Source organism: Lepidothrix coronata, unplaced genomic scaffold, assembly GCF_001604755.1.
Source record: "Lepidothrix coronata isolate B3197 unplaced genomic scaffold, Lepidothrix_coronata-1.0 Scaffold15, whole genome shotgun sequence".
Taxonomy (NCBI): Eukaryota; Metazoa; Chordata; class Aves; order Passeriformes; family Pipridae; genus Lepidothrix; species Lepidothrix coronata.
In genome coordinates, this window is record NW_016690195.1 from 5253632 (window position 1) to 5379156 (window position 125525).

Sequence of the window (125525 nt, forward strand, 5' to 3'; positions counted from 1 at the left end):
GCAATATTCTAAGAGTTTAATAAGTCCCATTGTGAGAGTCATTTGTCATTTTATCCCTACAGGCAAATTTGTAAAGGTTAGTCAGGGCTATTTGTCAAAATTAAATGCTGCTTAAAATTTTGCTTCCAAAAAGCAAGCATTTTATAAATATTCCTAGTTGTCCTCTTCAGATTATCTTCATAAAAATAGTTTTGAATAGGGTAGATGGGGAAGAAAGTGTCTCAAGTGAATTGTTCATATGCTTCCTTAATTATGACTAATTTTCTGGATAAATAGCTTCAGCTGAGCTTGCACAGTTTTAGTCAAAAAATTAGGATAGTCTGTGTATAAAAACTGTCTGTGCCAATAGCCAATACTTGGAAAAATGCAGGTATTTTAAATAGGTTTGGTTTAAAAGGGGAAACTAGTGTATTGGTGGCTAAAAGTGTAGGAATTGTGTATGTTGCTGTTTGTTCTCTAGATGCGAATGATGTTCTGAAATTCTAAAATGTTGTCAGTATATGTTTCAAATATTTATACTTGTAGATAGAAATTAAACTTCCAGTCTAGTGTATTTCCCCTACTTAACTGTATTAGGATTTAATAAAGTTTCCATATACAAAGCATTTCCAATAGTGGGAAAAAGGTTTATACAAGAACTCTGCCTTTGTAGTAGCAAAATGATTTGTGGTTATTTCTTTTTAACATGTTCTTTAAAGCATAATTGTATGAAAATGAAAATCATATTCCTCTTAACTACAGCATTAACATTTTACAGGGAGGTAAGAACCTCTCTCCTTTTAATTAGAGCAATCTAGGTTTTTCTTTGTATTTTTCATCAAGTTACTAGTTATTTTTCTGACAGTGCAAAACTGGAGAGTTTAGATGGTTGAATTCACAGTAAGCCTGTTGTAGGCTTATAGAATCTGATTTAAAGTAGCCATGAGAGAAGTGATAGTCTTTCTGTGTAACTTGATAACCAGTCACCCCAGTTCATAAATACTGAAACAAAAAAGGGAGTGCTTATTTTCCTGAACGTTTTAATCAACAAACTCTTCCCTAAAGATGGATCAAATCCTCTTTTTTAAATTTATTCAGCATAAATGAATTAAATTGAAACCTGATTAGCCCACAGTTGGGAGAATCTCTCTGCAATGACTTGGAACACTTGCTAGGGATTAACCTCAAATCCCAGGCACTGTATTCTTCTGCACTGCCTTTTCTAGTAGCATCATTTGTTCATGGTAAGAGACTTTAGAGTCCTTCTTTTAGGGGCTACTGAAAGACTTATGTGCCTTTCACCTTTCACCATAAAAGCATTTTAAAATACTTATATGTTATGATTGGACTCAACAATTCACCAGTAAGAATTTTCTGTGCATTAGTTTGTGATTCAGTATTTATGAAGCCGAGTGTATGAGTTGCACAAAGGTATTATTTTACTCTAAGCAGTAGAAGAATTGCCATGATTGTAAAGTAGTAATTCCATTAGCTTGCTGTCAAAGCTATGCCCGCGTCTTTTCTGCGAAAGACAAAAGCCCTTGTGAAAGTGCTTGCTCATTATCGAGAAATAATAGGATACTATGCAGTTAAGTATGACAAGTTTTATTCTTACATCAACAATATGTTAATGATAAGCATAACATGAGCCTGTTGACAGACTGATTTCTTCAGAACAATCATTCTATGTCAAATGTTTTTAGAAATTTTATGAAGAGGTCTCATTTTTAAGGCCAGATCACAACCAAAAGGTGGCAGTATTCTATTCAATATTCATTTGTAAAACAGTATAAAAATGCATATATTTATTGACACTTTTCTTCTAATATCAGATCAAACTGGATGATTGTATCCTAAAAATAATGTCGGTTTATGAAAAGGACTTATTTAGAATGAAAGTAGAAATTAAATTTGTTGCTTATACCTTAAAGCTCACAAAAAATAATCTAGTACATAAATTTTAATTATTAGGTGTTTAGTGTTTCACGTGATACCTACATTGTCGCTAAAAGATAACTTCGGGGCCTGAGTGTTTTTATGGAGTGTGTAAGAGCATTAGAACTTTTTCTGTAAGTGTTGGCAGACTTAAATCATTTTTCCTTCAGAAAGAAAGAAATTAATCTCCACATGCTTTTAATATGAGCCAAAACTTCTGCATTAAAAACAATTTGTTTTATACACCCTAGAGATTCGTAATATTTTTCATAAAGTAAGTGCGGGCTTTTTTGTGCTGAGACAACAGTAAGTTGAAGAATTGTTGAAATATTGCTTTTCCTGCCTGCCAAGTTGTTTAGCTTTACATCAGTGGTTTGTGTCAGAATACTGTGGGATTAAAGTTTGAATATTAGTGGGAGAGAATGCCTGCAAGTGCAATTATGTTCAAGCAAATGTTTCCCTGTAAATCTTGATCCATAATTACATCAGATGTAAATAGGAATTTACTGTAGTTACAGAATAAGTTTAAGCCCAATAGAGTAAATAAGTATTTTATTTTAATATGAAATACTTAAAAAAATAATTTCTTGTTGCAGTCTTTTAGAAATATTTAAGAATCAAAGACCTAGTCCCCAAATATTGGCTAGTCTATTTTCCTGTTAGTATTTTCCATCGGTTTTTTTCAGTGTTGAAAAATTTTGATAAACTATGTGAGATAGAAGAATTCAGTGGGCAGGACCTGCGAAATGGTACTGCTTTTTAATATGCTTCCATATTCACCTCCAGTAGAGTATAAATCACACCTATCAATCTTTTGTAATGTCAGGCAAAACTTGGTACAGTTCCTGAGGGCACTGGAATTATTAAGCCTTTTGGTACATCACTGCCTTCATTTTCTGCAATAGCCCATTCACTGCATCTTTGAGGGCAGTTACTTTTTCCAGAAAAAACGAGGAAATACATTTTTCTTCAAGAATCATTTTGGTGTTCTCACATGGACAAGACAGTGATGTGAAATTTAATTCTTTGTATAATCAAATGAGGCAGAGCATTATATCAGTAGCACAAACTCAGGAAACATCATGAAGGTAAGGATGAAGGTATTGGACAAATGTGGTTGGATACCACAGATATAACTAAGAGACCAAAATGGATGATATTGATTTTTCAGCAACAACTCATCAGTTTTTAACAAAAAGTCCTAAGGAAGTACAAGTGTGGAAATGCTGACTTCCCTTATAATCTGTTTCCTGCTGGGCTTCAGTGTTTGTGATCTGTCTGCTTCTAGAGTCCATTCCCAAAGAGTATTTTAGAAAAGCTTACTTGTAGAGAAAGGCCTAGAAATTTCCTGAAATTATTCTGGGAACAAATCCAGATAGCGAAAACTGGGTATATTCTTGTATGTTGATATCAAAAAGAACCATTGCTTATGGCAGTGTGTTCCCAGGATATTGAATATATCCCTGGAGGAGGGGAGGGAAATCCTCTCAGCGGTGTGTCACATTTTAAGGAAATTTGATCAGAAAGCACAGCACAACTACAGCAATAATATTTTTACATTACATTTCAAATTGTGTAAGCACATCTACATCTAAAAGCTGTGGCGTACCTTTCAATAAAGTGTAGTTGTTGCAATGGGCATCATGTAGGTTTATGCATGTGCAGTTACCTAAGAGAGCAGATGATGCTCGCTGTTTTCTTCCTATAATTAAACGAGCAGGGTTTCATGCATGCAGGTATTACCCTTACCAGTAAAGTTCTTTGTGATCATATATAAGTAAGAGGTTTGCATCTAGAAATGTGTGTGCTCTATACCATATACTTGCTGCTGTGGATGGCCTGTGCCTCTGCACTTGTTTCTAGGGGCTGCTCGTTCTACTCTTTAGAGAGGCTGTGGTTTCCTCTTGGACTTCTGCCTTTGCCAACACCCTGTTTTGTCTCTGTGCCAAATGCAGCCATGGGTGGAATGGAGGAGGCCGTGCTCAGGGATGGCCATTCCTGAAGTATATGTGTTGCATCACATATTGCTCATCCAGTAAGAGTTATCCCTAAGTCTTGCTGATACTTCATTAAAAATATAACTGACTTGCAAATTTTTGTCCTCTGTGTTCTTCCAAGAAAAACTTGTGATGTGCGATAAATTAGCAGTTACTACAGAAGTGTGCTGGTGTTTCTGCAGGAGACCTTTCAGAGCTAGATTCCCAGCAGTGCTTCCAAGCTTCAGTTCTAATTGAACATACTTGTTTTACTTTAAAATATATTGCCAAAATCTAGTTTATTATATTTGTATGCCTCTACTCAGGATTGCTTTTGGTGAATAAAGGCAGGGCAGGACATAGTTTCTAGGAAATTTTGTGTCTCTAAGGGGTTTTGATACTATTTAACTTGGGCATAAAATGCAAATCAATCTACAAGGGAAATATAATTCTTATGAAACAGTGCCCAGATCTCTTGGAAGTTATAGGGAGACTTTTCAGGGACTGAAATAGAGTTGCGTACACCAGCATCTCCTTTGAAGATGTTGTTAATGATGCCATTGCTAAAGAAAATAGAATGTGGCATTGATCCTGTGCTGTTTGTGTGCTCTGAAGTTGCTGTGAAGTAATAGAAACTGCAATTTTTTCCTAACATTTATTTGCGGCACTCAGGTTTACTGTACCCATGTCCTTCATGGCACACAAGCAAGAGCCCAGTACTGGTTTTACAAGAAAATGCTGTTTATATTGGAGATTATTGGAGATGGTAGTCCAGATTCTGTAGCACTGTCATCCTCTGCTTCTGGTTTTTGAGATTACTCAGATCATGTATTTTGAAGAAATACATCATGCACTTAATATATATTTTTCTCTAGAGGATTAGGGGGTTTTGTTTTAAGGGCTGCTTTTCATTGTGTTGTATTATTGTAGTATTTTATCTTTTCATTTTTCTATCTAAAATTTAGAATGCTTTCAGGACATTTTTCTATTTTAGGAGAAATTCCTAATTTACAATTTTTAGTAGCACTGTACAAGGGATAAATATCTTGTTCTGTTCATCCTATTCTTCCTTCAGGTGTGGATAGGGAGGACTTGAAGGAGGATTATTCCTTGCTGGAGCTTTGAACTGGCATCCTCTTGTGGAGCCTTTAGCAGGGGAATTCACTGGCTTTAAAGAATTTAAAATAGTGGAAGTTGTGAGGTACTAACATAAGTGGGTTGCTAAAACTTAGCGTTACCTCCTTTTGCCTCCTGTGAGCGTGATCTGGCAAAACCTTAGTTAAACTTCTCAGATGAACAGTTATTCTTGCATGCAAAAGCCATTTTGTCACGTGCAGTAGTTTCTGGGATCATGTGTGAGTCAGTTTTTAACCTGGTTCTCTGAAGAAGTGAGGGTTCTTACCCTCTTAGTCCCTTTGTAACCTGCAGGCCAAGTCAAGTTTAAAAGTAAGGTAGAGACCCCAGAAGGGAGAATCATCTGCAATAATTCCAGGGACTGAAGACAGCCCCTGAATTTATTTATTCATCTGCTAGAGAATGAGAGACTTGATTTTCATATGGATTTCCTGGCAGCCAAGTAGAGCAACACATACATGTTAGCCAGCCCATCAGGTATGTAACTAGTGGCAAAATGTGGAGCATATGTTATGTCCAACAGAAAACAAGTACAAGTAGATAAGGAAGACTTGAAGATACAACTGCAAAATGTGTGTGTGTTGAGGGGCAGGCGGGGGCTGTTGGTGCTCATCCATGAGACGAAAAGACAAAATCAGCTTTTTCTTTTCAAGAAATAGTTGATTGCAGCTAATCAAGTATGCAACAAACCTTGAACACTGTTTTATTAATAATTGGTATCTAATGTAACTACAGGTGAAAATGTACCCCTCTACTCAGCCCTGGGGAGGCCACATCTGGAATGCTGTGTCCAGTTCTGAGCTCCTCACTACAAGAGAGACATGGAAAGCCTAAAGCCAGTCCAGCTGATGATTGAGGATCTGGAGCATCTCTCTTCCGAGGAAAGGATGATGTACTTGGGCCTGTTCAGCCTCGAGAAGAGACAGCTGAGGGGGCACCTCATCAATGTCTATAAGTAACTGAAGGGAGGATGTCAAGAGGATGGAGCCAGGCTCTTCTCAGTGGTGCTGAGCAATAGGACAAGAGCCAATGAGCAGAAAATGATGCGCAGAAAGTTCTACTTGAACATGAGGAAGAACTTTACTGTGCAGTTGACTGTGCACTGGAATAGATTGCCCAGAGAGGTTGTGGAGTCATCCTAAAGAACAGTTTGGACACAATCCTGTGCATTGTGCTCTAGGATGACCCTGCTTGCACAGGGAGGCTGGTTCAGGTGCCCCACTGTGGTCCCTTCCAACCTTACCCATTCTATGAATATATAGTCACACAAATTAAAGAAATTTAATGTCAAAGAACTTAGCACTGTTAGACAATTACTGTCAGTTTTGTGGACTTCTATGCTGAGTCTCATAGTCATCCCAAATTTATCTGAAATTATTAAAAAAATCTACTTAATGCAGTAGAACTTTAAAATGCTGGAAATCCTCAGGGAAAAGTACATCCCCTAAAATGATAGGGCACATCCATATGGTTGACCCTTAAAATATCTTATTTGATCTTTCTGGCAACCAGCCTATAATCAGTCTGCAATAAGACCTTTCTATGTATCAGACTTAAGGAACTGCTGAACTCATGAGAAATATGACAGTAGAAGTGAACTTGTTCATACTTCTTTTCCCACAGTGGTGAAGTAGAGATCTAATACATGACTGAGGGAAAAGGTGTGGGTAGTTCTGCTTGAAATTATGACCCCAGGGGCCTTGCTCTTTTGGGTTTAGGTCAAGGCTAGAGCAAAGATGGTGTTCTCTATTCCCTTAAAAGGATGTCTGTGTTGCTAACGCAGCCCCTTGCAGGCATGAGGAATTACTCAGAGGAAAATGCTCGTGATTGGCAAAATATGTGTAGAGATCACAGCTGTTACTACAAATACTGAAAATGCCTTCAATAGCTCTGAGCTTGAACAAAAACTGTCTGGCTCTAGCTATTGCTGTTGTAGGAGCTAAAATTTATTTTCATCTCTGTGTTACTCTGACCTACCTGAGGAAAACAGAGTGTAGATTTTGAAACATTAAATGGTTTCTGTAGGTACAAAATGTAATAATATCCCTTAATGAAAGTGTTTAAGCTGATTTACACAATGGTAGCATAAATGGAAGCTATATCTGTTTTTCACAGAAAAGCCAGTAAGGTGACTGACTGCCCGCTTGATAACAAACTCATGTGAAGCAACCCAAAGCAGAACATTTTGCAGATAGAGGGTTCCAGAGCTTATAATACACCTTAGTTTGTGCAAACTACAAAACACCAATAGGCTATCTTAAAAGGTGACTTCATATTTGCATACGTATTATTAGCTATTTTGTCCATTTATAATTCAGTATACTTTTAAGGTTTGCTAACAGAACTGTAATAAATACTGCATCGGCAACTCCTAAAACTGCAGGCTTGAAAGTATGGGATGATTCAACAGGCTGCCTTAACAACAGCAACATGTCACCTCAGTTCACTAAAATAAAATTCACTTTTCCGGATTTTAAACATCAAAGTTCAAGTTAGCTTAGAATACAATTCAGTGTATTTGTATTTTGGATTTCACTGCTCATAGCACAGTATATCATCCTATTTACATCAGTTATGCTGAAATTAAAAGAGTTGTAGGATCTGTATCAAGATACAACTGAAACATTATCTGGTTTATTAATTGTAATGGAACTACTCACTGAACTAGTGTGAACAGGACTGATTAATGCACATTTAAATCCATTCGCTCAAGTGGGATAGTTTTCATCGGCAAAAATTTACACTAAGGAGAGTCCTTCTGTTTCTGCAGATCTTCGTATCTGTTGCAAATGAGAGATAACTAAATTCAGGGTATGTTAATTAATTATTAAAATGCTCCTGATGTATTTCAAGTCATGTAAAATAAGGAATTGTCCCATAGGTTGAGAGAAGGGAGTGAAAAAAAATAATAAAATAAATACTTTTTTTGCCCTGCTCATGCTAGGAGTTTAGATCTGTGACCATACTTCTTCAAGACTTTCTCATGTTTTGATTGATTGATCATCTTTTGCTTTAATATTCCTTAAATATGATTTTGTCACTGAAAGCAAACATACTAAATAGAAATGCAGTGTGACAAATACAGATTTATTATAACAATCCAAACTGTTGACTTAGAAATCCACAGTTTTCCTTGTAGAAAATTAGAAATATTTGCATGGGAAGCACATTCCAGTATTGCAGGAAGCCTTTCAGAGCTCAGAGGTAATGCAGTAGATCTAGCACCTGTAAAGCGTTGTGTTGTGTGAGCATCATGGAGATGAGAGAATTACAGCTGTTTAGCTCAGGGCCTAGAGCAAATATCTCACACAATCAATCTGAAGCGGAATAGTAAAAAGAAGCATCTTGCAGATTTATTTTTTCTCTAATTTTGGAAGCTCCTTGTCTTTACTTGTCACTCATGTTTAGAGGTGTCATATTTCTTCTTTCAGGCATGTGTATCATGGAAGAGATTAACCTTTTCCAAAGCAGCATTAAAACCTGCCCGTGATTGTAGGAATGTGATTTTGAACTTAGGGCAAATTGCAAAATATCTCTTACACACTTTTAGAGCAATGTAGATGCCACCTACATGTGGAAATACAGGAGAGCAGTCCTGGATGAGGTTCCACCTTGCCCATTCCTTCTGACTTTTAAGTATTCTAATCACCTTGGCCATTGTTAAGGTTGTTGGCACAATCATCAGGGGGGGTTAGCAATGAAAGATCACCAAATGACTGAATTTCAATAAAAGTTCAGGAGGTGAGTTTGGGAAGTAGTGGCCATCTTTGAAACCCTCTTTAATGTGCCACAGCATCCTGAGTTTGATGCCTCAAGTTTGACAATCTCTTTCAAAAGAGAGATTAAATTTTAGATGTACTTTTTCTGATGTTACCATTGAGCAAGGAGGAGAAAAATTTCACTCCAGGTGTATTCACGTTAAAGCAACTTTCACTGTAGCTTTGGTAATTGTTTCAGTAGAACAAAAAGTCAAATGACTGATCAGATGCCCCCATTGACTAGTCCTTCAGATTTTTCTGCTCGTCAATAAGAATTTTGGCTTTAGACTGGAGGAAGTAGTTCTTAGGAGCTTAGTTTTAGAATTATTCGTGATACAAAATAGTAACTGTAAATAACTAGTAGGCTGAATAATTTAATTCACTGAAGTGCAGAGAATACATGTAAAAATTGTTTACCATTACTGGGTAACTAAAGGCAAAGGCACCATGCAGGATAGCTGGCTGAAATGGCAGCTTTCAATAGTCTTTGCAAGTAAAATTGCCTCATTTTCCCCTTTGTTTAGATTTCATTTTGCATTGTATTATTTTAAGGAGACATCATTAATCTTTCCAGTTTTTCTATCATCCCTGGGTCCCCCGTGGCTTGGGACTGCAGATCTTGATCATTTTGAAAGTTCCTGGTGTCAGTACATCCATGCAGGACTGTGATCAGAAAGAGAAAAATCTTATGATGATGCTGTCTTTGTCCCTAAGAAAGGAGTTGCAAAACCAAGCAGTTCTCTGGAGTCTTAGACTGCAAGTCCCATAAAACAGTTTGCCAAATGTGCAAATTTGGAAACTTTGATGAATTTTCATCGTCTGCTCTGAAAACAAATTCTTTTTAATAGTCCTGTAGGCAGCATGGATGGGAAGATTCATTACAATCTACTGTAACTATGTCTGTGTATCCTCTAAACTTTTCTTTACGTGGGTGCTTAAACATTATTGTCAGGTGTCTGGTGTGGTTCATGAGCAGGATTCCTTCTGTCATCCACCCATCAGTTGCAGTTATGAGGTGCTGCCAGGAGAGAAGGAAATCTCTTGCTGTCTGTACAAGCCACGTTGGCCGTGGTGCCGGGCCCATGCAGGCAGACATAGGAGAAGGTTGCCTGTACTGGGGCATTGAGTTGCTTGGCTAGAGCCCTTTTCTCAGTGACAGTTCTGTGCTTTCACATAGCCTTCTGTCAGGCTTTAAAATCAAACCAACTTGTGGAATTGAGAGCTTGCTCAACCCAGAAGGGTGTTGCTCCAGTAACGTAGGAAGCCTCTTTTTAAACTGCTGGTGAAATCTTGACAACGTTCCCATCAGTGGGAAGGTTTGAAGGCTAGAGGTTACCACTGACTTGAGCAGGATTAGACTTTTTCCTTGTGTGCCTATGCTTGGCTTATAATTAAGTTTCCAATTCATTTTATAGATGCTGAAAATGTGTGGTGCCAGTTGACTACTGTTGGACCTCAGTAGGATGTTCGCATTTCAAACAACAAATTTTTTTATCTCCTAACTTCTGATGAGATTTTAAGAGCAATTTTAGATGTTTAAACTTGACCTTTCATCTACTTCATTAATTTAAGGAAAGCAGTAGTACCTGTCCTACCTGTAGCTACTAGTAAGGTGAGCACAGAAAGCCTACATCATCATACAGCAGTCTGGCAATTTGCTGAAAGTGCAAATGTTCTCGCTTGCCTACCAGTGAGTTGTCAGCTGGGATTTCCTTTTCTTTGCTGTATTATTCCCTGCTTTCTCTTTGTGCCCTTGCTGTTAATAAAAAACTCAATATAAAAATCAAATGGTGAAAACCAGAACTGATGTATGAGTATGGCATTTAAGAGCTTTTTTTTCCCTTTTTTTTTTTAAAGAGAGGTAATATTTGCTGAATATAACCAGTATGTATGGCTCTGTGGGTGTATGTACCACTGCATGTTTCTGAGGTTTTTTGCAATAAACTACATGATCTTACTTTTAGCTTTTGTGATCCCAAAATCTTAACACCACCCTATAACAAATGTTGTATTTACATTAGCAGATCTCATCACTATGTATCCGTGAGTGCTGTGGGGCTCAGATCAGTTGAAGACTGCTCTAGTTAGGTCTGTGAAATAAAATACATCTCCTAATCTTAGGTGGAGAATTTATGCAAAGATAATGTTTAACAATAAGGATGCCGAGGAGAAACTAATCTGAACTGGGTTCTTCACAAGGAAATTAGTTTGTTAAATACTGACAGAGAGACTGAATAAAGGGTATTTGCTTTTTTTTTGGTACATGTACACACTGTGAACACAGGAAGATAGCTGATTTTTATTAACTGCAAGGGTACATTTTTTACAGTAAAGAAATCCATGTGCTTTGAGGAGATAGTTAAGATTGTATTTCCTCAGAATGATTAATGACAAAGGACTTAGAACCAGACACCCAGGCTGACTTTGAGGATGAGTCATTCAGATACAAATATTAAGTAAACTGAGTTATTTTCATTGTACTTCTCTGAAATGATGTTTAGTATATAGCCCAATAGTGACAGATTTTTGGTCTAGCACCTGCAGTGTTCTTTTTAAGCCTTATGGGTTTTCTTTCTCATGTAGTGATATTTTTTCATATCTTAAGAAGACTTACTGAATTTAAAAACAGTTTCATACCCTTATAAACTTCTGTATGTTATGTATTCATTTGCTTATTTGAAGAGAGATATGACAAGGAGCCATTTCTGTATGTAGTATATGAATTCTACTGAAAAGACTTAATTATTCACTGTGAAAATCCATTTACCACAGGGTAATTAGTTATCATATATTCACAGATGTTTTGACAAGTGAAGTTTGAAAGGTTTCAAAGGATGACATTTCCAGCATCATCTATGGAAGACTCTTGATAATCAAACAGGAACATCAGTATGAACTATTTCCTAGTTTCAATGTGCTCCTTTTATTTTAAATTCTTTATAAGGAAAGAAATTACTCAATTATAGTGCTTTTCTGTTCCTCCATTCATTCACGAGCACATCCAACAGTCTCTAATAATATCTGAACAGGTAGCCAATTTCAGCCAAATTTGACTGAGAATTAGAGGTCTCAAAACTATTAAGGTCTTACACATTTCATGAAAATTGATACTAAAAGAGAGAGACTCAAGTTAGTGCCCTGCTGAGCAAAGCTCACTCACATCTTGCCACAGGGATTCTGCTTAAGCGATTGCAAGCTCACACTAGTGAAGTTACACAAATGTAAGTACTGGCTAGATCAAGCCTCCATTTTGTAGTGAACAACAATATTGGGTTTTCAAGTTTTTGCAACAAAAGGTTTTCGTGTTCTTTTTGCATTTGGCCCTCCCTTGACTTTTGTTTTTGGCAACTGAATTTTTGCTTCTTCAGCAAGAAGATGCAAACACGTTTTTAAAACTGCACTGGAATTGATGTCTGCCGAATTTCAGGCACTTTGTAACAACCTCAATGTTAAGCTTACAGTTCAGGTGTTACTAGCAGATTGTCTTCTGTGACTTATTATGAGGAATCCTGAGAAGTTATGGCTTGATTCACTTTCATTTTAGATGGATCATTAAAACTTTTTTTGGATGACTGATATGATTTGTTTCAGAGGGATTAATGAAATCCCTCCTGGTAATGTGATAGACTAATTAAGGTTTGTTACTAGGATAAAACGTGTTGCTTTAAATATTTTCAACATGGTTTAATTTCCTTTCTTGCCAAAGAACTCTCTTATTTTCATAGCATCTGCCACTTTTAATCTGTAAAAGTGCATGGCAGTATACCTTGGACTACATTCTTACTGAGGCAGAAGTCCCACTCATTTCAGGATTAAACTTTTATTGTTAATTATAATGGTTTTAATCTCGGTTAGTCCTCAGTGGGAATACAGACATAAATATTTGAATAAATCTCTTTATTAAACCATTTGTTCTGTCGAAGCTGAAATATTTAACACATCTGCCAGAAAGTGCCAGTTGAACAGGCTGGATGCAAGCCTCCTATATTCACAGGCTTCCAGGCTGGTACCTTGGTACCACAGGTGAAAATTTATAGCCACCTGGCACCAGAATCACTGCCCTGCCGTGTTGCTTGGCTTGCTGGACTTTGACATATCACCTCTCCATAGGTGACCTATATAGGAGTTCCTCTCTATGGTCGCTCAGGGTCAAGGGCCAAGTGGTCCATTGACAATCATGTCTCTTGCTTCTCTGGGAAGCTGTGCTTGCATGATACAAAGCAGAATACACAGCTCCTAGGGCATTTTTCTGGAGTTGTTAGTGCATCCATGTAAGTCACCAGGTTTTACCAGGTCTGGAAATTAGGATCTTTGCTGTTTTCATGGCCTTGATCATGAGCCTACCCACAAGGAAAATAAGGCTTAAGGCAGCACAGGAAACTTTTTCCTTAACTTCATATAACTTTAATACTATCTCTTTGCTTATAATCATCACCTTGGGTATTTTCCACACTTTTTCCACTTTTGTGATTTGTAATACTGTACTGAACTGCCTTCACTATTGATTTAAAACAAAACTGCGTTCATTTTTCTCACCATTGTTGAATGAAACTGTAAAAATAAGATCTGTTTGGTATTTGGATGCTTCTGGATACTAAAATATTTTGTGTCATCACTCCATAAGCACAGGACTCATGACTAAGCATCACATCAGAGTTTGAGTCATAAAGGACTGTAAGTAATGTCTGAATTAATATATGCTTCCTTGGAAGCATTTCCACAATTATGTCTTGAAGCTTTCCCATCAGTAGGTGCATTAATCTGTCCACACCATGGGAGAAGCAAGAACTGGGTGCTTTTTCTAGGTTTACTCTTTTATTTTGAGAAAAATATAGAAGGCATAGTTCATCAGTTGACTTTCCATCACAGTGTGTGCCAGTGTTGATATTTTAGTGCAGATAAGGAGTGCACTTTGAAACAACGCCCCTGATTGTCCTTACTGACTGTGCTTTGCTTCTCGTCATGGGGTGGGTTTTGGAGCATATGGTCTAGATTTCTTTGGATGTAGCTAAATTGGAGTATAGATTTCAAGAGTGCACCTAAGGCACTCCATGACCACTAGGGCATTTAGTCTATGGGACCAGCCTAGAGTTAGTCCAGAGGTCTCTAAAAAAAACCCAAGACAAAAGCAAGAAAAAAACCCTTAAAACATGTGTACTGTGGATGTCAAGTATTTCACCCTGAGTGTTCTGCTCTACCAAAGCTGTACTCCTGGTCTTCTGTGGATGTGAAAACCACAGCACACAGTGCAGATGTTACATGCTTTTGAAGAAGAGAATATCTTGGAGTTATGAGAACAGTAGAACCACCTGTCCATGTTTCTTCTTTATCTCTTTAGAAATTGTTTAAGCTTCCTGAACTCCTTACTGAGCAAGAATGTATGGGCACTATACTGTCTTGTGTTTAGTGTCTGGTTAACCACTACAGCACTGAACCTTGTCAAGGCACATACTTGTAATGTATGTTGCCCTTCACTACTAATTAAAATCATCAGCTTCTTTGTGTATAGGGAGGATGGGGAAAGCAGAGAGGTTTTCAGATGTATATTAATTTGTTCTTACACTGATTTTGCCTTTGTTTCAAAGGAGTTATTCTAGAGTTGCTCTGTTTTAAACAATGAGAAAATTAAGGGTCGTGGCTTGCCATCACCATTTTATTTATGTGCCCCAAAATACCTTGGAGGTTATTCAAATAAATGCACTCCATTCAATTTACTTGACTGTCTGATGGCTTAATCATGCAAATAAATGTGAGGATGATATTTATTTGACTGTCCATCATGTGGTCTCTTTGACTGGACAGTAAAGCATACTTTCTTCATACTTTTTTTTTCCCCAAAGAAAAAAATTAAATTAAATGCAAAAAACCCACCCTATGCTGTAATGCTACAGTTGAGATTTTAAACACACATAAGTCAGGACATTCAGAGTTATGACTCCCTAGAGCTTGTAGCTCAGCCATGTTGTACATGTGGTGTAGATTAAAACAGTGATTTCCTCTCCTTTCTGTATTCCTTTCTCTTCTGTGTCTTTTCCTCTTTTTCTTTTAGCTCTTTTATGGTGTCTGTGCTGGAGCTCCTCTGCGGGATGGGTGATCTTGCAAAGGCTCTGGTTGACAGGCATGGAAGCAAATCCTGTACATGTGAGACTCTGGTACTGCTTGCAGCAGCAGAGGAGCACAGCAAAGAAAAGAGGGAGCCCAGGGACCACTTCTGGGGAGGCCAGAACCTCTCTACATGGGAATGGTCCTGCCTCCACTTCATACTCATCTCACACTAGCTATTCTGTGCTGTCCATATTGCAGAATTTTCCAGATATTTTCCTCTTTTTGCAGGCAACTAGCAACAGTTCAAGAGGAAATGGTCTGAAGCAGTGCCAGGGGAGGTTCAGGTTGGACATCAGGAAGAGTTTCTTCACTGAAAGGGTAGTCAAGCTGGGAACAGGCTGCCCAGGGAAATAATGGAGTCACTATCCCTGGAGGTGTTCAAGAAACGACTGGATGTGGCACTTAGTGCCTCGGTCTAGTTGGACTTGATGATCTTGAAGGTCTTTTCCAACCTAAATGATTCTATGAAGTAGCACATATTTTTCTCTTTTTTTTTTTTTTTAATGTATGTGCACTTGTCTTGACTCTCTTCCTTGCTGTGCTTTATTCATGCTGGTCTGTGTTACAGGGGGCGGCAATGGTGCGTGGTAACATAACAACAAACCTGTAGGTCCTCATTCTGTGAATGTCACAGATACTCTGTGAACGAGATAACCAGACAATGTAATAACATTTCTCCAGAGCCAGATATAGCCTATGTTGACAGACAATAAAGGATGGATGCTTCTCAGCATTCATGTTGATAAAAATTATCTGAAAAGAATATGTGAGTTCCCACTATTATTTCCTGGATCTTACCCTTTTTCCTTGATTCTTTTTATATTCTGTATTCCTACAAAACTTGAAGAAAGTATTATACACTCTTTCATGTGGTTACTGTTTCTTTGCTGGCCTCACAAATAACTTGCAGTGTTTTCTGACTTGGCATAGTAAAACTCCCAGAGTTCCTCAACAATATAAATTTCTGGAGACTGATAGGTGTAAATTGCCCTGAAGAGAATGCTGGTTTCTTTGCAAGCCTCTAGGCCAAATCCTGTAATGGAAGAGCTCATCTGTCCAACTGCTTTTTTTTTTTCACAAGTGCATATCATTATACCAGTCTCTGGATTTTCCAAAGAAAAAATACTTGTATTTGAGACTGTCATTATTAGTAGTTGCAGATTTTTAAATTTTATAAACATTGAAATAACTAAAATATTATTCTAAATCCTTTTGAAATAATAGTTTTGGTTTAGTTATTGTGTGTTAAGCACTTACTGTAGTAAAAATAAACACATTTCTATTTCAACTTATACAAGCAGGATATTATTTCCCAGCTCCTCAGGGCAGGGATTGTACTTTTCCTTGTATCTGCAAATTATTTATTGGAAGAGGGGCCCTATCCTCCATACGGCTTCAGGATTAATACTAAGTGAGGATCTTCATATGGAAAATATTGAATCTGAGTGCACAGAATTCTGTAAATACGAGCAACCTATTGTACAATCATGACAGCACTTTTCTGTTTCAGCTGCTCGTATTTCTCTCCTTGGTTCCTCTACATGTCTTTGTTTAATTGACTGGAGGGGAACAAAGCAGAAAAGTGAGAGCCTAAAATTAATATCTGAAATGCAGTTGCTCTGAAAAATCACTTTCTGGTGTTCTATGAGGTGGCTAAAGGATTTATGTTCTGCTATGTTGAGCGTGATGAGTACATGCATTGCTGATTTAAGGAGGAATTCTGTCTCAGGTCTAAATCTTCCCAGTGCTTCAGGGACTAGTCTCCACTATGTGCCAGCCATGCTCACCCACATTCCCTTGGGAACAGTGTTCCTGGTGTTGTGGGACTGCTGTGTTTGTGACGAGCTCAGAGCTATTGTTCAGCTGCCTCTCTCCAGCCAGCCATGTGCACAGTGGCCAGGCACATTCAGCTCTGGAGCTGGTACACCTTTTTCTGATGGGTTCAGTTTATTGGGTTCAAGTTTACCTCCTTTCTAAAGATGGCTCTTTCCTCAGGCATATAAGAAAAGATCATCCAGACATAAACATGCCGCATCTCACTGTGATACTGTGACAGTATCAGTAACAGACTAGCTACTAGTTAGCAATACTAGTCACATAATAGTGTGTCAGTAAACTGCCCGTAATTAGTCCGTGCTATAGCTGTCTTTACACATTGGCTTCTTGTCTTTACACAGTGGCGTTGTGCTTGGATGCCTCCCATGACAGCACGCTCGGTGAGAACCTCATTGTATCTGTGTTGACCCCTTGGACAGTATATTTGGAACCTTCCTGATGAACTCTGCCTGTTCCTGCAGGTCAATAGCTTTATCGTTTGCTAAATTCTTGCTTACTTGGTCATGGAGCCGAAATCTGAGCAAGGTTGAAGAAGTCCAAGAAATAAAAGCAGATGTAAAGGAATTAGGTTGGATATGTGGTTTTAGTCAGTGTTGCCAGTTCAGTTTCTATTTTACAACAGGCTTTAACATTGGATAAATATTGTATTTTTAGTAAAAGAAAATACTTGCTAGTACAAAAGAAAGTGTATTCCAAGATTTAGTGGGAATTATACTACCTTTTTGTCCTTGGTCTGAAGAAAGAAATAAACTAAACTGATTTAGGGGCCTGGTTTTGATAAAATAGGAGGAGAAATTCAGGGCAATCACAAAATGGGAGAAAGTAACAGACATTATGAGAAAATACTGGCTAGAGCAGCAGTCATTGCCAGCACTATACTATAATTGAGTGTACCAGGTTATTGGGTTTGTTTTTAATGAAATCCTGCAAAATCCAGTACCTTTTGTCCCTGGTTAAATATTTACAGATTATATTTGGAAGTTGCTCTCTGAATTAAGTTAAAAGATCCTACTATTTTGTATCTCACATGTTTGCATAAACCATATCAGTTCACATTTAATAAGGTTTGCTATCAAAAGAAACACAAACTGTTTAACTTAACATCTGTGGCTTTGTCAGGTTTTTAGGGGTTACATGTCTGAGTAGATTTATTTAACTCAAAGAAGGAATTATGGAAACAATTAAATTTCTTCCATATTTTTGTGTCACTGACAGGCTTCCAGTTCAGCTTTACAATATGGTGTTTCTTTGTATGCTGCTAAAACAAGACATTCTGTAGGAACAGAAAATCTACCATTTTTCTTATCACCACAAGCATATGATATCTGCCATCAACAGTTGGGAAAGTTTCCATTACAATAAATATAAGAGAAAGAAATATTTCAAAACACTTTTAAACTAAGTCCCAGTAGGTGTATATTGCAAGAGCACACACCAGTGTAACTCTGGATTATATTGATTTTCATTTTTTTTCATTCGTTGTGCTAAGGCTGCCTTAGATTATTTGTTTAAATACATTCACATATTTACATGAAATTGCTCTGGTTATGCACAATGTGCCCACCATTAAAGGTTACAGTTTGGATTCGTACTTGCTTATGGAAGATAAAATAAAAGCAACACACTTAAACCTGCCAGTTGTTGTCAAAGATGCATTTTTTCAAAGGGCTCCCCATTAATTCTTTCTTTCTTTGTGAACTACTATTGTAAATATGATGCTGCTGTCCCACAGCAAGTATCTATCTGGAAAGCCAGGTTATTTTCAAAAGCAGTAAAAGACATGCATAGTGAGAAAAATTACTTGATAGTTCATCGTGTCCTTCCTGCTTCTAACAAAAAATTGTTCAATACAATGTATTTTCCATTATTTTGCCCTCTCCACTGGCATACAGTTCTCTATACTTTCCTGATGAAGTCTACTCTTGTGCACATCTAGTTATTACAATCTTTTGCAAGCCTGTAAATCCTCCTAAGAGAATCCCTCTTTTCTCTGTTACATACTCTTACAGTGCCCTCCACAACTTTTCCCAATGGTAGAAATTCTGAGTGGTTGCCACTGTCATGACATAAGAATAATTTACATTCTTCTAGTCTGCCTAAGAGGAACTAGTCCTTCATAGGGTTTGTAGGATCCAGCTGGAACCAGTTAAACTTTTTTAGAGCTCCATCTTTGTGACCAGCTCAGATCAACTAAAGAAAGGAGAAAGCTTGTCCTCTTTTTCATCTCATTAGCACAGGGCAGTGTATTTGAAATGTATCAGACAAAGCAAGAATACTTGAACTCTTTTATCTACTGTAGCTTTATGCTAATCATCATTGTCCTCTTGGTCAGCCTTTATGGAAAAAAATGCAGTATCCATCATCTTGATTCACCTGAGAGAACTACACTGCCTGAGCTATTGTGAAGAGAGAAAAGCAGAAAAGAAAACTAGATTTAATTTTGGGCAAGATTTGTATTGGAGACCCCAGATCTGGACACACCACTCCAGCTGGGGTCTTGCCAGAGTGAAGTAGAGGGGCAGAATCCCCTCCCTTGCCTTGCTGGCCATGCTGCTTTTGATACAGCCCAACACATGTTTGACTTTCTGGGCTGCAAGTGCACATTGCCAGGTCATGTCCAGCTGCTCATCCACCAGCACCCCCAAGTCCTTCCTGGCAGGGCTGCTCTCCATCTGTTTAACCTCCAACCTCTTTGATACCGAGGGTTGCCTTGACCCAGGTGCAGTGTCTTGCACTTGATCATACTGAAGCTCACGAGCCACCTTCCTGAGCTTGTCCAGATCCCTCTGGGTGGCATCCTGTCCTTCACATATGTCAACCACAGCACTCAGCTTAGTGTCATCTGCAAATTTGATAAGGGTGCACTCATTCCCTTCATTTGTGTCATTAATGAAGATATTAAATATGACTCATCCCCATACGGATCCCTGGGGGACACCACTTGTCACTGATGTCCATTGAGACTCTGAGCTGTTGATCACTACCCTCTGGATGCAACCAGCCAACCACACTTATCCATCTAACAGTCCACTCATCAAATCCATCTCTCCCCAATTTAGAGAGAAGGATGTTGTGGGGGCCTGTGCCAAAAGCTTTACAGAAGTCCAGATAAATGCCTTGTGGGTGACATGAAAATGTAAGAACCGCCAAAATAGAAGGGCAGGTGTCTATAGTTTTTCACTGGTTTAAAAACTACTGATAATCCTAAAATAAGTTAAGGTCTGCTCAGTAACCTGAGACAGTAGGATGTTGTTATTCTGTATGTCTGAATGCCAGTTTGAGCATTTTTTGGAAGGTGGAGAAACTTGAAAGGTTTCATCCCTTTGTCCATGTTCTTGCACCTGACACACATGCTCCAACACTAGGAGACTGGAGGACTGTTGGGTTGGGTCACTCAGCGTTCTTCAGACAGGAAACACTCAGAGGCACATCGTGCTTCAGACTGTTAAGTGAGAATTTTGCTCCAGAGGGAAATGTCTCTGAATTAAAACATACTTGTTCTCACCTGTATGAAATTATTTGGTTTTTGGCAAGTGGAGCTTATTCGATCCCCCTGTGTAGTAGTTGGCTTTTGGATTTTTTAGGCCTTCCTTAGCAATGGGGGTCAGAAATCTAAGGAAGTATTCCATATCATCCTTTAGCGTAACACAACATAAAAATAAGGCGCAGATAAGAGAGTTCACTCTCTTCTCTCTTCTGGTGGCTGAAGGCGACAGGTCTCTCCACAGACGGTCTTTGCTTGTATAGCCAAGGCCTGCCTGCTTACACCTGCCGTTGTCTCTGGTCCTTTTGGGAGGCGTGGGGAGTTGGGTGGTGCTTTGCACAGTTCTGTTGTCTCGTTCAGGGAAGTATTTAATTTGGTTTTTTATTTGTTTATTCGCTAGCTCTCTATTAGCAGTGTATATTTGGAGGGAATTTGTTTTTAGGGTTTTTTTATCCCTGTTTCCCCCTCCCTTTTTCCTTTTTTTCCCCCCCGGGAGCTTCCTATTGTGTGTATAATAGATTCAAATTGTATATATAATTGTAAATATATGTAAATATATATTTTTGATATAATTCCATTTTTGTTTGGACTTCCTTCGGTTTTTCTGTGGTTTGTTTTTTTTTTCCCTCACTTGACAGAGCAGGAGGGGGGGAGGAGACAGCTTAGGATGGGCAAGAGAGCCAGGCCAAACTTACACAAATTCTCTGTCAATCCCTCTTTGTGCCAAGTGGAGAGCAGAGATGGAAGACGATCTGCTAATGGCAGAGCTGAAGAAAATTGCCTGCATGCCTAAAACTAACAATGGTTCCAGCTCTGGAGACACTGGTTCAAAACTGGTATCACGACAATAACTATCACATATCCTTGCATTTGAAGGCATTTACCATCATCAAGAAAGGCTGGAGAGGAGCCGCCTCAGCTGATGGGAGGGACCCTCTGCACAGCCTGTGCAGCACAAGGGCAACACACTGGCAGGGCATCAGGGCCTCTCCCAGTCCTCAGAAGCAAATGAGATCAAATTAAAAGAGCCCTATATCCCGTTTTTAGCCTAAAAGACTTTTCTGCTGTTTTTTTCTCAGAGTTTCTACCAAAACCCAGCAGTTTCGGGTGTGCCCGCAGTGCCTCCTGCCAGCCACGGAGCCGCAACGTGAGTGGAGCAGCACCTCAGGCTCGTCTGTCTGCTCCAGCAACTGAGAGATGTTGCTTTGCTTCAGCACAATGGAGTGGGGTTTTGTGATGAAACCAGCTCTGGTGAGTCAGAGAAGCATTTGTCACATATTCCCTATTTCTAAGTTTTCCTCTTCTTTTGTCCACAATTAAGTGGTGATCAAAATCAAAGCTAATTTAGTAATGTTAAAGATAAGTTGTCCCAAACCCAATTTAAATTAAGGGGAGTTTTCTGTTGATTTCATTAATTCATATTGTTGTGGAGGAATACACTGGCAGCAGCTCAGATCAAAGTGGCAGATAGGAGAAATAGAAATTTGCTGTTTCTTCTGAAGTCTTGGAGGAGGAGGCCAATATGTCGGTGCAGAGTATTTGAACCTCTCATGGAGCATAGTCCCTCCCTGTCCCTTCAAATTAACTGTGCTTTTGGCCAGTCTTGCCTTAGGTTTCCAGGTATACATGAGCTTGGGACTAAAAGCAACAGTAAAGGGCCAAACCTTAACATGATTGCTATTTTCTTCGCAAACAGAAAGCAGACTTCCTAACCTTTTCTAAAAACCCTTTGTCAGGCTGTGTACTCTTGAAACAAATCAGATGAGGTTTCTATCAACATGCATAATGATTAATTAAGAGGAATAATTTATAGAAATATAGTTCAACTGCAGTTCTTAATCAAATAATCTCTTGTATCAGAACATTTCCCAGACTAATTACCAGATGTGTGGAGTCATTCTCTTTCTACATGCAAATTTAACTTATGAAAATTTCATGGAGCTGAGAAAAAAGGTGCAGGAAAGCAGAGAGTTTCCATTCTCCTACAGACCCAAAGGGGGATGACACTGTAACAGTAAGAGTCAGAAAAATCTGTAGTAGTTTTTAAACTATTTATCTTCAGGAGAAATTAGTTTTCCAGAAAGTTGGGGGTTCTTTAAGAACAAACTTTTGAATGAGAAAAGTATCATCAGTAATTAGTATTCTTTCTTTCTTTCTTTCTTTCTTTCTCTTTCTTTCTCTCTCTCTCTTTCTTTCTTTCTTTCTTTCTTTCTTTCTTTCTTTCTTTCTTTCTTTCTTTCTCTCCTTCTCTTTTCTTTTCTTTGGGATATTTTTCCCCTAGGTACCTGAAGAAAAAGTGATGATTACAGTAAGATAAATTTAAGAGGTATTCCCTACCTAGGGACAGTGGTGACATTCCCATAAATCATGGGTAACCCTAACACATTCTTAAAGAGGCTTAGTTGTCATACATAGGTATGCCTGTTCCCGTCATATTTATCTTTCACTCCACAGCTTATAGAAACCAAATTGCTGTCATCAACAATTATTAATCATCCATTTACCCTGCTGAGACATCTAATAAAGCATCAAATACAGAGTTTGAACACTAGAGAGAAGGAGGGAAAATGGAATGCAAATTTTGAAAAGTAAAGGGAAGAAAAATCTCATGTAACATCTGTGCACCACATGTTCATAAATTACAGTGGGCCTGTGAACGTTTCTTCTCTCATCTATATGTCACGCAGATTTAATAGTTCATAATTTCATGAAAAACAACATTATTATGCACCATGCTTAAAAGGAAGTGTGATCAGCTCTGCAGCAGCACGGCGAGCTGCTTTCCACTGAGGGCAAGCTGTTATGCTTCAGCATCTCGTGGTGTCTTGGTCTTTGCGTGCAAATCCCCTTCTTCATGGCAAGACTGAGGTGAAGCTCCACTGAACTGCAGCTTGGGAGGCTGGGCCTGAGTGTGATAACCTTTGACTCTACAAGGAAATTAATGTTTTGCGCTTAGACCACCAAAAAATGTTGTTGGAATGTGAAGGCTCGCCGAGAAACACGTCTCACTCAGAACACAGCCTTTCCATCAGCAGTGTGTTGTAGAACAGGGTTTTTTTAGCTTGAGTAAAAAAAAAAAAAAGAAAATATTACAAAGTTAGCATATTTTACAAATTTTTTATCCAACACTATATTACAGGTGTTAATCTAAACATGTGTGCTTCCATCTACTGAACTGAGACAAGCCAAGGGTGTACAAAGGAATACATAGTTAACCAGGTTTGCTTTTCCCTTTTATTTCTGGTGAAATGTATCCAACTCTGCGTAAAATCTATGTGAATCATTAAATCCCAGGTTTTGGGATGACTGTACACCCACAAGAAATATCCAGCTATTGCATCTTGTAAACATTTATTCCAAGATGTGGAAGAAAGTGGTGATTTAGATGCAGAGCTAGGAGCAGAAAAGTGAGGGAGAGAGACAAGTCTGATGAAAGGAAATCGTGCTTTTATATTATCTCCCATTCTTAAAATAACCTTCTCCACCAAAATGATGACATCCTAAGGAAGAGGTAGAGCTTATAAATATGCAAGGGTTTTCCCCACATAGATATGGTTAACTAGCAATAAACAAATTGGAGACTACAAGCATTCCAGGAATAGTGTGCTAAGCACACTGGCAATAGTTTGACTCCTCACAGCCTAAAACATTTCAATTTAATTTAGTTGTAATATACAACTTTAGAATCTTGTTCAAGAAAAATGCAGCTTGGAAACAGTTTCCGGCTTGAGAAATTTCCATCATTTCTCTTTTTCTGCAGATGATTGTTCTGATTTAGGAAACAATATAAAAGATGTAAGGGACTCCAGACCCAGTTTGAAGCATTTTAGATTGTTATTCCAAAGAGAGCACAAAGGCACTGTCTTCCTCTGCTTAAGTCTTCATTTAACAAAGTGCTTTAGCACAAGCTTATAGAATGATTTAAGTAGGAATTTTGTTAAATTTGGTAGGAAATTTTGTTGCGGTTATCAAATCCTTGCGGGGGATTGATTTCTGTGTAATCAAATTACTTTGTTATATCACAGCCTCATATTTCTCATCTGAAGGCGAGACAGCTACTGAATTTTACAAAAGACCATTAATGGCAGTGCAGGGCAGGTAGTGCCTCTCTGGCATGAAGATGACTTTCCTGGCTGACTTCTCCAAAGGAATTCTGAACCTGCCAGGGAGTTTAACTGGGTACCGCATGCACTGAACTTTCAGAGCAAGCAAAACCCATGAATCTGCACAGGGGCCACCAGCCAATGAACTGACTCCCCCAAACCAAGTTAAAACAGGAGTCAGATGTTGGAACCACCTTGTTGGAAATTGTGTTTGTCTGCAGCTGCACAGCAGAGTACTTCCAGTTGCTCCAAATACACATGTAATGCATTTTTGTATAGGAATTAAGAAAAACTGTGACTCCAAAATGCCTTAGCAGGCCAAATTTCAGGTTTAAAGGTCATTGTAATTGTCAGAACAAATAATAACATTTTTGATTTGTCTTTTTCAAGGATAGAAAACATAGTGGCGATGTTTTCATAATGAGCAAAGTGAGACTGTAGTGTTTCTGTTTACTCAGCAGGAACAGATTTCCTGTCTCTCTCTTTCCACTGTACTGTTGACAGGTGAGCTGGGATGATGCTGTCTTGCAGACCTGCTGTCTCCTCACCCTCCAAAAGGTTCGAGTCTGGGGTAGATGTCCTGTGAGTGTGCAAAATTAAACCTTTTTTTTATCCTGGGAAAATGGAGAGTAGAGATCAGTTCTGCAGTGAGCATGAAGAACTTCTGATTCATACCTAATTTGATCTTATCTAAAGCTTGTTGAGCTTAGGAGAATCCTAAGCATATGGTACCAGGAGACCTATAAGATGGGAACTGTGTGTTCGGGAAACTGATTTCAAATAGGAAACAGAAGCTCAGTGATACAAGTGCACCAGAGATAAAACAGGATGGGAAAATACACACCTTCCTGGATGTGGCTTTGTTCCCAGTTGAACTCCCAAGTACGAGAAGGAGTTTTGTAGTCTTTGACTGACTGCAGCCCAGACAATTCCTTCTGCTGCTGGACAACCTGGCCCTCTTGTCAGCACTGGGAGAAGGATGCGACCAGAAAGAATTTACCACAGAGGAGATGATATGTATGGGGAAAACACAAAGCAATTGATCTGTTCTGATTTTGTTGGTGGGGGACTGCAATGATGCATCTTGCATGGATAATATGGCTAAAAAGTACTTTACACGGAAAATCCTGAGCAGAGCCTGTGTGAAGCATGTGCTTACTGTAACGGTGTGAGCTGCCTGTAAAATGGAGTTCTGAATATCCTTTCACATATTGCCTGTGCTATAACTCCAGAGAAATTCATACCTATTGCTGCTGATGTGTCACAAGGTGGCTTTGCCCCAAAAGGATTTTGAATTGCTTCATGTCCTGCAGCTACAAGTCTAGCCAGGAGAACATGCTGACTCCTGGGACGTTCTGTGCTGGGAAGGCTCTATGAGACTGAAAGATTGCAGATGTAATCAAAAGTGGTCATATCAACAAGTAAGGTGAGGAGCATTTAGTCCATCCCTTAAAAGGATAAAATGTTTCTTTGCAGCCATGGAAATGAAACAAGGATCAGCTTAATACCTGAACACTTGTATCCTAAGCAGGAAGAAATCAATGCACGAAGAAATCAATGTTTCATTGCACCTCTGTAAGATAAGACAGGGAGATGAGTGATCGGCACTGAGGTCTTGGTACCTCGGTGTGGTGGAATCCAAAGATCCATCCAAGTCAGAGCTTTAATTTTCTAGCAGTGGAAACCAGCATTTTGGAATCTCAGAATGGAATTTTGTCATTGTACCCCAAACAGGTAAAAGGAGTTTCCCAGCAAAAAAGAAAAACCAAACATTAATTTTATTTTATGTTACAGTATTTTTCTTTTTTATATATTTTATCATTTTATACAATTTTGCAGGAAGTAAAAGTGAATAATGTCAATTTCCAGATAAATAATAAAGGAAAAGTGGATGTTTCTGCCTCCTGATTCTGGGACTAACAGCTAAGCTTATTTCCTGGTTAGTCCCTATACAAGTTGAGTATATGTGAGAATTTTTTCACAAAATGTTTTTTTATTAAGATGTTGCTTTGGATTATACTGAAATACTTCCTTTAAATTTTATTTTGATGAAAAATATATTGAAGGTATTGTAAAATTTAATTTAAATGATGAACATAATTCTTGCATTGTATTATATTAATTTTAATTTTTCTAAAATTTTTATTTTTGCTTTATTTAGGTATAGTAATGTTAATATGTATTATGCACATGCAATATCCATGTGTCCAGCTGCTTCATTGTCAAACACAAGTTCTTTTGGCTTAGAAAGGAAATAAAAGATGTTTCAGTGAAAATTTTATGTGAGCTTAATGATGATATCTTTAAGGATTCTGAAAATGGAAAGTAACTCCTTTTTAATGAGGCATAATAAAATAATGTAAAATAAAATACCAAATAGAACATCACAAAATACTATCTTGAAACCCTCTAAATGACAGCTTTCTAGTATGCAAGCAACTGATTTGGAAATACATGTTTTGTGGATTTTTGTCCAATTGAGTTTTTCCCATATATGCCAGTGTTGACAAAACAGTATTTAGTTTTGTGTGAGCTTTAGTAGACAAATTCATTTCTGAAATTCTAAATAGAAATTGCAAAGACTCAGCTTTTTCTTCAGTCTCATTAGGTAGTTTAGAAAAAGTTAATTTACTTCTGCCTCTTGTGATTTAACTGCTTGATCTTCCCATCAAAACAACTCTAGCACTACCAAATTTGACAGCGCTGTGTGCTGAGTGAGGATTTGGGGTTTAGAAGAAATCCCTAGAAGGGGCTGGGATGCTGAGACAAATGTGTTTTCCCACAACACATTTTTCTTTACTTGGAAAAGGTAAAACACCTGAAGGAAATAAAACTCAAGATTTTGAAGACATCTTGTCTAGGACTTACCTGATTTTATTGTTCATCCTGCATTTTTTTGTTTACTTTTTTTCAGAGCCTCCATTGATTTTAACAAAATTAAGTTTATGACATATAAACATATCTACCTATAGGCTGCAGCCGTGTTCCAGCTTTATGTGATTGAGGCACCTGAAGAAGGCTCAAGAGGAGTGGCAGAGGTGCCTGGAGTATTGAATCTTGCAGTTCAGTGAACATGTGTTAGAAACAGTAGTGGAGGAGGATTGAATTGACTCATACATAGATCAGGTGTGTGATAGTTTTGAATGTTTGTGTCAGTACTGGCAGGTGGTGCTTTGGGAGCAGGGCTGTGGAAGGTGTGCGGCAGCAGCAGCAGAGACAGTTCAGAGGCTGCACTTGTCGGGTTTTAGCTGGTATCTCTTGCTGGTGGTACCTCCCATGCATGTCTTGCTGCTTCCCCTCCCAGGGTCACAGTCTGGTGCTCACCAAAGGAGATGAGCTTCCTCATCTGCGTTTTGAGTGCAAGCACATGCTGAAAGTGGGAGGAGGGTTTTGCTGAGATGACAGAAGCATATGTGCAGATAATGTCTATTCTTGCATCTAGCTCTCTTCTGCAAAATACCAGTGGTGAGTGGTGGTAACTGAAATAAAAAAAAAAAAAGAAACCAAACCAATGGAAACAATGAGAATGATAGATAAACTCAGTTTTGTATGACAATAGTTGTTATCAAGTTACTGTCACAGGATAGTTTTGCCTTGTGAAACTGCTTTTCTTATCAGCTCTCTCTTTGTCTTGTCTTTCAGATCAAGAAGATGCTGGAGCTTGCATTGTAGATTGTTACATTTATGGAATTGAGAACAAGGATAAAAATGTAAGTAAAATGATAAAAAAAGTCAAGAAGGGGAGAGAGCAAAGACCTGCTTGCGAGCCTTTACCTTGAAGACATGGCCATGCATGCCAGAGGGGTGAAAGGAATCCCTTTGAGAAGGCAGGATGGCAAGAAGCCCTCTTCAACCTCTGGATGTTCAGCACACAAATCCCTGAGAAGGCCAGGATTTCTTGAGAATATTTTCTTCCATTAATTTTTACAGCAAATAAAGTAGTTGAAGAACGTGGAAATACTTGGTAGAAGACACGTGGCTATGGTGCCAGGTACAGAAAGCAAACTGTAGATTTGTTATAACTTTTTCCTTACATTTTAGGTTTGTCCCGAAGATTAGTTAGCTAGTGAACAGAAAATAGGTGTAATAGAAAGGAAAGCAGAAAGAGGACACACTTAACATCACAGAGTAAGACTTTTTTCTCATTGGTATTTCAAGTTGGATCCTCAAATCCTTTTTCCAGACTCTATAGCAAATAACCATATGAGAGGAAGAAAGATAAATGTGACTATAATGTGCAGGCAAAACTGTGCATAGCTCATGCATAAAACGATTCTGGATTTTGAGGTCTACTAAATCAGTTGAGTTTTATTGCAATATGTTTCTTTGGTTCATTTGTTCAGGAAGAGAGCATATATTAAATATGAAGACAATATATCTAGGATAATAATGATTTTATTAGTTAAGAAAGCAAGGAAACTATGTAATACCCTAGTATTCCTTTATCTGCTTATCCAGTGCTAGTGTAATACATCTTCCTTCTTTAACCAGGATTCTAAATGAATGACAGTCCCAGTAAATTATTGAGGTTCTTCTGCCCACTTTATAAAGGTTACATCATCCAACAAAGATTAAAAAAAATAATAAATGACTCAGGTGGACAATGAAATTCTAAATTTCAAGTATGAAATGGCTCATTCATGTAAATTGTACCATGAATTGACTTTTTACTTTTAAGACAAAAATTAATTCAAAACAAATTTATAGCACTTCCCCTGTAGAAAATTTGCTGCAGGAAAGGACTGAGTTCACTGAATAAATAAAATCCCCCACCCCTAAATATATAACGCATTAATGCAAGATATCTTCATATTGATCTGCTGCCAAACAGTCATGATGGCTTATTTCTTTTTGTCTAAAGTGTAAGTTTTTAAGCCATCAGCTGACAGTATTTTTCTTTATTGGCTTGGGTTGGACCGTGCTCACTTACTATGGGTGGACATTAAACATTTTGTTTGAATACACTGAAAAGACTTTAAAAAGCCTTCCAGATATCCCAGCTTTCAAAAATTCCCATCTCTCATTAAAGATGTGCCAAAGCACAGTTTTAATTAATAGCCCTGAGTGATTTTTTTTTAATGTCAAGATTTTAATAGAAAAATGAATTAGCAGAAACTTTGAACAAACTTTTCAGTAATTTAATTTTTTTACATTTAATGTTTAATATAAATTTGATGTTGAAGAGCAGTTCTGTTCCATACTGCCTGTGTGCCTGCTTTCTGTTGCTGTAGTACAGCTACTGGACACCAAACTGTGGAGCTCCCAGATGCTGTGTAACCTGTTTAGGAGAGGTGAGCTCATTCCTGTGGTTTCACAAGTCCCTTCAGAGAGGCTTTCTGTCACTCGTACAAATGGAGGCAGGTGTCCCAAGGTCTTTCTCACGACTAGAGAACTGTTTCAGAGATTTTACCATGCAGGAATTCATGGCAGAGGCAGAGATTTGAGAGTTGTGTGGGAAGAAGTTGCCAGCCTGGCTCCCGAGCTTGGGTCCACTGCAAGTGGCAGGTGTTCCTTCCAGCAGTGCCACGCGGTGGCACATCCCTGTCACTCAGAGAGCGCCTGTGCACGGAGGAGGACTGTGGGAGGAAACACCTGCTCAGCCATTTGAGCTGTGCCTCATGCCAAGCCACGTGGAGCTGTCAGTGGCTTTGTAATGCATTTGATCTGTGCTGTGTACTCACAAATATTGCTGCTGTCCGGGCTGGATTTAATTTTGGGGGGATTGAAAGAAAGTACTTTGGGAAGGACTGTATGAGGAGAAGACACATAAACCTTTCTTCCTGACTCAACTTTGTTATTTTCACAAATGTGGAACACATTTGGTCGGTATCCCATTGATTTGTTTACTGCTTTTGTGTCCCACATTTGTGGAGGCTTTCCTAACATAGATACTTCTCTCATCTGGCCTGGCTCTGACTACTGCACAGAAACCCCTGGATAGGTGGGTGGAGTACACGTCCAGGGCATTTTGGGTGGGCGTGAAAGGGAACACAGTGAACTTTTAAAGTAATCTGGCCCGTACTTTCAGGCTTGCCTGTGGCTCAAGTGTAAAAATTATGGGATCTGTTTGGGAAGTGATGTTAGTATCAGCTGTAAGTGCTTACCTTGGTTGCACACAGCTCACTCTTTACATGATCTGCCCCTGGATGTGGAATATTACAGCACTGTTGCAAATTATTTTGTCTGTGTGCTTTGGAAAGTATGCAGTATGGCTCGCTTTCAAACATCACTTCTGTTATAAAAATCAGTGGCTCCTACAGTGACCCGAAACTAGTCAGGTAGGATTTTAAAGAGCAAAGAATTTCACAGATGGCTGATTTGTTTCTTCATTCTGGTATGTGGAAATAGTTCTGTGTTTCAAAAAAATATTTCCCCCTTGCATTTTAGATAAGACTATTACTAGTTTTTCATATAAACACAATTCCCAGTTTGGGTGGGATGTATTTCAGTCAAATAAAACTGAAAGAAGGAAGAAACCCATCCTCTCAGCTCAGCCTTTTTCCAGCCAGAGCCCTCTCCCATGAGTCTTCCTGCTAACCATCATTTCAGCTGGTCTTGCCCTCTTCAAATATGCTGAGGAGTTAAGTACAATCTAGCTCCACTGCCCTAACACCTGACATATCTGCCAGAAGGGCTGGGAGGTCTAAAGAGGGTATTTTTTTTTCCTATGTATAACCTGAGGCCTAGTGTACAGACCCTGTTATACTGTAGTCTTTCAGAAATGGATTGACTTCACTGAAATGCCTCTGCAATGGCCCAGAAGAAGACACTTCCCCAGAAGCAGTTGCCTAGGATGCATCATTCTTGGCAGTATCTGCAAATAAACTTCTTGTAATTGATTTAATAATTTTCAAATAAAAAAATTATGATAGCTGTGGACAGCTATAAATAACAGAAATGAAACACATTATTTGCACTGCGCCTTCACATGCACTTGTTTAGCTCTTTCTGCTGTTAAGTTAAAACATCTGTTTCTATGGAAGTGGAGCATTCCATGCAACAAACACAGCACTGGAAGTGACCCACATATTAAATGACAACATTTGACAAATTCTAGCAGTTGATTACTGGGGAGGAGTAGACTGTGGTTATAATCAGAGTAAACCAAAAAAATGTGTACCTTTATAAACCTAGAGTTTAAATGAAACATCTGTACTAAATCATGATTGTAGAACAGCACTGTAGCCAACTACCAGACCATATGATAATGGGGTGTTTTTAACGATCCCTATTTCCATCGCATCCTCCAAATCAGATCCAGACTGTGCCCACTGGCATGAATTCTGCTGGAAACCAATTGGGATAGTGTCAGGCTACAGTGAATATTGTAAGTTTAGATACAGATACCCATAAAATTTAGTGATTCCAATGCCTTATGGAGATTATAAGCACAGGTAGAAACTCAGGTGAATATTAGCAGTAGTTTTGTAGGCTACAGACTTTTCCAGTCATGTTTTAACCCCTAGAAATGGGGGATATGTTGCAGTGACTGTGGAATCTTATTTGTAAGGAAATATGAGTGTATAGCAAGAAAGTGAGTATTAGAATTACAGCAGTGGGTCAGCTGGTGATAAAGTAAGAGTATTGAGTCTGGCACCAAACCCAGGTTTGGCAGCTCGCTTAAACATAATTCTTTGGGTCTGTGAAACTGGTATGCAAAAGTCAAGTAAGTACAACTGTCTTTGAGTGCTTTCCATTGCTGTTAAGTGGATACAAAGCAAAAGAAAACTAGTTTAGTCTAGCTCTTTATGTAGATTCTTAAACTGATGTTCATTAATAGCATCTGAACATACACATTTTGTTATTACTGCAGAATATTCTATGAATTAATTAAAAAACACAAGCAAATGCCCGAACTTTGTATTAGCTCTACATAGTCACTACAATCTTTCAAAAACGGGGAAAAAAAAAGCAAACCCACTCTGCAACTGAACTACATTTTTAGTTTTAGGTGGCCTACAGTAGAAAAATTGCTGTTGTGTTACGAAGATCTGTTCATAATTCCTTTACCAAAATGAGTGATGTTCAATAAAACTGAAATATTGAAAGAGTGAAATGTTTCTGAAGTGATGATCTAGAAATAGTTAATTTGGACATGTAAGGTTCTCATTGGGAACAAGTAGATGAGTGCTGTTTGGCAGGAATAAAAGGACAGGCTACATTAATAGGGAGCAAATAATACAATGAGTGGTAGTGTCTAAATTTAGCGTTAGCAGGACATACTGAAAATACTATAATAATCAAAGTATCTCATTTATTATAGCTAACCTGTCAGGGCATTATGTCCATCAGGAGTTAATGGGATTCTTATTTAATAGAGTCACAGAATGGTTTGGGTTGGAAGGGATCTTGAAGATCACCTAGTTCCAACCTCCTTGCCAAGGGCAGAGACAACTTTGACCACTCAAAGCCCATCCAGCCTGGCCTTGAATGATTCCAGGGGTGGGGCATCCACAACTTCTCTGGGCAACCCATTCCAGTGCCTCACCTCTCTCACAGTAAAGAATTTCTTCTTACTACCTAATGTAAGCCTATTCTCTTTCAGCCTAAAGCCATTCCCCCTTGTCCTGTCAGTACATGTCCTTGAAAAAGTCCCTCTTCATTTCTGTTGTAGGCTCCCTTCAGGTACTGCAAGGCTGCTATAAGGACAAGGGACAAGTTTTTAAGATAACATGCAAGTTGTAAAATGGGGGGTTAGGGAAAAATCTATAGGGTATTCATTTAAAATATAAAGTTGATGGATTTTTGTGGTCCGATACTTCATTTTAAACATTCTATTTAATTTTGCAAATAGTGAATGAGAAGTTTAACTACTTAGACCACCACCACTGCTACTGAATTCTAGAATAACAACAGGAAAGTGGACAACCAGTGTCACCAATGTGCTTAAATACACAAGAAATTCTGAAATAAAAACTTTGATTACTTTGAAATAAACACTAAACTGGGAGGTGGGGAGATGGGGTGTGGGGAAATGTTAAAGCTTAAAAGACTTAGAAATACCAGATCATCTTTGGGTTTATATTTTATTAAAACTTTTTCACAGATTTCTAAATGTTATTGTCACAAGAGACTATTAGATCATCTCGCCTGACTTGATCTTGCATAAAAGCAATGTCTAGAATGTCTAGAGAACCTCTGAGAGGGCTTTTCCTCATTTGATACTGTGTAACTAATAACATACAGTGCCTTTACACAAAATTAAATGCCATATCATATAGATACTTAATGAAATAATTCTCACAATATATTTTGTGCACACCTATTTTGATGATGATGTTTATTTCAAAATGCAGTGCAAAAGTATTTACCTGAGTTTCAGTTCAACTGGTTTGCTTGTGGTCATAGCATTCAACAAATAAAACTGCTTAATCAGGACCATCTAAATTTTCCTTATTTTTTGGCCTCTTTCGGTATCAGGCCATCAGTATCTATTTCAGTGTATTACTTTCTCTGCCATTTATAATGGCACAGATGAACTGTTGTATAAAGTTGAAAAAATATCTCTGAATCTGCCAACACCAGTGTCTCATTTCTCAAGCCTAACCTTCTGGTTTGGAAGATTTTTACAATGGTTGTATGTCTGACTAATGAAAGTTGTCAGCTTAATCTGCCTCGTCAAGTACGCTACTAACTAAAGTTCTACTTATATTGAGGAAGAGTGTTAGTAATTGATGAAATCATTCCAAATTTTACATAAAGGCAGTTTCAGAGGGTTTTTCTACACCACAATGTGGAGACTGCAAGTTACACACTGTGCTTCATCAGTCATGAACAGAAGAGCTTTACATGAACAGTAAATAACAGCTAAATTAAAGGGAAGGGGTATTTTGTCCAGATAAATTTTAAGACACCTTTCTTAAAAATATGTTAGGCAGATATTTTCTCAACAAATGCAGCTACATCTTAAACTCATGATTTTTAGAACTCTCTGGTATTAAACTCACTCCAGCAGAAAAATTTTGACTCTTGTAAAGTCAGTGAGCATGACCACTGCCTTTTGTAACTCTATTGCATTTTTCTTCTGGTATCATGTACCATTATTTAATTCTACTTTACCATTTGTATGTTGTGTGGGATCCTGACTGTATGGCATGACAGCTGAAAGTCTGGCACACATTCTTGACAGCTGTTTTGAAGTGAAGGCTGAGATGCGTGCTACATCTGGAGGTGCTGAGGTTTGAGTGCAGACAGTCAAAAAGTCCAGTTTCTCTTTAGGGATGACTGGGATAGATTTACAATATCTAAGCTCTCATTCAGGAAGGGGACTTCATAAGGATCTACTCAGGCAGATGCTGTTGCAAAATCAAAGCCAAAGACTATGGCACATTTTGTGACACTACAGAATAAGTTAAATAAAGCCAAATTAAGTATTACATTAGAGAACTCCTGAACATTGCCTATACTACCCTGAAATGGCAGCCAAAAGGCGTATATTCTCTGTCTCATTTTCTTCTAATTTTTAAGATGTACTTCTGTTTAATTTTACTGTATGTCAATGTAAAGTTGAATCTAGACTTCATAACAAACTTTGTGGATGACTGGAGAATTGCTAAAATGGTAATACTATCAACCCCCCAAAAATCAAGTCTAATTAATTAAGATGCAGTGTGTCTTAAAGAAGTAGAGTAGAAGGGAAGGGAGTTGGCAAATTGTTTTTTTAAACTTGGTTGGTTGACATTTTTGTTCTGGGAAAAGGATGATCCTAATATGATTGATTTCATGTTCTGTCCAGCCAAAATTTCTTAATGCACACATTTGTGTCACATAAAACCAGTATATTCTTATAGTTACAAGAAATCTTAAAATTTTTAATGACATTATAAAAACACAATCAATGTTGCTTAATTTCAGAGCAAAGTAGAAATTCACTTTTTACACTTGCATATTTTAAAAATAAAGGTGCCCAAGTTCTTCTACACACTGTAGCCTTCAAGGAGTGATGCATTTTTGGAAATGCAGACCTTCCACCAGCAACATTTATTCCTGAGAGTAGTACTTCCCACATATTTCTGATTTCTATTTATCAATCCAGAATGTTCCTCCTAAACTAAAAGTATCATGGGTATGTTATAATGCGTGAGAAGGTGATAGGATGGGCTGGAAAGGGGACTGCTTTGGTTATTGACATTTCCTTGATTCTTTCCTAAATCTTTTCAGCCTTCTGGCTTTTGGAGACAGGGTGCTTCTAATGAACTGAGTGCCAGCCTTGAATACTGAATACATCTCTGAAGCAAAAGTGGGGTTGGTGGGGAGCTGAGGATCATTCATGTCCGCACTATATCCTTCTTCAAGGCTGTGTTGTGCCACATAACAACAGTCTGACCTCACTGTACCATATTATTCAAGGTGGATGGAGTGTTCTCCAACTCTGCACAGTTCCACAAATCCCCTTTTGAGCAGAGGATCTGGCATCAAGATGCCCCTTTTTTCTCCAGCACACATCAGTGCCCAGGACAGTGAAGCTTAACAGAGTCTGGAAGGAAGAACAGAACATTTGATAAAGCCAGTTAGAAATGCACTTGGGATGCACTTAGAAGCTTTGGTGATGGTTTCTGGACAAGAAAATCCAGACTTGTCTTCACCATTGTGCTTAAAGTGGTGATTCCTATTGAGTGCCTCCTTCTGTGCCTGCAACAGCATATTCTTGTTCAAGCACAGCATCATACTCATTCTTCACTTCCAGTTTCAAGGCTGTATTTTCATTTGAAGCCAGTGAGATTGTATCATGGAAATGCAGGAATCCTTGCCAAAATCAGCCAACTAAGAACAGGTGGTCATCAAAATAATCTTCCCCTGCTGTCATATTTTGAGAAGTTCAGTAGAGCCTAGGACAGCCTGAGAGCACTACAACTCCTTGTTGAAGGCCCTGTAGCAAATAGAAGTACAAAATGTAAGTGTTTAGATTTTTGGGGTTAAATCCCATCCAGATCATTGCAGTACACAGAAATGTGCAACCTCAAAAGAAAGACTTTCTCCATCTGAAATAAAACACGAGTGTTGTTGTTGAAGTACTCACTTTCCTGAAGCAAGCTCCATCATTAGAAGGTCTTAGTTGAGTTCTGACACTCAATCTAATCAATCTGTATTAAAGAAGTAGAAAAAGAACTTGACTTTAGCTTTTGGGAAAATTACATATTTAAAGGATTTGAATATCAACCACAGAATGATTTTACATGAAGTGAAAGCTACTGTTAGGAAAAGAAAATGGAGAAAATATCAAAGCTACTTAGTCAGCTCCATTTTTCTCTTAAGAAGAGAAAACTTGACCATAAAAAAGTTATTGTTTGTTAGATGAGAGACCTGTACATTCCTGATTGTTCTCTTATATTTAAGAAACCTTTCTTCTTATTCACCTTAATGTCAGAGAAAGTTTGAACTACAATTTTACCTCTATGAAATGTTAATTTTCGGTTTTCCCTCATCCAGAATAGGTTTGAGAGACTGTGTAGTATTTCAAACTTGAACGAGCTAGTGAGGTTTTACTTGCAGAAACAATGGCCAAACAATGGTTGGGTGATCTAGGGTTTTCTCTGCACCCAGATGTTATATGGTTTCCAGAACTTTTGTGGTTCAATATGAATATTTAATTTTTTTTTATTCTGTGCACTAAATCATTATTACATATTATTCAAATCATTATTACATATTATTTAGGGAGTAATGGAAAACTGTTAGCTTCAGCATAGTATAATAATACAATGAAAGCCTGAATTATAATTTCTTTGACATTTAAAATATCACTGTGCACCTTTTTAATTGGAAAAAAAAAAATACTTATTTTTAGCTCTATCAGTTCCTCTCATGGTCCCATACATTAAGTCTTGAGAAAAATTTGCCATCTGAAACATAAATTGAAAGGAAAATTTGTGTCTGAATTAACAGATGACCTTGTGATTTCTCCAGTTCCCCATTAGATTCCTGTAAGTACTGAGGGCACTGTCTTCTGAGTGCCAAGTACCCACCTATACTGAAGTTCTCATATTTGAATGGTCAGCCCGAATCAGTTCAGGGACCCAGAGCAACATCAGTATGTCTGACACTCCTATTCCACAGTCTGATACCTCCACCTCTGTTTAAAGAAAGAAAGAAAGGGAAAAAGAAGCAGTGTAGAGTGCATGCCAGTCTCTTCTGTTGCTAGTTTAGTCTTTCTTTCTTTCTCTTGGTAAAATAACAGGACTAGGAGAAGAGCAGATCAGTGCAGACATCTAGATCACCCACATACCCACACACCAAAACTCACTTTGAAGAATAGTCAGTTCTGGAGCTGGCAGAGATAACACTGCTCACCTGGCTGTTATGCTTCTAACTTTTTTAAGTACATTATTTTTGGTTTCACTCTCTTTCACTTGGTAGTGTCTACAATGTTAGCCTGACACCAAAAAATCCCTTGATTATTCATTGCAGCTTCCAGGAGGCCAGCTGCTACTTCTGCCAGTGAGTCATAGGTATGAGACTTTATTAGGCTTGAGTGCACATGATGCCTTGCTTGGCATAGTCATGGCTGTGTCATGAAAATTAATGACAAAATATTTTTAGATCATTTATTGATTCACTGATTTAATTTAGTCACGCATTTAAAGCATCTCTCTTTCATGTTCTGTGTCAGTTTTCCTAGTTAGAAAGAATGGACCAGCTTTGCAGAAATACTCAAATCAATCTTTGTACTGATTATAAAAAACTATCTCTGTGGGTAGGTCATTAAACAGTCCCTTTACTGAGTAAGGTATTTGGATATTGTAAACCCTGCACAGCAGCTCCAAATGAGAAATTTTGCTTTTCCATTGTATTTTTTCACTCTGGACTCACCAGATGTAGCACACATCGTATTTGTAGTTCCAAAACAGCTGTCAACAGTGTGTTCCAAAATCTCAGTTGCCCTGGCATTCAAATGGTATTTCACAAGACATATAAGTGGTAATGTCAAATTAAAGAAACAAACAGCACTACAGAAATATCTAATGGATTGATGGAACAGTAAACAAGATCAGTGGAACTCTTTTCCATTTACCAACTCAACTGAAGTATTTATGTAAAGGACTGTCTTTCCCAAAAATGTCTTTCTCCTCTCTTTTTATAATTTTGGCATTGTTATATACTCCTTTTCTCTTGGTTCTGGTATCACATTATGCTTATTTCTTCTATTCCTATTGCAAAAACTGTATCCTAAGTAGGATTATTTCTTCAATCATCTACTAAAATCAGCTTTCTACCATCCCAGAAACTTATCACATTGGTTAAAACACTAATATTGTGATAACCTACCTTGATTAGGCAAACATACCAACATAAGACTATGTTGAAGAGCTGCACTTATGTCATATCTATATAGATATTGTAGGGTGGACCCTGGGATGTGTTGCTGAATACCCTGCAAATCTTGCATTATGTAAATAGAAAAAATTTTGGTAGCTTCAGGTTGTGGAAACATGAACCAAAAATCTGGTGGGGATCATACCAGTATTTAAAGTCCTTCAGAGAGCAGGCACTCACACAGCTCTCTCTGGTCCTCCTGTTTCATGTTTCTGATCTGTTGTGTGTAGTCTGCATTCAGTTTATTGTCCCTCTCCCCCTCATCACTCTTCTGGTGTCAACCAGAAGCCAGCTGGCTGGTCCACTCTTCTTCAACTCAGCATAACTTTGGGGAGTACCAGAATAACACAGAACTCCCTCCAAGAGGCCCAGTGGCTGCCTTTCTCCAATCAGGCTTGACGGATCTGCCAAAGAATTCAAAGAATATCTTGTTTTACAACCACAGAATGACATACAAAAAATTCTTCCCCTTTGAATGCTAGAGTTGATACTTTTTATCTACAAAGCCTGTAAGACATGGCACAGCCATCTCCCCTTTTCCTTCCCCTGTTGGGTCTTTGCTGTGTGCACACCATGCAGAGAGAAGTTTGTGCAATACCATCTTAATGTACTTGAGCTCAGCCAAATGCTCCGTGAGGCACAGACTGAGGCCAGGAATGGAGATTTAAGAAAGCAAGCTCTGGAATCACCATTTGTGGAGCCAGACCCTAAGCTGGAGGTACATGAGGAGTTCACTGTGGCTCTAACGGGCAGAGGTGGGTTGAGTGATTGCTTCCCGGTGAAACTCTTAGGAACAAGGAAAATGCTATTTCCAACTGAAGGACTAAGCATTGCCTTATCAGGGAGTTCAAGACAAGTCTAAAGCAGCTGAAAAACCATATTCATAGAGAAGGATTGGAGATACAAACTTTGGAGTGGCCAGGCTAGTTTATGGCTCAGTGCAGTCCTGCGTGGCTGCAGTACCCAGGAGGGTCTGGTCCTCTCCCACCAAATACTTGGTTCCAGGATCCAATATGTAATATAACTGTTCAGTTACTGTTCAGCTGCAAATGGAGCTTGTAACTTTATGATTGTCAATTGTATTTACTTTGAAAAAAGTGTTTTGAGAAGAAAAGTGTCTAAGATAGTTGTGCTACAGCTCATGGTCGTTTGGTGTGGTTTGTGAGAAGAGAGAGAGAAGGCCATTCTCAGCCAAGACCCATGGGCCAGAAAACTCCTTATCCCAAAAATTCAGGACAGGGATGAACAGCAGCAGCAGATGAAATGAGCACACCCTCAGTAAAGTGTTTTGAAATACCTTCTTGCAAGTAATAATTTTCTTAGTTAGACCTACTGTGAAAAATTTATAATTCTTTCTCTGTTTTCTCCCCTGGTAAAAGCTGTACATAGTTTTTAAGCAGTCATAAATGGTAGGGTTGCTGTAATCCCTTAGTCTTGCCTGACTGCTATGTGTATTGCATGTGGTATGTTATAAGCTGGTTTTCTGATACTGGTTTCCTGTCATTAGTCAAACGTCATTTCATCTGGAGCAATGATTGATTTCCAGATGAAGGGTAAGGGCTCTGAGAAAAAGGACAGGCCAATAATGTTTTCACACTGGTGAAAATCAGGAGAAAATTCAATTCAATATAGTTGTTCTGCATTTACATCAGTGCCACTTCACAGAATCACAGAATCACAGAATCACAGAATATGCTGAGTTGGAATGGACCCACAAGGATCATTGAGTGCAACTCCTGGCCCTGCACAGGAGCATCCCCAAGAGTCACACCATGTGCCCGAGAGTGTCATCCAGACACTTCTTGAACTCTGGCATGCTTGGTGCTGTGACCACTTCCCTGGGGAGCCTGTTCCAGTAAAGCTAGATACAAATGCATTGTTTTACAGTGGTAATTTTTCATGCTAATTAGCGAAAGTGGAATAAAAAGAAGTCCTGTGTTAGGGGGGGATACTCATGAATCAGTATTTCTGGTTTTGTATTAGCTAGCTTTTCAAATTCTTAGAAAATAAATTCTCTCTGATCTTCTACATGATTTAGCAGAGAAAACAGCAAAAGATGACACCTGGGACTTCTCCTACTTTCTGGATGTTAGGAGGTTTGGAAAAGCCTTTGGACTGGAGATCATGAAAGACACTGTCAGAAATGTTTAGGAGTATAAAAAAAATACCACGTAGAATATTTGTCTGAACACATCCACAAATCTAATACCTTTAGCCCTTTAATATAGTGGTAAGAGTCAAGGGTCTAGTTAGAAATATTTGTTTAAATACATGGCTTCTTGCCAGATATAGTGATTGTCATATACAGAGAAATGTGAGTGCTTGCTGGGAGGACCCTAGGGTGATCTGAAAGACTCATTTTACCTTCCCATCTGGCACAGGGCTCAGGGGGGTTAAATACATATCCCTGCTGAGCCCAGATCTACCCTGCCCGTGACAGTAACAGCTTTGGTCCGATCAGACTGTCAGTGGTTGTGGTGTCACAGTCACATTCCAGCACCATCATCCTGCACTGAAGAGCAAACTGTTGACAGAAGTCATAGGAGAAAAGGAATATGAGAGGATTACATCTGATTTGACTGTAGGGACTTTGTATTTAGTTGATTTTTATACCATTTTAAAACTTTCTGTGTTAGAGAAAAGATGTTGAAAGGCAAAAGAATAAATCAGATTCTGTGCACGAACTGTTTACTGGAGAGACTGAAATCACTCCTGCTGCAGTTCCCTGTTACAACAGATACTGCAATAAGCCGTTCCAAAGATTTCCCTAGCGTAGGCATCCAAGGGAGTGTGGCAGCATATGTGCTTAGTAAGGGTTAATATAGTCTGGCACAGCTAGGAGGGTAATTGAAGAAGAAGACATTGTAGCTATGGCTCCTGGTGAGAAACTCCTTTCCTGGAGTGTGCTGGAAGTCATGAGGCCAAAGGCCAAGTGACTTCATTCTTCTCAGAAGAGGCCATGACACACATCCTGGAATGGCACATGGAAATTTCAAAAACATCTTACAGGGGCAGAGGCCTCCTACAAACACCAGTGTGAGCCCCAGGACATTTTTCACTTATGATTGTCAATTTAATAACCTGGCACATCTCTCTGAACAAGTAGGGGACAGATATTCAGCTAATACTTGTAGATTGCCCCAATACAATCACATAGTTTCATGCCTGTCTTTCTATGGCCTTTTTAGATCATAAAACCAGGCTTTTTTACCCATTTAGTGAATTCTAAGTGCCAGCCTGTAGAATCTCGTCTGCTTCTTAATAACCTTGATAAACACACATATCTCTTACATGAAGGAGGATCTTTTCTTAGAACTGATGTTTTAAGGATTAAGTTACAGAGAAACTGCATTCCATATGGGCAATACAAAATAAAACCAAACACAGCCCAAAGTATAATAATGTCAGAAGAGCAATAATTTGAAATGAGGTGGCTTGTTACAAACTGCAGTCTATTTGGAACAGAAGTCCAATCCAACTTCCTTCTCCCATGTCCTGGAAGGTTCAAAGGTTCGATTAGTTATGGTCTGTGCAATGCTGTAAGATGCTCATGTAGTGCTCTGTAAAACAGCAAGTCTTTAATTTCCTACCACAAAATGATGCATTTATGCTCATCTGAAGCACAGAAATTAGGAGCCGCTGGAAAACGTGAGATGGACATCTAGGAGCTTGGGTATTAGTTAAGGTTAACAAACAATGAGTATATAGTTATGTCTTTCATAACACACCTCTACTTTTAATGAAAACAGGATACTGTAGCAAATCACTAACTTCAGTGGAGTTATTCCACTTTGTACTAATAGAGGATGATGGACATTCTACCTTCTTAACAAAAAGGCATGCTTCCTTGTAAATTCATAATCTGATGATTTCTAGGAGCAGTAAATGCATTTGTTCTTTCAAAGTCTATCTGTCAGTATGACAATTGCAGTAAACCAAGACAATTACCTAAACATTACATTATGGGAATGTAATTCATATACATCTACATAAGCATAAAAAAAATAAAGAAAAAAGATAGTAGTACAGTACAAGACTCCATCATGTTCATAAAGATCTTCAGTATAATAACTGATTAGCTTTGGAAGGCATAGATGTCCATGCAAATGAAAAGGTTTCTGTTGGCTAAATTCCCACTTTTTCTTTACAAAATTTTATAACAAAGGCATGACCTATTTTTTCCTCTGATTCATAGTCATCTAATGGCTAATCTGTATAAATCCATTTTCTTTTATTGCTAAGTGTGCTCATTTGCTGGCAATTGACCTGAAGCCATGGTCCACACTCTTCAAGGAGCCTCCCTTTTAGAGAACAGACAGATGGGAGATGGCTTTGTAAAGTTCGCTGCAGATCTCAGAGCCCCTTTGGGTCCCTTATCTGGGAACAGTTTCATCCATGTGGGAACTTGGCATCAGAGTGTACCACAGAGGAGAGCCTGGCACCAGCCTTGTAGAACGGGGACTGGTCTTTCTGGCTGAAAGGTACAAGGAAATCAAGCTCTCACTGGGAAAGTATTTCTTAGCTCTGGAAAGCCTGGGGGGTTTTTTGTTTATTTATCTGTATATCATGTTACATTCTTCAGAAATGCAATCATATCTAAGCAGAATGAGTCCAGTGTCTTCTTGTGTTATACAGATTTTGATGCTGTGTCAGACTTGCAATAAGGCTGGAAAATATAGTGAAAAAATTGCCTGCAAGTACTTGCTCACCTAGAAGAAAAGTATTGGCAAATCTGTCATAAAGCAATGTTGCAATGTTTCCAGAAATACAAAAAAGCATTTGTTTTGCCTTGCTAGTGGAGCAGGAGCCCAGCATTGAAAAGCTAATGGGAACCCTCAACTACCATCAGCTGTTACACTTTGATGACTTCAGTAACAATATAAGGCAGCTGAGGGTTTCCCATATGGGTCCTTGCTCCCTGCTCTGCTACTGACTTATTATATTGATGGTCTCAGCTTACTAATTTGTGAAGAAATGGCTGCAGCAGTGTTTTTTCACAATTAATCAGCAGTTCCCAAAATATTTGAAAATCATAGTGGAATAAAGCACTAATAGTTTAGGGCAGTTTTTAATGTGGTATGAAAATCAGGATGTTAATCCTTCTGTTTCAGATCAGTCTTACAGTTAAAACGAAAAGAATGTGCACTACCATCTTTCGTCTTGAGATAGTGGAATGTATTCACCTCTACTTGGAGAAAAAAAGCCATGAAATAACCATAAATTGCTTCAGCAAATTACAGTCTAGACTTGCTGATTTGTTTTAACAACACAAGATATCAAACCCATATGCAAGTATTATTGTTAACTGCTGTTCCTAAATGCCTGTAAACGCATTGTCCTGTAGACTAAGTATCACTGCAGCCAAGTAATTACTTAGATTTTATGTGGAATTTGTAACAGGAAAGGAATATTCGCTATGTCACTTGTAGGAGTCTGGTTTTTCTCTTCCCCTGACATCTTTAGACAGTGTGGCTGGGTCATCACTATCGTTTGACAGCAATGCAGCTTGCAGAAGATGAGAAGGCAATTTGTGGTTAGGTAACACCGACACAGACAGTGAGCTGTGTACCTCCAACAGGAAAACGAAACAGGAGTCAGGCTGCATTTCATTTTTAATCCTTTTTTGTGGTTGTCCAAGTTTATTTTTATAATTCGTAGTACCCACAAGACGTACTCATTTCCTTCAGAACAACAGCTGTGGAACGATGGAGGATTACCTTTGCCGTTTCCCAGCAACTAAGCTTTGCCTCCTTCTAGAAGATGGTGAAAGTTGCCACTGACTACAGTGTTCTTTCTTCCTTTGATAGGCTGCCATGTTCAGCCAAGCACATATATATCAATTAAAGGGCAGTCACAAGTTCAAATATAGTTCCAGTGAAAATAATATACAAAATAGGAGTGAAAACAACATAAGAAAACTCTGCTTTTCATGGGCCAAATGTTTTTACAAACTATTTGCTACAAAATAGGTTGGTTCAGCTATTCAAGATTTTCAAAGCTCTGGTCAAAGTCATCCGATTGTATTGTGACAGTGGCTTCTTCAGCTGGGACCTACTGGCTATGTCACTGGCTAGTTAATTTTGGGAACTGGAACAGAGTAATTGTGATGTGGAATTTCTGTGGTAAATGAGTGGAGTTCAAAATTAAACAAAAAATGTCACATACGCACAAAAAAATCGAGTAAATCTGTTCTCTACAAGTGAAATGTTGCCAAAGGGCATTGTAAACATGGAGCAACTGCACCTGCAAACAAGGCATTACCACTCCCTGTCTGCTGCAGTGTAGATTTTGTGGTATGTGTTTGTTCCCTCATGTCCTACATACATTGCTTTCACAGAATATACAGGCAGAACAATGAGGCCAAAGTGATACTCTAACCAGACTGCTTCTTCTGCATACTGACCTTTTAAATGCTCACTGAGTAGTCCAGCATCTGACTAACTGCACTTAGCTCCTGCAGGAGTTATCCCCCCATCCCCTCAGGATAAGGCAACAATTTTTGTGAGAAATTTGTTCTGAACATAGCAACAAGGCACTTGCAATCTTCTTTATACAATCACTTTTTCAGTCTTGGCTTTATCAAACTCAGCAGATAAATAATGTATGCCCTTCCCATTTCCTATGTGAGATCATGAGTGAGGAGCTGCTTCTTGACAGATGTCCAGGGAGTATTTTCAGAAGTGTTTTTTCAGTCAAATGTAACCGTTACAGCCGTCTAGTCAGTTTAGCAGTGGCATCTCAGTTTTCAAACTTCAGCCAGGTTTCTCATAGCTGTGACTAAAGAGGTTCAGTTAGAACTTCCTAACAGAACAAAAGAGCTCTTTTTCTCCGCTTAATATTACTTCAACACATTTTTTTTTTTTCAGTTTCAGAAAACTAAAAGGCGATGCCTCTCAACTAGGGAAGGAAAAAAATGAGGACATTTTGATAGTCTAAAGAGAGGAATGTAAAATGAAAGTAAGTAAGGCACAAATCCTAAGGTCTTTGCTTATAATTGTTACAGACATTAAGGTAGAACTTCTTTTGGCATCCGTGGGACATCAGGATTTTGGGCAGAGCCTTTCCTACAGAAAAAAAAGGCATTTTTGTTATTGAATAAAGACAGAACATGAGAACAGTAAAAAGGCACTGGTAGAATATCCATGCATACTAGGTTTGACCAAGATTATAAGTTTCAGTTGTTTGCTAAGAACTGATATCATTAACTATATGTAAAAATACAAGTACTAAATCCACACAAATTACAAACCAAGAGTTACAAAGATCTCACATACCACCTCTAGTACCCTAAGCTGTAATTTCTGAGGAACTTAGACATTCCTTGATTTTTACAGTTATAAAAATACTAATTTTCTTGTTTACTAGCAGGGAGAAGTGAGACAGTAAAACACATTCTATCTGAACATTGCCCACTTTAATACAGGTTGGAACCATCTCATTTGAACTTCCTACAAATGCCTAAATATACCATTCCATCATTTTATTAGTACATAAACTGTGCTTCATGCTTCAGGATCACAGCAGAACACAGTGTGACCCAGAGGATGACCTAAGAAACTATGTGTTGGTAACATATCATGTTCTCTCTTCATAACACAATTATGAAATGCAAATTGTCTGAGAGGTAAAAAGACCACAGTGTATAGCTGTCGATGACTTAATATTAACACTTTGGGCAGTATTAACATATTACGTCTTGCTTCTGATTTACTGGAAAACTATATTGCAGTGTGTTGCAGACCCTTGCAATTTATAGAAATAAAAATTAAATGTACTGAGTAGGTTCAAGTTCAGTAAATTCAGGACCAAATAAATCCCATATGTTATCTGTGGATCTCTTCAATATACTGGTGAACATCAACTACTTCATGAGATCTTACTTACTAGTTTGTCATCAGATTGTAAAACATTTTACCTAAACTGTCAGTAAATGTAAATCTAAATAAATACTGAGTAAAATGAAAGATGGTACTGAAGTTAATGATAAATTCCCTTCATCAGTAGAGACTTTCTATCTCACTCTGTTCTTCAGAAGTAAAATATTTTTTGAGCAATAGTCTGAACTACTTGGCTGAGAAGTGGCCCAGTAGCAACACTTAATGTATGATGAGGTGCACAGTAGCTATTTTTTTTACGACAACTTTTGCACATTTTTAGTTCAGAAATAGTTTGTGGTTCATGTAGTGGAATAAGTTCTTGTTCCTTTCCACATAATGTCCCTGGGGTTTCTAGCACTGATACCTTTGAGAAGAACGTTGTGGTTGAAACTTTCAATTGCTGTACTAATGCATCTCTGGTACTCATTGTAGAACTACTGTGCAATTGAGGGGAAGACAGTAACAACTATTATTTTTAGCAGCCATCTATTTGCCAAGCAAAGTGCTGATGACTAAATAATTTGTTACACATGCACTGGTCCAGATTCTGCTTGTCTTTTGCAATCAAAGCTCTCCTTGATGTGTTTAGGAGAACTGAGAGTGCAAGTATAGCCAATTCACTCCCCTAAACATTGAAGGACATATTTTTCTACTTTTCTATCCACTGAGCATGAGCATACCCTGAAAATAATACTAGTAGTATCAGTCAAAGAGTGAAAAAACATTTAATGAAAGTGAAAAATTTTCCCTTAGATTTATAACAGGCTCGTGCAGGCAGAAAAAATATAAAAAATAAATACTCAAAAAAAAAGTGACAATCCATAATAACATCTAAAAGCAAGGATGCCACAAATCCTCTGCCACTCACAGGTCAGTGTCTGAGCTCCATTCCTTTGATCTCTGCCATATCTCTCAATTCACATTTGCTGGTAGTCTCATTCACTCTTCTTCTAAATGGTATCCTGTGATCTGTCTAGGCTAGTAAATCAAACAGTGTTCCCAGGAAATTAACTGCCTCCACTGTTAAACTGCCAGAATAGTCCCTGGGATGGCTGTGTCCAAGGCTAGGTAGCAATCTCCCAAGTAATTCAGGAAGTGCTGAAGCCAGAGGTCATTGCTGTTTGGATGCAGCCACCATGTCTGACCCCATCAGACCACAGCCTCTGAGACCTCACCCAGGGTAAATGCAGTTCTTTCACTAAGAATTCCAGCATATGACAGTCTGAATAGCATTGCCCACAGCCATGGGCTTCTTTGTATTACTAGAGAAGTACATGAAGTCTCAATAACGCACTTAATTCTCACTACAAGGGGTCTTCCACCAGAAAGGTCTCACATCCTGGCATCTGGATCTGAGTTCAGGTCCTGGGATTGATTCACTAGAAGCAACTCCACTGTAGGAGTATCATGGAGACTTTTATCTCATAACATCCAGATGGTTCCTATTATAGTAAGAGGTGATCTAGCGACGAGCTCTCACTTCTGTTTCTATGATGCCAGTTCGCCAAGAGATGTTATGAGTGTAAATGACAACACAGTATGGTTTCTTACACTAGAGAGGAGCTCTTAAAATGTTTATATTCACCATTTTTTCCCTCTTGTCACGTAAGCTGTGTTGCTCCCTCATCAGATTTTCCATCTGTGGCTTGCTTTCAGAAGCTGTAAGACAAGCAGTTGTTCTGCAAGGAAGGGCTGTTGACATCAAGCTGTGTTTGAGGCAGGTCTGGAGTGCAGTTTGAGATTATAACTTCCCTTATTCTTTGGTTCTTTTTAGAAAAGTTGTAGTTATTCAAAAGGCAGTTGATTATTTTATAGAAGTGCTTTGGTTCCCTGATGAAGTCTGGATGAATAGCTACTCACGATCATCTAGAGATATCAAAATTTAAGATCTGGAGATGACTGAAGCAGAAATTTAAAAAATGATCATATGAATTTATGTTTTGTGGCCTTCAAAGATGTTAAATTTTACAGATCCTACACCAGCATTCTACTTACTGACCTCTAAGGACACATTATTCATTTTTACATTCACTGCTGCCTTTTCAAAAAATGGAAGTTTCATGGAGTGGCAAATAAGTAATAAAAAAAGACATGCAAAGGAAATAGTTAAAAATACACAGCAGAATAAATCATCGGACTAAAGGAAAAATAATGCATTTTTAACTCATACTTCCAGCACAATCTCATTAAAATACCTCTCTGGTTGGGTATTTGCTTCATCTTCTCACAATGATATTAATGTAAGTAATTTTTTATTACTTAGGACACAAAACAAAAGTAGTGGGTGTGTGAAAATACCTGGACAGAATATGCCCTTGAATTTTCAAAGAAGGTGGATGTATGCTTTCATAGTTTTGGAAAGGCATAATATTCCCTTCAACACTGTGCTACTGGCCTTTACCAAAAGTTAGTGAGATGTGAAAAAAGACCAAAGAAGTGCTTGCAGATATATTTTAGCATAAAAAGTAGCTTGTTACAGAATTTAGGAAAAATTTCCTCATGCTTATCAGCCTGTACAGAAAATGAAATAATATATATCCTTTTGATAGTAGCTTGTGAAGAACTATATACTAAAATGCATCATATGAGTACCTCATACAATTTATTATTATTGCAACAGATTTTTAATGCTTGTTTGAAAGTTGTTAACCGCTGAGTGATAAATACTGGATCAATTCTGGCATTCAGAGAATGGGGCCTACAAACTGCAGTAAGGTCATAGATGGTACATATGTACCCATTATTTGTCCTTTCACCAAAGAAGTCAGTTTGTAAGTGAACCATAAGAGGTTCCTTAAGGGCCCTGAGGACCATGGAGAAAGCTTATGAGCATCAACCTGGGAGGCATTGGCAGGATATGCAACATGTGTGTTTGGAGCAGATAAGACACACAGAACCTTGGACAAGCTGAGATCTTTATTCCCCCCACTAATAACATTCCCAATAGGGTGCAGGTGCCTCCTGTTATTTTGAGGAATTCCATCTAGCTTCCTCAGCCAGAATGTAGAAAGCCAAATATGCACAAAGTGCATCCACCCAGTGCATACTATTACAGCCTGTAACAATTGCAGAATGGTGGTGGACAATTCACTGGGAAAGCTAGAGGCAAGAAGGCATGGTTTCCAGAGTCACTTGAATGCCAATATTATAAATACTATACATATGATGATGACCTTTACCTTTTTACAACACATGGGAAAGTGGAGGTAATTTTATTTATTATTGGGATAATATTTGGATACTGATGAACCCATTAACTGATCTGAAAATCTGGAAAGGACTCCCAAAGGCAATGCAGGTCCTAGTTCAAGAGACTAGGGAAATTAGGAAAGTCACACTGGAACTTTAGTGTACAATAATTACAAATTTTTCAGGACCACTTTATGGTCAATAGCATTTTTATAGCACCTTTTGTTATTGAAATTCTTCACATTTTTTTCTTACTTACTTTTTCTGCCTTCAGAGAAAAGCATGAGAAGGACAGAAACTGTTTTACAAAAAGCAACACCACCTGTTTTATTATATGAAATGTAACACATACACTTCTTTCTCCTCTGCATATATACACCAAATAAATATAGCCCATATGGCACTCTGAGTATGTATATGCTCACATTCCTGCCACACATAGTTATCGTTTCAAGAAGTCACCTGCTAACTTGTGCTATTCTGCAAACTGGAAGTGCTCCTACTGCTGCAATACTGCACTGTGGAAGATGCTGATCTGTAGGACAGATGTTATTCCTGATAAATTCTGATAGTGTATAAAACATTTATTTTTCTGCTGAATTAAGTATTGATTTAATTGGAACTTTTTCTGCCTCCAATTTTGAAATCATGGAACACTATTTCTAAGGCTTGTCATATTGCTTGGTGGTTTGCAATATTTCAGTAATGTCTTTCTGTTTTATTGCAAATGCATTTATAGCAATAAATTGTTCAACAAACACTGAATTTTATTAAACTGGCAAAATAAGTGATAAAGAAAGCTAAACAAGCTCACAGTCAGCTGTGCCAAAAAGAAACGTTTTCTTTTAAATACTAAAATAATGTGCAAACGAGGCTCGACAAAACTAAAATGCAGAATAATTCCAAAACTGAAGTGTGTATAAAATTAAAGTTCAAGAGCAGAATAGTCACACTCTCCAGCTGCAGTTCCACTACAGAAGGGCTTCAACATTCCATGTGTAAGGAAATCCTTCTGCCATTTTCTCCTATCCATGGGCACAGTGTATTGCTCCTTCAGTAACTTAACTGAGCCTTGTCCCTGAGCTGGAGCAAAGATCCTCCTTTTTTAAAGCTTTTTTAGGGTTAATTTTCCCCATCTGTATTCACTGATATAGAACCAGAGAACAGTAGTACCAGCACAACTGAGGATACACTGTGCTCTCAGGGATGAGACAACAGGTCTGGCTGGACAAGACAGACAACGCTTTACACCAGTCTTGCTGCCTAATCTTACATATGGTGTAAATATGGTCCCCCTAGAAGTCATGCCCTCTACAGTCTTTTCCCTTTGCTTTGTACTTTCCCTTCCCATCTTTTCTCCCGTGAATAAGTGTGTAAGAAGAGGGGACAGCCTTGGCCTTGCAGTTGCTGAGCTTCTTCAGCACCCACAGAACGACCATCAGGGTCCATCCTCTGGTCATCTGCAGCAGCACTGCCATATTCATGTTGATCAGCAGGCAACTCACCCCACAAAGCCCCATTCACACCCATTTCGGTGTGAAATAAAAATGGTTCATTCAGTGTTTTGTTTTAAATTAAGGAGATATAGTTTCTCCTAATTTCCTCTTCTCTCCTGTCTTGAGTATTACAAAGCTACAGTTTGCATTTTATGGTTTTATCATGACTACTCATATTCAAGATGGGTAATGCAGAGGTGAACACTGAAAGGCAAAGCAGCTGCAGTCATATTAGAGGGTAAGTTATGGTATTCTTTTTCAATTGAGTAATAGGAAGTCGTAGAAACATGAATTCCATCTCCTAATGCAATCACTCCTGTTTTGTCTGTTCTTAATACCCTCCAGTGACAAAGACTCCATAATTTGCCCAAGGAGTCTCTTACAACATTTAATTACCTTCATCATCTTTTTTTCCTTGGTGGATTACAATTTTCCTGAAAGTGGGACATAGTTATGGCTCATACAAAAGATCTCTTTGACTAGTCAGGGCTTCATTGCTTTCTTTTCAGTTGCTCATTTTGTTCAAAACACATATATGTTTCAAAAGTTCCTGCCTGGAAAAGCACTTCACTTCATGCCAGTGAAGAACCTTTTTCAAAGACACTCTTTTACAAATCTGGTGACTGCAAATATTATATAGGAACAAAGGGGCATGATTGTTTCCTTAACTCACCAATTAGTAAATTTATAAAAACTTGCAAATATCACTTCTCTACAATGGTGAGAGAAAGGAAGAACATCATCAGGGTGAAGAAAGAAGATGCTCAGAAGCTTTGTGTTGAGAACTTTAATAGCCCATTCCCTAAGAGAGAGATATTTGCTAAAAGCAGGGTCCTCTGTCCCATTTTCAGTGGCTGCAGCAAGCTTAAGCAAGGACAGGATATATTCCTCTATGGAGAGTTCCTCTAACTAAACACAGACATTGTCAATGAAGACATCTGCAGCTGAGTTAGTCCTCTTCATTCCCTTTACAGTTAATGGAAAGAAAGATTGCTTTCGGTTGTGATTCAGCTTATGCCCTGGACACCTTCTATAGGACGAAATGCACCTCATAAATGCATAATTTGCTCCACTGACTATAAATTGAACCTGAGATCAATAGGTTGTATATAGACATCTAGACTGCATGCATTTAAAGTGAAGTGAGAGGAACCCTTCTACTGCTGACTTTTAGCAGGAATAGTTTCCATGGAAGAGTCATTATTTGCAGGCAAAATCACAGCCTTGTTTTGATTAACTTTTTTTTTTCCTGAAGCTGCAGTCTGTTAACACTTACTCATGCAGATTGTAATGATGTATTGTATATTCTTTTTAAATCTTATGTAACAGCTCTAGTGTGTATCAATGTCAGGGTAATTAGAATCACAGTTTTGACTATTATGAGGCATTTTGAGCTTGGCTTGTGCTTCTAAAATGCTATTTCTGTCATTTGGCAGCCACATTGCCAAGGATGTGGGGAGATGTGTAAATGATTCACTAAAGTTTCTATCCCAAGTCAAAGCTAGTGACACCCCAGGAAACTCAGAATCCTCTGTTTTCATTATCCTTCCATGAGAAAACTTCCTCCCCTCTCAAATTTTTCTCCCAAGATCAAGCAAAGAGGACAGAAATTGAGACTGCCTGGTAGCTCGGAGTGCGACTGAGGCTGTGCTACAAAAAGCATCTGCCGACAAACTCCCCAGACCATCTCATGGAGCAGGGTCAGAGTGCACAGCTCTGCACTTGCTGAGGGATACCTGCTATTGCAGTGTCCGTATTCTACTACTGCTCTTCAAGTCTGTTTCTATCTCCACAAAGAAGTCCCAGGCTGAAGAAGAACTGGACAAAGCAAACAGAAGATTAGTGTGAAGAGGACTACCAAGTGTCTAAATTCAGGATTTTGTAGCAGGGTACGTAGTCAAGTCATTCTTGGCCGTCTAATGAATTTCTTTTGATTTTAGTTGAGCTGTTTCATATGTTTGTTGTGCTCGTGGCTCTGGTAAAATAAAAATACAGCTCAGGAGGCTGCTGCTAATACTAACGTGCTTTACTACTGCAGTGCTTGTGTTCCCTGTAGCTCCTCCACACATGCCTCATTCTTTGGACACAGACTCTACATTTCTAATCAGTGATTTGAGTATGAGAGCAATTGGTTGGCCTGGTAAAACAGCAACTAGCTGACAGTGTGGAAACTCATAAAAGCTGGCCAAGTAACCCTGAACAGTTTGTAAGGAAAATGAAGGGTTAAATGACAAATAACAAAATATACACTGCCACTAAGTTTCTAAGAAGTCAAGGCAAGAGAAGGCCTGGAATACCCAGAAAAATTAAAGTTTGACACCTCACAAACTTATCCAAACCACAGCGGGAGCTGGCAGTGTACGTTGGTGAGCACCATGTAAAACTGATGTCTGTGAATACCAAATAGCAAGATGGTTAAAACCAGGAATAAGGCATTTCAATTTAGATAGTTAGATTGTGCATAAATGGGGAGTAAGTCCTTTGTTTTGCTTTAGGAGTTTAGGTAAGTTACATGAGCTCCCTGTATTTTGATTTTCTCATCTCTAACACCAAACTGAGAAACATGTATACAGAAACTGGTTATTTTCCTCAGTATGAAGTGATGCCTTGCTCAAGGAACAGCATGGAAGCCACTTCTGCATCTGCTGAAGCAAGAATGGATTAGCTATCAAGCCTTCACCATCATTTTACCTTGGCAGGTAGGATAAGCAGTCTCTGTGTTCACTATGGTTTATCTTTCTTTTTAATGGTAGAAACACAAACCACTGTATCCATGAATAAAACATACTGCCCTACAAAGAGATCATTTTCTCTCCAAGTCCAGTGGTTGTCCAGACAAAGTCATCTCAGAAACACCACAAAAATAATGAGATGTAGCTGAACACAAGGAGAGAACTTGGGAAAGGGAACAAAGTTAATAAATAAGGACTGGGGGAAAGCACAGGAGAATTCTTTGTGAGACAAACACGTAGTTCAGAAATGAGAAGATTTTTAAGTGGTCAGGATGTCAGGAGGGCGTTAAAGAAACATTCCGAGAGCAGACTTCAGCCCAGGGAGAGTGCTGTAATTCCCCTAACTTCAGTACAATTTATTTCAAGTCAGTCAAAAAAGACCCCAAATGTATATGACACACTACTGCAGCTATGAGGAGATGAGTAACCGGGCTGGGAGCTGGAGAGGTGAGTGCAGGAGGGAACATCCAACCCTCCTTGAGTGCAGGCCCACAGGCACACAGCTGCCTGCCGTGACCCCACCATCCTTGAAGGAAATCCATGGAACCTGCTCAGCTGCAGACCCCCAGCCCCAAGCCCTCCCCCTGGCTCTTCCCATCCACTTCCCCTAGAACTGATGGCTTGGGAGCGCTGGCATGTCTGCTGCCCCAGGCAAGGGGCTTTCTCCAATCCCACTGCTTCTTGTCCTCTTTTCTAGTGCAAGAGAGAAGGTCTTGTCCCTGCAGCCACCTGGGCAAGACATTTATTTCTTCTGCTCTGCCCTCAGAGGGGTATTGCTGCTTGCTATGACAAGCATGAGACTGCCGAGCCCTGCAAGCCTGCTAAGTAGAGTGGAGCATCTGCCTGGGAAATGGGATGGAAATTGGATAAGAACTGTGGCATTAGATCAGCCAGTGATGTGCAGAGACTGCTCCCTCCACACCTGGCGCAGCTGTCACGGAGCGCTGGGATGGCAGGGCCTGACTCTGCTCCCGGCAGGGCTGGCCCCATTCCTGGTGTTCACTGGGAGAGGAAGGAGGCCAGCAGGAGTGGAGGCTGCTCTGGCCTGATGTCCCATCCTCACGTCCCTCCTGACCCCAGCAAAGGCTGGTCCTTACTGCAAATTTGTTCACTTTAGCTATGGGAAACAGCAGCTTCCAGCACCAAATTTAAGCCTCTGCACTATATTACAATTATTGTATTCTTACACTTCTTTAATGCCCACAGGTACAGTTAAGCCTCTGCAAAAATTATTAATTAAGCTCACAGAGAAGTGTCTTTAGGACAGCAGTGTCAAGCTTGTCAGTTAGTCAGCTAGTAAACATGAACTTTGAAGCATACACTACCTTACCATATGGACTCAGAAACTTGGATCTGTGGTGTTCGTTCATCTCACGCTCATTTTAAAATCAGTCTCAGAAGGCTCTCAGGGTACAGTTTAGAGTATCAAGCCATAAAGGAAGTGTTGTTTGACTTGCTTAAGGATTGTTAACAATGTCAATTCATCAAGTTGATTTATATTTCTTGTTTTCCCCAGCTTTCCGAAAGTGTCTCCTCTTTTCCTTTTTTCACGGCATGCTGAATGATGTGATTCTGGCATGTTCTCCAGTTGTGGTTGTCAATAGCCAGGAAGATTTATAGCCTAAGGATTGTCCTTTAGCTTAGGAGTCAGAAAGAGGGAATTAATTTTAAATTGGCTGTAAATAGTAACACTGAATTAAAAATTCAAAATCATACTGCTTTGCTATGTGTGTTCCAATATGTAATAGTTTGTGATGGTCAAAATGATATGAAAATGCCTCAAACTTTTCAAGATGACTTACAAAATTTTTACTTGGCATTTCTTATTGTGGTGATGCTGTGATAAAACTTTAAAGCATGTTAAAATGTTCTCCTCTATATATTACCTGTCATAGTAATTCCCTTAAAGTAGATGTATTAATTTATTTTCTTACCTATTTTTTTCACTTTGGTAAGTTTTAAATTTGATCCAAGAAAATATCTGAAGTTCTAACACTAACAGATGAATGCCAAGTAGGGTCAGACTCAAAGGCACCTACATTAAAGTGCAAAGTCCTTAAATTGATTAATGATTCAAATTTTTTGAATTCCCTATAATTTTCATCCACTAATTTAACTTCTGTGACTGATCTTTAGCATCACTAAACAAGACAATAGTATCTTTAAATGGTCCATACAGAAAACGAAATTTGTCCATATCTTGCACAGTGGGAAAGTGCATCTTAACAAGCAAATGAATCATTGATTCACACAGAAGATAAACTGTCACTTTATTCATTCACAACATACACAGATCCTACACATGTACATTCTTCCTTGTGCTGTGACTGTCCTGGAGTTATTTTCTCCTATGTTCTACCTACTAAAAGGATGCCACCACTGATACATTAGTAAACTAATACCACCACCACCACCCCCATTACTGGACTAAAATAGATCCTAGACCCTATTTAGTAGGTGATGAGCCCAAATGTCTCCATATGCCCCATATCTCATGCACAGGACACAGACTTCCATGTTTTGCTATACTGGTAAACTGCAAGTTAAATTACTATGCTTTTTTTCCTTGGCTGGTATCACTTTTCTGAACCATAATTCTGATGGGATTATTACTGAACTAACTCATTGGTTTCATAATAAAAGAGAAAGGTTTTTTTAATAGCACACCAAAAATATTTTTTTTTTTAATTTTCATTTGGTAATCTGTAGAACTAGCTGTGGTACCCACAAAAAGTAGGTGGTGACTTTTCTGCACTTTTAAATAATCCCCTCAAAAAACCTGTGCATTTACAACTTAATATGTGAGACTGGGATCATTGCCTTTCCACTTAGTTCCTGCAGAAGTGGCACAACAGCAGAAAATGACAGATCCAGAAAAGAGATTTCACATGACTATTCCCTTTTTAGAGCATTTTAAGCTTTATTAACAAAACACTTTAAACTTTGAATTAAATGATGAAGCTCCTTGGCATAAGAAAACAGCTTTAAAAACCACTGTTTTAGTTTCCAAGAAGAAAAAGCTTAATACCAAAAACATTTCTGTTTCCAACTATAACAGTATCTGGCATAAGGGGATATTGTAACAATAATTCCCATCTCTTGGTGAGGGTGGATGGTTTTCTACTCCACAGTAAGAGCAGAGGTATGCAGTGGAAGGGTCAGCCTTGAGCTCGGCAGAACACAGTGTATGTGATTTTAGGCAAGTCGTTCGAGACTATGTCCAAGAAAGGCAGGAGGCAACACTTACAGTGCATAACTTCAGGACCCGGTCTCGTCTTACAGTGCAGGTGGAGGGCTGCACGTCTCGGGAAGGAATCCAGAATAACTGGGGAATTGCCTAAATCTAGCTAGGAGAGAGATCAGAGTAATTTCTGAGAACAGTAACGAGAGTGAGCCCCTGTGGGGTACCGTCTCCAGTCTCTTGCCGAGACAAAGTTGTGGGCAGGTGCAGAAGTATAAAGCTAGATGTCCAGGGAACAGCAAGTTCAAACTCCTCCCAAACACTTCAAACACATGTTTCTGAAATTTCAGCTCCTTCAGCACTAGGTGACAGCTGACAGGGCTTTTAAAAGCATCAATTTTTGGATTTATATGCTTAAAAGTTCTGTCTGTCTCACATTAGGCATTATAGCTAGCTCAGCAATCCAGCAGCACTGAACTCTGCAAGTTAATTTTTCATTTTACCTCAGCTATTTCAGTGTTACCCTGTAATGTGCAGAGCAGGTGTGTGCTAAATCCTTTATGGATCTAGCCTGTAACCATTCCATAGTCACTCCTTTACCTGTAAAACAGGAATAGCCGTTCCCTACTCATATACTATGAGAATAAATACATAAATGTTTTTGGAAATGTTCAGATAATACAGACACTGGCATTTTAAAATCACCTGGAAGTACAGCTGTGCTATACAAGGCCTAAACAATTCAGTCACCTAGAAAATCAAAAACCATTTAGAGGAAAGAAAGTTTAGGCATACACAGTATTTTTACATCACCATTTGAATTCCAGTTGAGGCCTTTTAGCTGTCAAAATTGTGACATTTAATTACACTGTAGATAGTATTAAGAATTAGTAGTTTATACTAGTCAGGGGAAGGAACATAATGAATATAGAAACAGCGTTCTTGATTCTAGAGTTCATTTGTTGATGGAGCTAGGGGATTAATTTTGAGTATGGAGTCTGAAGCATTTCCCATAAGAGACCTTATCAGAGTTAAATGTCAAGGCAATTACGTTTCTGGTGATATTTTCTAAAATCCAGTGCCTTTTGCATATAGAATCACAGAAGCAATTACGTTGGAAAAGATCTCTGAGATCAAGTCCAACCTATGACTAAACACCTCCATGTCAACCTGACCATACATGAAATTAAAAATCCATCACCTTTTTTTTTTTACATCTTCAGCGGAGGCACATTTATGTGCTGAATAATAATGGCCAGTCTTCGCGAGCGAAGATTTGGGAAAGGTCATTAACCCTTCAAGCCTGCGCAGTGGATTTTTTAGGTGAGACACAGCGTGCGCTGAACTGAGCCCACCCTTTAATCCTGAGGTTCATCTGCCAGGGCCGAGCACGCTTGGACAGTGGCAGTGAGGTCCCCAGGACGTAGGTTTGTTTAGAGTGACCTTCTCTTAGATGGATTGCCTTACAAGGCTGACGAGCTCCATCTGCCCGGGGGGCCGGGAATCGAACCCGGGTCGCAGCAGTGAGAGTCCTGCACCCAACAAACCTATGTCCTGGGGACCTCACTGCCACTGTCCAAGTTTGCTTGGCCCCGGCAGATGAACCTCAGGATTAAAGGGTGGGCTCAGTTCAGCGCACGCTGTGTCTCACCTAAAAAATCCACTGCGCAGGCTCGAAGGGTCAATGACCTTTCCCAAATCTTCGCTCGCGAAGACTGGCCATTATTATGTGCTGAATACATTTATCCGATTTCAACAGTGAAATCGGGACTGAAACGGGGAGCCTCATTTACTAAGAAACTATCTTTGTGTCTGGTGGTCGGCAGAAGCCGTGATGTCGGAAGATAAACCGTGGAGAGGACACAGAGGTGGGCACGGCTGGCGGCCCACAGCCCCACTCTTGCCCCCTCAGGGCTCCTCCGACCCGTGGACACGAATTTGTTATGTGGTGTTTCACTGCCCATGGTGGGTCTGGGGCAGCTGCAGAGAAACCGACGTTTCATCCCTGACGGGTCGTGGCGCCTCCAGGAACTTCTCACGCCGGACCCAAACCACACCAGGCGCCTCCTCGCGCGCCGCGTTCCAGGTGCACAACCTGGACGTGGCCAAGTTATGTGGAATATAAACCAGGAAATTAACCTGCAGCCCTCAGCTTGGGCTCAGAGGTTTTAACCCCGGCAAGGCCCCTTGGCCTGCGGGCGGGACAGGACCGGGGATCGTGCAGGTGCCCCGTCGGTGGGGCCCCGGAGTGAACACAGACCGGCACAGCCCCGAGCCCCGGCGGGGCAGGCGCCGGCTGCCTGGTGCTCCGGCCCCGCCAGCTCCAGCCCTTCGGAGGCTCCCGTCCCATGGGACGGGGCTCCTCCCGGCCGCGACGCCGCGGGCGGGGGCTGCGGGAGCGCGGCGGGGGCAGAGGGGACTCAGGGCCGGCCCCGCTCCCGCCTCCCGCCAATGACGGCCGGGCCCGTCAGCGCGAGCGTCACGGGGCGGTGCCAAGATGGCGAAGGTGTCGGAGATGTACGACGTGACTTGGGAAGGTAACGCCGTGCAGCCGGCGCTCCCCTCCCGCGGCAGGGGCCGTGCCGGCACCGACCGGCCCCCGGGGCGCGGGGATAGGCGGCGCTCCCGGAGCCCCGCAGCGCGGCGGGCCCGGGGCGGGCCGGCAGTCCCCAGGCGGGCCCGGGGGGCTGGGGCGAGGGGCGGCGGTTCTGCCTTCCCGGGCTGTGGGCGGCCGGCCCGCCTGAGCGGCCAACAGTGCTCGGCCCCTAGGTGCCCGCAGGTCCGGCGGTGAACGCGCACCTCGCCCGGAGCGCCCCGCCGGCCTCCCCGAGCCTCCCCGCCGAGTGCCCCAGCCGGCCGCCTCCGCTCCGCGGGCTCGGACCCCTCCGTCCCCAGGGCTCGGACCCCTCCGTCCCCAGGGCTCGGACCCCTCCGTCCCCAGGGCTCGGACCCCTCCGTCCCCAGGGCTCGGACCCCCCGTCCGCAGGGCTCGGACCCCCAGTCCACAGGAGCCGGCGGCGGGCCCTCCCGCCGCCCGTTCTCCCCCTCAAGAACACAGCGCCACCAAGAGAAAATGGCCTCTTGGCTGGGTCAGCAGTTTGTGTCATAGTTCATCTCTTGGTGAACTGAAAATTAACTTGATATTTTCGTTAAATTTGATGATAAGCGTTTCAGGGGGAACTCTCAAGAAGCTCTGAAGTGACACAAAAGTTTTTTAAAATCCTGCCCCCTCGGGTCTTTGTAGCTTTCATGTCTGCTTGATCATAATGGTGATTTATTTTTCATATATCAATACTGTTTGAGGTTTGCTCGACATTCTCAGTGGTCCTTCTTTCATAACCACTACGTGTTCACATGTGAGCTCAAGACAGCACTCAAGCCCATTGCAGTCTTCTATCAGGAATAAATCAATGGTTCTCCATAATTTTGGCCATAAACAGGGAACCTTTAGCTGTATACCGTATGCTACACACATACAGTAGAGAAGATAATGCAGAGAGAAGCTGTGTGATCGTTGGTTTTCATTTATTTACTGCCAATCTGTGAAGAAATAATTGAGTAATAGAATAATTCTCTGATCATGAATCATTACTTAGTTTGGTTTTGTAGATAAGAGGAGGAATATTGAAGGGGATGTATTTTAGCAGATGCCTGTAACTTGCTCATTGAAATAGTGCCTATGCTGTCTTTCTTGCACTTTTTTTTGTAGGACTCTGAAGCAAAACAAAATGGAGTTTGACACATTAAGTTTTTAGCTCAAATTGCATTAATCTCAGAAAATATATCAGCTGCTTTTGAAGAAAATAGTACTGTAACTGGATGGATAAGGATGAAGAAGTGGACTTGCTTGCCAGTCTGGTGGTCAGTTTATAGGTAGCGTTGCTCTGGTATTTGCTTGCATCACCATGATGTCGTTGACTAATTGGGAAAAGCTTGGTTGCCTGTTCTTCTGTATCTCCTGTGAAAAGATGTGTCAAGCTCAGCTTGGATAGAGAGCAGGCAGGCTGCTCTTTGGGAGGGGAGATTGCAAGTTGTTAACACTGCTGGTGTTATTCTTAGACTTACCCAGTGCTCTAAAAAACCTTGTGTAAAAAACTTTTCCAGTTTTTATTTTGCTTAAGCAGCCATTGTTAAAAAACCCAGGGATTTAGGTGGGGTTTTTTTTCCTCCTATTGTTGTCAGGTATCAGTGATTGAAAAAAGAAATGAGATTTTTTCGCAGGATGGGTAATGTGCACTGTGGACAGATCTCTGTACATTTAGATCTAGTTTTTTTGGCTGAGAGCATTATGGAGTGTATCCTCTTATGTAGAGGCCAGGTGTAGAATGCTCAAGGTTGCTGCTTTTGGACTTGGCTACTTTATGCTGAGATTAGTGTCCTACTCTTAGAAATAACCTCCGTGTTCTATTTCCAAGAGTTCTGATTGACATTTGTGGCATTGTGTGTATAGTTTTGCATATGGGTGTGTAGAATGAGGAATTTTGGAGGACCAGCTGGTGAGTTTTATCATATCAGCTTCTCAGTTGGTATCTTCTTCTGTCTAAATGAAAGGGCTGGTGGGTAGGGGAAGATCTGTGTTAGTACAAGGGGCTGTCTTCACTTTAAAAGCACATCGGAAAATTCTGGGTTTTTTAATCTCTGTTTTAAGAGATGAAAAGTAAAGTGGAGTCCTGCAACAGGTCACGGAAAGACTCTTCTTAAAGAAGAAGGTTTTTGTCTTTTCTCTCTGTGAGCTTTAACAGATCCCTGGTGCAATGAGGCTTTTCATGGGTGGGGTGATCCCAGCACTGTTGTGACCTAGTCCCTAGCAAAGAACTTGAACACAGTTCTAGGAATTTAATGTAGCTCATTTTGAATCTTTCTAAAATGCTCAATTTCTGTGAAACCAGGTGTATGGCTGATATTTATCTAAAAAATGTCTGTTATATATACTCAGGCCTTTCTAAACAAGATGTTTTACACTTACATACTGCTCTAAGATGAATGTGTGATTCAAGGTTTGGGAAGTAGAATAACATGAGACAAATGAAATAGTTTGTACCTTGCTTTGGCTTTTACGCAGGTTCTTTGAGACAGAGGTTGGAGTTCAACCATGATTAAATCTTGTTAGGTAAATATGTTGTACGGGGGGGTTAGGAAAGATAGCTGAAAATAACTGTGTTTTCCACTGTTGGAGCTGTTGTCTTTATTTTTTCTTTCTTTACTTTGTTGCTGTGTCTCAGGCTTTAAAGTGTATTTGGAAATCTGTGGAGCAGGAAAACCTCTCAGTTCCCTTTAGGGTCTTGATGGACTTAGATGATCCAAATATGGATTCAGGATGCTATGGTATTAAAAGAGAAGCTTATATATGGTTATGTGTCATATATTTTACAGCTTATTTACTTGAGACAAAGATGACATGCTCCTTTTTTGTGGTCACTGTTGCTAATTATCCTATGGAAAATGGCATACTTCCTGCTTCCTTAATGTATTAAAGAAACTATGTGGAGTGCCAGGGAGCCAAGAACTGCAGGTCTGGCACAGGAGCATGATGTAGTAGATTAGCACATCAGATGGCAACTGATGATGTGCAGCCTCTTACCAGGAGTTTCTTGAGCTGCATAGAACTTCATAGAGTAAATATTTATCATATTGTCAGTGGTACGTTGAGGATGAATTTGTGCCATGAATGGAAATGTTAAAAGAAAGCAAACACCTGTGTAACTTCATTTTAGGAGCAGGTTTTGGAGCACACAAGTTAGTCTCTGTGCATAGAATTAAAGTGATCTGCAAACAAGCACCAGTCATGATAGTAAAGAACAATTAAAATAGCAATTGGCTTTCACAGAAAATGCATCTGACATATTGTCAGAATTGGACAGAATAAACTAAGTTTTCTTTGCCTTGCAGAGAAGCATCGTGGCATTAACATCTCAAACCCTGCTAAAATGAAGCAGTGACTTTCAGCTAGTGATGGCTGAGCTTTGTGGAGATCTTTGAGTGCTGTCACAGCAACTCTCAGTCAATAATTCTCTTCCCTGGATATCAAAACCAAAAAGAGAAAGGAATGGCATATTCTCGAAACTAGATTTCTCTTTATATAAATTGAAAACAAGTGAAAAGAGTATTTTTTTAAGATTTTTATTAGATCATTATGCCTGTTGCTTAAGTTCTCTGTATTGTTAAATTACTATTGCTGTTTTCTGTATTAAAAATTGCACTATTTAAATAGAGGCACTTTAAGAATTTTCATTACATTTTCATGTGAGATACTTTTTCCAAGGAATTCTTCTTAAAATAGCATATATGTGAGGCCATTTTCTTGCAAATGCATGTATCTGGGAACATGTTATATATGAAAAGAGAAAGTTCCTAACGAATTTAAAAACTTCCACCCTTCTATTTTTAATGTCCCTAGTCATTAGAGTCCACTTTAGATGACAAAATTGTTTCCTTCCTGTGACTTAGGAACTCAATTCATATTTTGTTTGTTTGGAAAGAGTAGGAAATCATTTTATCTTCATCATAATCTGTGTGCAATTAAGTGTTGTTGAGGTTGTTGTTCTGTTCTGTGCTGTCTTTGCTTTCTTTTAGCTATTCCTAATTTAGAGTTGTAATCAAAGGGACAGATTAGTTTGCTCTGGGTTTTGTATATGAATTTATGGGGTTGCAGCAGACAAAGGTGAGTTGCTGGGGTTTTTTGCTGTAGTTGAGGCCCCATTGACAGCTGAGTTGTCAGGGTTAGTGGCAGCATCCTCAGCGTCCCACAGAGCCGACTGTGCCTCTGCCTGCACCTGCCATGTGAGGGTGGACAGAGGTGAGCTGTGGTAGGAGATCTGGTGGCTGTAACAGAGGAACAATATACAAATGAGCTGGAAATATAATGGCCGTGGGGTCCCTGAGCGACTGTGGTAGCAGCTGTATGTCAAGGTGACATTTTGGAGTTTGCAAGGGGTGTCTCTACCAACAGTGGTAATTTCATTCATTTCATTGAGTGCTTTTAGGTGTCAAGGACTTGAAAACTATGATCCAACTCATCAAGGAAAGTATAAGTATTTATAGGAGGATTACTTCATATCTGGTTGCTCAGGCCAAATGAACTGACACCTTAAGAGACACAAAAATAAAACCCAGGTTGTGTCTCTTGGCTTGCAGTAGACTGCTTATGGGCTTTTAGGAAACAGCAAACATTGTGGCAAGTGCATCTGCTCCCTTGAACTTGTAAGGTTTTGATTAATATGTGCAAAGATTGCCAATTTAGGAAAACCCAATGTATCAGTTGCTCACCATCCGCCTATATATGTGACAGAAATCATAATTAAAACTAGACATTTCTCTACCATACATTTTTTTTCCCTAAAATCCCTGATTGCTCCTGCCCAGCCTTGTATTAGATGTCTCCAAACTTAAGTTATTGTCTGAGTCTTTGGATAGCTTTCTTAGTAAAAAATTCATTGTTTGACAACATTGTAAAAAGCCTTGTGTAAGTTTTACTGTAGTTTTTAGTGTTTTCTTTCTTCTACCTTTTACATAAAATTCAATATTTCTAAAACCAGGAAGTCTTTCAATAGATTCACATTAATGAGAACCTTTTTCTTCACTTCATTTTTCAGTCATCAGCTGACGTTCTAGTCGCTGTCCTACAGGTGTTTTTGTATTGCTGTAAATGCCGTACTTGTGTGATGAATGGTAAATGTGCATTCTGTTAATACATAATTCAGACACTATTCCATTTGGAATCACACTGGAATGAAGGGATTGATAATTTCCAAGTAAATGAGTGTGTGGAAATCAGACAGCTTATTTATTTTTAGGCATTTAAGTTGTCAGCTTTTGTGAATGTTTGTGTTCTCTCACATTCTTGCTGTCTAACGTTGAATTTCCAGGGACCATCATGTGTCTAGAACCATTTAACTTTGCCTGTGCGTATGAAATGTAACACTGTGGTGGTTTTGGTTGAATTTCAAAATACAAAATGTAGCACAATAACAGTCTTATGAGTGAACCGAGATCACTTCAGGTAGATGGAACAACATTCAGTGCTTAATTTTTAACTGTCATTTACATTAGCTGTGTTTTGAAGTGCAAGAAAAACTGACAGTGTTTAGGTCTATCGTTGTATTTGTTTTTCCAGCTGTTGTAAAGTTTTTAAAAAATATTGGCAATAGTTATCCTGGTACCTTCTTATTAGTGAAGCCACTATCTAGTAATGAAAACTATTTTCCTTACGTTTCCTCAAAATCTGTTCTTGTATATAGATCATCTACATGTATATAAATGTATGTGTATATAAAATCACAGTCTTAGCAATGTCCTGGTCCAGAGGATAAATAAAGCCTAGGCTAGGTAGTGCTCTCTAGCTGACTTCATGAATGTGCCTGCTCTCTTAGAGATCTGATGCATAGTAAATGTACTCTTGAAACAAAAATCCTAATGCTAAAATAAACTATCTTTTCTGTCTTGCCTAGATAAACAGTGATATTTTTTATACTTTTGGGCATTTCTCTGGTATGGAAAGCCTTCAATTCCATGTCTGCCCTCCTTGGATCTCCTTTCTCTATGAGTGTCTAGGTTCACTTTAGAGTGAAAGTTATAATAGTTTTTCTAATACTTCAGTTGGAAATTTATTCACCTGTAACAGAAATGCAATTTTAGTGTTGTTTGTAAATGTGTAAAACTACTTGGAAGAAATCTCTTGTAGCTTATTTTACCTAATCATGGATAAATTTTATTTATTGGATAACTAGGTATAGGGTTTTTTAGTGCATATGTTGCTTTCATGAGAGACTGCAAACTTTGAAGGTGGATCGATTATATTAGAGCATGAGCACAGTTTGTGTAATAGGGTTTCAGAGGTCTGGTACACCTATTCTCTAGTAGTTTTTTTAATATTAGTAGGAGTCACGTTTTTAGGTCTGTTGCTCTCTAAACCCATTCTTCCTATGTATATCTCCCAGAAATCACATTAAAATTCTATTACTATCTGTAAATATAATTTTTTTTCTTCCCTTTGCCCACAGATATGCGTGATAAAATGAGGAAATGGAGGGAAGAAAACTACCGAAACAGTGAACAGATAGTGGATGTTGGAGAAGAGTTAATTAATGAATATGCATCTAAACTTGGAGATGACAGTGAGTAAACAACCATTATTTTTAAAATTCCCATTGTCTTATTTGATTACCTCTTTCTGGTCTCTATTTTATTTAACAGCCTTTTTGTTGTCTTTCTGTGTGTGATATTGATAAAATATATATTACTTTCTTAGTCTGTTAGGCTGCAGTAATTCCAAAAGTTTATTTTTTTCCCAAATATGGGCTGCAGAGAAAACAGATGTAAAAATTACCTGATAGAACTGTTAGCTTGCTATATTTGTAGTTGGACTGTTATATGAAAACTTTTGTTACTTAGCCATTATTTGACTGATTTTCTGTTCTTCAGCACTGTGGCAAAAATTGAAAAGTGGCTGTTCTGCAGGTCTGATCAGAGAGCAAGTCCTAATGGGGACCTGTTTAGAAGATTGAAATTATAGTGTTGGGAAAAATAGAGAATTAGAGCTTTTTTGCCTTTCAAGATGTCAGAAGGTACTTTAGTACTAAAACCACTAAATTGATTAAATATATTTTTAATTAATTCCAGCAGTTACTTAATTTGTCCTTGTTTCAGCAGTGGTCCATGAGAGTAGAAGGGGAAAAATATACAGACAGAATTCATTAATCCTATTTATGTTGTAGGTGTTTCCTTTTATCTTAAAAAAAAGCAAAAACCAATTATCTTCATTTATTGTCTCTTTTTTGTCCAGTTTGGATAATTTATGAACAGGTGATGATTGCTGCCCTGGACTGCAGTCGAGATGATCTGGCATTGGTAAGTTTTCACACTGACTTTTCCTTCACACTGTGCGTTTTTGTCCTGGGTATCTCTTCCAGATAGTTTTTTGGACATTCTGAACTCCATAGCTTGGACTGGTGGAAAGAATATCTATCAAGAAATACACTTCTGGGAAGAAACAGCCACCACCTACCTTCTCTAATGTGTAACTTTTGTTTAGACAGATCACATCTCTTCCAATAGCCATGAAAATATTTACAGCTACTCTGGTATGGGCTAAATGTCAAGAATAATATTGAAGTTACCATATTGTACAGAGAGTGTTTGTTTATTGAAAACCTCTCAGATTATATTGGTTTTTTGGATGTTTTGAGGTAAAATGTCCACTCATACATATCATGTGTTATGTTGGCTACCATCAAGAAAGTCATTGACATGTTGGAGCAGGTCTTCAAGATGAATAAGGAGCTGGACTGCATAATGTATAAGGAAAAGCTGAGATCTGAGTTTGTTAAGTCTTGAGAAAGCCAAGAAGGGATTTTATTGCTGTCTTTGAATATGTACTAATGGGAAGGTATAAAAAAAGGTGGACACATGTTTCTGTAGATGTGAAAAAAGAGCGTGAGACAGAAGCTGAAACAAAGGAAATTCCAATTAGATATTAGGAAAAACTTAGTGAACGCTTTATGATAAAGGGCACAGAGAAGCTGTGGAATCTCTGTTGGAAATGCATAAAAATAGATTGGGATATGGCCCTGCACTCCCTTGGAAACTGGCTCTGTTTTGAGTGGGATTTGGAGCAGTGAACTGCAAAGGGCCCTTGCAATCCAAATTATTAAGTGATTGTTGATAAAAATATTATTAATGGATATTTGAGTTTTATCAATTTGTATGCAAATTTATTTGAATGAAACAAATAACAATTTAGATAAAATTAGTTTATTTTGAACTATAACACCTGTTCGTTAGATTAAAAATAAAAAAAACACTGAATCAAAAAAACCCCCAAGTAACCTTAGCTAATCCTTTAAAGGCATCAACAGGAAAAAGGAAAAGTGTATTTTGCAGAAAAATTTTAATAATCTTTTTACCCCTCCTTCACACAACAGTTAGAAGAAACCAGAGGCTTGTCTTGTGCCCTTAAAGGCATCATACTTGAGCTTATTGTAAGTAAAAAGACATTTTCAGGACTCCATATCTTTCATGGGGATTACTTCTCCAGTGCCTTGTTCTCAGTCAGATGGCAAAATACCTCATAAAGTCTTTGAGCTTCATGTCATTTGGGTGAAACTTAATGCAAGGAGTCAGACTAGAGGATGCAGTTGGGAGAAGGCCATTTTGAAAGTAGGCAGAACAAGTTTATCTTGCATCCCAAATGCATATGGTAAAATGGAGTATGCTGGAAAATACAGCACAAGACTTTGAACTTGTTGTGAACCCACTGAGCTTCCCTCTCTTTTGTTCCTCAGAAGAAAATACTAATGTAGTATAGCTGTCTGTTTAAACAAAAACAAATAGACTTACTGATTAAATAAATACATTTCTGTGTCCTGATTTATATGTAAAAGGGTTTTGGTCTTATTTTCAGGGTCTTTTAAGGAAGACTTTCACAAAGTTGTTGAAGGAGCCAGTGTTGAAAGATCAGTTGTGAAACACTCTTTGTTTTTACTAACCCTGGCAGGGATTTTAAATTTCAGTTTCTGTGCCCTTTAAGGAATAATACTTGAGATGAGGGAACGCAACGTTTTATATGCAGCTCAGAAAGGAGGTTAAAAGCTTAGAGGGAAACCTTAGGCTTGTTTTTTAGTTTTAATTTGACTGATTTATAATAAAGAAGTAGTTAATTCAAACAAGTCAACATCATACATGGCATTTTACTGCAGCTGTAGCTCCAAAGTAGACAAACAGCTCTGGAACTTCTGTTTTTTTCAGCAGTGAGCTCTTGACAGCTGTGATGCATTTTGCTTAGGGGGACAGGTCTCATCTACTCCAAATGAGAAGGCTGAGGTAGTTTTCAGAGTGGTTTATCTGACTTTTGTTTTTTCTTTTTCTTTCCTCGTTTCCTTTCTGTCCTGCACAAACTGACTGTGTAACGCACGTCTCTGCTGCAATCAGCCACTTGTTTCTCGCACATTTTAGTGCAATCACCTTGGCAACACTTGTACTACCAGTGTTTTACCTGCTGAAGTTCAGGTTTATATTTCTTTGCCTTTGTCAGACCTTTAAAATTAAAACCCGTGACTAAAAAGTCAGAATGCAAATTAAGTGCAAATTAAAGTTTCACATACAAATGGCATTTGCCATTGTAACTACTGAGTTTCTGAGAGAATCTCAAAAGTAGATTATTGACGTGGTGCAGAACCAGTCCTCAATAACATAAATGATTATGGGGATTACAAGTTAAGCTTAAAAAGAGGATATTCAGTGCTGCTGAGTCCAGAACATTTTGAAGATGTAGCTGATGTAGTTAATTCATGCACTTTTTGTTTTGTGTTACACTGAGTTGTTCATGACTTTCTCACAACTTTTCCTGTGACTTTATTGTGTCTGGTAGTGTAATCTGTGGGAGTTTATTTTGGCCTTTTGGCTGCTGTGTTTGTTTGGGTAGTGATTGTGTAGTCAGATCTAATGTACGACTCCTGCACTTGAACACTAGTTCTTTCATATTGTCAATGAGATTTTTTTAAATGTAAATGCCCATCTGCAGATTTTGGAGTTCAGTATTGTAATGTTACAATTATTGTAAATGTTACAATTTTTGTTATTTGAACATTTTATTGGAGAAGAGTAGTAGGTGTTTTTATATTAAAAATCACCATCCTTCAGGATTCCCTGATCACTGGACCACAGGTGGATTTATTGTCCACAAAAGTTCTTTTTAAAGCCTATAATGTTGTTTGGGGTTTAAAAGCCGAAGTGAAACTATTTTTCTAGAGTTTCATGTAAATTGTCCTGTCTCTTAAGAACGTTCACTGATTCGTTCAGACATCATATAACATGCTGCTAAGTACGTGTAATTTTTTATGACTAGAGCAGCAGCAGTTCACCTAGACTTCACTCAAAGTGCCAGTAAACCATTTCTGTATTAAATCTGAGCCTTTCTGTGTGAAACTGTGTTGTTAAGATCTTGGTCCATTGCAAACTAAGTTGATTGTGATAAAAATAGTCTATGCTTACTTGAGGCTAAGCATTACTATTTTGGTTACTGTTTCCTTTCTCTCATCCTTGTTTTTTAGCATCTGGGAGAGATGTGAACATTCCTCTTGGATGTACTCTAGCAACCTGTTTACAAAAACAAACTGTTACTTCAGTACTTTTTCCTTTGACCAGTGGATGTGATGAGATGGAAGAGATTATGTCGATAGGCCTCTGCTAGACCCTTAGCTCTGAAGAACAAGTTTCAAAACTGAGTTGTATAAAGTGTCTAGAAGAGGAGGATTCAGTGTGAAGGTTTTAACGTGATTCAAACCACTGGTGTCTTTGAGAGCCTGTGGACTGTTCTGCCTCCCACCACAACGAGTCAGCTGCAAACTTTGCAATGCTAGATATCTAGCCACGTTCATGATACGGTTACAAGTTAGTTTTGCTCTGGGGAAGTTATGACTCAGTCCCTCTACCAAACATCCTTTTTCACTAATCCAGAGAAATCTTCCTGTGATGAATTCTTTTTATCTATCCCAGGTGTCTCATTGATTTCAGGAGTTAAAACCTATGCCTCTTCTTCCAGCAGGCTGTACCCAAGCCAGTGACAAACATTTTCTTTGGATTTCAAAGTTTTATTTTAAAAATAAACACAGAGCTTTGTATTAGCATAGTTTGTTCCATTGTGAGATATCCATTTATTAAAGAAGTATCACATAAGCTCTTACTGTCTTTATTTTGTTTTTTTACTGCCTTGTGTTATTACGCAGCAACTGAGAAGACTTAAAGTTTTAATAGTATCAGGGCTGTTTTAGTAGGTGAGTTTAATTTTCTAGGCAAATAACTATTTCCAAGGAGACCTCAGAATCTAATGACCTGTATGGAAGATATTTCTTAAAACCAGTCTTCTATCAGAGTTTCTGTTTCTGACTTTTTCTTTATCAATGCGTTGCTTATATCAAAAGTTGGTGTTTACTTTTACTTAAAACTGCCATTCCAGGTTGTTGAATTATCAGCCAAGGCCTTTTTTTTTTATTTCTTTTTTTTTTCTTTTGTTGTCTTCTTCTGTGTAGATGTTTGTATTCACAGTAGTATTTTTGGTTCTTTGTATAGTTTTGTCTTCAGGAACTAAGGCGGCAGTTTCCTGGGAGCCACAGAGTTAAACGATTAACTGGAATGCGATTTGAAGCTATGGAAAGGTAAAACCTGATTTTTAAAAAATGTACTTTCTGTCTGGAAAAGTGTTTGCTCTTTCTTAAAAAAACATTCAGGCAAAACATGAAGTCATGGCAAAGTCATGGCAAAACAATGCTGGGCAGTTTCTTTATAGGAAATAACAGTGGTGCCATGATCATATTATAATTTTTAGACATCTCTGTTGCATTTTTGCAGGTACTGTGCAGTGTTTCATTTTTGCAATCTTCCCATCAGATTTCCTAGACCAGAAAGATCTCTTACTTGACAGTAAAACACTGCACACTTTTTTGGCAAATTCTGTGAGGTATATATTTCATCTCTTGGAGCTAGAGAAGCATATGAAAATCAGTGCCATCATTTTTTCGCCTTAATTGTTCTTCTGTGCTCCTCATTACTGCAGGGTGCAGCTGTTTACCCTTGTTTTCTGAGTGTGGGTAAATGAACTTAATAAGGATTAAATCTATGGAGTTTGTTACAGAAACAACTCAAAAAACACACGGAGTAGAATGGCAGAACCTAAATATCAGACTGACCTTTTTGAAATATCCTATAGAATGGTTATAACATACGAAGTTTAAAAGGAATTACTAAAATAGTGAACAGATTAAAACTTTTCATCTTTCTGAGATGAATGACCTCAAGGCTAGAGGATGACCTTTATTGTCCACCTTTTCCTTGGTTACATAATTGATATCAACATTCTGTTCTGAAGCCCTTGTCTTGGGTGTTGAGAAGGCCTTCCAGCTTTCAGTGCCTTTGAATACTGGCAGATCTGTTCTGTGCCCCATTTTGCATTCAGAGTTGGTGAGGTTTGGAGCCTTTGGGCCATCTTGATACAGAGGAGTTGGAAGTACACCCTAAATGCGTTTTTAAAAGATATTTATTTAGCAAATGTTCTTTTGTTACATTCTTGCAAAATTAACTTTGAAAATGGTATTTGATATGAGCCACCAATGATTGTCCACTGCATGAATCAAAAAGAAAGAATAACTGGACTCCATCCACAGGAGCCATCTCAAGGTGACTAGATATTTCAGGTTTCACACTCGCTTTATATTAAATGTGTATTCTTGAAGAAGTTCCATTAATCTTAACTCTGTTGTCTTCATTTTATATAGGATAGGAAGACAGTGAGAGAATGGCAGCAGATTTTCCCCCTCCTGAAATCTATTCAGAAGTACAATAGATCATAATTCAGTTCAGGCTTATGTGACTGCATTGAAGATGTTATTGCATGGGAACATATCTTTGTGGGAGATGACTGTTGCACAAACATTACGTGTGGTTTCAGCAGTGAAGTGCTATTAAGCCACAGTTTTCTGAAAGTGCTCATCAAATTACTTGACAAAAGATCTCTGTCAGGATAGATCCTTGAGATTGGAGTATCAGGGAGCAGAGGCATTAACAAAAGCTGAGGTTTCATCTTCATAGATTTTCTCTAGAAGTCAAAGACAGAGGTTTCAGCTTTGGGTTGTCTTGAACAGGAATCCATCTGCAGGAAGCCATGCCCTGGTGAAGCCTATCTGTCTCCACTGACTGTAAAAGAAGTCTAGGAAAACTTAGGTCATATTTTCAATTGAAGAAGGGAACTTCTTGTTAAATTCTAAGTGACTTGTAGGATCTAAGAAGGGTCCTGCTTTCCCCAATAGGAAGAGGAAACCATGAAGAGCATCCCCATAGACTGAGACATCCTTGTAGACACTTGCTAATCAAAATAATGATATCCTGGAACTTCACCATGTAAAGCTGGGATTATGGCCATCATGTTCAGTCTTCTAAAATGCATTTGATAAGGTAGCAACTAACAGAGAATACGAATACAGCATTTTACAGCACATCTGCTAAAGTCTGTCCCAGTCACCTTCTACTCGTTTCTGCTTTTGTGCTTCCTTTCACATTTCCTCTCATACCTTATGGTAACTGGACTGGACAGCTGAGCTGTGCTTCTGGCAGCAGTGAGAGTACGTAAATGAATGTCCGAGGTGAGAAGGAATGTGTATCCTCAAAAATCAATCAGCAGTACCACTGAAAAACAGCTTGTCAAACTATACCTGAGGACACAATGTGTGCCCTGGTTCTGTGGTGATAGCACAACAGCTGTGTAGTCAAAGGTGTTTTGAATTGACTTATTTCATTTATCAGGTTTGGGTCATGTACAGTGCTGACTGAACACACAGATCTCTTTCCCAGAACGTTTGAAGTGCTCACAGCGCCTGAAGTAACCTGTTTTGAGCATACTTCAAATAGCAGAATTAATTAATTAAAAAAAAAAAAAAAAAATATGGTGGAAAACATTTTCTTTCAAGACTTATGTTATAGTCTGGGGTAGATTCTTCTGTGAATCTTTTCAGTTTGATGTATGCAGCTGCTTTTACTTTTTAGAAGTCACAGCAGAAGAAACTTACATGAAGTTTTAAATTATAACAGTGAAGTGAAATGTCATTATTTTGGATTGCCTTTCAAATTTTGGAGTTTCTGTTTCTTGGGAGATGTGAAAGGGAGTGTAGGGATGTGATGGTTGGATCTGTTGGGTATAGAAAAAGAGAGGTCAGGAGACTAAGATATTGGGTATAGAATATCTAAGTTGCTGCTGAAACAGTATTCCATGAAATAATTACCATGTGGTTTTTTTAACTTGGTAACATGAAATACTGCTGTTGATATTTAGCACTCACTCAAAAGATTTTTTATAAATATAGTTTGCTTAGTATATGTGTATTATATTTCAGTATAAGAAGTGCAGGTGGGTTATTAACTATTGCAAGGACAGTCAAAAAGTCAGGAATTCTGTCTTAGCAGAAATAAATGCAAACAATTTCTTTGAACAGGTATGATGATGCTATCCAGTTATATGATAGAATTTTACAAGAAGATTCAACTAATACAGTAAGTTTAAAAGATAATTCTAAACTGAAATGTTTTGATGTTTGAAATTTTAACTGTTTTCTTTGTCTCACTGTGGAAAAATGTGTGTCTGTATTACTGTGTTTGTTTCCTTTAGTTTCCTAGTATAATAACCTATGTTACCTTCATTTCATGATGAGAAGACATGATGTAATACCTGCTTAAACACTGATTTTAAAGACAAGGTTATAACTAGCAATCTTTCCAGCAGTCTTAGTAGCATTTAGATTGGGCCTTTCAGCTGTTTCATTTCCCTGAATAGTCGGTATTTAAAAGACCAGTATAGTTTGGTATATGTCTATTGTATTCCTAATGCTTTATCTTACTTAAAGATTAGCTGTGACTACACTCAGGTAGTGCTTGAATAGCACCTATTTTGATTTATTGTCTGGGACACTTTACCAGCTCTTGAATCAAAATGCATAAAGCATGCCAATCGTATAGAACAAAATGTGAGGCAGACTGTACTGTTCTTTTAAGCATTTTTCAAATACTGGTTGTGGAAGCCACAGTGAGCTATTAGATGCCAAAATAAAAGTCTAGAGAAACTTGTTGCAATATATTTTCATGCGTTTTTTCACACAAGGATAAAATTAGAAATATGAAGAAACTATGGAGTTTCAAAATTTTATGTGACATGTTGGAAAGTATTGAGGGTATATGTTTGTGTTACTTGGTTTTGAACAACTGTTTATTGGGTAAACTTCTGTGTAAATGTAATACTTGGGCTATTGCAGATGTTTTGGCAGTCTCAGGTAGACTTTCCTAGGTGTGTGTTGAACCTCTCCCTTTCTTTGGTCAGCTTATTTGATGGGCTGTTCTATTCAGGAGGGGAAAACCCACAGAAACACAGATAACTGGGATTAACTAGGGTATGCCAGAGCTGGATGTAGATCAAGTGCCATCAGTTAAAGTAAGTAAACCATTAAAAAAACCCACGAAACAAATTAAAAAACAAGCAGCAACAATAAAAAACACCCCAAATCACTGGAAAGTTACTTTCAAGGCAACACATCTGAAAACCTTAGTACCAAGTTAAACACTCGAACAACAGGTAAGTCTAAGTCTGTCTGTTAGCAGTGATAGAACTGAGAGATTTCGTGCAAGAGTAAAAAGAACTATTTCAGTTCTTCATTCTTATTTTTCACTTTCCCTGGAGCAGTAGAAGTTTGAGCTCAAGAAGTTTTGAGCACAAGACATGTATCTGTCCACAGTAAATGGTCGATTTTATGAGTGTATGGCCCAAAGAGTTTCAGAGACACTAAGTCGTAAGAGCCATGGTAAACCAGTATGGAAGCATTTACAGTGTAGTCACAAGAACAGGTCACCAAGGTGCATTTTATGACCTTTTGCTGACGCCAGTGGAAAATGGAGCACCATAGTACAATGACTTCTCTGGACCACAGATCTTTGAAGTGTGCATTTCTGGCAGTTTTACTCTTCAGCTGTTGCAACATAGCTGTCGTCATCCGAGTGGTTTGTTGGATGGTTTTATAAAACAAAATGATATATTTAAATAAGTAGAATGCAAGATTATTACCTAGTTTGGATTTTCTCTGTAACAAAATTATGAAGACCCAAAAAGTTGTAATATTTAGAAGCATAAGTTCTAAATATTAGAACAGTTGCATGGTTGGATTTCTTAAGATCTGAGAATAGAATTGGAGAATGTTAAATGCAAAGTGGAAGTTCCTTGCTGTATAGCTGTAGAATAGGTTGGGTAAGCCTTACATGTGAAGAGTGAAGGGTAAGTAGAAAGTTTTGATAAATTGTCATGTGCAGGTTTCTGTGTGTCTTTTACCTGTTAATTATTTCCATGCAGACATGTGGCTGCTGTAGAAGATAAATATTTCAAGATTTTAAAAAAGCAACTGTTGCTGAGTTTGCCTTGGCACTCACCTTACCTTATAGACATTTCTTCTGGTCTGCTGACACATGGAGTTGCTCATATACGTTAGACATTTTGGCAAGTCCTTGAAGTGAAACATAGACATTTGTTCACATGAATCATGTAAAAATCATACCTTGTGTTGACTGATCAAATAGAAGCATGGGAAAAGCTTTTCCAAAAAACTATTTCTTTTAGACACATAGCAGACTTTTCCAGTATGAAAAGTGAACTTTGAACTCAAGTTATGTAAATGGACATTTACACTTTTGGATGAGGTTTTGTCGCTTGCCAAACGCCGAAATTAAGATAACAGTAATTATTTAATTTCATTTCTTATGATAGAATTCAAAGTAGTCTTTGTTTTTAAAATATCATCTCTCAGTGTTTTATCTCACTCTGAGCTTACTTGCTGAAAAAGATGACTCATTTGACAGTGGAGGAATGTTAATGTCACTTCAGAGATTTTGTTGTATTTTTCAAAGCATGTAGGTGTTGAGTAATGATCTCTCTCTTCTAAAGACTTTAACATTAAGGAATGAAATGTGACTCCTGTGAAGTGCACAACTTGCATACATTTCAATAGCATAAGATTTGGAACCTTTTCCATTTTTGTCCATTTTGTTGAAATGAAGGCATATTAGAGCTCAAGCTGACAGATGACTGTTATGAAGGCTGCATAATATTTTCTATTTTCTATTTTTTATTAAAATTTCATGTAGTATCCAATTGAAAATCTTTATACTGATGCTGTATAGTGACTAAGTTGTTTGTAGATCTTCAGATAAAATGCTTATTCTGTTTCTGAACCATTATTGTCTGAACAAAAAAAAAGAGGGTCATTGGTTTTTTAGTAGCATTGGTATAAGGACTTTTTTGTTTGTTTTTGCTGTTAATGTATTTCATTGAGAAATCCTTATTCTACTCTGCTTTAGAGAAAAGACTTTTAGTTAGGCAGCAGTCGGGCCCTTCTTGAGGTAGCCTGTCCAGGAGTGCAAAGAAGATTCTTGATGAGAACAGAAATTGAGTTCATGTCTCAAGACTCAGGCTGGTGTCTGTCCCACTCCAGTCATCCTGGTGCATTGGCAGTTTCTCCTGATTGTTCAGCTCAGCTATCAAGACGATTGCAGAGCATTTGGTCAACACCAGGGGAAAGTGAGATAAGACACACAGTTCTGCCTTAATTCTAATCCACAGAAAATCTGATGTCTTTATTAGGATAATTCCTCTGCTGTTTTTCTTGCCACTTTTTCAACTAAGCCTTTAATACAAGAAGACACTCTGTATGCTTGCTTAGCTTAGGGCATGTGAATAATCTCATTAACTTCATGGGTTTAGTAATGAAGTTGTGTGAACAAAGAATTAAAAATTAAGATTTTCATAATAAGATGGTGTTCTGAGTGAAGGTGGTGTCTTCCAGTGTTTATAAAATAATTCACTAACAGCTCTGTTGTTTATGGGAGCGGGCAGGAACAAGTGTATGCATATGGTCACATGAAATTACACTTTCCCTTACTATTGAGATTCTTTTTGTAGACAAGCTGTAGAAAGACATATTTCAGAAGAGGCACAGGAGGTGATTGAAGGCCTATGGGGATACAGAATACTGAAAAGATTCAAAGCAAAATCTTAGTCCTTAGTATCATGTAAATAGTCAGCAATATATTTCATGAACATCCGAGTTTATTTCTTTCTGTGATTGTGCATTACCACCACTGACTGTATAGGTAACTTTTTTCCCCCCAGCTCCTTGTCTCTAGTAAATAAGATGAGAATAATGAGCACTAAGTTTGAGCATTGGATATCTATTTATTATCTGAACTGTGATAATTCCTTAAAATTGCTGGAGTAACTGTGCATTCATTTTGAACAGAGACATCCTGTGACGATCTTGCAGCTTTGTACATTGACCTATGGGATGCTCTAAGTTGCAAAAAGGAAAATTGCTCACCAAATGAAATATCTGCTAATAGAGGGAATTTTCTGAGTTGATGTGTGTTTCATTAAATATATGGCAGCACTGCCAGGAAAGACACAACTAGTCCTAAACTTAAATGTGTATGGTGGTAGTTTTAACGGGAGTCAAAGAGCTCGGCACTGTGTCTGATGCAGGATAGAGTTGGTGAGAGATGTGAAGAACTGCAGCTGCCCCTTCGGTTAGTTCCCAGTGAGAATTGATGGTTAAGCTGTGAATGCACTATGTGGTTCCCAAAGAAATGTGTTTTGCTTTTGGCAGAGCATCATTTATGTTTGCAGGGTTTTTTTTTCTTCTTCAGTAATGATTGGTGAAGTGAGAGAGCAGAGTGCATTCCACCATTTTTCCCATGTTTGGAGTCTCTTTTAAATGCTGATGGAGATTTTGTCCCTTGAAATTAAGTATTTGAGAACATAAGAACAGCTGTCCTTGCGTCGTGGTGAAAGTCCATTTTACTTGTCCTGTGCCTGACAGTGACCAATAGCAGATACCAGAAGAGTACAAGACAGGGCAATCACAGTATGCTCTGGTCTGTTCTACCAGTTTCTATTCATGTTGCAATTTTCCTGTGCCAGAAGTGCCAACTCTGTTTTTAATAGCTCTTCATGAAACTTCTGCATAGATTTATTTTTAAACTTGTGAAAGCTTGCTGCGCCTGTGTCTACATCATCATTCAGAAATTAAATTTTGTAATTTATTAATTAATGCCTCTAAATTCATGTTACTGTTGACAGTTGTTTTCTGCTCACTTTATTAATGCTCATGACTTTAGAGAGCTTTTACTCTTTTCTTCCCTGTAAGCTTAAGAAGTCCTAATGTCCATCATTTATTGTTGCCATTCTGTGCCTTGAAAGCCTGTTGCTGTTCTGGGTGTCATTTTTCCCTGTATTTGGGTGAGAGATAAGAGGACAGAACAGCAGTCAGTATTAAAAATACAAGAGTATTAAGGAGTTAAAAGTAACAAAATGGTGCCAGTGATTTGTTCTCTTCTGTGTTCTTTTCTGATAATTCCAATATCACAGTATTTTTGGAGTTTTGAGGCAGGGTTTTTGGATGTTTTTAAGACCTGTTCTGAACATTGAACTGATATTTTACATAACTGTTTGTTGCAACTCCAGCATCTCCCTCCTAATTTGTCCCTGGACAAATTCAGACAGCTTTTCTGTGTATGTTAAATTAGTATTATTTTATCCTATATGTAACCCTTTATCAGTATTAAATTTCAGACGCTGTTTTATCATGCTGACATTCATTATTTTGAATGCTATTCTTTGCTGTTGGCTTTTGTTCTTTATACTTAAATAACTCCTTATCATCATTTAATTTTACATCACTATTACTTCCCTTGTTAGTTATGAGTTTGCTGAGCAGCAGTTTTTAGTACAGGTGATTTTTGGGTTCTCAGTGCAGAGAACTCTTTTCTCCTCTATTTTATACCTTTTGACTAATTTATTTATCCGCATGAAGACCTTTCCTTGTTAGACTTTGGCATCTTAGTTTCCTTCAGAGCTTTCAGCTTCAGAGTGAGACATCGTGTTGAAATTATTTTTTAAGTCAAAGTTGACTTTTAAATGGATCTTTATTCATCCACACTCTTAGTGTCCCCTTAAAGAACTCCAGTAGGTTAGGGAAGCCTCACTTTCCTCTGTGTAAACAGTTCTTACTTTTTTTTGGCATATAACAGTTTTCATGTTTTGCAATTCCAGGCTTTAGTTTTTTAGCCTTTACAGCTTCTACCAGTTTGCTGTATGCTGATGTTAGACTTCATAGGCTGTTTATTGGATGCCCCCTAGAATTCTGTAAAAAGTTATGTCTTGCTTTGACATTACCCCCAAAGAAGCAGCTTGAACTCAGCAGCTCATAGTGCCTGCATAGGTTTGCAAGATGTACCCTGATTTAACTGTCTTCCATGACTAACTTTGAAAAACTCTGAAGTCTCTGGTAAGAGTACATTTGTTATTGTGATTGTATTCAGATTATGTGGTATTTTTTGATATCTTTGTTGTAGTTGTTGACACTTCTGTTTTGATTTGCATATTGCAGTTTGAAGGAAAATATTTCAATGTATCAAACTCTTGGATCAAATACACATTTTTTAAAATGTTAAAAAAATGAAAAATTTCTTTTTAAGATGAAAAATGATTTGTTTAATGCTCTAATAGTTACACAGATAGGAAATTGTTTCTTTCTTACACCTGTCAGTCCCTGAAGGTTCTCCTACTGGTACTTTCTTTGCAGCCATGAAATTTAGAACACTCTTAGACTTTCCATTGGTATGTTTTACTGATAAAATGCAGAAGTTGATAAATGTTCAAGTCCTCACTTCATTCTGAGTCTACTTAATGATAATTAAAAGGAATCATGACAAATATAGGATTAGTTCTTGTGCCATATTGAGGATTATTAGTCTTTAAAAGAAATAGCTTAGAAAGGTTCACTGTTTAATAAATATGTACATACTGAAGTTCATTAGTCCATATGATACTGATTACAGTGTAACTATTTCTTTAAGATGCATATATCTTTCAATTAAGAATTCTGCATTTACAGAATCAACCAATAACCATTCTAGTGGCTTTTTTAAACTCTGGAAAATTGTTAGGGGGAAATTCATATCATAGGATCTGCATGCATGGTCAAAAACTGCAGATCTTGTTATAGCACAGAAAGTTTTGCCTTTTCCTTTTCACTTAAAGTAGAAGGAGAAGGGAGATTGAGTTAATTTTTGTATGAGGCTTGTTCTTAAAAATCTTACTATCGTGAAGAACTGAAATGAACCCCTGGAATGTTATTTTTTTATCTTTATCAGTGCAATTGTTGTGACTATTTTAGTAGGCTTCTTAGATTTCAAAATAATCTCACATTCCTATAATTAAAAATAAATTTCTCCTTGATATTCTTGGTGGACTTAAAATTAATGATTGAACAGATTTGAACTCTGCATTTTGTAGTTTTTTAGTATCTTGCAACAGGTACCCTAAAAGTGAATTTGTATTTTGTAATGTGAGGGTTTTGGTAAAAAGGGCCTTAAACATAATAAAACATGAAATTGCCTGGTTTTCTTATATCAGCTGGCTGTAAGGCAGATAATAAATTGGATACATTAAATAAATGTTAGGTAAAGCTTCTGTAGAATTCGTAGGAGTCTGGCTTTTTTTATCAAATAACTGGTTTTGTCTGGTAAAGTGGTTATTAGTGTTGGCAGTGGTTTTGCTCAGTAAAGCCTTTTTTTTTAATTTGTATGGAAATAAAAATTGATGCTGTGTGTGTAAATCCTCATTGGTTATGCTGCTGTCCTCAGGATGCTCTGCAAGCACACCGTGTGTGAGCCCCAACTCACAGAGCAGCACTTAAGCTGATGCACACAGGGAGCTCAGGGGCAATATAAATCAGAACAAGAATTAGAAGTCTGCAGCACACAAAACAGTGCATGTTTTGCTTGTAGCGCAGGCCTTGTTGTATATATTTTTCTTGAAGTATTGACTACTGGAGTCATTGAATTTGGAGTTTTATTTTAAGAAAACCTGCTAGACTTTGTGATTCAAAGAAAAACTAGGAAGTCAGATGGGAGAATAGTCTGTGAATACAAATGAAAGCAATAGTAGTTTGTTTTCATGTGTTTGTTTTTTCACCTGTCATATCACTCCTGTGAATCAGAGATCTGAATACTTCAGATTTATTGTATGTATCTTGGCTTTATGGTTTTATTTATGTGATGGAAAAATGTTACAAATTGCTTTAAAATAACCTCTACATCCTCACTGACTTGTTTCCAGAGTGTTTAAAGAGACTTTAAACAATTCTATGCTGCTATACAACATTTTTTGCTCCTCTGTTTATCAGCACTGTTGTAAGTGGCTGAGCCTCTCTTTTGCAAACTCAGAGTTCTCTGTAAATAAAAGTATCCCAGCATTTTTAGGGTGACGAGAGCGCAGATTTAAAGCCCAGATGCTGCTTTGTTTTTGGTGATAAGGAAGGTGGATAAAAAAGGAAGTTTAAATACTATTTTTCCTCAAATAAGAAACAAAAGTGTAATTTGGAAGAAATTTTTCTGGGATTTGGTGCAGTGGGGAAATTCTGTCAAATGTATATGTAATTCGTTTAACTCCTAAGTGCTACCACCAGAACATGTTAATTATGTCTAATGCTTCTGTCCTGATTATTTGATTGCATTAGATGACATGCTTGCTATAGGTAAACATCAATTTATATTTGTGACTAGAAATAGTTGTAGCTTTTCATAAATTAACGTCTTGAGGCTCCAGTGATTTATGTTACTTGGGAGTGCTGTGCATAAGAAATAAAGCAACCATGGAGAAAAATCTGTTTCCAGGCTCTTTTGGAGGACTGACTTGGATGTGATTGAGGGAGTTGCCTCAGTAACAAAGAGGAGGGTGACTTACGTAGACTGGTCCTGTTTGCCGTTGCAAATTATGTTGTCATATGAGTTGATTGATTTTATATATTTAATAAATTATTTTAGCTCTCAAGAGTTTACTTGTGGTCACTCTTGATTTCTTTTTCTTTAAATTTTGAAAATAACAAGCGAATTGTTAATCCAAGAGCTGTATTTTAAAGTCGATAGCCTGTTACCTGCAAAAAACCCTCTATCTCCACAGGCTGTAGCTGCATGATACACTCCTCTGGCTGTGCAGGCTGTTATCCCCACTTTTCCTTCTCCCCTGTTTTGGGCTCAGTGAGCAGGTCACTGAGCTGTGGATAATACCAGCTTTGGGGAGTGAGTTAACACTGCCCTGGTGTTCCCCCTGTAGCAAGGGGGTGACCTGCTTTACAAAATGCTGTGAGAACTCTTCACAAAATGTGATGGAGAACAATGGTTTTGATCGGGGTTTTTTGTTGTTGTTGTTACTTCGTGGTTTTGTTTAGTAATAGCAATATGATAAGTATTTGGGATTATTCTTTTTGTATTTAAAGAAAATCATAGAATCATAGAATCAACCAGGTTGGAAAAGACCTCTGAGATCAAAATAAGTTTAATTATGTTGTTATCTTTATTTAAATAAAGAAAAAGAAAAAAACCGTGTGTGTTGTTACGTTTAACTGCTGTTGATGTGTCAGCAGTTAAAATTTCCATTTATGGCTTTTAGCCAAGTGTCTGCCAGTAAAAGTAGAATGGTGTATGTAACTTCACAGGTTGCAGTTTGACAAAGAAGCAGTGAGGGAAAAAAAATGACCATGGATAAACCCACTACACTGCCTGTGTCCTGATTTGTCCCCTGGTTGTTCTGATGAGTCTTCTCCCTGTGTGTGCCTTACGTTTAAGCAGAAGAGTGATGTTGAGTTGTTTTCACCGAATTTTTATCGAATAGGTGTTCATGGGGGAAGTAAAGGGGGTGAACTCAAAGGAAAGAATAAACCTAGAATCAGTGTTAAAAGCATTTCTATCTGGGCTCTTTTGGTGCCTGAACTAGTTTGCCACTCTCCTCTTTTGGAAGCAGTTGACTTGTTCAACTGATGATCAGAGGATAAGAAATTATTTAGGACCGAGTTATGTTTAAAATACTGTAAAAATAAAAGAACTCTTTCAGGGTATATGTGGCTGTGAACTTAAGGTACATCATGAAGAAATTGATTTCAGAGCTATCTGAAATTCAAATATTAAAATAATATAGGATTTTGCGAAAGAGTTGTCCATTCCTGTGCTGTCAAGGCTTCTGTAAGGTGATACCCAACTGTATAAACTCTTTATTAGCATATGAAATAGGATGAGAGCTATGAAGGGAATAAGCAGTGGGCCTTAGTTACCAGAAAAGTGTGCTTTATATTTTTTTGTCATTAATGTTATCTCATGGAGAAATGGCATCTCACGTCTGACTGCAGTGGTTGCGATCACCCAGGAGAACGGGGGTTATTGCTGAGGCAGGAGGCTTGATGGTGTTTGTTTGAGGCATGTTATGCCAGAATTTGATTTTACTTTCATTCTGTCAGATTCCCGATCTGATGACTTTCAGGCTGGCCAAGGTGTGGTGCTCTTTGCTCCGAACTGGGAAGATTTCTCTTGTTTTGAATCACACCTTAAGTGCATCTTGATTCTCAGTTGGTTAGAGCATGGTGCTAATAACACCAAGATTGTGGAGTTGATCCCTTTATGGGCCATTCACTTCAGAGCTGGACTTGATGATCCTTGTGGGTCCCCTCCAACTCAGAATAATCTGTAAGATTCACATCCTAGAGGCCTGAAAACTGTAACCAACATCCTTCAGAAGCTGGAATATTGGATTGGAGTACAGAATAATCAACCATTAGAATTCTGTATATCTTTTCTCTTGGTGGTCTGTAACAACATTTATGGACTTCAAAACTTAAATATATTGTAATTCTTATAACTTATATTTCAATTTAAAAAATATAAAAACATGTTCCACCCACATATCAAAGCACTGCTCAGGTTTTGCCATTGAAATGGCTATTTTGTATTCCCTTTACATTGCAGAGTCTGCTTTCTGCTCCAAGAACGATGAGAGACTTGTTTAGGAAATTGGTGTGTATTTAACATTAATTAAAGATGGCATTCAGCACTCCAACAAGAATATTTTTAAATGGCTGGGAGCCATACTTATGCTATGGAAACCCAGATGCATCTGTGGGATTCTCTAAGACTCAGTGGCCATTTCTCCTCTATAGGCATGGATCTTGTGAATGAAAAGGTGGGGGTCTTTGGAATGGCTGAAGATTAGCATCCCCTGCTGTTTTGTAATTATCAGAATCTGGACAGTCATTTATTTGAATGAAATAATGCATACAGTTTGTGCCTCCAAAGAAAAGCCTACATAATGTGATTGTAAGGAGAGGTTTTCAATCTCTCAGTGGGATGTCATAGGGTATGTTTATAAACTTCAACCTAGCAGTTTCTCTGCAATGGAATTCCAATGGTATTGAGATAATAATTTGCACAGTCAAATTGCTTTCCTTACAAAAACCCAGGGAATTATGAGGCCTAATCCTTTATTAATGTCAACCCATAGGCAGCAAGAAAGCGTAAGATTGCCATTCGAAAAGCCCAGGGGAAGAATCTCGAGGCCATCCGAGAGCTGAATGAGTATCTGGAACAGTGAGTGTCTTACAAGAAAATACGGATTGTGTTTTGCTATTCTGATAAATCTTTTTAATTAAAATGGAATTTGCATTTAATTTACGCTTTTGCTTCCATGCTGATCATTTACAGAATCCCTTGCACATTCTTTCCCTTTTTCCTTTTTTCCTCTCTTGTCTTTATACAGATTTGTTGGAGACCAAGAAGCTTGGCATGAACTTGCAGAGCTTTACATCAATGAACATGAGTAAGTTGTTTGCTAAGTCCACATAAAAACTGTTAATTTGAAATCCACTCTATGTAAGTCAAAAACCTCAGTGGTTTTTTTTGAAGGACTACTGTTACAAAGTATGTTATCTCATTTCCAATATAACAGGCATCAACAGGAAATAATTACCAACCTTATTTGACTACCGAAAGCTTTAAGAAGGCATTTGATTTTAAAACGGACACAGTTTACTTAATTACCTGTATGTTTCAGTGATTTTTAAAAATCTGATACTTTAAAAGAAGTGGTTTGAGTGTAGCAGGGAACAGCACTTATTTCCTGTTATTTTTCGTTCAAGTGATGTATTTTACTTTTTAGATATGTTAAATTCTTTACTTCCAAAATCAGTAGATCACAGCATCTGAAATTCTGATTTTCTTTTAGCCTACCTCTCCAAGAACTTTTAGTAACCTTTAAAAAAAAAAGACAAAGGAAAACATGGATCCAGAGTCAGAGGCATCTGGTCGCCTGGGTACAAAACCCAATGCAGTCAAGAATGCTGAATGTTGTAGTAACTTGCTTATTGGATATTTAATGTTTTTGTTAGCTTTTTTTATTGCTGTAGTGACAGGAGGAAATCCCAGTGTGAGAGGATTAGCTCAAAGCCTTAGTGCAAGTTTTCTAATATCACAGCATTAATTCTAACCTCCACCCAAAGGCGTATCTTTTTTTTCCTCTCTTTCTTTAGTTCTTCAGCCCAGCCTGAATTATATCACATTGTTTCCTTCCTTCCTTTCCAGAGGGTAGTAAAAGAATCAAATTGTCAAGGAAGAAATAGCTGTTCTCACTGTGATGAAAAAATTGTTCCCCTGTCACCTTTCCTTCCACTCCACTCTCAAAGAAAATAATTACTAAACTCTTTTAAATGCTGACTTAGACCTAAGGAATAATCTAGAATTTTGATATCCAGATTTCCATTTGTTTGAGGAAATTTACCAACCACTTTTCCAAGAAAATAGCTATTAAAAAAAAAATTGGCTAGAGAGGTATTTAAGCTTGTCAAATCTGTCGGTACGAAAGTGAATGATAGAGTGGTGCAAACATACGTATTCCATTATTGGGTTTGGGGTTTTTTGCTATAATATTTATTACAAAATTGTGCAATAAAACCTGAGAAAGAAGTTGGTTTTGCTTGTATTAGTCTTGGTCTGTAATTCCAATAAAAAATAATATATAAAACTCTCTTCAGTTCATTGAAAGAATTTGCTTGCTGTACTTCTATGAGCATCATTATCATTATTTTGATGATTAAATGGGGAAAAAATTGGACTCTTGGCTAAAAAGCAGTTTGTTAATTTTTAAAAAAGAAGACAATTCATCAGCTTATTTGTTTTATCAGGCTCACAAATTTAGTCTGGCTTGTGAAATCACCATGCACTTATTGTTGTTCATAAGCACACATAGATATACAAGATTTATACAGTCCTCAGTTCTGCACTGTTCTGCAATGAGAACTGTGACTTCTGCTTTTGGTGGCTGTCCTTTTATCTCCAAATTAAAATAGGTACACGAGTATCATATCATGCACGGGAGAAAACCTCAGTATATTTATTTTAAGATACAAGATTTTACAGATTACATGGTTTAATACAGGCTCGTAATATCTAAATTACTTTTGCTGCTGTATTAAATATCTACCCACATCACCATTATAAACATTGCATCTCTGAATTTTAGAATCCTATCATGTAAACTGTGGAATAATGCTATCACATATCTGTAGACAATGCAAATTCTGCAGAAACTTCTATTAGTTGAAAGATTATGAAGCTAAGATTTTTCTAAATAAACCTACATTTTGAGCTTGGCTTTTTAATTCTTTCTGAAAAAATTCTTTCTGAAAGCTTTCACCAAAAAACCCAAGGGCTAGTCTTTTCAAATGATAAGTTTTTGCCCATTTGGTCCGATGCTGTTTGCGTACATAGATTTGAACTGCTCTTAGTATGTTTTTTTTGATCTCACTTCTGTGGTTGATAAAGTTAACTGTCAGTGTAAATGCTCTGGTCTGTAACTTGGTTTGTGGATCCTCAGAATTTTCTTGTAGGGAAAAAATGAATTAATTTGTAGTCTCAGTTCACTGCCTTATAGTATCTGATTCCTGTTTCTACTCATCACTCTTGTTGATAAGAAATGGCACTTATTAATGAGAGATTAGGATGTTAAATTCTTTCCGTGAGCTGTTCCATATATACTCAGACTATTACATTTTGTGTATTTTTTCCCTGTCTATAATGTAAATGGAGTAATTTGGTTCCAAACATAATTTAAAAATGAAACATTTTTATTAATTGTGAATCACGATTTTATAGGGGGGAAAGTAAGACTTTTATTGTGCTGTAAAAAAAACTGAAGCAAAGAGCCTGCATATTCTTGTTTCATTTTGTCACTGTTTTTTATATTCCTCAGCTATGCAAAGGCAGCCTTCTGCTTAGAGGAGCTTATGATGACTAATCCACACAACCACTTATATTGTCAGCAATATGCTGAAGTAGGTATTTTCAGAGAAATCAATTATGTTTGACTACATTTTCTGTTTTTGTGTTACAGAAGTGGTGAAAATGGTTTCTTTAGTTTTTCCCTAGGAGATTTAAAAGAGTATACAGGGAATGTTGACATCTCATAGAACTGAACATGTTAAGAAAACTATGTTTTCTTACTCACTGTGACTAAGCTAAGAGTTAGGGCAGGAATTATCGTAGATAAAAACTCATTTTAAATGAACTTTTCTTGTTGAAGTGTTTATGCACTTTTCAAATTAAGTGCATGAGAAGTTAAAGTTCCACAACAATGCTTCTTAGAATGTTATGATATATTGCCTGTTACTGTGGAGTCAGATCTTGGAATCCACATGCGAAATTTTGCCTGAAGGAGCACTGGCGGAAGAGAGGTGAAAACTAGAGGTAAACTTAAAAGTTTTAGCTCAAGGTTTTAGCCATTTGCAGTCTTGTTTTTCTTTTCCAGAGTATGTATATATTTTTTTCTAAATTGTACTGTTAAGTCCTTAGGTTGGGTTTAATTTGTTAATGTGGATAAAATTGGGTTAACATTAAAACTTGAAAATCTAAGTAGCTTTTGGGTAGAAAGACTGAACGTGTCTTCTAGTATTTATCCCTCTTTTTGTTGATCTAATAACTGGCAAAATGAATAGAAAATCAGTGGAGTAATCCTCTAAACTTTGTGTGCTATTTTGCAGTTGAATACATAATGAAAGGCATTGTGGTGGTTTGTGTACTGGTGTCCTGCATGCTCAGGGAACACGGGGTCAGTGTGGATTTCTGGTAGTCAGAATTTAGCTTTAGAGTTTGTACTACTTTTCATAAGAGACTATCCCAAGGTTTTAAGTCTTTATAGGTGCAAAATAATCACTTTTGATTCTTGTAGCAATAAGTTAATTAAATTAATGCTAGCTTTTTTTTTTTCCTATAGTGAAGTAATTTAAAATTCATATAATGAGAAAATCTTGGATTTCTCCCAAGCCAGTATTTGGCCTTTGGTAGGACTCTCTGATTTAAAATAACCACGTGAAACAAACCTGAAGTGAATTTTCATATCTTTGCTTCAGAGCAAATGCCTGAGGTATGAAAGACATGCAAGTTTCAAGAGCTTATCATTTTACAGGTTAAATACACTCAAGGGGGTCTTGAAAACCTTGAGCTATCAAGAAAGTATTTTGCACAAGCACTGAAGCTTAACAACAGAAATATGAGAGCTCTGTTTGGACTTTACATGGTAAGCATGAGTATATATTTTCCGTGTTATCTTTTTGAATATGTCTATGCAGGTGTATTATCCTTTACCATTTGCTGGTTTGGTTTTTTCCCCCTGTTGGTTTAACGTAATAGCTCATATTATTAACACTGTTTTAATACTGGCTATGGACAATTTTGTGCCAGTAAGTACTCCTTACTTGAAGTGCTCTTACCCTTAAGTGTTGCCTGTGTTTTCCAAAGAATTGTAATTATTGGCACACAAAAGTACGTTCTTGGAAAAGGATTTAAAGTCATATTCCTCTCTGCAAGATGATGAACCGCTGAAGAGTACCAGCACAGTAGCACTGGTTCCTTGCATAGTGGATTTATTTATATAAGTGAAAAAGTCTCTGAGATGAGTTTAGTTCTTAAGTAATATTTTTTATTTTTTCAGGTGAGGGTGGCCATAGTTTATGTAGAGTCTTACCTGCTTTTAAAATGTGTTTTCTGATGCCACAGGAAAGAATCTCATGTTTTTAGTGGCAGTTTGGACACACAAATGACATATTTTGTACTGTCACTGGTAACACATTGAATGGGGAAAACTAATCCATAAGTCTGACTTTAGGAAAAGCAAATTAGATTAGCTGATCATGTCCATGTTTGGTTCTTAACTCAATACATAACTGAACTGCAGTCTAGTGTAGCTTTAATTAGAACAAACAATTGTTTAAGAAGTTTAGCTGCTTCTTATCTGGATGCTGTTTGCAGCAACTTTTAAAATCGTTTGTCTTTGTCCACTGTCACTGTGTCTGGGACTAGGTCTGCAAAGATGCTGAATGTTCTCAGTATATTCAATGTACGTAAATTTTGTAGTTACACCGGTTTTTGTTCTTATTTTATTGTATTCGTAGTCTGCCAGTCATATTGCTTCCAATCCAAAAGCAAGTGCAAAAATGAAAAAGGATAATATGAAATATGCCAGCTGGGCAGCAAACCAAATAAACAGAGCATACCAGGTTAGTACATCATTGCTTTATGATACTCTTAACATGCTGTATAGTTCTTTTCTGCCCTTTTTTCAGCTGCTGTTCAAGAGGTTAGATATGACATGTAAACCAGCATCATTTGCTTGGATTTTTTTGCATTCTACTTGTTTGGTTTCCTAGAAGCCATAATTAATATAAGGTTGGTATTTTCCATTTATTAATTAGTATTATTTACTTAATAGTTTTAAACAGATTTTTTTCTACTGACATTAACTGAATGTAGACTAGTGTAATGTTGGCCTCCAAGACTTGGTTCTACAGCTATTTTAATAAAACTTGGTGTGCCTTAATTCTTAGAGTGACTTTGTTACCCACTTCTATTTTACTAAAAAAGAAATGGAAATTCTAGAATTTGATTTTCCTTGGGTTTGCTCTGACATTTCAAAATCATATTTAATGATGTTTCTAATGATTACTTTAGAAATTGTGACTGAAGTTGGTTTTGCATAGTTTTGTAGAAAAATGCCTGTTGAATTGTGAAAATGTAGACTTTGTAGGCCACAGTCAAAGCTTGCTGAAGTCTTTAGGAGTCTTTTCAACTCTTTGAAAAATTATGCTTAAAATTTTGTATTTGCTATTGTATTTTAAATCTTTATTCTTTTCTATAACTCTGAATATAAACACGTGTTAGGACATAGGTCTATGCATCCCAAATATAGTTTGTCTATTTGACTCCCTTACAAGTATTCTTAATAATCTACCAATTGAAGTTTATATGTAAGTAATCCTGAACATCATCATCATACTGTCCAGTTCTCCCCAGAACTTTTTTTTGAGCAAAAATGTTGATATTAAAAGCAAAGACTTTATATGCATGTAACATTCCTTTCTTCCTACAATATTTCAGTATTGGAACCCCATATTTAATTTTTCTCTTGTTGCTACTATTTCGTGGTTAATACTACCAAATGGCCTTTTTACCAGCTCCATCTATTATGGAATTAAATTAAATTTTCCTTTTATGGCCAATGGAGTTTTCTTAGTACACACTGTATGTCAGTTCCTTGCCAGCAGTGCAGCTTCTTGGGGCCAGCACGTTTTCAATGTATTCCAACTTAGAGGTATTTTCCATTTCTCCTAATTGGCCTTGTAGCCTCTGACTGTACTTTACAGTGAAGAATATTGTAACCCTGAGTATATAATGAAGGATTTTATACCTGTGTGCCTAAAGTTTATTTCTCTCTTTTGCTCTTTAAATGACTCTGCTTTAATAAACCATTTACTTGCTCATGCTGGCAAGGTGTATATGAATTAACTGCTTTGTCTGATGTCCCATAAATAACCAGGGCTTCTTTTACTGAAATATGTCCTACATGCCTGTAAGCATAATGCTGATGGAAAACTCAAGTATTGCAGAATTTAAAAAAGAAAAAGGAAAAAACACAAAAAAACCCCAACCAAAAGAATCAAACACCCACAAAAAAACCCTTGAAGAATGGAATTCACTGTGGACTCACCACTGATAGAACAAAACAGGTTTTAAAAGATGTGTGGATTTTTAGTGAAAACTACTATCCAGTGCTTTACATCTTAATAGAATAAACTACTTAGATTAGAGTGGATTTGCACATGTTCTAAGTAAATATTGTGACTGAAGTTCAAAGCACCTGTTAGTACTTTCAAGTGTGTCAGGATGGAAATGTAAAACCAGTGTTGGCTGTGGAATGACCTAGAAGACCTAGAAATAGGCATCTTCTTGTTCTAAATATAATGAATGTTTAATTATGACAGTTTGTATGTAATTGACTCACAGCAAGATACGCATGCCTGGGTTTTGGTTGTTGTTTTGCCTGGGTTATTGTTTTGGTTTTTTTCTTTCTCTCCACATAGCTTTCTGTTAACATCACACAGTGTCTCTAATATTAAACATGAATTTTATTGGGAGTAGTGGTGGTGCTGGGGAGTTTCTAGGTGTGTGTGGGGTTGTTGTTTTTTTGGGGGGGTTGTTTGAAAAAACTTTTTTTTGTTACTGTTTTTTGTGGAGTCCTTTTGGATCCTACATTTAGCATTTTTGTTTTATGCTTACCGGCATAGTCCACATTAACACAACTAACATATCTATATCTATCTATCTATCTATCTTTCTGTCTTTCTATCTATCTTTCTATCTTTCTATCTATCTATAGGTATGTAAACATGTCATAACTTCTTTGTGACTTCATACATTTGTGATATGTTGCATACTTCAGCTGCTCTTGTTAGCTCTTTGGGACATAAAGTGAAGTGTGTGATTGGAATGACAGGGGAAACTTAGCTATTGAGAAAATATAAGTGCTCAAGCTGGGATCTGGCAAGTAAGTGGGGTGAACTCCCCTTCCTCCTCACAGAAGTCCCGGGAGAAGCTCTAATGACTCGGCTGCACAGGGTCGCCCCAGCCCATCCCTCCCGACCTTGTTACAGGGCTGCGGGAGCATTTGGCTGCTCCACTCTGTGTTTAGAGACTTGTAACATCCAGTGGCTACAGCAAATGGTGTTTGGTGATGTAGTAGGTGTTGGTTTCCCCTGTGAGTCAGTGTTGATTTGTTGCTCCCTTGGTGAGCTGAGCAGTTGGAAAATGTCATCATTTGGACCTGAGGATAAAACCTTGGTCGCTTGTGCCAGGGGAAGCCCTTATAGTATTCCTCCCTTAATGGAGGGGTTTTAAGCCAGGTTTTAAGCTAGTTATATTATCTCTATAAATCCTCCCAACTTTTCATGCATTATCCACCTGTAAAGTAAGAGCCTTAAGAGCTTGTTGGGTTTGGCATTGGCTTGTTTTATTGGTTGGACCTTCTCATACTGCTAAATGAAATATTTCTGGTGGTCGTGTTCTAGAGAATAAGATGCATTGAGAATCCTGATATATGAATTTGTGCCTTTAAATTATGAGATTATTAATTCAAGAAGTTACTTTTGAGCAGTTGTCTTGCAGTGAGATCTTTCCCCATTTCCAGTTTGAATTCGAACTTGAATTACCAGCAGTTTTCTCAGTAATTCTGGGAAGCTGCCTTTATTTTTTCAAAATACTGGCTATAGTTGCTGGAGTTTTTTATTATCATTATTTTATTTTATATGCAGTTTACTTGAAATATTTCTACTGGTTCCCTTCTTGCAATTTATTCTGTCATTCAGGCAGTTTGCTTTTGGAACTTAATTTTGCTTTTCCTGTGCATTCCTGCATAAAATCAGAACTTTTTAGTTTATTGTCATTTAAAGAAATCAGTGTTTGAGTATAAAAAGGAAACCTTATTTCACCACTCTTGGTTAGACCATGTAGCAGTGTCTTTACAGGAAAACATGATGATACAGTTAAATAATTTTCTGAAAAGCACCGATATGTGACATCTGGTTAATATATTTATTTTGATCTTAAATGTGTAACCATCCATGCTGATTAGTACTTCTCATCTGTGTCTAATCTAGGAGAAATGTAAACTTCTGCAGGAAGACAGAAAGGTTTTGTAGCTAGAGCTGCTGTATGGAGCTGGAATTCTTGACTGCCAGCACATCCTCTGAAAAAGAGTCATTATTCTCAGGCCTCTTAAATTTAGTTGACTGGGTGGGGAAAAAAAACAAATAAAATTTAATTTTTATTTGTATTTCAGAAATTAGTGAAGTACTTGTTATTCTAAGAGTTATTATTATTATTACCTTAGTTTTGCCTTACCACTGGGAAACTGGACTATTCTGTCTATGCAGACCCTGCAAAGGATTTCTATCTGTTCTGACTGAGGACATGAGTCACAGTTACTTTAAGATCGAAACAAAATGTGGCTACCTGGTGCTGTTCAATTAGGTAATTGGTTTAGCATGTCCCCTGGCAGAAGCATTTCAGCAGAGGCAGACAGGTTTGATTAATGCTCACAAGAATCTTTAATGTGATCCTACTCATAGTAATTTTCCAGATACATGCTTTTTGGGTACATTGCTAAATTCTTCTGTGTTAGCAATCTATGTGTTATTTATGGCTGGAGAGGGGTGATTTTGTTACTAACCATTTGGGAGACAGAAAATTAAATCATGATTTTAAGAAATGGATTCCAGCTCAATCAGTCAAATTGCTGTATAATGGCAGAATAGACAAAATAATTGTTTGTCAGGGCAAATATGAAGTAATTACATTTCCAAGTGTACTTCTGTTTGTTATGACGCAGACTTTGGTTTTATTTGTTCAGCTTAAACTATATGTCAGTATCGTGAAGGCAGCTGCTCTTGAAATTATCAAGTAGCGTTTTTTTAAACTGACATCTTATGTCAGTTTTGCTTTCACTGTTCATGAAGAGAATAAGTAAAAGTTCTCTTATTTTGAAACTTTCCTCTGCATGCTTTCTGTGTGTCTTGCCAAATGTGCTTTTTGAACACCGTATGTTTAGGCTTCTCTGCTTTTTATTGAAATTTCTCGATGTTTTGAATTTGAAACAATTTTTCAGTTGAGGTTTTGAGTTCTGTTTTTTAACTTGTATTTGTGAAAGGATTTGGAATCCCCAAGTATCTGTTTACTGTGAACAAAAAGAGGATATTATATTCAGTCAGATCTAAGCAAAAATTGCTTCTCTCACTTTGGAGTGTGTTAAGAAATCTTGGATTTTCCTCTGACTATTGCAGGTCACTGTGGAAACTCTACAACCTGAAGAGTGGGTTATGCATACTACTAGAATCAAAACATAGCACCATCAGTTAATCACCTGGATGACATGAATATATGAATATGAAAATATGGTGTTTTCAGTACATCTCTTAACTGTAAAGTGTTGCCACAGTAACAAAATTTCTTTCTTCTAACTATTTAATTTGCAATAGCTTATCATTTAGTGTGCCAAAACTATTTTTTTAAAAACTCAGTGCTGATTGGGGATCTCAGTGCTAGATTGTAGCCCGGGGGTCAAAAGCAGGTTAACAGGTCCTGCAGCTTGTTGCTGGTGTGATATTACCTGAGTTTGATGATTTAATCTTTCTTAACAGGTCATGAAGAGTTTGCTAAATTAAGTTAATTGCAAGAGAGAAGGGTCACATTATAAATCAAGGACTAAATATGCGAGACACCAGTGGTATTTGAAATGAAAACCATCAAATTGAAAATTTATTTAGTGTTTAGATGTTAACATTTAAGTAGAGAATAGGCTGTTTTAGTACAAGCAAGTTATAGTTACTGCTTTTGTAATTTCTTCACCACCCCTCCCAATCCCAAATGCAAAACTTTTTAGTGTAGGTGTATTAGAAGTGGTCAAGAGTTTCATTTGACTGAAGACCAACCTAGTCCATAAATCCACTGTGTTAGATATGGCTGATGAGTGATGGGAATTGTCAATACTGTTAGAGAAACTCTTTTGAGGTCAGCATGGGGTGGTCAGCATCTCCAGTCCTTGTACCACTTCCTTTCCCATTTGGCTGCATGTGTCTTAGGAAATCTAAAGCCATTAGCAATACTTATTATGCTGTGTCTTTCTTTCTTATCAGAACAGACTTTATTTTTAATGTTCTCTGAAATTGCTGTTGTAATAGCAGGCTACAATCAACTACAAGGTCATCACTTACAGTTACTTTGAACCACAAAATATAATTATATGTTGTCTGGACTATTTTATAGTAGATTTCGATAAGTAGAAGTTTTCTCTGACTAGCTATAACAAAAATAGAAAAAAGACTGGCTTTAATAACAAGTCTAAGTCTTGCTATTATTTAAATTAGTAATATAATCTAATTTGGATTGCATAAAAATAAGTCTGAAATAAAATGTATGTTAAAGTTTAGAGAGCAAACAAAACAACATGAAGATCTCTATTCAGATAAATGTTAAATTTCAAAGTGGAGTATTAGCGCAGAATATTCAAATTCAGAGCAAATTAGTGAAATTGAGTTCTACTATTAAGTAATTTTTCATTGCTTCACAGAAGGATGGTGATGTAGCTTGTATTGTGGTAAAAATTCTGAGTTTTAGTGCTGTCCTCTAAAGTTTGTAATGAATAGAGTTAATTTGTTATATTTCATGTTTGGAACTGTTATTTTCACAGGATCTGTGCACAGAATTTCTGATGTATGACTTATAGCAATCCTTTCTTTCTTGTTTAGTTTGCAGGTCGCAGTAAGAAAGAAACTAAATACTCTTTGAAGGCAGTGGAAGACATGTTGGAGACCCTGCAAATCACTCAGTCTTAGTTTGGCACAGAGATCCAATATGAAATTTTTCAATACCATGCTCAACCTGTGGGTTATGTTACTGTAGTGCTGTTAAAAGTTAATTTTGTATTGATTAACGTCCTATATAAGATAACATTTTATGAAAAGTAAAATGCCTATTTATTGCTGCTATAAGAAATATGATGAATACCCACTGAAATGAATAACTTTATCCACGTAGAAAACATAAAGAAATTACATGCTGCACATCATTTCCTTCAGATTTTTTGTACCTACAGTACCTGCTTCTAAGCCATAATTTGTAGAAATAAACTTGTTAAATGATTTAAAAAAATAGTGATTTGTTGGTCTTGCAAATGGAAATTATGAATTTATATATGTAGATTAATAACATATGTTAAACACTTTCATCTTATTTGCATATTTAAGAGTAAAAGCATGCTACTGATATGCATTTTCTGGAAAATGTTTACCATACAGCAAGGAGTGATTATGAGTACAGTACAGTAGAGAAAAAAAAAGTTGATGTTAATGGTTTTCTTAATGAGTTGATATCCAGTACTGTAGAAAAGGAGAAAACTTGCTTGTGTACTTGGCTCCAGAGATGCTCTTGTACTGGCTTATGGCCAAAGACATTTTTCTCTGTGGTTTTATGGGCAAATGCTTCCATGTCCATGTAATTCTCCACTCAGTATATGCATATGCACTTTTTTTATTCCTTCTCCGTGTCCTTTGTTGCACATATGTTCCACATCATGAATTTCAAAACCACCTGAATGCAAGTCTGCATGTGCTTGTCTGTACTCATTCTGTGCCTGTGGTCTGGGCACCCCTTCACTGTGGGGTAGCTGGTGCATTATCTCCACAGTAACCAGGGGGAACTGCACTGCAAGGATGAGATGAGACAGCTTGTTCAGCTGCCTCGTACTGACTGGAGGATAGCGTTTGTCACACCGTCAGCATGTAGCATCTAGCACACTGTAAATCCATACTGTGTTTGTCTTTAGGCACTGGTTTGTTTACTCAGATAATTAGTCAAACACCCTAATTCATGCATTTTGCAGTTCTGATCATTCTGGATGTTGTTCAGGTGTGTAATGTGGCAATTCAGTTGCACAGCTATCATCTCATTTATTACAGCTTCAGTAAGATTGCATAACAGCAGCAACATACCCTCAGCAAATTCTAATAAAAATATTGCAATGTAGTTTTCATGACTGTCACCATCATGATTTGACTTTTAGATTTTATACTGCCTACTCTATATAGATGGGTAGGTTAAAGGCTATACCAAGATGTCCTTTTTTTGATCCTGGACTCGATGTAGTGAAGCAAAGCTAAGCTCCTTCTTAAAGCAGCAACAAAAACTTTCTTTGTTAGTTCAAAGCTTGGAAATGTGTGTAACTGACCTGGTTGTTGCCTGAGACTGAGCCTTTAAGAAACACCTAAGATCTCACTCCTGTTGTCCATAAAGTAGGTTGGAGTATGATAGTGTGACAGGATGGGTGCTATGCCATGGGAATTAATTGTATGTGGAATCTTAAATTAACCTAATTCACTACTGTTGAAATACAAAACTGCAAATACTGCATAGTATTATATTAAATCATCCAATTCTAACCTGGGGGAACAGTGCAGATCCTTTTATAATAATAATTCACAAACAGATCTGAGAACAGTATTTGTGGCTAGATTATATATATTTTGGGTGGAAAACCAAGGAAGTATATGTAAGCCTGTGTATTTCTGTTCAGACTTGTAGTCTTTGACTGTAGGAGTGTGCCATCTAGAGTTTTAGGCCCTCATAGGTGTTTTTTTTCTCTTTTACCTACATCACATGTAACTTGGTTGCATTATAAAATTAAAAATGGTGTGAAGCTGTACTGAAGACTGAAGCAGTGCATAACATTTTACCTCCAAGGTATTAAAAAACAGCAGTGCAGTATTTTTGTGCAGCTGGCATCTGTTCTGCTGGAATGTGTTGTACATGTTTTATTCAGAGGCAACTTTTAATATAACAATGTCAGACTTGGTTATGTAGTATATCAGTTTCTCTGTAAGAAAATTTGTTCTGTTTCTTATTTTCAGTGATTTGATGAAAAATTTCATGTTGTTTGGCTGCTTAGAACCTTTTCACTACTGCTTATCATCTTTTGAAATTACTATTTAGCACTCTGATTTGTGAGTGTATTTTGGCATAATTTCCAGATAGTAGAGCTTACAAGTTGATCTTGCTAATATTTCTAACAAATTCAAGTTTACTTCAAAGGTAAAATAAATTACTCCTATGAAAATGCGTGGGCAGTCTCTGATACAATTATATAATTGAAGCAGTGGAAGTTGAGGGTCTTTTCCATATTCAAATTTAAAAAAAATAATTAGCTTCTGTTTGCATAGGAAATAACTGTATGAAATGCCATGCAGTCTCAGCAAGCAAGGAGCTTGGTGAGAAGGGAAGTTGTGATATAATATGATTTTTATAAAAGTAATTTTCCAGTTCTAGTAAACCATTTTGTAATGTCACTGACACTGTGTTGCATTAAAAAATAGGTTTTCAAAGAATGGGTTACTTAATTAACAAATGAACTTGATTATATTTTTGTATTGTGCTCTGACAGTGACAAATGCTACACAAAAAATTTATTATCGAGCATGCAGTCTCCTCATTCCAAAATAAAAGGCTATGTTTTCATATTGTTTCAGTTGACAGCAAAAACCTGGGACCTTTGCAATGCCAGACTGTCTAGCGAGGACTTGTGTCTTTATTTTTTTGACCGTACTTTGATAATGGGCTTGACAGCAAGAGCTTAGTGTTACCCAGTGAAGTAAAGGTCATTGAAGAGCCACCAAAACCTCAGATTCTGCCCTTGTGATGCAAGTTACTGGTGACTTAAAAACATTTTGTCCAAATGTTATACAATTCATATTATGTAGCTGCAAAAAGGACATCTTGTTTAGAATATATCCCTAAATCTCTTCAGATCAGTGCCCAGAATATCTTGCAGTTGCTATTGGAAACTCTGTTATTAGTCAACGGAGGACTTCCTCTTGGCAGTGCTGTATTTTTAATGGCATCCATGTTTGCTAGTCACTGCATTTACAGTGGAACTTGTATTTCAGCCAGCCTTAGAAGGGAGGGGAAAAGGAAAGCAAATTAAACTTGACTTACTGGCATGAATTTCTTAGCTTCTTGTTACTTGCACTCTCATCTTCCAAGAACACCAACTGTAGCTGCAGTCAGGTTTGCAATAATAATTCTTTTTGTAACTCAAGAGCTTCTGTATATTCAACTCTAAAACCAACACTCCATTAAAACCTAAACCATGCAGATTCCAGTGAAATGGTGCTATGTGATGTGCACGTACCCCTGTATGCAGGAAAGGACTACTCCCACCCTCCCTTAAGTTGGTGTCAGAGTGGAGGAGCATTAGAACAGTTCTGGTGTGGTTTTGTCTAGAAAATTAATACTACTTAATATGCTTCAAAATATTGCTTAGTACTTCCATTGTTCAGTACATGAATAGAATTTTAGGACTAACTGTTGCTTAACTACAGATACTTGAGTCTATGTGGAGAATAAAGTACTTGAAATAGTCATAAGTCTTCTCTGGAATGACTCTGGAAGCTTAGAGATCCTCTTGATAGGCCCCAATTGGAAGTTAGATTCAGCCAGAGACTAGCTTTCAGAAATAAATGGCTCATTTATCTACCTGCCTCTTAAAAATAAACAGCAAACCAAAAATAAAACCCAAAAAACAAAACCCAAAACAAAACTAAAGAAAACCAACCCCCCAGACTCACCTCTGGTAAAGTTGCTTTTCAGCTGCTGAATGTGAAATGGAAAGCCTTTATCAGTGCACTTCACAGGTGAATTTATTTTGCTCTCTGTGGAGGAAGTCCCCTATAGCAAGCAGTACAATCCTTTCAGTGCTTATCAGGGAAGGAAGAAAGGCTGGAGAGCAGCATACAGGCCCGTTTAACCCACATGCAATAGTAGGGCTTCCACTGGCAAGTTGCAAAGAACATGCCATTCACCTGCACTTGGGATCCCAGAGGTGAGCATTCGTGGTGAAAAAGGCTAAATAAGACTGCACAGCCAGAGCCTCCAGAGTCGGTGCTCAGGAGCCAGTGCTCAGAGACCCAGCACAGCACCTGAGCTCCACCAGCCGTCAGTAGGGCTGCACCTTGGCACGAGTCTCCCCGCAGGTTTTTGCTCCTACTAAAGACTGTCCTGTCCTCTGTTTTACTTTTCTCCTCTGGGCCTCTGCACAGCTGGAGTCTTGCGGAAGATCCCTGCTGGTGTGATACTGTGGCATTTTCACTGTGGGTATAGGTGTGGAGGTGAGGGTGCAGATTTGCGAGGGATCAGTTTGTTGGATTGATCCTGGCTCTGAAGGTTTTGCACATCATGGGCTTCATTGCACACCTAAAGGTCAGCATGTAAACCTTTGCCTCAGACCTATCCTGTTAAATATCCAGAGTCCGCTCAACTCCTTTGCGGAGGCTTGACAAAGAATGGACGAGGTTGGATGTGATCCGTGCTGAGTGACCTGCAAGTGTATGGAAAGATCTGTTACTCTTGGTGATGTGGTGACTGCAGTCACTGGGCCTTTTTGTGTGTGTGTGTGTGAAACAGCATGGAGTGAATAACTTTGGGAAAACACTTCCAGATGGGAGGTCTGTTATCCAAGGTCGAAGGCATGACTGGAGGGAGGAAGAACCACCTTTTCAGCTTGAATCAGCCAGCAGAGGTCCAGTAGCTCCCTGCTCTGGAGAAGGTGACAAAATGTGCTGCACTTTTACATTGCCTAAATAATGAGAGGTGTAAGGTTGTGTTTAAAAAAAAAAATAAATTGAAATTGTAGTGCAAAAATGCTTTTCTCCTCATCCCTGTGTATTTTAACGGCTTTCAATGCGACCTTGTTGATGTTAGAGTTCCTCGTACCATTTGGGCAGCATGTACGCTTCTACTTCGAGGCTACCAGCAGAGAAAGACACATTTAGAGGGACTGCTCACTTGGGAAAAGTTCCTTGTGGGCTTCCATCATGGCAGGTCACGACCTGTTTGCATTGGCAATAGAAGCACGGTTTGTGCCGCAGACAGAGCTTGCTTAAATAAGGTTCCTCTTAGGATCAAGGCTAATTTTCCCCAAAGAATGAAGGATCTTTTCCCAAATTTATACAGTTTTTCTGTAGCAGGCTTTTAGGTTTTGGACATGATGTTTGGAAGTGAAACTTTAGACCAGGCAGATGTAATCCTCTCGGGAAGAGACTGCAAAAATCAACACTGAAGCAGTTTCAAAAAAGTGAGCAGCAAGTAAAATTAACCGTTGCCTCTGTTTATTTAGGTAATTGAGCTTGACACAGTGGTGTGTCTGACAAGTTGCTCTGTGTTTTTTATTCCATTAAATACATCTATGACACTCAAAGCTGTCACTGCCCGTCTGAGAATATTTGTTTCAGTTTAGACTTTAAGAACTGTGTAAATGTGGATAGATCACGAGGTGGGCAGTGGTGTAAGAAAACTACCCTGTAGAACTGTATCTCTTTCCCTGGACAGCTGCTGAAGTTTATTCTGTTTAAGTTAGAATCAAGAATGAAAACCATAAAAAATTAATAGGTGTGTTTAAAGTCAATAGCTGCTGTGTCTGTTTTATTCTGAAATCGATGTTGTTATTGCTTTATTTTTTTAATTGAATGATTATTCAATGGACTGCTTGGCCATTTATTAGCAGGCTTTATTGTAAGCTGGAAATACCTTTGAAAGATTCGAAGGGAGGATGAAAACTCTGAGAAATCTTGCTGACTGCAATTGAGATAAATTGTATATAAAATGAACACAGAATCTCTGTTTTAAGCATATCAATAACATTTAGTGACTTATAACAATATTGTAATTGTAGTCATGCCAAGCTTTTTGATCAAAACTTCCCAGAAATGTGATGTCTGTATGGAGCCAAAAGCTCTAATAAGCTTTTAGGTAAACTTTGATTTAGTTAAGTGTAGGCACCGCCTAGACATAGAAAGGAGCCTTTGCTAATATGGAAAATTTACTCCTCTTGGGAAGCTCCAATGTTCAGGTAATTCTGAGTCTGATTAGCCATATGGAAGAAACAGCTACACCTATCATCAGTCTTTTCAAGGAACATCAAGGCTTTTCCACATACAAACCATCTTCTCAGTAAAGCAGAGATGTAGATTTGGAAGCAACTTTGAGAACAAATCAATATGTGATACCATCACTTTGGGAGAGAATTGGATGGAGAAGCCTAGCAAGAGATGCATGTCTCTTTTTGCTTAGACCGTTTTTTTTTTTAATGTGAAGTTTGCTGAAGAAAAAGCCGTCTGTGAAGGAAGTTCGGTGTTTCAGCTGTCTAACTACATAACAGAATGTGAATTTTGGTGGATATGAGCCTGACAGGCTGTTGGGTGGCTGAGGTCAGTGCAAGGAGCAGTATCTTACACTGCTTCTGGGTTGAGAGCACCTGGGCCTTCTGTGTTCTAACATCTGCCTTCAGGATAAGAACAGTCTTTCTCATGTCTTTTCAATGCCCAACTGTCTATTCAGTCTTCTGAATGCCTGTATAACATGAACAGGGCTTTTTAAAAAAATTCCTGTGTTTTCCCAGTTCAGAGGGGATCAATGATCCAATTTATTCCTTCCAGCTCTAGGCAGCATACATACAAATATTTTGTTCAAAATGAGCTCCTGGGCCCTATTCCTGGATTGCTATTTAGGCAACAAAATAAGGGATGGAATTCTCCAAGTCATTGGCTCCCAGTTGGCCTTGCTGGCACTTTTTTGATTCCTATTTTTTTTTGAAAATCAGACCACATATTTAAGTGCTTAAGTGCTTAGACATGGATTTGATTCTTAAATTTAGGCACCAATTTTTTTTCCTTTTATTTTGTGTCCTTTATTTGCCAGGTTCCTAAGTGGAAGCAGAACAGATAGTTGTCTGAATTGCCCTGGCTCTGTGTTTGTAAGCAGCTGAAGAGTGACTTTTAATATATGGCCATCTGCACCTAAAATCATAGCAAGAAAGCAATGAAAGTGACTGCTGACTAATGCAGTAAGATCAACATTTTAAACAAAATCAATGCAAGAAAGGCTACAGAGACTGGAAATAGTAGGAGTTAATGAGGTTAAAGATGTTGAATTAGAGAAGATGTAAAAAAGTCTGTGCTCTGCAGGGCCCTGGAGGAGCCTTGTGGTCTCTTTTCTTCATGTCTCGGCCATTCCCACAATCTCTTGCCTGTTGCCTCCCACCAGTTACATCTTTTGTAGTGGTTCTTTGGGGCAGGGTTCCTGTCTGTGTGCTGTGGCCAACCATGACACATATGAGGACGCAGGGATGACATCTGGGTGGTGGTTTTCCTGTTGTTTTGTCCTGTTTCCTTTGCAGTGGTGGGTGAGACCTGAGGGTGTGTTCTTTGGCAGTGAACAAGAAATAACAGAAGACTTCCCTATATTGGCTGTGTTCATTTACTCCTGATCCTTTCAGGTAAATGAGCCAGAGGAATTGAAAGTGTCAGGAGGATGTCTGTTTTCTGTTGTGTCTCCAGTGATCCAAACGAATCTGTGGGACCAACACTTCAATGCCACCATGGGGGTGGGAGCGAGGGGAGCACAAACACCGTGAATGAAGAAGACTATTTAAATGGGAAGTGATATTACTGAGGACTGGCTAGAATGCAAGAATTTTGTTTTACAATAAAATTGAGGTTTGACTGCTGCTTTTGTACCATAATAGAAATAAAACCAGAAACCTTTTCACTGCTGAAAAAGCCATACCCACAAGATTTACTCCACACTGGATTGCCAGTAACCTAATGATTTAGTCATTTCCCTGAGTGGCAGGAGGTGGGGATTTATGTTGTCTACCTGATTAAGAGAGAGACTTTGAACTTGAGTTTCATGTATTCCCAGCAAGTGACCTAACCATTATGTTGCAGAGTCAAGTCTCTAGCCCACAGACAGTTGCAATAATGGGAAAACTCCATAGGAGTAAGCTTCTCTTGGAAGCTTAAGATGACAAGAAACTGTACTTCGACACTTTGCCTTTCTTTCATGGTGAACTTCATATATCAGTAAACTACTGAAGTGTTAACTGGCCTTGGATAAAGTGAACTATCTTTCAGACATACAGATGCATCTTACGCTCTTAAAGATCAATTCACTTAGCACGTAACGCAGCTTAGAGGTCAAATGATGTAACTGGAGCTCGTAAGGAAGGTGCATGCCATTGCAGCAAAGACAGATCTTAAAACATAGCTTCATTTTTCTTACTTCCTTAAGGCTTGCGGGTTTTGGTTTTTGATATGATTTTAGCAGGGTTGAGTAGGTAAGTTTCCTTACTATGCTGATCTTTCTTTAAAAGACACCTGTAAATGCCATTCTTTGTGTTATTAGTAACATGTCTTATTTCTCAAGTCATTCAGTGTGTGGGGTTATTCCTTTTTTCCTCTCCCCCTAAGTAGTTTAAAATCTCTCTGGTGAAATACGTATGCAGAAAATAGGTAAGTTTGCTGGAAATTATCTCTGATTAGTTAATTTTCCCTTGTGCAGTGGAAGAGGAGTTACTCAATCTGATATAATGACAAAAAATCTCACTCAAATGTGGGGAATGGTATAGTTCTGTGACCAGCATGAAGCAGCCTCCCACTCCCTGAGTTTTGTTACTGACTTGGCTCTGCAACGTGATGCAATTCAGTAATTTAGGCTTTTTCTGCTTCAGATTTCTCAAACATAAAATCAATGGAATCTCTCATGCCCAAAAAATCACTGCTCATAGGTGTTGCTATGAAATTAATACAGTGCTTATCAGTTTTATTCTGCTTCGTAAATATTATATTAATAGTTGGCTCATCAACCAGCTAAATTTTCTGGGGAAAGAAGTAATTTCTGTGTCTAGTAATTTTTCACAGGTAACAAGAAATTTATGTCGGGTGGGTCATTCCAGTCAGTGCTCCGAGTGACAGAAAAGTGTAGGGTAAATTTGGCAGAATTCATATATATTTTATACTGGCTCCAGATGTTTTAAGCATTCTACACATTCATTTTAAAAAATGATCTTTTAATAGTTGAGATGGTTATTAATTTTTCTGCTCAAACTGAACTTTAATATGAATCTAATATGATGGATATAAATTAGCATGTCTGGCTAATCTAAAACTTTTATTAATTATCCATGGTTTATTTTCTATACATGTCAAGAGCTTTTGATCTTCACTGAGTTTATAAAAGATAATCTGCCATTTAGATTAACAAGAGAAATGTATTTGAAATATGTTGTATGCAGAATTTTTATATGATCAGCTGCAAAATGATAGATCACAAAGTAAAGGAATTTGGAATGAAGTATAAAAAGGGCTTGAAGGCAAAAATGAGAAGTGGTTCTGAATGTTAGAGGGGTCACAGCTAATCCTGGGATTAATTATTCTGTATACAGAGAGTTGGATTCAGCTCTGATTTAACTCAGCAGGAGTTTTTATTTTGATCTGAACATGAACTTGGTGGTGTGAGTTTTAGGTCAAATATTATATTCCATTAAAATACTAATTTATATTTTGTAAATCAGACTGAGACCATTTGAATTTATAATCATAGTTTTCTCTATATTGAAAGTGCTGCACTGCCAAGTACCTTGCAATGAATGGGACACGTAACAAGTCAAGTGTTTAAAGTACATGATAAAATAAGAAACTGATCTAACATTTTTTTCATATTTTTAAACTCTTTTTCCATCACAAGTCCGGAAAGTAAGTGACTGATTTTTTGTAAAAATTGTCATTAGGCAGCTCTGGTATAATTTATGTTAAGAGGTTTTGGCCTGTTTATGTGTGCTGGAATTTGCCAAAATTAGTAATGCGATATTCCATCTTTAGCAAGCCTATAGAGCAATAAATAATGACACATGACTGCATGTGAGTGTTGTTAGTTAATTTTTTTTTGTGGTGTTCATGAAATGCAACAATCTTCCAACCCAGATTCTGCAACATTAGGCAGCAAGTTGTACTCTGAACTAAACCAGATGCTGATCAGCTCTGTTCCCATTATCAACTTGGGGCAGAGATGGTAACCAGACCTTATTTGCAATGTTAACATTTGGAACAGATTAACAGCAGTTAGGCTGAAATGAGAAACCTCCACTTTACTGAAAAGGTTCAAAACATGTAATGCTGTAAAAATCAGGACGTCTGTAGTATGTTAGGTAGGAATAAATAAGTTAACTGTAAGCCACACTTTCCCCTTTGCAGGATGTGTTGTTTCCAGTTTATGAGTGACTCTTTGAAAGGACATGTTTATGAGGTATAGTCAGCTTTAAGTCCTGATAAACCATCTACCTGATGAGGTATAGTATATCCAAACTTGCTGCTCTTGTTTGTTGTGAGGTTGTACAGAAGGTTTTTGTCTGCTGGGCAAATCCCACATGCACTCGTGAAGCTCAGAGACCCAGAATACTTTTGACTGCCAGCCTTCTGCTACACTCAAAAGCAAACCCAATGGGTAACATGTCCCAGAGGGGCCTGGCAGAGTATGTGGAACATGTGGTGGCTCTTACACTGCACACTGGGCTGGAGATGTTTCTCTGTGACTGCTTATGGTATCTCAGAGGATTGAGGGGGAACTGGAGGGGTTCAACAGGAGTGTAGCAAAGGCCTAATGCTTTTTAGGCTGAAACGAGGCTAAGCCTCATCCCTTCTTTGTGAATGTTGTATAATTATTGCTGCAACCGTAAACTTCTACAATGTGTTATTTCTGGTGTTGTATTACCTTCCTCCTCCTGTCCTGTGCTTTTTTATTGGGAATATTGCTTTAGCAGGAATTGAGTAGCAAGCTTCAATTCTAAGGAAAGTCTTTCTGCAAAAGTCAGTCAGAGATGTTGCTGGGTTCTCATTGTGTCACCTGCTGCATGGTTTTACCATGTACCTAGTTTGAAAACATGGTATTCAAGTTTGCAGAGAGGAAAAACTTTTTGCAAACTCATGTGCAAGGCTGCTATTTAAATGGAGTTATTAACCACTGTCAGTACAGATTTTGAGAGAGTAAGGACATTAGCTACCCTGGTAATCTGATCAGATTTTTCATATAGCAGCCAGGTCAGCCAAGAAAATCACCAACCACAGCTGGGAAAAGAATCAGCAGTGAGGTGCTTCCTTCATGAGTGGAGGGGGCTGTATTGGTGGTGCTGACCACTCACCTTGGTAAGATAAATGGGAAATTAAACCTAATCTGCTCTAATTGCATTGGGTAAACTATCGCCTGGGTTTCAGCTCAGTTTATGTTGACTTGAAACAGGTCTTGGTTAAGCAGGTAGGGTGGCTGAAGGTATGTGCTGGAGCAGTAGTTGTGGTTCAGCTGTGACTTGTAACATGTAACTTTCTGCAGGTAAAGTTACAATCCTTCCTGTAGGGAGTAGCAACAGCCATTCCTGTCTTTTGGGAAGGAGCAAATCTGTAATGACAGGGACCCTGCCCTTTGCTGCTCTGGAGAGACGTGTTTGGCCTTCTCCTTTGTGGGACGTAAAGAGGAGCCAAGGTGTGGTCAGGCAGAGCAATGGCAGCACTGAGATAAGCACTGTAAGGAAGAAACTAGAAAAATACTAAGACACGGAAACATTTTCTCCAGGCAAGCTGGTTAGAGATATGATCTAAAACATGTCTTACCATGGACAGCAAATGAAGGGTTCCTGGAAGCATGGGACGCCTGCCTATCTGTAACACTGTTTCCATGTGCAGTGGGTACACCTGGTGTATGCTTTGGCCCACGTTGCTGAGACCCCGGGGTTTTGCTCCTGACCTTCAGTCACAAAAAAAAAAAAAATGTTGCCTTCTAGTTTGTGTCCACCCAGCAAGGATGTGAGGCAAGTTCAGGTGAATAAGTGGGTCCAGGCATGCCTTGGACCTACGCTGTAGAGGAGTGCTGGCTTTCCCTCCAGTAGCCCCCAGCTGCATCGTATAGCTCCTGAGTGAATCCACCTATAGGTCACCCAGGGATGCGGGTTTATGTCATTATTTTTACTCCTTCCAAAATTTATTATAGAAAATATGTTTGCCTTTTTCTTGACCTTCTAGGTATTTGGGCCTTATGAAAATTGATCAAGCTGTTATTGAATTACAGGTCAGTGTGTAGCCACCCCTGTCTCTGGTGTTACTTAGAAGCTTATCTGAATTTTGCTTTGTGGCTGGACCTCCTTTATGCTCCCTATATTTCAAATTAGGAAGAATATTTTCAGATGCAGAAGAAAAGCTGTGAGAAATTTGCACGTAATAGTGTATTCCATGTAAAAGTGAAAAAGTAGTGAAATAATAAGCTGTTATTATTTTAAAGCATGACCTTCTTTTGGATGGTTTATATGGGATTAATTTTCCCCCTCAAATTAGTTGCCATCACCAAGGAAGCTTGGAGGGAAGCCATTTATGGCATTGGCACTGCAGAAACAGGCAGATGGGCAGCTCTGAGGTATGATGGATGCTGCTATCTCTGCTGAAATACTTTGGTCTGAGACTGATTTTAGAGTATCCAGCATAAGTGCACAGTTCAAGATGGTGAAGCAAGAGTATAATGCCAGCAAATAACCTGTTGCTCAGCATGCTGCATGGCTGTGGTGTTAATAACTCCCACACCAAATGGCTGCAAACCATTTTATAAAGTTTGGCTTCATATATGGCTTCCAGTGAGGCAGAGTTTTGAGATGAAAACTTGAAGTGACACTGTTGAACAGAAAGTTTTTTGTGCCCAGTCTTTCATGCTTTCAGTCCTTCACCTCTCTGCAATTTTTTATCTCTCAGTGGTTCTAAGGCAGCACTGCCCAGTTGTCATTTCAGCATCTACTAGACCTGTTACCAGATTTCGTTTCTTCATAGTAAAATTTTGTTCGGATTTTACCTTGGTCTCTTGAAATGTTTTGCTGGGCAGTGGCATATTTCCATAGGAAATCTTCTGCTCTGAAGACAAAATCACACTATTTCCAACTCTTGCATTTTAACTTCTCTCTGCTTTACCTTTGCAATGAACATTCCTATTGCAAAGAGTTCCTTAGCCCTTTAAGCCCTTTTTTAATATAAACCATTGCTTTTAAAGGTCCATTTTACCTATTGTAAGAAATATGTCATATTGGAATTAGTGACTGAGTTTTAAATATGGAGCTGATATGCCATAAAGTCTCAGTTGCAGTTTGCATTAAATTTAGATTTAAAACGAGCAAAAGTGTAATTGCGGGATAAAAACTGGCGATACTCACAGCCTAGGAATTATGTTTCAGACTTTGGAAGGAAAATGGCTTGGCTTATTTTTTTTTTCCTTTTAGGAACACTATTATTTTCTGACTTAATGGTTTCAGATGCTGTTAAATGAAAAAAATATTTCTGGAGTAAGTGAATTTTGCAGGTGCTTTGTCCTGGGGTGTCTCTCAGAGTTTTACAGTATGACTCTTTATGAAAACAACACATCACAAACCTTCACAAAGTAGCTTCCAGCCAGCCAGGAGTGACAGCTGAGGTTGCTGGTGTGCAGCTGCCCTCATGGGGTGTGACCAGCCTGCCCAGCCCAGCATTTTGCCATGCTGGGTGGGAGGCTGCAACAGAGGACAGCATGCAGTCATTCCTTTGGAAAAAATGTATTGTATTGCATACAAAGAAGAAGAAAAAGGATTCAGATCTTATAGTCTCAAGGACTAATAATGTCTTATCATGTTACAAATATGTAACCCAGTTGTAACTGAAGTATTGACTGGACTTAGTTACCACAGCTGGAACTTAGCTGGGCACCCAAATTAGTAGAAGAGGTTTGCTCTCAGCAGAAGCTCCCCAGGGGCATCACCATCTCACTCATCATTTATTTATTTATATATAACAATATATTATTCTTACTGTCTCAAGCATTCATTTAGGTCAGATATGAGAGTAATTATAAAGAAAAAACATCTTTTTCATGGTGATTCTAATTAAGAGGAAACTCTCCTCTTTTCCTTTCCCTACAAATGAAGAAGCAGAGTGGTCAGTGTGGGCCACATTGCCCTACCTCTCCGTCCTTGAGAGCCTAATCCCACACTGTGTTCATACTTTGAGTCAGAGCAACAAAATGATGAAACGCTGAAATTTGGTGGAGTGAAAGTTCCTCCATCAAAGACCAGCAATGCTCTTGCTGTCACTCCAAAGCAGACAGGGTTCCCATCCTGGTACAGACAAGACAAATTTGATCAATATGCATTTCAACTGCTTCTACGAAAAAACAAACCCAATCTACCACTTGGTCGTGAGGTCTGAGGTTTCAGCATACGTACTGTGAGGTGGAAGTTACCTTGGAAAGCTGAGGTGTAGGCTGTCCCTTCCCACTGCATATGTCTTGTAGTCACTCCCAGGAGCAACAGTCCTTGAGGAATGGTAAAACTGACTGTATATACATCTGAAATGACCCAAGTATGCAACTTATGTTAAAAAGAGTCTATGATTTTAGTGATAGAATTGCTTTTCTGCCTTTTACTTGTTTCACCAAAGATCAGGTTTTTTTCTGCCCAAATCTTTTTTTTTGTTCCCCAACAAAAATGTGCATGTCAAATAATAGAAAAATGGTTTTCAGTGTTTTTGTTAAAATCATGAAATGCCATTTTGTTGTTTCTCTAAAAAAAAAAAATCCTCACTTGTGCTCAAACACAGTAATTCTTTAATTTCCTAGGTGCATCTCTTTTCTTCCTTCCACCTCTTTTTAAATGGAGAAGCCTCTTTAGGGAATTTTCCTTATGCCAGGTCAGATGCTCTTTCCTGCCTATACAGTATCATTACAGTAACTCTAAAGGCACTGGATCACTAAGGTGCTTTGTGGAGCACTTCATACCATGTTAACAGTTTCTGAGTCATCTATATATTGTCTGTGTTGGTAACGTCCTGGGGCTGGACCAAGGTCTTAGAAGTGTTTGTTTTATTTTCAACTTGTTAAACATGAAAGAGAGAGTGGAATTGTTAGTCAAAGATGAAGGTTTTACAAGTATTTCTCATTCACTTGATGTAAAATAAATTCTTTACAGAGTAACTGGAATGTCTTTGCACATGTTCCAGGATGGTTGTACCCAGCTTTGAGATGAGAACAGTACCTTTCCAAGTAACATACAGTTAACTCACTGCCAGCTTTACGTACAGCCTTTAGTCAGAGACATATGTCATTTCTATTTTACAGCTGTCCAGACACACTCTTAAAAAACCTAAGCCGTATACACCAGATGTTACTTAGTCCGGTGTGGTCTACCTTGGACCCGTTCCAAACCTGCCTGCGTATAATTTTCAAGTCCCAACAGCCCTGCAGTGCTAGAAGATAAAAAACTGACCATAACTGTACCCTTTCGTATTACTTTGAGCTCAGTTTAATTATCTGAAACACTACCAGATATATAGTTCAATCAGAAGAATTCCACCTTAATGTTAACTGCTACCACATCCATTTTTTTTTTCTAATTCGAGGCAGTTTTGGGTTACTAGCTCTGAATTATGCAAAGTTCAAATCAGTGATTATCATAATTATCTAAAGAGGGTTTTTTTCTTAAATTGTGAATAATGGAGTGTGCTTATATGGCCTTATTGGGAAAGGCAGTCCATGAATTTATATGATTTTGATTTAGGTACAGATGGGTTGGGTATGTATGTGTGACTTGGAACTGATATTTTAAAATTTTATGCCTTTAATTTTAAATAGGGTCACCTCCAGCAAAAATCTTATTTACAGAGCTGTTAAATAACCAGCAGTGCCAATGGTACCCTCTCAAGAAAGAAAGTTCAGCACTGTTTAAGCATTTGCTTGTGGTCAAGTGAATGCTTAAGTGCTTCCCTGAAGAAGATGTCAGTAACCCAATGATGGTTTTAAATCTGGGCCTTCAGTGCCTGTAAAGTTTCTTTCAGAACCCTGGTTCTGACTGTAGCCTGGCTCTGAAGAGGTATTTAGGTTTTGAGCCCCCCTTTGTGGGTTTTGTGTGCTTTGTAGGCCTCAACCCTTGCCCTGGAAATGTAAGGATAAGAAATATTCTGAAGTTATGTGGCAAGCCCCACTTTCTTTAAACAGTATTTTCAATGTATCCATTATGATCTCATGTTACAACAGTATTTTAATATGAAAAAAATTAGAAAAGCAGTTTAACAGTTTGGTTATTTTGTAGTCACTGCTGATTTTCTTAGTATTTCCCTTCATTGGTGTATGAGTTTTCTGTATATATCAACTGTGATAAATTTATCTAATTTGTCTTTGCTGAATTTTTTTATTTGCATTACGAAACTGTTTCTTTAGTTTTGGAGCAGAAAAGAGTTCAGAGAAACAAAAAACCAAGGAAAATATTAGTGAGAACTTGTAAAAAGTGATGACTGGTGCTCAAAATGTGTAATCAATGGAAGCAGAGGCCACTTGGTTATGGATTCATTTTATCAGCACACAGAAGCAAGTTTAAGACCCATGGGGCAAATTAGAATGAACAAACCCATTTGATTTTGATATTAAGTATTAAGCATATCCCTTTTATGAGCGCTCTATGTCTTGGCTGTTATTTCCCTGAATGATGCATTGCATTTCAAGTAGTGGTACTGCAGGGTAAACCTAAATCAGATAAAAGTGTTTAATGGAGGAAATTGATATTTCTATTTCACTCTGTGAATAGGTACTTTCCTTTAAGATTTTTAAATAGAAATAACAATAGTAATAATAAATATTGCCAGCTAATGTATTATCTTTTATAGATTCTTTTAACTTACATTAATTAGAACCCTTGCTTCACACATTTCTCCTTTTTGATTTGGATTATCTTATGTTTCAGCTTCCTTTTCAACTTTCAATTTTTGATCTCCTTCATGAGTCAGAACTCCAGAGTACTGAAGATTTTTGCCCCTTTTTGCCTTGCACTGCTTTCACATTTGTATCTATGGCTCCCTGCTCCACTTTCTCAGTGCTCCATTTGAGCTCTTGCTAAAACTGAAAGCTTTGGGGAAAATAAATCTAAGATGTCAGTGACTTAAAGCCCAGTGCTGTAAGTTTAAGATGTTTGCCTAATATCACATCACCAAAATGGAACAGATAAAGATGAAGTGTAAAGTATATGTAACAGTTAAGTGCAGTAATTGGAGAATGCAGGCAGCAGATCTGGGAAGGTGATAAGGTAAGCAAAAGCTTCTTGGGAAAGGTAAACTGTCTGAAGAGCTGACAGTGATATGCGCTGACTGGAAGGAGCCCAAAATTGTTTTAGCCTTTAAGCATCCAACAGACATTGGAGTAATTGAGTAATCATACACTCTGGGTCCAGTATTCCTGTCACTGATACCCCATGAGTCTCAGTTATTGGTGTAATTTAAATCTGATAGCCACATAATGGACCAAATTCTCTTCTCTACTTTTCAATAAGTTGTCCTATTGGATTCAATATGAAGAATGTTTGCTTAAGTGCGGTGAGTAGGATTTGTGTCATGAGGCTTATTTTGCTTCTCAAAAGTGGTATTCCCTGCTGTAGGTACTCTAGAGCACCATAGAAGACAGAATACTTACTCTAAAGGAAAATTCCCTGAAGCACCATAGATTAGTTTAAATTCTCAAAAAGGTGTAAACTTTCCTGTTTCTTCCAGCGTTTAGGCACTTTTCCTTAATTTTTACACCAAAAATTGTCCCCAAGTCTCTCTTTGGTGCCAGCATTTTGAAAGTGTGTCAGATTCTGCACTGCAAAAGATGACGTCTCCCCCTATGTATTTCTTGGAATGACAGCTTCTACCTTTCAAGGGTCATTTGGGTCAGAAATTTTCATTAAAAAATATTTGAGTACATGCCACATACCTTGTCTGTTTATTCAATCTTAATATTCAACAAAACATTTCAATATTGCTAAGCAGCCAGATCGGAATAAGCTCATTGCAGCATGGGAACATCTTTCTGTGCTGGTTTTGTATATAGCACCTCATACACTGAGGCTTGGGGTGCATAGGCTGTACTGTGGTGCAGATAATAAATACTAATCATCAGGAGAGCTTTAAGGTGGGACTTTTGCAATGAGCATACAGCTTTGTGGAACAATCTGGCCCTAATTTGCCCAGTAAAATGGGTGATGGGCTTTCACGTTTCTCCCGAGTACTAAGGTGTTGGACCAATATGTATGAAGTGTTACAGAACACGTTAAAAGGATCTGGTCAGCCCCACGGCCTGCAGTGGGTGGAAAGCCAGGCCCACAGCTTAATCCAGAAATTTGGCCCTTGCAGGATTTTTCCAACTAGTAGCACATATGCCATGGGGGAGGCCTTTCTTGACATTATGTGAGTTAGTTAAATTTGGGATTTGTTCAGAAGCTTTGTTGTGCAAAGTCTTCCCTCTACATGTTTCCTTCCATGGTCTCCACTCTCCCCAGCCATAGGGAAGCTTTCAGGTTGGTTCTAGCAAAGTAGCACTAGTCTGGTAAACTAAATTAGTCTGAACCACTCCTAGTAACCTAAACAAAACATGGCACTGCTGTGCAGTGATACTGTGTAACTGGTAGCACACTTTCTAGCATGATCTGGGCCATGATAACCATAATTTCTCCAAAGAGGTCAGCCAAGGAACTGTTCCAAGAGCAGGCATAGATGAGAGCACCCTCTTGGAGGAGAGAGGGGCAGGGTACAGCTGCATTGACATGAGCTGTGCTTGCAAAGCCAGAAAACACTCCAGCACATCTTATGCAATAAAACAGCAACAGATAAATGTGCATCTGGGGAAATAGTTCTCTGGTGGCAGCCTGGTTCTGTTCACTGAGACTCTGTATGTAGCTGAGGTATCTTGTCCCCTTTCTACCAGGAAGCAGCCTCCCACACTGAGACTTCCCTGCATCATCACTTCTGCAGGCAGCAGTACCTCATAGCTGTCACCCCACCTAACTGATGTATCACCTCCCCACATCTCCACATCTTTCAGAGTTTTCACACCTGGAAAGAGGAGTGAGTTTTCAAAGAGAAAAAAGGGTTGAAGACTGCCCATCCTCTCCAAGACATGATCCTTCTTATCTAATTGCGTGGCTAAAGCTCGCCCTGTAGCTTTCATGGGCTCAAGTCTTGATTTCTCTGCACACTTTTTCGAGGTTTGATAAATGTAGCCTTGCCCTTTGCTTCCATCAAGCATATTGCTGCATGGGTCATCCTTCAGGTTTGTTGCTTTGACTGTGACACTTCTCTTTATCGCTTCAAAAAGAAGCTCCTTTCTCTCAGTTCTTAAAACCTTTCTAAACCTAATTTTCATCCTGCCCATCCTTCAGTAAAAAGGATCAACTCCAGCTTCCATTACCCACGTGGCAGATTTTCAGACAGATACTGCCAAGCTCTCTCCTTTGCTGTCCTGCAGCATGGGCAGGGCTCTATCCACATCCCCATTCTTTACAGCCATATGCTGATCTCCATTTTACCTGCTGCCTATGGAAAACTAGACAAATGTCAGGTGTCACCAACTACCGATACCTCATATTTATGCTACCTTGCTGATCTATATCAAGCCATTGTCTTTTGTTTTAAATTCGATTCAAAAGATGAGGTTTGCAAATATGTTTAAGCTTGTCAAACCTATGAATTTTAATAGGACATATGAAGCTCAATGTTTTTTCTGAATTTGGGTATAAATTCTTCTGGAGGAAGGGTGGTATTTTATTTAAATGAGACAGGTCTAGTAATAAACTCTTAGGTGTTATTGTAGAATACATTATTTTTTAAAATAATAGTACTTGGAAAAATATCTGACCCTACTTCATTCTGCAGGAAATATACTCTATCTTCTGCTGCCTCACAGTGTTTGCCTGTTTTCATATGTACTGTTACACTTTTGTTCATCTGGAATAGTAGCCCCTCACTACTATTTCTGATTTCAAAGTAGGTGTTGATTCCAGCAATTTCCCAAGATGTATTTTTTAAAGTTGAAATCAAAAGAGAATCTGGTTTAAGGATAAGACTGAGAGGAAATGGTACATACTTGCCCGTGTTTAATTCTGAATACTGATAGGAAAAAAAATCTCAAGCCAGTCTCCCCAAAAAATTTCTTTCAGAAAAAGTTACTTAAAAAAGCCAGGCCAAGGTGATTTTTGTGGCAAACAGTTTTCTTGCTGTTTGCTTCCTTCTTTTGCAAAACACACAATTAATTTCTTCAGTGCAAATAATGAACCCCACAAATCATCCAACATGTATGATTTTATGCTAAAAATGGAACCAGTTGCCTTAGAGATTTGTAAATGTTGGATTAATATATGAGATCATCTTTCCCAGTGCCCCATAAAGGTTAGATTTTTCCATTGAGAGATGTCAGCTAAGGTGATTATGCTGTGAGCAGACTAAGCCTTGGGATTTCACAGCAGATCTCAAATGTATTTAGTAAGACTAATTAGCTCATTTTAAACAGGACTTTGGTATTTTGTTAAAAGAAGAGCACATTTATATTTTTTATAGTATTTCTATAGGATCAGTTCAAGGTAATTAAGTGGAAAAACAATGTAATAAATTCTTGGAAACAATCCCCTATAAATATTGGTTTATCATTTGGCATTCTCCTCTCATTTCCACCGGATACCAGTGGGATTTGTATATCCGCTTCCTTTATGTTTCTAATTAAGAAACCACGTCAGATTTGTGGAAAACCTACACAATCTGTCACTTTGACTGCTGAGGAATGGGCATGCTTCCCTGACCCCTATCCCCATCAATCTGAATAGATCCAATTTCATTGATTTATATCGAATAGAATTTCATTGGTGGCTACTGCATAAATCTACAATGACTTGCACATTTTGTTTCACCTAAACGATGATTGGGTGGAATGTGTCTGTTTAAAAGTGACCTTCTCCAGTTTTTGAACTTTGGCTTATAACAGGGGGAAAAAGGTTTTAGTCGTTTTTATTCCCAAAGACTCATAAAAGTCGTCACTGAGTTTTCCAAGGTATTTGGTTCATTTAAAGTTTTTCACCCAAAGTCTGACATTCTGTCACACTTAAAATGCGATTTATTCAGAAAGTGGCTTTAATAAATGTAAGAAGACTAATTAGGATAGGGTTATTGGGGTTTTTTTTAAATTACATTTTTTTTATGTCAGCACCACACAACTAACAAGGCCAAGCTGAAGTGCATTAAAAAGTTGAAGGCATTTGATTTGCTTCCTTGTAAATGTTGAGATGAGCATTTTCTCTTTGTGCTGGACTCGCAAGAGGCTCAGGGCTCAAGGGCAGGAGAGTTATGAGGCTGTAACAGTGCCTTGCACACTGCACTCCCGTTCCTGGTTATGTCTGTGAGGGACCTGACAAGTGAGTGAGGATGGTTTGGCTGCTGAGCACTGGGTGCCTGTGTGCTCACTGCCATCACCTGCAAAGGTGAAGCACACTGCATTTTCAGAGCAGCATACTGTGTGTATCTCTATGCAAGTGAAGTAGGCAGTAGCCAGGGCTCTCCTTGCCTTGGGAAATTTTGGAGGGCTCCTTCAGCTGATGCAGGAGATGTCACAGGATGGATATCACCCACAGTGAGCAGCCCAGATGCAGCCCATGTTTGGGGTGAGGGCACAGGAATTCGATGGTGCAGGTGGGATTGTCACATTTGCATCATAAGCCATCATGTCACATACACTGTTCACAGACAGCAAAAGCATTTAACAGATTTGATGTTTCTACTTCAGAGTTTTAGCCACTACTTACCTCAGCCTCACCTCAGGGAGCACATTTACCATCCACAGCATGCATTAGGGTTCATCTTCCATTTTTGGGACTGAAACCCACAGTTGTTTATTCTAGCTCACCCTCCAATTGCAGGAGTTGGGGTGTCTACACAGACAACATGCTGAACCCCAAGACAAGTCAAAACAAACCAGGGCTCAGCTTAGCTTACCAGTAATTGAGTCTCCTCTGCATTGATTTGAATCGCAAAGTCAAAGTCAGCTTGCCATGAGGCATTTTTTATGAAGTCTTCTAAAGCACTTCTTTTGCTTCTAAAAGAGACTATTTAGGTGAATCTTTGGTATTTCTGAAGATTGCTTTTTTTTCTTGGTGGTTTATTCAAATACAGTGTTCTTGCATACTCAATTGCTTTCTTTCTGGTCACTGTAGTGCTAATTCCCATTCCAAAGCACTGACAAATGTGATTTTTGTTAGCACAGTGTGTGCTGCAGGAAGCATTTTTGTAGTGCAAGATTTCATGACAAGAATCTGTAGCCTTTCTGTCATTGTTTTTGAAGTGCATAGGAGACAGATCACCACTGGGTTCCGCAGGTTCCAGTAGCAGGCTTCCCTGTCAGAGGTTAGTCTTTAGCATTCTGTCACTCTCTTTAATTATGGGTACTGCAAAATTCCTCATCCAGATTAACATATTACATGTAATTACTTACAATTTTGGAGTTCTGCATCATAAACTGCTCACTTTAAGATATCTGAAATGATAAATTAAAATTTTTATTCCAGAGTTGTAAATAACATCTCCAGCCACTAAACTGGAATGTAATTTTAACCCTTGCCTTACTTTAACCATGATAATTCTTATAGTGGCCTTCTGTATTGGTCATATGTCTTCCCTATGTCTGATGTTGGTTTGCAAACATACACATTATGGAATTTTGACCAGCAACAGATCCCAGGCTTGACCAAATGGTTGCATGAACATGCCTTGATATTATGATTTCTGTGTTTTGATCTTTGCATTCTTTCCTCTTTGACATCAGACAAAAAGAGGAGAGAAACAGTAAAAATGAAATGTAGATGTTTCTTTCAATATGCCTTGTCTCCAAACACCTGCAGAAAGACCCTGAGCAGCCCACCTAGGGCGATACAGATGAGAATATGGTGTAGAAGCTCTTGCACATGCTTGGGAACGGTGTTTGAAGTTGTTCGGGAAAGCACCACGTGCACAATCTGCCTGGCAGACACTCAGCTGCCTGTGCCTGGCACTGACAAGGGTAAGGCAGGGAGAGGAGCAAATCACAAACATGAGATAGACTCTGCATACCACCATTCACATACCCTTGCCCTGGCGTCTCACGTGGTAGCCACGGATAAGCCAGCAGTGCAACTTCCTGACAGTTTAGGATTTCAGGCCCTGCCCAGCCCTCCTGCACCAGTGGTGTGTCACAGGCCTGGGGGCAGACAGACAAGAGAGAACATGTCCTCCTTTTTGAGGGGTGCAGGTGTCCCCCGAGCTGTTACCCACTCCTTGGTCCGAGCCACAGGGACAATGCTTCAAGTGGAAGTTTGCAAACGGCTGGAGGGAGATCCAATGAAAGCCCTGTAAATATGTTGATGCTAATGCTCGGCTACTTTAGATACAGATGTAACTTAATGCCTAGGGGCTGGAAGATGGGGGCTGTGGAGATTACTCTTTCTTTGGTTGCAGAGCTCTGAAACATTTGGATAAGCATGGAGATTACTTTTGTCAAACTGAAAAGTCCAGAGCTGTGTAATATGTCTGTGTTCCTGAGATGGAGGAATTATTTCTGACACTTTAGAGGGGAAGAAATCATATATGCAGGACAGTGCAAATGTTATGCTGGAGACTTACATTTAAATGTGTGCAGCAGTGGTAAAAGAGGGAAGTCTGTGTACAGAATGCAAAAATTCTATGTTTGTAGTCTCTATATAAAAGATGGAAAAAGGATTTTCAGCTTACCTATGGCCAGAGGGAGCAGGTTATGCCAAGGGCAAGAAAACGTAAGGAAGTTGCACCTGAAAACCATTACACCCATTTGCCTACAACGGAGAACATCGACACTTGGCCTTGGAACCATAATGCTCCCAACCTCTATGCTTAGTAAAATTATGCCAGCAGGACACAATCAGAAAATGTTAATTCTGGCCGTAAAAACTATGCCACAAAGCCAACCAGATGCAAACTGATCCCTTTGATTTCTCTGGCTGTCAGAGGGTAACCCAAAACAGGGCAGCAAACATCACCAGTGAGGGCCTACACCCTCATCTGACTGTGCCACTGGGGTGCCCAGTGCTGGTGGTGCTGGGCAGTCAGCTCGAGCAAGACTTTGACCAGGGGCCCTTCAGAGGCCCCTTCCCTCCCCACCCCTCGCAAAGGGGTGCCTGTGTGATCCGGGGGGCAGCAAGCTGTGCCCAGGCCGCCGGCAGGAGGCAGGTATTCATGGGCAGCACTGCCCCTGCTCCTGAGGCGCGGGCAGCTGAGGTGGCGGCGGCTGGGGATTGTGGGGGATCGTGGGTGGGAGAGCAGGGAACCACTGTAGCACAAATAACACCTCACTACTTAGTTCTGCAGTTCCCTGTACCCATAAATTCCATATAGCAGCAACACATGAAAAACAAGTGTTGCCTGCATTACTTGGTCTTGCAGTGGATGGAGGCCGGGCAGCTCTGAGGCGAGCAGCAGTGCACAGAAGCTCATTCGGCGTATGGGTTAGATTAGGGCTGCGCCTTCCCGCTGAGGTCAACGTGCTAGGCAGGCTGTGGATCAGGGGAGGTTCCTGCAGTGGCTGCTGCTGCCACTGTGGTGGAATTTTCTCCTCCTATGCAGTTTATTTGCTGCTCCTTCCCATCCCTGGAGGAAATCTTCCTCGTTGAAGGTTTAGTGGAAGGCTTCAACACTCCTCTGGTTGACAGGACATTAAGGGTAAATATTTCACAAAGTGTTTTGAGGGGAATAATGCATTTTTTTTTGTTTAAAAGTGTTTTGACTGCGTATTTTTCAATGCAGAATAATTGAGACATTTTCAGCTTTAATCACAGACGTTTGGCTTCTGCCAAATAATTTGTTATTAATTACCTCTAGGCCTATATGAAACCTAGGAGGTTTCATATAAAATGTCACAAGTGAGAGAATAGATCATGCAACTGAGAGAATGAGAATTGGGCCATGAAAAATACATCAACATAGAATCATAGAATCATAAAATGATTAAGAGGTTGGAAAAGACCTCCAAGATCATCGGGACCAACCTTTACCTCAGCCCTGCCAGTTCCACCACTAAGCCCTGTCCCTAAGCACCACATCTCCATGGTTTTTGAACGTTACCAGGGATGGTGATTTCACCAGTTTCTTGAGCAGCCTGTTCCAGAGCTTGACCACCCTTTCATTGAAGAAATTTTTCCTAATATCCAATCTAAATCCCCTTTGGTGCCACTTGAGGCCATTTCCTCTTGTCCTGTCAATTATTACTTGGGAGAAGAGACTGACCCTCACCTCAAGGTTATTCTCCTGTGATACCTGTGACCCCAGCAGACTGCATGTGATAGACCCACTGGTATGTGTCTTGGCCATAGGCCTGACTCATCCCTCAGTTATCCTATACTCACACCAGATTCCTGAAGGTCAGATCTCACGTACATCAGTAACACTAAAGCGGTCCTGTAGGCATTGTACTTATAAATACATTTTCGGTAAGGATGACACTGCCACCCATTTAAAAGTCACTGAAACTGACTTATTTCCAAAGCTACCTTTAAAAAAAAATATGTGATGGTATAAACAAAAGGAAAATTTTGGCTTACCTGTAATTATTTCATGTATCAGGTATGTGTGTGGCCTCATTATTGTAGTCAATTTTGAAGTGTTGTATATTCTTGTTGCCACTAGAGAACACACCAGAAAAGTTTTTTGAAACCCCACTGAATTATAGTATTATGCAAGTAAGAATAAGGGCTTTTCAAATTAGTACTTGATATGTGCAACAAGAGAGACAAATCCAGTAGCATCAGCTTAAAAGTCATGTCAAGACAATTATCCTTTTGGGGTGGTGCTACCCAAATGGTGAGAGATCTTGCCAATTGGATTTTAGCAAATTTGTGTAAATAACCTATAACACTCACTGGGACTGTTTTAGGACTGCAGTATATTAGCTCCAAGGGTTGGGAAATGTTTCAGCCTTGTCTCTCACTTTCCTTATACAGAGTCACTTACTTTCCTTGTACGTATTCATTGCTTAGTTTCTTTTTTGACTCCTGTTTCTTTTGACTCCTGAATATTTAAATCTTGCATCACTTTCTTAGCACTGACAGCCAAATTTGAAGGCTTGTTTTCCAACGCTTGGTTAAGCATAAGTTAAAATTTTGCTTTCCAGCTGTATTCCTCAATTTGATTCAGAAACATGCTTTCTGCTATCTTTGACAATTATGCTGGTCAAAACTGATTGGTTTGATGTTTTCTGCAAACACTACTTGAATATATTTTGCATGATTTCCCTAACAAAATTGCTAGTGAATGAAAAGCTTAATGTAAAATTGCTGGAGAACAGGCGATTAACAGAAATTAAACAGACTAGTTTGCAAAATCAATACCGATTTCTTTTCCTGTGGCATTCTGTTGAATTAAAGAATTCAACATCCTAGTATTACTGTATTATTTTCTTAATCTGCCACGCACACATGAAGAATGTTCCCCATTGTATAATACCTGCTTTGAGCAAGAGTTTGGACAAGGTGACTGTCACAGGTCCTTCCAAACTTTGCTAGGACTGAATAATAATCAGTAGCTGTGAAATGAAGGCATTCAAGAGAACCTCATCATCTGCACAACTGAACATTCATTTTGCAGTTGGTTTCTCTGACTCTGCAGGAAGAGTTTCAAAGGATTCAGCGAGTCACAGAGGTGTTCCAGCCTCATCTTGTCAGTATTTTGGGAAACTGAGATGTCTCAGTGCTTGGCGTGGGCCTCATAGTCAAAGAAGCAGGGCAAGAGCACAGCATGTGACTCCTCCCAGCTGCATCCCACAATCAACAGGCTGCCAGCTAACCTCAGCCTCAGGTTTGGAGGGAGGTCGGTCAGCAGGATCTGCTATTCATGAAGTAACCATTTACCCTGCAGCCTATCCCAGCCTGCAGTGGAGAGACTGAGACCATCCTTACATGGGAAATGACGTGGGATATCTGCACGACTAGGTCCGGGCATGGAATCTGTCAGTATGAGAGTCCCTTGTCAGGGTAAGACCCAAGCATGTACTTGTGCCTCTCTGGCACCAGCTCTTCATGACTGTGGTCTGGAAAGGAGATATGGTATATGTGACTCCTGCTTGCACTGAGACCCCAAAGTGGGCTGTGTGGTGTTCAGCCCTCAGAGAAAAGCATGTTCTTTGAGCTGTCCTGTAGCTCAAAACTGTTTAGCTCTCCAAGACCTCCAAAGCAGAGGTAATGGAGATGGCCATTTTTGGTACTACAAGGTCAGGAAGACTTCCTCTTTGCTAGAGTGACAGAGTGTAATCCAGGAGTGATGAAAGGGTTTAGCTAGTGGTTCATTCCATAGATCTGACAGGTGGAGGAGCATCAACGACATGGTCAGTGTGCAGTGTTAGTTAGACGGGGTATGTGGGTACCAGCACAGAGGGCACAGTGCCCCAGCCAGGTGGAGCAGTAAGGCAGGTGACACTTCACAGCATTGCAGCTTTGCAAGAGGCCCAAAGGACTTTAGAAGTCTACAAGTCTTTGGACAAGATCTTGGTGATATCTTGTGATCATTATAAAGATTAGAACAATGGTGCTGAAAAAAAACCCCCAACAACCTATGGCATGTTAGTGAAGTTCCCAAAGTAAAAAATTATCTCTGCCTTTTCCTCAATGTCTTCAGTTCTGTGTCTCCCCACACACCGTATTGCAGCAGAGCCTGTCATTACAGCATCCTTCATCATAAATGCTGCCATTTCCTTCTGTATGTCACTTGGCAGCTGAAAGTGAACTCACTGTTCAATAATTTAAAAAAAACAGAGGTTATACTCAAGTATTAATATAAAACAGGAATCGAATGTTTGCTTGAAAATCTTATATGTTCTTCTAATTTTATTTACTAACTAAAGACACCAAATTTCTGATATCAACCCAGGTGCTTGGTTACTGTTCACTCTTTACTCCTGACACACACTTGTAACTTTTCAAAAGCAATTTTTCTTAATGGTTTTCCTAAAAAAAATCCCCCAAGAAGTACTGTATACTAGTCCAAGACTTCAGCTGATGCAAATTTCTCCAGGTCTGTTGACTTCACCAGAACTATGATGATTTACACCAGATGGCCCACCATGTTCGATATTATTACATTAAGATATTAGCGTATGTATAATTTGCTTTGTACTTTTCTTTATCAGTAGTGTTTGCTTTCTATCAGCTTCAGTGGACTTTTGCAACCTTTACTCAGGGGAATGGAATACATTCCATGTGAATAATCATGATCCATGATGGATAAATAAGAAACTGCTACCACTTATTTGGTGAAAGGTTTTTTAGTCTTAAGACATATTTTGAAAATATTTGTTATAGCAGGGAGTTGTGACTGTGAATGGAGTGTCCTTTGTGTAAGAATATTGTGGTTTTCTGTTTTATAAAAAATGTGTGTAATTTGAAATGGATGGCTCTATAGCAAATGCGGGCTATGTAAAATCATACATTTCACCTATACTTCCTCTTGGGCATGAGCTTTTTTTTTCATTAATAGATACAGAATCATAACTAGGTAATTTTAAACTATGTATTAGGAATCCTGTCTGTTATAGTAAGGGGAAATACAGTTAAAGTGCCTTCATAAATAGCCTATAGCTTTCCAAATATGGGGTTTTGGTTTGGCATATTGACTTTGCATTTATGAGGCAAATGTAGGAGAACATCTGGTTTGTTTTATCATTAATTCTGGGAATGTCCATTAATAATGCATTTTTGGGAATTGTTTTTGTTATTCCTGGAGAGCACTGTAATGAACAATCCTATGCTTGTTCTGCCGGGAGACACATTTCAGTTTAGAGGTTGTTTTGCAGTCTTAATTATTTTAGTTGCTATCTCCGTTTTACTGCCAGAAAGTGTGTACTATTAAAATGAATTTCTGAAAAAGCTGCTAGTGGCCACTGTGGAAAACTAAACTTCATAGTAGTTTAAAAAAAGCATTTTGCCTTTTTTTCTTTTTTTTTAAATTTAAGTCAATTCAATTTTTTTTTCTGTAATTCTGTCCTATATTCATACAACCCTAGGAAAAACAAAGTATTAGTAACACACACCTTTTTTGTTCTCAGTTATCAGTCTAGCTATGAAACAGTTATGAGTGGATAGATTGTTCTTGCTGTTGGCAGGAAAATGAGACATCAAACACCTCAATGTTCTTCTAGAATTCCTAGTTCTAGTGTAGCCAGATCACATAACTCCATAAATTGAAGCAAGATTTTCCCAGGTCAGTTAGGCAAAGCAGTGGTATATGTTGGGATGTGATTGAAGGCCCCACCTATGGCAACTTGGCATGGTTAAGGAAAATCTGGAGCTCCCATCAAATCCCGAGGTGGAGGAGCTGTGGGACTCAGCACTGGAAAAACAGCATTGTCTGGTGGTTCAGAGTACAGTCAGGAAACACAGATTCTATTCCCCATTTTGGTCTGACGTCTGAGCCATGCAAAGTGTCTCCATAGCAT

At 38.5% G+C, this 125525-nt stretch overlaps 1 protein-coding gene and 3 long non-coding RNA genes across 6 annotated transcripts; 2 read left to right on the plus strand and 2 right to left on the minus strand.

Annotated features, from left to right (window-relative positions):
- The first annotated feature begins 21289 nt into the window (after positions 1-21289).
- Positions 21290-43285, plus strand: LOC108493277. Of its 3 annotated transcripts, XR_001873424.1 has the most exons (5): positions 21290-21458; positions 27225-27436; positions 27615-27775; positions 27953-29601; positions 42866-43285. It is a non-coding gene; the product is annotated as an uncharacterized LOC108493277 (long non-coding RNA). The 3 variants fall into 3 exon arrangements; XR_001873422.1 differs by lacking the exons at positions 27225-27436; positions 42866-43285 and adding an exon at positions 26180-26265 and having other exon boundaries at positions 27953-33582; XR_001873423.1 differs by lacking the exons at positions 27615-27775; positions 42866-43285 and having other exon boundaries at positions 27953-33582.
- Positions 35041-36605, minus strand: LOC108493278. Its single transcript, XR_001873425.1, has 3 exons — positions 36330-36605; positions 35896-36179; positions 35041-35786 (listed from the first exon to the last, which is right to left on the minus strand). It is a non-coding gene; the product is annotated as an uncharacterized LOC108493278 (long non-coding RNA).
- LOC108493276 lies at positions 36681-41297 on the minus strand. The gene is made up of 5 exons (XR_001873421.1): positions 40988-41297; positions 38769-39027; positions 38120-38190; positions 37276-37382; positions 36681-37152 (listed from the first exon to the last, which is right to left on the minus strand). It is a non-coding gene; the product is annotated as an uncharacterized LOC108493276 (long non-coding RNA).
- A 16242-nt stretch (positions 43286-59527) lies between the features above and the next one.
- Positions 59528-96516, plus strand: EMC2 (ER membrane protein complex subunit 2). Its single transcript, XM_017806431.1, has 11 exons — positions 59528-59635; positions 66098-66211; positions 66880-66944; positions 71163-71248; positions 74075-74132; positions 85000-85085; positions 85255-85314; positions 87742-87823; positions 88954-89064; positions 89939-90043; positions 96122-96516. Exons 1-11 carry the CDS (start codon positions 59596-59598, stop codon positions 96206-96208), a joined length of 894 nt encoding a protein of 297 aa, XP_017661920.1. The 5' UTR covers positions 59528-59595; the 3' UTR covers positions 96209-96516.
- Positions 96517-125525: the final 29009 nt, after the last annotated feature.

Excerpts from the sequence above, each read along its gene's own strand:
- EMC2 (XM_017806431.1), top strand. The coding sequence starts at position 59,596 with ATGGCGAAGGTGTCGGAGATGTACGACGTGACTTGGGAAG. Across the intron at positions 66,212-66,879 it reads ATCTAAACTTGGAGATGACA|TTTGGATAATTTATGAACAG; the intron begins GTGAGTAAACAA and ends TTTTTTGTCCAG. Across the intron at positions 90,044-96,121 it reads AAATAAACAGAGCATACCAG|TTTGCAGGTCGCAGTAAGAA; the intron begins GTTAGTACATCA and ends TTTCTTGTTTAG.